This window comes from Spea bombifrons, chromosome 9 (assembly GCF_027358695.1).
Source record: "Spea bombifrons isolate aSpeBom1 chromosome 9, aSpeBom1.2.pri, whole genome shotgun sequence".
Taxonomy (NCBI): domain Eukaryota; kingdom Metazoa; phylum Chordata; class Amphibia; order Anura; family Pelobatidae; genus Spea; species Spea bombifrons.
In genome coordinates, this window is record NC_071095.1 from 30,256,411 (window position 1) to 30,400,589 (window position 144,179).

At 40.6% G+C, this 144,179-nt stretch overlaps 2 protein-coding genes and 1 long non-coding RNA gene across 9 annotated transcripts in view; 1 reads left to right on the forward strand and 2 right to left on the reverse strand.

The window, feature by feature from the left end:
- The window catches only part of MEIS2 (Meis homeobox 2), an 82,832-nt gene extending 78,070 nt beyond the window's left edge, over positions 1-4,762 (forward strand). For 3 of the 6 annotated variants that reach the window (XM_053475639.1, XM_053475640.1, XM_053475637.1), the window contains exons 11-13: positions 335-445; positions 844-931; positions 3,364-4,762. In XM_053475639.1, coding sequence (XP_053331614.1) covers positions 335-445; positions 844-902 — 170 coding nt within the window. In that variant the 3' untranslated portion in view covers positions 903-931; positions 3,364-4,762. The remainder of the gene's footprint in view (positions 1-334; positions 446-843; positions 932-3,363) is intronic. The other 3 variants (XM_053475641.1, XM_053475642.1, XM_053475638.1) reach the window with 1 other exon arrangement.
- LOC128505310 (uncharacterized) lies at positions 592-2,148 on the reverse strand. The gene is made up of 2 exons (XR_008355564.1): positions 1,746-2,148; positions 592-667 (listed from the first exon to the last, which is right to left on the reverse strand). It is a non-coding gene; the product is annotated as an uncharacterized LOC128505310 (long non-coding RNA).
- Positions 4,763-25,875: 21,113 nt separating the features above from the next.
- Positions 25,876-119,492, reverse strand: CDIN1 (CDAN1 interacting nuclease 1). Of its 2 annotated transcripts, XM_053475152.1 has the most exons (11): positions 119,370-119,492; positions 103,765-103,810; positions 102,445-102,509; positions 101,578-101,638; positions 97,981-98,053; positions 80,629-80,708; positions 80,166-80,215; positions 77,380-77,447; positions 72,870-72,935; positions 72,553-72,658; positions 25,876-26,709 (listed from the first exon to the last, which is right to left on the reverse strand). In XM_053475152.1, the coding sequence occupies exons 1-11, from the start codon at positions 119,468-119,470 to the stop codon at positions 26,517-26,519; spliced, it is 909 nt and encodes a 302-aa protein (XP_053331127.1). In that variant the 5' UTR covers positions 119,471-119,492; the 3' UTR covers positions 25,876-26,516. The 2 variants fall into 2 exon arrangements, with proteins under 2 accessions (XP_053331127.1, XP_053331128.1); XM_053475153.1 differs by lacking the exon at positions 103,765-103,810 and having other exon boundaries at positions 119,370-119,418.
- Positions 119,493-144,179: the final 24,687 nt, after the last annotated feature.

The window sequence follows — 144,179 nt, forward strand, 5'->3', positions numbered from 1 at the left end:
TCATTCTGCATGTGACAATGTTAATGTTTTGTGGCTTCCAAAAATCTCTTCGAAATGTTTAAGGCATGTGGGGCAGTAATAAAGACCCCGGTGGCTCCTAACTTTAAGTGAGGGGCAAGATGAGTGTAAAGGGGACATGTTCCTAGAGATCCTGATCCCCACCAAGCCAAGCAAATCATGGCTTCTCTCCATGTAGCGTCTAGTTAGTGTCTGGTTTGGTGCTTGTGCGGGTTGATAGCGTGTGTTTCAGTCCTGACACTGGAACCTTTGCTGATTTTCCGGTATGTCTTCTCTTCTTTTTTCCTTCTCTGTGTCCACGTTTGACCACAATCAGGTTTTCTTCTTGATCCTTCAGTGAGCCAAGGAGCAGCGTATAGTCCCGAGGGTCAGCCAATGGGGAGCTTTGTGTTGGATGGTCAACAACACATGGGGATCCGGCCCGCAGGTAAATTTCAGACTTCTGGTGACGTTCACAACAGTTAGACATTGCCATGTGACAGCGGCAACATCTGCCTAATGAAACTATTTTAGCATGCGCAGATATGCAGAACATGGTTATTTAAATCGACAACATATAATATGTTCTGGACATCCTATATATAGTTTAATGCACATTCTGGAGACATATACACATAATTTAGTATTTTTTTTTCAAAATCTGACACACCTTGAGAAAAAAAAAAATGATTACAGTTACTGTCTGGCGACATAATGTGTGGCTCTCTTCGGAAAACTACGCACAAACACACACGGTAAACAGACTTAAATAGGAATGGTTATAACCGCAGGATAATCTCTGTCCCTCCTATCTGGTGTCTCTTACTACGTTCTCTCTCTTTCTAGGGCCTATGAGTGGAATGGGAATGAATATGGGCATGGATGGACAGTGGCATTATATGTAACCGTCACCTTGCACAGCAACGAATAACAAGTAAGTATATCCAGCATCCCACAACATACACAACATGTGTTCATCATTATATATGCACTAAATTATAATATATATATAATATATATATGCATGCTTCGGAATGTATTAAGCATCTTAAGGCACTGACTGGCCTTCCTACCTAAGGAAAGCGATCAGATTCCTCCTGTGAAATTACACACATTGAAGGTTAGCAGGGAAGGGGGTTTAGCGTAATTATGCCTTTGACTGATTTGACGCCGCTGATCTTGGGTCCGTGCCCGCATGATACATAGAAACTCTGAATTTGACGGCAGATCAACGGCAGAACCAGTCGGCCAAATCTAGTCTAAGACGAGACCGAGGACTGATTAAGGTCAAGAAAAAAATGGGCAGCTTCCCCATACAAAGACCTTAGTCGTCAATCTCATCTTAGATGGTAAAAAAATTAAAATAAAATAAAAAAAAAAAAAATCGGAAGGACTATCCCCGACGACTATTCTTGAGATATTTGGTGTGATTTTTACTTCTTTTATTTAAATACGCCGGTATCGGGGAGAGAGGGGCGAGGTAGTCAATAAATGTATTAAAAAGGGGAAAGAGATTTAGTGGCAAGTGAATATAAAGCAACACATTTTTCACTCAGGGCTGAATGGCTGCACTTGGATTAAGAAACCCATTACAGTTTAAAGCTTCAAGTGTTTTGACGTATCTTTAAAAAAAAAAAGAAATGCAGCCTGCCAGCTTCTTCCCCTTAGATGAAGGCAGCGGAGCAGACAGAATTGCATATAACATTGAAACTTCTTTGTTTAATGAGGCCGAATATAGGAAGACTTACCTTGATTAAATCATTCTGTATATGTAAATAGAGACCAGCATTTCATAGCCGATCTCATGGGGCTGGCGTGACATCCACTGATGAAGCCAATTTTCCTATCTCCTCTGTCTTTTTACAAATGCGGTCAGGAAACAGAAAGCAATGTTCCCTATAACGGCCACAGAGAAAACATTTTCTCAGCTTGGATAATTCTTAATATAGGCCATATAATTTCTAGCCTATTTAATTACATAACATATTTTATGCTTCATGACCAATTACATTAATAGCTTAATACAGAAGAATATTATCCTCTCTTGATTTGATTACGCAGCCACACAATATGGTATATTTGGTACTTAATTATCATCAGGCATTGAGAAGGCGGCCGGGTTAAAACAAACACAGGGCCATCCATACAGCCTGGGAGATTCGATGGCTTCGGCGCGCGTGTTTTTCTGGCTCGTCGTCCTCATCATCCCGTTTTCGGGGTGTGACAAAAAATATATATATATAATTTTCTTGGTCTTTTTAGGTGGAGGTATTTAAATGCTATAAATGGAGGTATACACAGGTCATGATAAAATAGAGGTTTTTATTTTGTTTGTTTTTTTTACTAAGAAGGCGTGAAATGTTTTTGCAGGAATTAATGCAAAAGTCTAGTAGAAAATTTTTTTTTTTAGTAAAATTCATGGAATAATGAAAATAATTAGTTACATCACTGGCATTAACTGTATGCGTTCGAGATAAGTACATTTATATTACTGACCATCAGCTTAAGTCACAGCTCATGGCCGTGTGTGGAAAGACAGATCAAGCATATAGTTATTGAAAATCAAATGACAAAATTAATAAAAGGTTATACAATCATGCACAGCGTGGTGGGGGCATTTTCTGATCATTACTGTGCCCCTTCTCGTTTCATCACCAGATCATTCTCTCCTTACTTTATACTGTTACGATTTATTTATAGAGCTCCATAGCGCTATTACAATAGAGAACAGCGAAATTAAACAATACAATATACCATTTAACAATAAGATTAACACACACTGATTTGCAGGCCTTCAAATATAATTATATATATACACATATATATATATATATACACATATATATATATATATACACATATATATACATACATATACACACACAAACACGCATGGGATAGGCATAAGGACCAATCATAGACCACTATATTTCACAGGACATGCAGCAAGTATGTCCTGAGAAATATATGTATTTATTGTGTAGATAATTGTAGAAAGTATATAAAAACAAGATCCCGGCCTGTGTGTAAAGTAAAAGTAGTGTTCATATTTAAATTACCATGCAGCACAGAACTCAGCTGCTTATGGCATTTATCTATCAACATGATGCAGCCGCAACTAAAATATGATGGGAAATTATATTGTTTTTGTTTTTATTTCTTTTTAGTAATGTGTATACGAGGCTTGTGTATTCTAGTAGAGATTAGTGCATTCAAAATCAGGTTTTTCTACGTTTTTCTCTTCATTTCTGAACCCATTTAGGATGCTCAAAAATATATAATTATTGAATACTGAGTCGTTTAACTATTTTTATTGTCTAGTCATTGTCCGTCTATACCAATAATATTTTGTCCCTTTTTTCCCAGGTCTGCAGGACATGCCAGGGGACTGTCTTTCTCAGGGTGGTCCTAATGGGTATCAGTTTGTACAACCAGCTCTCATTCCTCCCAAGTTGTCGTCATACCCTCTTTCCTCAAGACATGGACCACCAGTGCCCTACATCAGCCAAGACACCTCATCACGAGCCGTGTACATACACAGAGGATTGGCTCTCCATGGGATGACCATGTCCGCCCAAACCACCTCACCCCTTCTCCCTTAGCACTTGGGAGTCATTTCTTCGACACAACCCCCCAACAATATAAGGAACCTCAAGGGAAAAGCAAAATGTAAGACTTCTGAACTTTGACCAGTTTTAAAAGTAAAATTCCAGACAGCTGTGATTTTTTTTAAAAAAAAAAAAACAGACATTTTGTCATTTTCATCAAAAAAAAAAACAAAAACAACTAAGGACCAACGAAACAAGACGAGAACACAAATGTGAAAAAACAAACAAACAAACAAATGGGCCTAGTTAATGCCCGGAAAGAAAGAAAAACCACAAAGTCCCCTCTGGAAAAGCAGAAAGACTGAAAGATATAACTACTGTAGGATAAAACATAGGAACTAAGTTAACTTGTACATTTCTGTTGATTTAAATAGTTTTAGAAGAGACATAAAAAGATATCCTTGTTTTTTCCACACTATGTGTGTTGTTCCCAAAAGAATGACTGTTTTGGCTCAGCCAGAACCCATCCCTATGGAAAGCTACCGGATTTTATCACTTGTGACCATTGCAGAAGAGCATAGAGCACATCCTGGAAAGACCATGGAGATCCAAGACCTTCTAGGGTGCGAGAAGTGTCTATCTGCCCCTTTGGCACTACAGGACAATTTATTTGGGGGCAGTTATACACACAAGGACAGAGAGAGACACTTTTTTTTTTATCCTTGTGATTGATGTGGACACCCCTTTGTATGGATGGAGGGGGGGGGGATTCCTGCAATCTGGTCTTTGCACCAAATGAAAAAAAAACTGAACTTAATTGTACACTCAAAGACTGGTGAAAGAGTGCGCGTGGAAAAGAGAGAATGTGCGTGTGCCTGCGAAAGTGCGAAGAGAGATTGTGAAGGGAAGACAATACTGTAACAGAATTTGTTCAGAGTTTGTTCTATTAATGTTTCATGTTAGATATTCTATGTGTTACCTCAATTGAAAAAAAAAAAGAATGTTCTCTTAGTAAAACCTGCTGTGGGATTGGTATTGTATGTCCATGGATTATTTCTTTCTCAGCACGTGTTCCTCATTAGAGAAAAATGCTGTTACCTTTAAGCTTTGTCAAAATTTACATTAAAATACTTGTATGAGGACTGTGAGTTTATGTTTAAAGAAAAAAAGAAAAAAAAAGGTGTTACAAAATGCGGTAATAAATATTTCATTTTGGATTTTTTGTGGGGTTCTGTGTGTGCTCTCAATGTGGGGTTTGGAGATTTGCTATTACGTCACAATATGGAGAAAAATTAGCCATCAAATAGGTCATTAGTGATGGAATATATATATGTGTATATATATATATATATATATATATATATATATATATATATATATATATATATATAGACACCTACAATAAAAGTCTAATGGGTTCTAACCTGAAAATTATGGGGGGGGGGACACAAAAATATTAATATTTTACAATTAGATCTGTGCTCCTATCTAAAATAGGGTTGATCACAGATCTTTATTTATGAAAAATTAAAATAAATATATTAGCAGGTAACAAACTACTATAAGAATGTAACAATAATAAATTACTATATTAATATTAGAATAATTATTAAAATATAGATTATTAAATTATTGAAAAAAAATATATTTTACAAATGTATTAAATGTGATAAAATCCTGAAGGGCTTTTATTATTTAGAAATATGTAAATCACAATAAATACAAATGTTTCTATACACAGGATTTTATTATTCTTAGTTTTGTTACATTGTATCTATAGGTTGGAGACAATTCAATTAAATATCAAAAGATTTTCTCAGCAAATTAAAATACTGCAGCGATTTATAATAAAATCGTTGCTGCTAAAACGTATCCAACGAAATATTTATCAAGAAGCGGTATTATTGAAGGGTGATCAAGAAATTCACAAATAATTCCGCGGAGTAAACGGGATTTATTACCGGCTCTACCGGGCGCCTCACTGGTTAATGCGCCAATGCATTAATTTGTCATTGTCCGGTAGCTAAAGAGTTAGTGCTGGGGGGGGGGTAAATGGTGGAGAATTTAACCCTCCAGCTGATTAAATCATCTAATAAAAAAATAAGTATAAAAAAAATATAAAAGCAATAAATATTCGTTACAATATCTGCAGATCGGTGTGTTAAATAAGCAGCGTTTTATTTCATGATCGCATTTAACGGTAAACGATCCGAACAACATCCCGGCCCGATATTCGTTGCCGGTGAATTAATCGGTCCGCTATTTTAATAAATGACCGTTACACTCGCACAGCGCCGCGCATACCGTAGCGCTGCATCAATACATCATTCCCATAAACGGATAATGCACGCGGGGGCACAAGCAGAAGAGAACCCCAGGCGCTTACACTCTAATTTAGTGAATTTCTGTTTGTACCAGGCGATTTATCTGTGGTGCATTTAATGTTCATTTACAATATATATAATATGTAATCTGTGTAATACACATATGTAATTATATCTCTATAGCTATAAGTTTATGATATCTATCTATATATCTATATATCTATATCTATATATATCTATATATATACATACATATATATACATACATATTATCTGTGTAATTATACGCACGCTGGGGGCACAAGCAGAAGAGAACCCCAAGCGCTTACACTCTAATTCAGTGAATTTCTATTTGTACGAGGTGGTTTATCTGTGGTGCATTTAATGTTCAATTACACTCGTGTGTATATAATACACATTTGTAATTAGATCTCTATAGCTATAAAAATTGTTTTATATATAAACACACACACTATATATTATATATATAAATATTATCTGTGTAACTATATTGCTATAGCTATAAACAAATGACATAATATATATTCACAGATAATATATATTTTATATATGTAGTACACATATGTATTTATAAGTATATATGTTTATATAAACACGCATAGATAGAGGGATAGATATATGTGTGTATGGATGAGGGGCAGATGTTGGTGTCTATAGAATGTATAGGGTGGGTGGGTGGGTGGGCTGTATAGAAGGCGCAGTGATTTTAATATTAATAGTGGTGGAGAGGGGGGAGCACAGGCTGCCTCTGACAGGGATGATGGATGATCTCGCCGGCTTCTCATTTCCCAGCCCCGGCCCCTCAGTCACCGGAGCTGAAGCCTCAGAACAAGAAAGAAAATAAACAAACACCCCTCGGCCTCCGCCATCGATTTCTGAATCATTAGGAATCAATTACTGCTCTCAATATCTCTTATTTTACTGAAATCAAATATTCACATGATGGAGAGACTGGAGAGGCCTCTTCTTACTGGAAATTCCTTCCCAGCAAAAAGCTTTTTAGATTGTGTTCTGCTCAGCAGTGTAACCTTGAAGCCATCCCTGGGTGTATAGGTAGCAGCACATACCAGGAATAATTGCATTTATTCCGCCCCGGTTTGTAACTAATGACCTTTGCATTCCAGGCAGTTTACTTAGCAGGGATGGGGGGGGGGTCTACACGTTAACATGGTAGATCCATTGATGTGAATACAAACTACCACTGCTGGGAGAAGGGACACAGTATGCACTACCCACAGGGTCTGGGCATAAAGGTGAGCACGGGAGGGCAGGGGTTAAACCGAATCTTTGTGTAGTGGTTTCCATGGTGACCATGGATCCGTGGGAGGGTCAGCACTAGATGCCCCAGAGAAGAAAAAAATACCCCAGCCAAGATCATTTATCAACGTCACCCACATAATGATCCTCTCCGCAGCCTTCTATTGATGGGGATAATTGCATTAGTCAGGACTGAGTGATCAATGAGAACAGAACCATGGAGATCCCCCCCCCCACCCCGTGTGCCCCCCAAATGTGCTGGGGAGGAACAAAAAGCAGTTACAGGTCCCTTAGAAGGAGAGAAAGAAAGATCAAGACACTGCAGCCCTGAATCTCTGTATTATCTCAACAGCTCCAGATCCCTTTCCCCCCTCTCTGGAAATCAGCAGTGACTCCAGAACTGGACTCCTTCCAGCTCCAGAACCAGAACCCTGAGTTATCACACAGCATGAGTTATTAAATATTATTATTATTATTATTCTCCATAATAGCCACAATCACCCTGCGTTTGCTCCAGAACCAGCTACTATTGCTGCCATAATCTTAGAAACCCCCATCATCTTTGGGGGTCACAGAACCAGCTGCCCCCACCTGGCAGAGGACACATTGATAGCCTCCAAAGCTTACAATCTAATATGAGATAGAAACTGTATCTAGAAACTGATCAGTAACCAGGATCTTCAGCAGATAAAACCACAAAACATGAAACTTATGTCTCTGGATTTAAAATTTCAACCCAACTTCCCATAAAACACGAGATAATCCAACATATCACCCAGAACATCTCAAGACATATTCCCTGATGTTTGAGGAGCATCCTATATGCGGAATAATTATGGTAAATTAATAACGTAATCATTTAAAAGTTATATTTTTGACATTTTCCTAAAATTAGTATTTATGATCTAATTTTTTTTTGTATTTTGTTTTAGACTCAGGTCTTAAAATAAGGTGAAATAATTAGGATATAAAACGCTGGATTCTGCTAAACAGACAAAATTAAATATAATTTACCAAAAGTAAAATAAAAATAATTATTATTAATATTGTGAATGTGTGTTTAGTATACAATCTTTTTAAAGTGGGACGCAACACATTCATTAGGACAATTAATTAAAAGAAATTGTGGGACAATTAATTAAAACTCCTGGGGACGAAGTTTTTCTGGACAGATTACAGAGTTCTTCATTTAAAGAGAATCTTCATACAGTTACACCGATGATCTATACTGTGCCTTAAAGTATATATATATATATATATATATATATATATATATATATATATACACACATACATATATATATATACATATATATATATACACATATATACACACACAAATATATATTATATAAATATATGTATCTTAGATGAAACTCGACTTGTTTTACGTCGGACCTTTTAGTAAAAGGAGGTTCTCCCTGCTAAGGGTGTCTTGATTCATTATATACAGTCAGGAGGTATGTGAGGGGTTAATACGAGCACTCACACTCTAGTGCCCTGATTAATGAAAGGGGGGCTCTTGCTAGGGGTTCTTCTGGATTAGAGACCCCCGCATACCCCAGCGATGATCTCGCTCACGTCTAATAGGAATGCCGATGACCTCATACTTACATATATGATGCAGTATAGTTTACAAAGATCTGCCCCCCCCCCCAAGAAATAGAGTGCAGCAAAGTACCATTTTACGGCAGGTAGAAAGTGCTCTTCATCACAGAATCAGGCACAAGCTTTCATTTGGAGTCCAGAGACTGATCTGATCATTTCTTATTAGTTTCCAATCTCTAATTCGGAGTGGGAGACTCGCAGCATCTGCACCACTTTCTGGGTCAGGGACTGGCTGCCTCCATTAACCTCTTCCTCGCCACATACACAGCCTATGCAGGTGGGTTTCTGGAAGCGGTTTCTGGGAATGGGGAATTGCCGATTTTTAGGGTCTGAAAATGTACGATCCCTTATACTAAAAAAAGGAATAATAATAAAAATAATAATAATAATAATAATAATAATAATAATACAAAAGTGACATAACTTGCCAGCGGAGGAATAACAGCTACCTGCAATAATGGAGCCTTTTTATATATCATTTTTTCGATTACCTTTAATAATTTAACAGTGATTGTGAGGGTCTGTGGGGGCAAATAGAGGAATAAAGGGGTATAAATCATATCAATTTATTTATTTTTCTTGTGCTTGCAGAATTCCAAATGACCTTTTATTGGGGATACTGGCAGAAACCCCATGACTGAGTGTGACTCCGTGTGACTCTATGTGACTTTGTGTGACTTTACCACCCCCACTGACCTGCTCATCTTCAAGCAACATTCCTTGAAAGCAGAGAAAAAGCTTACAATCTAACACCGAACAATGAAAATAAAAGATCAAATCATTCTATCTTTAGAACCCCATCGGTACTTCATACTTCAAGTCAGTTATATTTATGTTTAAAATAATAATTTATGGTTTATACATAGTAAGAAGAGGCTGGGGCAGGGTATAGCCTGAGAAATAGAAATTGAATCAGGGTTTAATATCTTCCCCTCACCTTACATCAAGCGACTTATATGAGCTTTAGTAAACGTTATATTTTAAGCTCACGCGTGTTTATTCATCTGTGGTGTCTTCTTGTATCTGATTTCTGTAAGTGTGACACAGTCACCTAGAATACTGTTGGCAGTCCCGTTAAGACTCGAGCTGGAAGCCAGACACAACCTGCGAGCTCCCCCTGCCGGTCACACCGGGGAGGTGACACCGCCGGCCGCTTTCAGCAGAGGGAGTTTGTCCAACTTTCTCACCAAGCAACAGAAAATAACAATAAAGCGGCCCCGGGATAAACGGAGACCGATACAGGGTGGGCCCAGCTGCCCCCAAACCGCACTGCCTCCCACCCCCTATACCGATCATACCCCTTGGCTGATGCTTTTAACTCTAGAATTGCCACAATGGCTGGGGGACTCCTTGCATCCAGCCTTGGCCATCAAATCGTGCAGATCTCAAACAAGAGGGAATCTTAATAGACTGCAAGCCTAATCATGACTGCCTGAGCATAATGAGAGCTGTAGTCCACAGCAGCTGGTGTGTAGAAGTTCATTCTGCCTGTCTGCTTATCTATAGAGCTAGTCTGCTAGTCTATTAGCAAACAACTGCCCCACTGATCCCCTAAATGCCCAGACCTTACTTATTATTGCACCTTCTCTACCCCCCCACTTTAACACAGTTACAATCTCACCCTTTTTTTCTACCAATTAACCCCTTGCTGTCCGCATGATTACAAGGGTCACCCTGCTTTCTGCAAATAACCACAGTTTAGATGATAATTCCCCACCGTGACATTTGTTGTAATTTTCAAAATTAAACAAATCAGGGTTTTTTTCCCCTCTCTAGTTTTGAAAGGGTTAATATAAGGGACAGTTATGTCACACCGAGCGTGTACAGGAATGTTAAATACACACAAATACACAGCACCGGGGAATAATCTCCACGGAGCAAATATAATGGCGAGACTCGGGAAATTATTCTTGTAAATTGTGATTTTTTTTGTAATTTTTTAAAAAAAATGTATTATTGTGAAATTAGGAATTATGTGAAATAAAATGATGTCATCACCCGCCCCCATTGAACTCACACAAGCAGCCGGCAAAGTGAAGTGGAGCAAGACACTGGTTTAAAGCATAAATCAGGACTGGTTATACTGGGAGCTGCTGGGAACTGCACAGAGCTCACTGGGTGACACCCTATGGGGCAGACAGACTGGGCACTGAATGGGACGAAAATACATTTATTATTCAATAAATATACAGTGCAATAAATATATATCAGTGCAATAAAAATGCACATACGGTATAATACATACAGTGCAATATACACATACAGTATCGTATTATATAGTGCAATAATCATATACAACGCAATAAATATACATACAGTGCAGTACATATATATATATATTGCAATAAATACAATATTCGGTAAAATATACAACGCAATAAATATAAAATGCAATAACTATACAATACAATTTACTATAAATACTACAAATAAAAAAAAATACCGTGTGAATATAAAACAAAACTGAACAGAGCTGTCACCCTGCACAGTGTATTATTTATAATGCTTTATTTCACTAGGAATCCTGGCTGTTTTTTTTTTTTATTATTAATTTTGTTCCTAATTTTAGCTCTTGGGGTGAATGACACATTTAATATTTTAAATGACAATTGTGCAAACACTATATAGTATATATTATACACACACATATATATATACAAACATACTAATATCTTCCATTTACTTCTTATATTAAATGCTTCCTTATACATACATATATTTTACATTCACGTCTGAGTATATATTTATGTATCTATATGTGCATATAATGATTAGTTATACTATAGTTCCATGGAAAGTGCCCTAACTTGCAATCTGTCGGTACTCACAGGAAGCCCCGGTGTTTAGGCTCCGTTTGTGGGTGTTAAGCCCATGCTGCGGCTTTAATGTTTTCTATACCTAAACCGCATATAAACAGATATATACAGATATATGTACAGATTTAGATACACACACACCTATATATGTGTACAGACATAGGCGGTTCTCCCCGCGGGCGTTGTACTCAGCTCCGTGCCCCGTGTGCCGTGCCGGTGCTCGGTCTCTGTGCCGTTACCGTCGGCCCGGTGGCCGCTCAGCACCGGGTGGTCTGGATGCAGCGGCTCCGCTCAGCTCCTGCACCGAACACTCCGCGGGCAGAGACCGGCCGCTCCGGGGAAATATTCTGAACAAACGCGGACACACCGTATACACAACACACGCGCACCGTATACATTAATGCACACGTGTCAGTGTATAGCATGTACACATTGTGTATAAAACCTGCGCTTATAACATGTGTGCATATAACTTCCTACTCCTTTAATCTTATCATACATTATGAAGCATCAAACAGACATTATTCAACAGACAGTGCCATATAGAATGTGTACGTTTTAAATTCTATACATTAACTCAAAAGTATCCATATTACTGATGTGTGTACACAAAAATATATAAACACATATGGAATAGAAGTGTTTCATATAAATGATGCACAATGTGTCTAACATTTCTCTTTCATATTTATTTTAATAGTTATTTATATAGAGAGAGTTATATATATACACACACACACATCGAGGAATATATATATATATATATATATATATATATATATATATATATATATATATATATATGTAGGTATTGAGATTATATCTATCTATATAATATCTATCTATCTATATAATATCTATCTAATATCTATCTATCTATCTAATATCTATCTATCTATCTAATATCTATCTATCTATCTAATATCTATCTATCTATCTAATATCTATCTATCTATCTATATAATATCTATCTATCTATCTAATATCTATCTATCTATCTATATAATATCTATCTATCTATATAATATCTATCTATCTATATAATATCTATCTAATATCTATCTATCTATCTAATATCTATCTATCTATCTATCTAATATCTATCTATCTATCTATCTAATATCTATCTATCTATCTAATATCTATCTATCTATCTAATATCTATCTATATTATATATATATATATATATATATATATATATATATATATTCTAACACGTGTACATAGGACACTGGACATGCCTCTTTCTAGAATGACCCCATGATATTGGTAGCATTGTGAGTATTACATGTTATGTTAAGAGGAGATGCAACTTTTAGAGTTAAAAAGTGAAATGAATGTATATGGTCAGGGCACTTGGATAGAGGAACGTATAGATCGGAAATGCAGAAATCTTCCAGATGTCCATCCATTATAGCACCTGGCTGGGCCACCTGGCTGTAGCCAAACTCTGCCATTGTTGGGTTGTGCAATAAAATGTTCTAAAATTGTCACTTTAATACCTCGCTCCATTTACATTACATGACGAAAGATTAGGCCTTTTCTGGGTGCACAGCATTCATTGACCCTTTCATTAGGTCTAGATACTGTGTTCTTTTTGTTTACAATCTACGCTGCTGAATTTAACAGTTTTCTAACCCAATGCAGTGTTAGGAACACAATAGAAACACAAAATACCACTTAATTGCCAAAAAACAACCCCAAAAATTATTTAATCCTGTAAAACGCTGCCTCATTCCTAATTTTTGCTGAGCACTTAATTGTCACATGACTTAAAGGCAGGGACTAATAGGCTGTTGCCATGGAAACGGAAACAAATTCATAAAAGTCTTAGTATTGTTTATACGCGATTAACCCTCAATAAAACAACACAGCTGACATCTTGACAAGTTATGCTTTATCTAAGTGGAATTGTATTTCTCTACTAAAAATGTAGCCAATGGGAAATGAAGCCGCCATTTTTATAGTTAGAGCCCTACCTGTAAAGATGGGTTTTATACGCTAGAGACACAAGCCAGCGCAGATACACACGTTTTAGTTGCGCCCATGCATAAGATATTTCTTTAGTGAATACAGATAGCAGTAGGTTAAGTAATTCTTATTACTGGCTTTACCATTATTTACCAGAATTTTATATAAGCATTTCAAAGCCTTGCCCATTCCCCTGGCACTTAAAGGGTCAACCGTGTTTAAATCTCCCAGGTACATACAGGTGCTGGCGTTTACTATCACTTCTAATAATTCAAGTATTACATTGTGACACCACCCTCATTAGCTAATTTATTACCCAATGCTAGGGTTAGGGTGTACGTGCGTATGTATGTGTGAACATATGTACTGGATGAAGCGCTGAGTAAACTGTTGGCGCTATAGAAATAAAACAATGATATATAAGTGGGGTGCTAGTAAAATAGGTTTGAAATGGAGAATAAGGCAAATTCCATGGAAATTGTCGCCATGATTCTCATTGCTGGGTATTAATTGTAATTACTGCTTGTTAAGCCACATATGTTGGAATGTTATGGGCGAACCATTATGGGATCTCCCGGGTTCCCGTGGCAGTTTAGCATGTGTAATGAGAGCTGGTTAGCGTGGATTGCAGTACGAGCTCCATGATGGTAACACGTCGAGGATATTCCCGCGTTACTCATTTGCAGATGAAAAACGTGCCACCGATTTAGAGACAACTGCGAGCAACAGCTTTTATGACAAGTGCGATTCGAAAATACCTACGTTCAGCAAAAAAAATTATTCCAGAAAAAAATGCTTTCTGGGAGGACTCTGAATCTGTGGTCTTGAGCTTTATTTTACTTCTTTTCTATGAAGCCCAAGGGTTAACACCAGGGCTCCAAGTTATAGGGGCCACAGCTGATATCCGGGCCCCGGTCTGCAGCCTCTCTAAATTACTCCAGGGTATTAAGTCAAAATGTGAGACACTTGTGTTCAAAGAGGTGACTTTTTAACTACAGTAGTAAATTCAGCTGCTGTAATTTAATGCTACGCTACGGTATCTGCTGGCGCTATGCTCCATGCGCTGTATCACACAGGGGTAGCTGGGGAACGGGGCAACTTGGCACGTGTCAGCTCTGAACAAACATACATGCGGCTCACAGACTCCAAGGTTTCTAGCTCTTAAACTATAGGAGATACGTTTTTTATAGTTTCGCCGTACTCGCAATTCTTCCCAATTTTATTCCGCTTAAAAAGTTGCACATCTACTAAGAAAAAAAAAAAATTTTTGAAAAAATAAATACAATGTGCTACATTTTTCCGCGACTTTGGTTTTTAAATTATTCATGCATATTCCACACGTCTACGCGAGTTTGTATGCGCATATATAATTTATAATCAATGAGCAGACATATATAGGTGAAGGTTATTGTATATAATTATCCCGTCATTACCCCACAGTGGATATTAACAGTTTTGCTGTCAGATTGGACAAGCGCTTTTTGTCAGTTATTAAACGGAATATAAAATCAGCGCACGCAGAGAAGAGGCTGGCCAGTTGGAGTCGCGTGGAGGGCGTGTTGTACATTTGAATATATTCCAGAAGTTCAGGGGTTAAATGTATTTTGGGGAGGCAGAACTACAGAACCTGCCGGTACTTAGTAATTAAGTGAAAAAAGAAAATCGGACACACAAAACAGAAAAATAAATGTATATATGTATATTTTACGGGGAAATCAGCCTGCAGGACAAGTTGTTAAAATTATTATATATTTGGGGTAAAAAAAATATTTTTTTTCTTCCTAATTCTATTCCTCTCAAAGCAAGAAAACCTCCTGAAATTAAAGGAAGAATGGGAAAGTTGGGATCAAGAAGTATGCGATCTATAAAGAATTGCATTATATGTTCTGCTCGTCCATTACAGAGAAAATGAAAAGGTTAAAAAACTAGAAAAAAAATTCCCTAAAAAGTCTCTTTTATCCAGTGCCTTTATATTAAATATCCAAGCTATCATATGCACTTTCCCCATTGTACAGCGCTGCAGAACGTGATGGCGCTATATAAATCAATAGATAATAATAATTTCTGTTATATATCATTAGTAGACAGAAAACGATTTCTTAGTAATTAGACTTGCTGCGTTCCACTAGAACCTTTTAAGATCGTTACGGATATTACCACAGGAGATATTTATTCCCTGGCTGACCCAATTTCAGAATCATGCCAAGAGAAAAACTGCTTAAACATTAAAATGTTTTCGTAACACCCCATCATCTGTACCGCAGAATATTACGCTCAGCGCCCCGTACCCTGTATTCCGTTATTAGAGCTTCGTATGGTCCCAGGCTGGCCCAACAACAAGCGAAGCCCAAGCAAACCTGCAAACTTTTGCTTAAAAAGGTATACAGACTGGACCAAGAGATCTCCATAATTATCGCTTATTGTTTTCTGCATTGTTATTATCATTTTTCTGTCAGAATTGCCCATTATTGCCCTTTTCTGTCTATCTGTGCTTGATAGCCTAGGGCTGCCCATACTGGGAGTTGCAGCATTTTTTTCACTGATTGTTTTTATTTGGTAAACTTTATGCCTGTCACTACTTAAATTATATTTTACTTTCTATCTTTCTGCTCCACTAAGCCCTTATCTCCTATATCTGCCCTCTTACTGCCCCCACCACCACTTTTACACTGTTTAACAATCTCTATTACAGCCCTCAAAGCCTGCAACCCACCCCTCCAGCTTCCCAACAACAACTGAATTATTTTCCCACCCGCCCTTGTGTTGCCCTAATTTATAGACAGCTGATCACCTGATCTATTTAACCCCTTAACAACCAGGTTGTGTTTTACCTTTTTTGTACCCTTTGGGGCCGAGGCTGTTTTGGGGCGCTCGTGTTTACTCATTTAGCGTACCTACTCAAGTTTTTGATCATATTATCTAATTTCTCATAAAAAAAATAAAATTAAATATGATGAAAAATTGACAAAAAACAAATTCTCTGATTTTACCCCAAAAATCTATTACTTATCGAAAAAGGTAATGAAACAAACCTGCTAAATAGATTCTACTATTTGTCCTGAGTTTAGAAATACCCAATGTTTTATGTTTGGGCAATAAGTACAAGTTGCGTAACAAGTAACTAGACACCTCAAGGTATTTCAAATGCTGGTATTTTAACCCTTTCCGTGCACTAATTCTACTACCACCCTTTCTCAAACTTTGTGGTAGTAATTTATTTTGTGTTTTTTTTTAATCACTAAAATTGCGCTTCAGGTATGGATCTACAGCTCCTGGTATACATCACTTTCAAACAAGACCCCAATATATGTTCAGCAACATCCCAGTGATACCCCCCATGCATGGGTTTGTCGGGTTATTTGGGGGCAGGTGGGCATTTCTGGGGGCATAAAGCATATCTGGGGGTCAGAGTGGCATATGTAAGGGACATAAAGCATATCAGGGGTTATAGAGCATATTAGGGGCAGAGTGGCATATCAGGGGTTATAAAGCATATATGGGGCAGAGTGGCATATCAGGGGTTATAAAGCATATCTGGGGCAGAGTGGCATATCAGGGGTTATAAAGCATATCTGGGGCAGAGTGGCATATCAGGGGTTATAAAGCATACCTGGGACATAGAGTGGCATATCTAGGGGACAGAGTGGTATATCAGGGGTTATAAAGCATAACTGGGGGTGCAGAGTGGCATATCAGGGGCAAGACATCATCACCCTTCCACATCTGTCACATTCAGTTCCTTGCCAGATCCTGCCGCTTGCACCTAAAAAACATCTCTCGCATCCACCCGATCACCCAAGAATCCACAAAAACTCTGGTTCATTCACTTATCATTTCCCGTCTTGACTACTGCAACACTCTTCTGGTTGGCATTCCACTGTCTTGACTCTCTCCTCTCCACTGGCTCCCAATTATCTTTAGAAGTAAATAAAAAATCCTGGTACTAACATATAAGGCCCTCCATAACACTGCTCCTCCCTATTTATTATTATTATACTTTATTTATAAAGCGCCGACAGATTCCGCAGCGCTGTACAAGATGAAAATGTTATAGATAATGACAAGTACAGATACAAGAGGAATGAAAGGCCCTGTTCCTGCAGGAACTTGCAATCTCGAAAGCTTATATTTCTGCCCTCATAAGCAAATACTCTCCTACTCGATCCCCACGTTCTTCCCATGGGCTAAGGCTCTCCTCCTCACTTATCACCTCTTCCTTTTCCCATCCATAAGATATCACTCGGGCTGCCCCATATCTCTGGAATCTACTTCCACTGAACCTTCAGCATTCACCTCCCAAGAAAACTTCTCAAAACCCACTTCTTCATAATAATAATAATAATAATAAAACACATAATAAAACACAAGGCGGTGCCAAGTCTTGGAAGGACTCAGGGATTTCTGTTACCGTTTTAATATGGCCAGAATATGAGGGTTACAGAAAGATTGTGGTCGGTTGGAGCCTTTATGCCAAAGCTTACAGTCAATATATTCAATGGAAAAACCACGGCAGTCAGTATATTAAAGGAGAAAAAACAGCCCATCATCAGCTAGCTTGGGTGGTTGCCGCGTCTAAGGAACGCTGTAGAGTTTGCTGTGAGGCAGGTTGCATATAATGACTATCCTGACATGGAGTCAGATCAGCAGAAGTAACAAGAAATGCATACAGGAGTTCCTGGGATCACTCAGGGTTTGACCCTCAGTCTCAGGGTTATTGCCCCTATCTCAGGGTCACAGGGTGAAGGGGCAGTCCGTAAAGACATGGTTGGATGAGTTTGGAGTGGTATAACTTGACTGGCAGCACAGAGCCCTGACCTCAACCTCATCGAACAACTTTGGGATGAACTGGAATGAAGATTGCGAGCCAGACCTTCTCGTCCAACATCAGTGCCTGACCTCACAAATGGTCAACTGGATGAATGGACAAAACTTCCCACAGAAACTCTCCAAAATCTTGTGGAAATCCTCCCCAGCAGAGTGGAAGCTGTTATAGCCGCAAAGGGGGACCAACTACATATTAATGTCTAAGTATTTAGAATACAATGCCATAATAGTCCCTACTGGTGTTATGGTCAGGTGTCCCAAAATTGACATAGTATGTATATATTTACTAGAAACCAACCTGGGGCAGCCATCTAAGCTCTTTTCAGGGTTAGGCAAAGAGAATGGGAGATAAAATTTAGTACGCTAGTACTGCCACAGATCTTCATCGAGCTAAAATACTTCCTCGCCTTTAAACCAATATCCCATAACCACAAAGGTTACATTACGGGTTGCTTAAATAAATTATATTCACTATGCAAAAACTGTGGTAACAGATCCTAACCAAGTGCTAACCAGAAGAATGTAGAGATAAGATGAAATCAAATGAAGAAGGACATCAGGTAGGGGATTTAGGTGATTTATCTGAAAGGACATCAGCTAACCAAAATGAAAGGAGAAGCAAATTGTGGGAATAATAAGTGGTCAAGGAGTAGATTGTTTGTATAGCAGAGAGATGTAAGCACGCAGAAGAGTACACACGGAACACATGTCAACAACATCCTATTCTTTTATCAGTTATCATTTGATTATGTCTTTTTCTTAACTCCTTGTCCCAGCTTGAGGTGAAAAACGACTGGTTACTGTGTGGGCATTAGATGCAGAAAGAAGAGAGAGGAGACAGAGAGGAGAAAAGAGACGAGAGAGAGAGAGAGAGAGAGAGAGAGAGAGGAGAGACAAGAAAGAGAGAGAGAGAGGAGAGACAAGAGAGAGAGAGAGAGAGAGAGAGAGAGAGAGGAGAGACAAGAAAGAGAGAGAGAGAGGAGAGACAAGAGAGAGAGAGAGAGAGAGAGAGAGAGAGGAGAAAAGAGACGAGAGAGAGAGAGAGAGAGAGGAGAGACAAGAAAGAGAGAGAGAGAGAGAGAGAGAGAGAGAGCAGAGACGAGAGAGAGAGAGAGGAGAGACAAGAAAGAGAGAGAGAGAGAGAGAGAGAGAGAGAGAGAGAGCAGAGACAAGAAAGAGAGAGAGAGAGAGAGAGGAGAAAAGAGACGAGAGAGAGAAGAGGTGAGAGAAAGATAGAGAAGAGAAGAGAGTGAGGAGATAGGAGAGAGAAAAAACAAATTGTGAGTTGTTACTGGTTACAAATCAGATTCCAGGGCAGATGCCATCCTGCACAATGACACACCTGCTGTCTGTTACACTTTGATTCATTTGGTTAGAAAATGTTCATTTCAGCTATTTACACAAGACTTTAATTTATTTTAAATTACAATTATTTTAAACTTACATTTATTTGAATTATTTTCTGATGAAACCTACATAGCAGTGTCCATTTCATAAAGCTAATCATTAAATCAGTGGCTTGGTTAGTAAGAGAATAAAATCAGGAGAGTTGTGTCTCAGCTCCTCGGCTTCACGATACATTATGAAGGTCCATCTCCAGTGAGCTTCACCTGCAGGAAGACCTTGGTTGGCCATGTTTAATGTATAATTAATCAGTGAGATTTCCTAATACAGGGCCAGTTTAGCTGGAGAGACCTGACCCTACTAGTTTGGTTATTAGATACATTTTGGTGATCCCTGGAAAAGAACAAACAGAATCTGTTCTAAACCCCATCATTGAAAACCTCTTTAAGATCAAAGATGGGATGTCATCTGGAATAGCAATAATGGTCAGCGTGACACAAAGGCCCGGGTTAGAGTGAATGGTTTAACATCTGTCCTCCTGCCAGGTAGTAATCATGGATGGTCAGTGCTTTATGTGTCCTCTCCCTCGCAAACTGGGCTTCTGCCCACCTGTCAGTGTACTAGCTTGCTTACTACCCTGGCTATTGCAGCCCATCTCTTGGCATGTAGCTTTGTCATGGGCATTCCCCCATAGTGGCGCAGATAAGGAGTGCACCCCGCCACTACCCAAGCTCTACTTAATAGACTTAATTACCATCCAATAGGCTCTAGAGTGGAAACTACAAACCTTGTTTCACAGATAGGTACAATGAGGTTTGGTTGGAAGCTTACATAGTGTCATCTTTGGACGTGTAATGTGTATAGATGTGACGGGTAAGTGGTGTATGCACAAGTACTTACTGTTTGCGTTTGCTCTCCCGAGACCTCGTATGAGTCTGGAAATGCCCCAGGTATAATGGATATAATCAAGTGACAGGTGGGCCACGATATTGCGAGTTATGAAACAGCATGTTTTGTAGTTCAGGTGTTAAAGCATTTATTATTATTATTTATTAATTTTTATGGCACTATAATATTCTGCAGTCCTGTATGTTGAATGGAATCACTTCTATGGAAAAGATGGTCCTTCGACCTGCTTCAAGCCGGGGTTGACGTTGGAACCAGCACAATGATGTACAGTGAAGATGATGAGAAACAGAGAGAGAGATAGAGGAAGAGAGAGATAGAGGAGAGGACAAAAGAGAGGAAAGGAGAAAAGAGAGGAAAGGAGATAAGATGGGGCTGCCTATCAACAAAGAGATTTATTTGGTTATCAAATGTACATTTTGGCTATTTATGCAAGACTTTAATTAATTTTACTTTATTGTTCTAGTAAAGCTTAGCATTGTTTTATTTCTGTAGAAAACCAAATTTGCATAGCAGTGTCCATTTTGTTAAAACTGTCCCGCCATTTCATTACCCGTCACAAGCTCTCAGAGCTGAAAGAGGCCGCTGGGTGTCAAGGAACCTGTTTATTTTGCGTGCAGCTGGTGGCAATAAATAGCAGTTTAAAAACAGTTTCATAGGACTGCGGCTAAGCTGTAACGTTCCATTGCAAGATGGATGGAGGCACCCAACAGGTGCAGTCACACTCCTTAACCCTAAGCATGTCTCGAGAGAAGTGTGTAAAGCGGCAATTCTTTCTCATAAATGCGGTAGACTTAGACTTATTATAGGGCGGTCACGTCTCTCTTGTTTAAGGCTGCTGTCATTAAGGGGCAACTAGTGCAGGGAATCAACATAGTTCTAGGCTATAATGCGAGCAGTTGCTCTTCAGTAACCAACTGATTCGGCACCCCTTAATTTGCATATATTTGGAAATAAAAGTCTGATTGTCAGTAATTTTAGTGAAGTTCTAAATATAGGATGGATTGATTAATTTGTAAAATGTGGAAATTATATATTCTGTTGAGTATAGTAATGTGGCGGCCTTCTCCAGGGGTGCAGACATAATCAGGAATGGTTGGCCTACAAATTAAATGTAGGTCAGTCTGAAACCAGAGTTATCCTGCTAAGTGCATCTGACCCGTTGTGACGTCCCAGTTTTTTTATGCCCTAAAATGCCCCCATGCCCATGAACTCAAAAATGTCTGTATGATGACTGGTGTAAGGTGGCCAAGAGACCATGGCAGAGATGAAGTCTCACCAGTTAAAGGTGGTGCTCATAGCAATGGACAAAAACCAAGTCACACTCAAAATAAGCAAGTTAAAAAAAGTGTCTGAAGGTGCCTAAGGGCATCAAATGTTGTGTTAGTTTATAATGTGGCACCACATATACAAAATAATAATCTAGTTTCTTTTTCTGCAAGGCTTTTTCTCCATGTTGGGTAAGTTTTACTTTTGGGGGTAAAAATATATATTTTTTAAATGAAGGTAAAATTTTCCTTAAGAGGATATCAGATCTAGAAACGATGATTAACTGGAGACGTCTCAAATCAGGGGACTGCACTCTTAGATGTGCTGGATTACTTCTTAAATATAGAACATAGCGGATTTAGTAAATTAAATTGCATTTTCTTTAGATCCTGCCATACGTATATACAAATAAAAATATATAAAATTGTGTTGAGAGAGCCATCTATGTACAATTCGGATGAGGGAATGGCTAGGGATCAGTAGTGTCATGTGCTGATAACACTAAAGTAATAACAGGGGTATCATTGTCACAGAGAGGTGTGAAATTCCATTTTTTTCTGTTGAGAAGTTGTAGTCTTCAGTAAAGCTGACATGATCAACAAATATGTTGGTGTCTGCCAAGAAGGAGCTTATGAGCAGTAAATGTTTAGTAGGTCTGTAAGTCCTCAGTCAATCAAGTCGGCTAAAGAACACAGAGGTGACTGCGTAAGTGGAGTAGTTCATTTCCTACCATCTGGAAAATGGCTGATGCCCCAAGCTCAGGCATCCTCAACATCTGAACACTTTCCGAGACATTCATATAAGAAATCTTTTCCAATCGGAAATGCTTGGCAGATCTTAAGAAACCACTGAAACTGCAACCAATATAGTCCAGCTACACTAAAAAAATTCCAAATATATATATATATATATATATGTTGTGATATGTTGTAGTAAATAGATTTTTTTCAATATTTATCAAAGAACGTTATTTAAGGGAATACATAAAAAATGAGAAGCCGAAGTTTAAGGGAAACTCTTTCATGGACAGACAGCTATTAATTGCTCGAGAGGAAACATCAAGAACCAGAATATATACATAACAATTTGCATAGTTCTCAAGGTGGGCCCAAGTCAAGGATAGGTTGACGTTCAGCCTATTTTAATGTGCAAACCCAATTACATCTGTTCTCCAACAGAAAACAATGTACATTCCATAATTGCTTCTTGATCCGTACTTTGTAGAGTTCTGGAAATAACCTTAAACAAATCTGTTTATGTTAGATGGATATATTTAAATAGAACCTTTTAAGTTCTTTGATCAAAAGGCTGAGGGACAAAAAACTTTGGGTACTATTGTATGTATCTGTCCTATAATTTATCGTGCTGACCCGCTCGCTGCTTTGTATACTGGCCATATCTGAAACAATGACAGGAAAATGGAAATCTCAAGAGGAACTGAAGCAGGTTTGTTTATTATCGACCTCTTAATTATATCTTCCTTATTTAAATGTTTTTCGGTATTGGCACAGTTTTAAATACAGGCTTACATAATATTTCCGCTCTGCCAGGTTACTTTGAGGTAGCTGAGACGCTTTGGCCAAATTGTGTCCTGAACTTTCTTTAACCTCCCTCCACTGTTATTTTGTTTACAGCACAGTCACGAGGACACCGGAGAGACGTAGCTTCACTGTACAAACTGAAATAGTAGCCGAGTTATTAGAGAACAACAGGAAACATCTAATGTGACTGCTGGATGGGAAGTCACCGGCGCGGGTTTGAGTTTCAACTATTCGGTGAGCGTGTTGCCAATTGGAGAGTCACAGTCGGAAAAGCCAACAATGTGGCACCTCGTTTTGGGAGGAGAACAACTGGTGGGAAGGACACGTCACAAGATGGCAAAGAACTGGATGGAACATTGAAGATAGGCGTTGCATTATTGGAGCTGGAATACATGAGTCCATGTTTGTGATGTTATACATTGAGACTATTCAGTGGCTCTGTTTCCAAAATAATTTATGGCAAAGTTTCTTCTGAATAGAATCCCCATATTATGCATATAACATGATCGTGCCAGCAAACTCTTCTTCAAGTAAAGAATAGTTAAAGTAGGCCAGAAGACCTCAGCGTCAACGTTCTCAGTAATTTCATAATTAAAATTTAAACTCTCGTCCTACACCTTAAGAGACTGCTTATTGCAAAGCCATAATACTGTGTCCATGTTGGAGTATTTAGTAATAATCATAACCATGGCTGCTTTGCATACCTCCAATGGCAAGAATACCATAGACTAAGAACTCATGAGATGGAATGGAGCAGTAATGGACCTATAGTACACACCTCATTCTTATATATATATTTTTTAATACAAATATTTAGACCACCACAGTTGGCAGCGAGACAGTATTTTCAGGTTCTTTTGAAGCATTTTGTTCAGTGGCTTCCATTTTTAAGGATTATACTCTTCCCATGACTTCTCTGGTCAGAGCAGATGCCGAGTTTGTACATGCTGCTTAGTCCATCAGTCATTTTAATGCATTTCTCTGCTTCCTGGCGTGGGATAATTCATTAGGGCTCTGCAGAACATCCCCATAAAATTCAGGATTTGTAAAGTTAAAGGACTACTAACAAGAGTGGTGTGAACGTTACAGCTGTTTGTCCAGACACCATATTCCTTATGGCGGAGGTTTTCAGAAATGAACAAAAAAAAACAAATAATACCCTTCCCCCAATTTCTTTTTTTTGTCTGTGATGCCACAACTAAAAGTCATGACATCCTCTGTTCAGGGTATTCATATTAACCCATTATTAGGTGCTCAGACTTTTAGACAGTGATGAAAAAGAATACGGCGGGGTCTGCACATTATAGGAGGGCCACATTGTATATCATGGCTAGGAAGAGACGCTACGCTCAATCTGTTCATTTATAATTATTCTGGTTTTGGAATTTTTAAAGATTGAGGGACCTTGGATATTGTGCTTTGGGTGGCGGATCCTACATAAGAAGTGCTGGTTAGGACTAGGTACGTGGTTATGATGACATTGTATCTTAGAAACGTTAAAGCAGCTTTTAGCACGTTTGGAAGAAGTCTCTAGTAGTTGCTCCTCTGTATATTCGGTTCCATAGTGTCTTCCATAGGGCATCATGTAATGTCTGACCAATGTCCCACAACAGGTGTCCATTGTGTTATTGTGATTAGTTTAAATGTGTCATGCTAGGATATATTTGATATGTATGTTGTGTATTGATGTGGCAGTGTGATGTGGTGGGAGGTTGTGTAGGGCACTTCTAATGAGTGTAGTGTCTCTTAATGTATGTGTAACCAGTCAAAAGGTTACAATGTTATGTGTGTGGGACAAAGTGTGTAAGTGTGTGTAGTTTTTAATTGGCGTGAACGGTTCTCCTGTTCACTTTAGACCTGTCTCCATGCCTGTAGACTTGGGTTGTGCTGGTCTGAAGTACGCGTGATAATCAGCCCAGAGTGGCTAATATGTAGCAGAGCCCACTGAGTCAGCCTGGGAATGAATTTCTCATGCATTCTGCGCACTCATGCTGCTGTACCATAATCTATCCTGCAAGCACAATAATGTGTTAATATAGATAGCATGCTTTCTATGAAACGGTCAGCTAGAGGAACGCTGTTCGGATTTCAGCTGTCCAATAACTGAAGCGTTTAATCTAAACCAGAAGTCCAGGCCCAGCAGAAGAAAATCTAAAAAGCATGTTGTGTCTAGTTTAAACTGTAAGCGCTTGCGCATTTGTATCCAACAAGGTACTACATACGATACAGGCAAGAAAAAACATATTAACGTATTATAAGATGAAGCCATAAATGGTTTGGAAAATATTCCGATCTATGATCTGGGACCTTTTACTGCGGAAATAGCTCTTCTGAAGTTTGATCTCAACAATTAGACAGCCGTGCAACAGATATGAGAAAAACATTACTTTTGTCGCCGATCTCTGTTAAAAAGAGCATATAATACAAAGTATTCAAAAGATAAGAGAATTGAAATGCAAATTCATACTTTATTTACATTGTACTTAAGAGCCTGTTGGTAATACAAAAATACGTTTTTGGGGGGCACTTGGGTTAATGGGGGCAATGCAGAATAAACACACTTTTTCAGTTGTAAGGATCAAAACTACGTGAGTAACAGAATTTTTTTTTAAAAAAAAAGTCTATATGCAGACGCTGGGAATGTCATCTTTCTAACATCACTTGCTGCTTTTTAGCCACAAGCATCTCACGGTAAGTAACTCTTGTCGGTAACACCTAAGTGCCACTACTAACACTTCCTGCGACCCACGTAAACTCCCATGGATGTCTTATCCCTCCACGAGTTACTCTGCAAATATATCTGGAGGGTTTTACCAGCGAAGGCGTCAGAGGTGAAAATGGCTTCCTCTCGACCTGCTGCTACGTCTTGCATGTTAGAAGGGGCACACGGAAGGAAGGCCGCCGCGTACGGCCCAAGAGCCTTTACATAGGTGCTAGGGGGAATGCGTGTGTTTTGGGCTGTAGCGCAGGCACCAGGCGACTTGGAAGGAAGGTAAACGTATTGTCTGAGTGTTTGCAGGAGGAGACAGCTTGGTAACCTTGTGCAGAAGTTCATCTGGAGTTCAGCAGTTTTGCTCTGTCCTGACATATTATACTGTTTCCTGGCTTTTGTCGTTGTTGCGCTCAAGTGTGTTGTGGCCCTGCTCGTCCTCCTGCGACATGCAGCCCCGCAGTGTCACAATGTCACTGGGAAACTCATCCTTCAGTAGAATGCCACGTTCTCTGTTGCAATCCAGCTCCTCTATAAACCCGTACCAGTATATAACCAGGCCTGGCCCAAACCTGCAAGACAAGGGACGCACTCGGTGAGAGAATATATGGTATGACCGGTCACAACCAAACGTAACGTCAAATGTTATGTCACCAAGATGTCTTCACTTGACAATGACGTCCTCTTAAGAAAGAAAAGTCTCCATGAATACAAATATCTATACATACAAACATATACATGTGTAGACTTGGCAGCAAGCCTATGCTTGTATACCCACCCCCTCCCTCCATAAGCAGCCTCAGGAAACAGCCCCCTGAACTATGTGGCTCATGAGGAAGTTCAGACCTTCAGCCTCGGGTTCATATACAAGTAATCACCATCAATCAGGAGCCGGGCTGCACATCAGCCTCACCTCTCTTATACAAACATCCCCGGGTTTTCTTCAGCTGCCCTTCTCCCCCAGCCGAGAGCTCGCGCAGAACGGACAATCTCTATGGATATTTCTTTACATCACTTTTAAAGTGGAACCATAAATTAGGATGGAGGGGCTCTGTAATTAGTACGACTGCTATTTCTCTTTCTTCCTTGGGGGCATACAATACAAAGCAGCGAGTCCTATAATAACACAACATACGTGTGTATGCACATTCCAACACGCTCAGGGCCGTACGCCCGGCAGCAGGGTCCTCCTTTATCTCTGTCGGTCAGACTATGTCGCACTGTGTAATGTCCAGCATCAATTGTTGGGCCTATATATATATATAATAAGTGATAATAATCCAAAACCCTTGGATTTCTGATTACATGTTGGATGCAAAATATCTATTAAAAAAGGGTAATTTAGAAAACTAGGATACCAGCTTTGGTGAGTGAAAGCCAAGATGGCAACGTGATAAATGGCGTCTATGAAACAACCAGCTTTGATAGGGCAATAAAGCCTTCTCTAACGGCACGACGCATTAAGAGCTAAAGGATTTGTTTGTGTATTGTGAGGTCTCTATTCTTGGAAGGAGGATTTGCAGATAGACTTGTGTAGTTGGGAAGAGTTGGGGATTGTGTTTTCAGCTCACTTCACAATGTGAAGGTCCACAATGTGAAGGTTGCAACAGAGAACGTGGCATTCTACTGAAGGATGAGTTTCCCAGTGACATCGTGACACTGCGGGGCTGCATGTCGCAGGAGGACGAGCAGGGCCACAACACACTTGAGCGCAACAACCACAAGAAGGGCTGAAGTGACCCTGCATAACACTTAGGTGACTCTCAAGAAATCTCCCTTATACAGTCATGCATCATACAGGGCCAGGCCCATGTTTTCCATGATGTATTGTGAAGGGGAGTTGAAACAGTAGCTCTCCTTGGACTTTAGTTGAGTGTTTGTGTTGTATTTTCCAGTGCGTCTGTCCCCAGACAGAATATATATTACTGTCTTTACTCCCAAAAAAATTACAGAATCCCAAATAGGAAAAAAATCCTGCACCACAAGAACCACGATTACAACTTTTAAGGCACGCAACATGGATTTCAAATTAGTGTGAAAAAATAAATGAAATGGAAACAGACAATACTGTAATTAAGTGCAATGTGACATCGCTTCTAAAGTTCAGATTTTTAGTGGTGATGTATAGCAAGAATATCGTTGCCGCAAATTATGATAAAAACGTTGTTGGAGATTTACCGGTAACGGGTAGCCATGTTGGCTCGATTATGCCAATTGTCAGCGAGGTCTAGAATTTACTGCCATTATTCATTAACAACCGAGAAAGCTCTTGCTACAGCATCAGCAAATGTCTTTGTGTCTGAATTTAAAACTGTGCCCAGCTGCCTTGCCAAGTGGTCCACCCAGCTGAGGCGGAGCAGAGGGCTCAGTGGGTGATTTACGAGGGTCTGCTGGTGGATCCTGCCAAAGAAAACACTATGGGGGGAGATGCCTGTTACAATGTGAACGTTGAGTTCACTGCTATGTCATGTAACAGTTTACTTGTTGACTTGTGGTGTGGCTTTCAACCACAAGGAAGTCAAATCCCATATTATCCCCATTCTCCTTACATCACTCGGAGGTTCTGATCCACAGGACCCGACTGTCCGAATCTTAACCCGTATGGTATACAGCCATACACTCAGAAAACACCAGTGCTGAGCAGCCAGTCCTAACATGAAGTGACACTGATCAACATTTGCTGTAAAGCTACATTTAGTGTAAATTATACCCATGTTTCACCCCCTGAACCCCTGTACTGCCCAAGATCTCTTGCTGTATTAAACTGTGGATTTAATACAATATTGTCATGATTACGAACATGGATGAATTTATTTTTTGGGAAAATAGAAACATGATGGACAAATCACGTTATGAACCATCAGATCTAAATATATCCATATGGGTAAGGAAACAAAGTCACCAATTGTTTCCTTATCTGCATTATGATGTATTGATTTATATAGCTTATATAAAATTATTAAGAAAATGTTGCAATAAAAAAAGTAAAGGTGTCATTTTCAACATATCTAAATTAAAATGATTTCCTTATTCAAATTATTTTGAATGATTTCAGATTTGCACACATGGCATAACACAATGTTTTTTACGCAGCTCCTCATTTCGGGTAGGGTGGCACAGAACTTGTTGGACTTACCAGTTGACCTTCCAAGACCGTTATAGACTGTAAAATCCTAAATAGGCCATGATATTTTTGTTTTGTTAGTCTGTAGAAACCCGCTGCATGTGCCTCGCTTCTAGTTTTCATAAAATACTTTTATCATACCTGCGCGTTCCCATTGACAATACAGGACTTCAATGAGCTCACCTTTACTAGATGGGTTCCTAGCATAGAATTGCCACACATTTGATTTAATTTATCACGAGCCCAAGGTGCTGACAGAAGGAAACAGGAATAGAATCTAAGGTCCAGAATCTGTACCTTTAACGAGAAGAAGGGAGATGGTTTTCCCTCCCCACACTCTGTTAACATCAGTAGGGGATGTGAAATACGACACATTCCTCCCTATCCCAGCAGTGAAGTCCACGTCTATAAAATCTTGTGTTTTATGGCCTCCTTTACCGACTCTGGCACAAAGCATCTAGAGCTGACACAAGAGTGACATTTTCCCACGCAGCTCCTACTGGTTCCCTCAAAAAATGTGATTTTTGTGTTTTTTCTAAGGAAAAAACACATTTATTTTCATTAATGCATTTCACTGTAGAAGACAAGATATTAGATTCATTCATGTCTTTCTCAGTGGGGGGGAAAATAGGCATTTCAGACCAAGGCTCCAGCGTGTGATGGATCTAACCTTAGAGGAACAAGGAAACGGAGAGCACCCCAATTACAAAGTAACGATTTGAAGGCGACAGAATGATCCGAGGGGATGGGAAATCCTGAATTTCTCCGGTTGGTTTTGCTCTAGGTTTTCTCTCTACGTGTTCTCCTGCCATCCAGCTGCTCAAGTCACCTGCGGGGAGTTCCTCTTAATAACATTTACAAATCCTACCAAGCACAGGCTAAAAGATTACAGGACGTGTGAAAGGTCAGGGCGACGAGTAGTTTATGTGACAATCCCGAGCCTGAAAGCGTTCTGACACTCTGCAGGAGTGTGACCTGATGTGAGGGGCATGGGTTATCAGGAGGTGAAGCACAGACTCTAGATTAAATTAAAACTGTCCTGTGAATCTCTTTTCAGGGAAGACAACTTTGTTTTTTGAAGAATGGAAGCACATTTTTTACACCAGTAAAGGCTTTGGACATTGTTATTCCTTCATTACCTGTATTTGCCCTCTTGCATCACCCCGACCTTTAGACTGGGGTCTGTAAGGTTCCCTCTTAAAATCATATCCATCAAGTATAGCATGGTTTCAAGTATAGCATGGAACTATTCCTCTATCAGTTCCATTGAAAATTCTAAACCAATTCGAAAAAGTTTTCTTATCATATGTATGGATGGGTAAAAAACCTAGACTTTCATGTGCTATTCTTATTAGAAACCTTACAAGTTCTGGACTTAACTTTCCTAATTTGAGTACTTTACAACAAATTTGCTTATTTAACCATTTTTTAGCTTGGGATATAAAAAGGAATTCGAAACTACCTTGGTATAATTATGAGAGGTGGAAATGTCAAAATTTAGATCCATTCCTCTTATATTGGTTTAACAAAAAAGATATAAACAGACTTAATATACTTAACCCAATTGTTTCTAACGTATTAAGCAATATGATTATTTTTAAGGGGAAATTTGGTAATACGGAACTTTGTTCGCTATCTTCTCCATTGATGGCTGTGCAAAACATGATCAAGGATATAGATCTGAAATCCTGGTTTCTCCAGGGTATAGATACGATTTCAGATATATGCACTCCTTCTTAGTTGGTTCCATTTAATGAAATTCAAATTAAGTATAATTTATCAAGTAAAGAACTATTTTCTTATTTAAGAATTAGAAATTTCATTAAAAGTAACCCATTAACTCCTTCCACTAATTTAGATAGGTTTATACATGCTCACCATAAAAAAAAACCTAATTACACGATTAAGGAACATTTTGGATCAAGAAGAAATGTTAGATAAACCAAACACTATTCTGAAATGGGAAAGAGATTTGGGTGCCTCCTACTCTTTTGATACTTGGTGTGACTCCTGGAATAAAGTACGGAAAGCAATACATTGTATAAATCTTCAAGAACAATATTACAAACTCCTTCACAGATGGTACTATGTTCCAACCTTACTACATAAAATGTATAATACTACCTCCAACAAATGTTGGAGATGTAAACTAGAACCGGGCTCGATGATACACATTTGGTGGGAGTGTGATAAGTTGTTAAACCTTAGATCTGAAATTGTCACTCTATTTAAGAATCTATTTGATACTGCCATAGTTTTGAATCCGCAATCTTTTCTTTTTCATATCGATCTTCCTTGGAAAAATAAATCGAAACTGTTTTTGGCTATTAATGTTTTGGCAGCAGCCAAAATATGTATAGCTCGATCTTGGAAAACAGACCAGGTTCCAACCTGGTCTCAAGTTATAGCTCAAATAAACTATCAATATACAATGGAGAGGCACTTTTACTGAACTCATAACAATATAAAAGATTATGAAGTAATTTGGTCTCCATGGAAAAGATGGCTCTCTGGAACTGGTTATACATATCAAACTATTACATAATCCTGGCAATACTAACTAAATCATTATATTAACATATAAATACTATCAATGTCTCTCTTTCTTCTCTCCCCCCTAGACGATAAAGAAAACATCCTGGTCTTGATACTGTCTCGTATGTGAATGTTATAAATTTAACCTTTTGATATTGCTTGGTATATTATAAGGATGAAAGGTTATATGTTATGTCTTTTTATTTTTTGTTATAAAAAAAAATAAAAAAAAATAATAATAATAAAAAAAAGTATAGCATGGTTTCTACACCTTTAAATTTATGATGGCTTCATGTGTTAAGAAAATAGGGGTGTCCGCTTCATTCTTGAAATAATTACATTAAAGATGTTGATCTGTCTGAATTATCACTATAAAAGCCACTTCCACATCACCAATGCGTTACGTTGATGATACATAACGCGTTGGTGATGTGGACGTTTTCTTAAATCTCTCCTCAGCGACTATGCATTATAGTTTTTTAGTTTAGGCAATGTGCCTTTAATTCTTTGTGGGGCGATTTGACAATTGAGCCATGCGAAACACAAAACTAGACAACGCTATGCTCTATTCTACTGACAACATGAAATTTCAGCCTAATCATCAAGGACAGCAGCAGATCTTGGAAGGTTTAAAGCTTTTAGGACAACATTGGTTCTTTCCCACACTAAAGATGCCCAATGTGATCCTTAACGTATACATCCTTTGTATGTTCTGCACTGAAAATAGGAGAGAAACTGTAGCAGGGCATAGTGACCCTAGTTAAACCTTAACAAGTCTCTGGGGCACTTAGAACAATGAGCCCCTGGTCAGGTTCTGGCTTGCTTCCAGAGTCACAATAGTTCCTCAACGGTGGAGTCGTTTCGCCCGGTCACTCTCCTGCCAGTTTACTCACAAGACTGTATTGTTCTATAATAAATTGCAGTCAAGGTACAAGAGCCAAAAAAAAACGATAACCGCAGACTGATCAGAAACAAAAGAACATAAGGGGGGAAACTATGCAGAGATCCTACATGGCTTAGTAAAGAGCACGGGAAGCGATGGAATGAAAGTTTCTATTCAAGAGTAAGGGAATGAGAGTAGTTAATGCTGCTCGGCACTGGGTGAAAGAGACACTCTATTAGCATTCACCATACTCACACAATTCAGAGAGGGGCATTCCCTTCCCAATGTTCTTGTATTTTGACCGTCCAACTAATAGTTCTCCACCAAGGACCAACACCTCTAGGTTGTAGATTTTTTTCCTCGTAACCGCATTACTTATCTCGCACCATGATACATGCTCGCACCACCGAAGATTAAAACTTGGCCGACCAAGTCGTAACCTTAAACAGCAAGACCTCTCATCCACACGACGATGCTAATGAGGCAGCGACACTAAGCACTTCCGAGACACACGTAGCGAGCACTATGCATGCAGGACTATCACAATTTACAGAACCCTTCCCAAACGAGCCACATAACAACCTGAAATCAGTTTGCTCCTATTATGCTATAAGATGGTGTATGGCTCCATCTCCCACTGTTTCCGTTTCAACTGCATCCTACTGCAGGTGTCGGCAGCCAAACAGAAAGACAGCTGCACATGCAGACAGGAACGGGTGGCGGGTCTCAGGTGTGTGGACCAAGAGCTGCAGCTCTAAAGAGTGGAGTGTCAGCCGCAAGCCATTAGCTCTCAAACATCTCCTGCTCTTAAACACCTCTTAATTTACGCACAAATTACACGGTGTGCATTTTAAGCCACAGCTTGATTACAGAGTGTTAGGCAGCATGACAAATAGGTCGGAGGCAGTCTCCCCATGTGCGTGTTTTCACTTTCTTGGGCATTGTGCCGGAGGAATGTAGAAAGCGCCGATCTATTACGAAGAGGGATGGAGTATGCTTTGATTATACCTTCGTAGAAGAATTTCCCGGTGCATACCGCTTCTCTGAAAGGATGCCTGGCGCAGACTTGGCAACAAAGCAGTTCTTTTGTCTGCACCAAAAAAATGTTTTTCAACAGATGAAAAGAAGAAATTGGAAGAGAGCGACTGGGGCGGGGGGAGCCACTTCTCTGCCTTTTAAGAATGTTTACAATGCCTTCTGACTAATAGTCACCTTGTGACAAGGATCACCTGGGATGTCAAGTAACCTTGTTAAGGAGCCAGACAATGTTTTTCTTAATATTAAATCTAACTCCTTATTAAAGTGACTGTGTTACACACACAAAAAAAAACATTTCTCAAGAGAGCACAAAGAAGCATCATACGGAATTGTGTAAGACCCAAGCAGTAAAGATTTCCATCTGTTGGGAGCCTCTGGACACCCCGCAAAATATCTTCCAATTGGGAGAGGGGGTGGTTGGGGGCATACTTGGATAGATCACATTACATGAACATATGAGGCAGGACATTTAAATATTTTAATATAGCTTATAGCTAAGGCCATATGGAGTGTTAAAATGATATAGACAATTCTCTGGGTGTATTGAGTAATGTACTGGATGCTTTGGGTGACATGGCCGCTTTAGGGAAAGAATTACGACCTTAGGTCCCCAATATATTTTCTTCTGATGTAAATATAGAATAAAATATACAGAGAACCCATCAATAATCACTACTGAACTTAATTCTTTTTGGGGCAAACTTGCGTTGTTTCACTTGGAGCTGATACATCTTGACTCACTATGCGCATGTTCGATGTAAATCAATGGGTTACGCAGCAGCCAATCACGTGTAAGCTATCAGAAGGTTGGTGGCTTGCTAGCATTCATGTGTTTGGTGGCTGCTTCAATGGAATGTTACTGAGCTTGCGCAAGAAGTGTACATACTAAAGCTTCCTGGTTCCGGTAGAGGAAGGACTCAAAGGAGATAAGAGTCTCATTTTCTCGCTGAACCATATATGCTCCGGTTTTCATGCAATAAAAATACACGAAAAATGGATTCCAACATGCATTAAAAACATATTTAGAATATTTTATGTTAGAATAGATTAGATTATTCCTTAAAGAAAATAAATCAGGCTCATTATGGCTTCCCTGAAATATCTTCTGTGGCCAAGTCATAGTCATTGGATTGTCAGCTCTTTAGGATTTATTATCGTCGGCTATCTAAAAATACAGCTATTTGCACATCCTGGGTTTATTCAGAATAAGCAGATATCGTAAACTACAGAAAAAAAAGAAGCTTCTTAAGAGATCTCTTCCTTCCTGTGTAAGAAAGGGCTGTTTCTTGCTGGGAGGACAGAGGATGTGAGCCAGGCTCTTGAAGGATTTGGGGTTGAGGCTCAAGACAGTCAAAGTGTGTTGCTGCTCAGGTGATTAAATAGTTTATTTTTAGGACTTGATTGGAAACAGGCCACGCTGAGGCCGGTGCAAGCTGATATCTGGATAATCTTACACACTTCCAAAAGCTCCTCGCTCGCCGCAGCTGTTGGTCTGGCCGAGGGTCTTCCAAAGGCTGCTGGGAACTTCTCAGACAGCATTCCACTGAGATATTCCACATTGCCTCCCTCTCCAGAAATAACCACTAAATCAGGGCTGTTTTGGGGACCATTGTTAAGACTCTTTAGAGTCAGATACTCTGCTAGGTTACATTCTGGCTCCAGCCAGAGTTTATTATTTATGTCATGGAACGCGACGAGCCAAGGCTTCTTAAATGCTAGGTTTGTTGAAGTTGGCAATGTGGGACCACTTATATTTTTCGTGGGGCTCCCAAGGTTTAAGTGCAGCCCCGTGTTGAAGATCATTTACCAGAAAAAGAAAAGAAAAAAATAGCACACAATCAATTTTACTCATTATAGGTAACAAATTGTGCAAATGTGCAAAGATGCCATTTATCACAACTGGCTATAAGACTACTGTTAGAACGCAAACAACCATTCCATTCTTTTATAATCATAGGCCTTTACGATTCAGACCTATACAATCATACAATCCTATACAACAATGAAGCTGCCATTTTTAACGTTAAGTAAATATTTAACCCACAACAGTCTCCTTGCCCCGTATTTCCTATTCATCTCTACCCAAGAGATGTGTCGATGGAGGCATAAGGTTACGCACAGGAACGGCCTCACAATGGGAATCTATACTTTGTCCAAACATCTTGAACCCCCTGACTCATCAGAGGATTTGAAGGATTTAGACTAGTACTAATTAGACTGAATAAACCCTAAGAGTCTCGTTCTTGGCAGGCATTTGGAAGGCTTCCCATCAGAAGGAAGCAAAGCTGTTGAGAATGAGCTTGGTATTGGGTATTAAGGCAAGCAGCACTTCTCCTTTACTGTATTTAAACCACAAGACAACCTCAACAAGTCGATTTCAGTCTACGCGTCCGACCTATAAACGCTTGCGAGAAAGCGTCTTGCGGTTTACATAATCTCAGTTTTGTACATCGTGTCAGGGCTTATTTTTTAAGAAGGCTTGAGGTTTCGCAGACATCCTGCAAGCATTGCGACCCCGTGGAGCTGAGCTTGGTTAACAAGACAAAGAAACGATATCTTTGAATCTTTGGAGACAAGAGGTTTCCTGTCTGTACCACACACACAACCTGTTTTTCGATGGGATGGAAAAGGTCCCGAACCATTTCATTAGCTTCTGACTTTCAATGCATTGTCTTGTGCGAGAGAAAAAAGAAATCCATTTCGCTCTGTACCTACATAAACAATACAGCCAACTCCAAATGGGACTCGGAGAAAGAGAGAGAGAACAGCCTTGTGTGTCTGCTTGCCACATAATTGAAGAAAAATCCCAGTAGTTATCGCCTAAGTGACATTTAAGGATGCACTTACGCCTACAAAACATATGCAAAAATATTTGCTTTCCACTCTGTAAATGTAAAAGCACTGACAATAAGTGGTGTTTTGTTGAACCTTGTTATTAACTTTGCAGAAAATCGAAAGAACATAATTTCAGAATAAATCACCAAAATAGCAGTCCATCCTAAATGGGCTTTTTAGCGTCTCTCCCTCAGTCTGTAGTTACAGCACACAGCCCCTTCTCATTACCGCGATTAAGTAAAGCAAGCTCTAGCCGGGCCTTTTGTGGGGCTCCAAGATGGTTTTCCTGAAGGGCGCAAAGAGAGTTTTTATCTGAAAAATCAGGTTTATTATTAAGACTTATGGACCCAAGCGAGGGGGGATTTGGAGCCTGATATCGGGAGGGACAATCCCACTAACACACAGACACACTAACATGCACGCTGACACCCACACTTACACAGACAGTCACACTAACACAACCAGACACACTAACATGCATGCTGACACCCACACTTATACAGACACACTAACACACAGACACACTAACATGCACGCTGACACCCACACTTATACAGACAGTCACACTAACACACAGACACACTAACATGCATGCTGACACCCACACTTATACAGACAGTCACACTAACACACAGACACACTAACATGCACGCTGACACCCACACTAATACAGACAGTCAAACTAACACACAGCCACACTAACATGCATGCTGACACCCACACTTACACAGAAACACTAACATACAGACACACTAACATGCATGCTGACACCCACACTTATACAGACAGTCACACTAACACACAGACACACTAACATGCACGCTGACACCCACACTAATACAGACAGTCACACTAACACACAGACACACTAACATGCATGCTGACACCCACACTTATACAGTCACACTAACACACAGACACACTAACATGCATACTGACACTACCAGACACCCACACTAATACAGACAGTCACACTAACACAACCAGTCAACATATCCAGACACACGCCCATACTAACACACTTATCCTGACACTTACATGAACACAACCATCCAGGCACTCAACACACACAACAGCCAAAGACACTAACATACCCAACCTTGGTCCCCCCCATGACCCGGGCAACTTTATACTGCTCTTGATTTACAAACCAGTGGTCCCTTCTAACAGCAAGGTTTATATCTCACAATCTTGGTAAAAGAAGAGGTAAGCAGACAGCAATAAATCAGCAAAGCGGATTAATCCTAAATATTTTCTACAGACGTGCCGTGTCCTAAGGCTCACCCTGCACGGTAAACGTACATTAAGCTAGAAAATGTCGTTGTTAATACGTATTCCTCTAGCAATCAACCTTCTTTCGCAGCTCTGCTATGAATGCCATGGCCTGCAGAGCACAGATCAATCATTCACACCTTCTGACATGAAGGCGATGGGATTAAAGGTTATTTGGTTGGTAATCATTGTAAGCACAAGCTCGGACATCAAGCTAAGTGGATCATTTTCTTCCTTTTCTTAACAGAGTTACTTAGAAATAATATTTTAAAACGAGTATTTTCAGACAGTAGCTGTGAAAACTACCTTTATGGAGCTGGAGCCCTACATGTTTCATTTATACGACACACTTCCGTATCCCTTACCAAGCTGTACATGCAAAAGCGGTCTATATTAATTTATATAACTGTACTGTATGGGGCAATTCACATAATATGCCAAAAGATTACCGTACTGCTAATTACCTTAAAGGTTAATTATCTTTATCCAATGTCAGTCCAGGTTTGGAATTCTATACATTCACATCGCGATGATGTGGATTTCTCAGTTTTATGGTTCCTGCTCTGCATAGAGAATTGTAGGATTAATTAATATTGGTGCCCATTGGGTTTAACATCAATTGGTCCCAAACGTCAACTGGTAGGCAAGATGCTCAAGCAGCTATATCTAGCTCTGCTGCACACACACATTCACCAAAAAAAGGGACTCCAAAAAGGATCTATTCGGGGTGAAATGATTCCAATAGCCCCTGTTACTCTGCACACCCTGGTGGAACTGCAATTAATACATATGAAAAGGCTTGGGGCTGTGGCCCAACATCTTCAAATCTGAGCAACCCCTGCCAGTTGTCCCCTCCATACAAGTCAGCAAGGCAAAGCTCTGAATGATATATTATCCCACAGGAGAAGACGGCGTCAGACCCAGGGTTCTCTCACTCCATACAGAGCTTGGGCGAGTTTCACAGCTGGCGGTAAACGCTCAGCTAATTGACCATCGTGGTTGTCCAAGACGCCAACGCTGGTATGAAGCCTATTGATATTACATTAACTGTGTCCAAGTACAATAAAGAACACGTACAAGACTATTAAAGGTGCTGTTCCACTTAGAAAAATTAAATAATTGCACTACACGGTATGTTAAGCTAATAAAATGTAGTAGATCTGTCATCAATGCTATCCTTGGAAGGCTTAATCAATAGGTTGGGTGTATTTTTTTTTATGTAACTTCATTCGTCTGGACATAGAATTGTTATACTCCGATCCTTTCTAAATCTAAATTGACTGTAAGCTCATTTGAGCAAGGCACTCCTCACCTGCTGTTTCTGTAAGTCAAATGGTTACTTTATATATACTTATATATACTTGTTCTGTCTACCCATTGTACAGCGCTATGGAATAGGATGGCATCATATTAAACAGTAAATAATAATAAATCAGGATGAGGTGCTCTGTTAAAATTCGGGAACACGGTAGATCCAGGTTTATTTTCCTGAGCCATGCATTCCGTTACATGCGTGATATCGCCAACAGACAGGACACATAAAACCAATTTCATGCATACTGTGTGTTTGGCCAGGAATTCTACCTACTAAATTAAAAGAGATTCAAATCAAGCTGCCTCTCCATACTTCTCCTACTGAGCGTCCTTCAAGGAGGAAAATGATTTTCGAGATGGAAGTGGTAGCTAGAAGACAGAAGTACTATATAGGAGCATATGGAAATCTGCACATCACGCATGTGCCCCGGTGAGCACACGCTAAAAAAATACAACGCAGCCTGAGAAGTTCATCTGAGAGAAGAGCAAAAGCCAGCAAACTGTTCTGCGTTACTGGCTGGATAGTGTGCTTTGTGCTGCAGACCCCACACGCAGCCAAGGACTTAATTAACCAATTAATTGTATCTCTCCGCAGGAAGCAACTAATCTCCTTCTACACTTGGATCCCGTGTTGACGGCTCACCCTGACAGGTTGTGTTTATAGAGCGCACTTTCAAGCATCGTTCCATGCAAATAAAATCGGGCAATCCGAGCCCAGCTTGCATATGATTGGCTGCTGCCCAGAGAGAGGCTGGTCGAATGCCAAATACCAGATACCAGACCTGAGGGATCCAGCAGAAGACCATCCAAATAGTTTAATATTTAATTTACTGGCGAGGAACAGTTCAAACACTTATTCTATAATGCTTGTTTTTACCTGCATGGTGGTAAAGCAAAGCAGATCAGCGCCCGCAACTGTGATAGAAAATATGCATAAAAATTGCGCAAGAATGAATAGCAAGAATGAGCTAATTCAGGGAGTCAGATGAGGGCATGCGCAAAATGCAAATGACGCATTCCAGAAAAAAATCCTACATTGGCGCCATTGCAGCTTGCATTAATTTAATCTCTATAAATCACCCTGCCGGACTAACTAATTTCTGCCGGTGTTAATTCGCTGGATAGTGTTATGAACAATTTAGCCCAGTTTTTTGTAGACTCGGCCTTGGGTACTCCCAGTGGTCCACGATCTACAGATATCCTTAATGAAAGTGGATCTGCCACCTATAACCATAAAGTCATTTTTATCATGTGGATTCCATGAATGGGATCCCTTAAACCACAGCGCTACGGAATCTGCTGGCGCTATATCCCTTAATGTTCTGTAAACCATGGAGCTCTCCCCATCCTGTGATTACATTGTAGAATGTATCTGATCACTTTCCATTCTCATCCCATTCCGTAACACTTACCAGCAGTCTTGTTAACTTTAAAACAATCTCCGAACTAACAATAAGGAGGTTCTTCTAAGATAACCAGTGGGGTCTGCCATTAATGAGCAGGTTTATTCTACTGTAAAAGCAAATTTTTCAATTTTTTTTTATTATGAATAAAAGTTTTCTTTGGTTTCGGGTCAAATTTATAATCTGGGTGATGGGCGAATAACCATTTTACGAGGATAAGCACATACATAGATCGTATATTGGGGCTGCTATAAATGTTTTTCTTATAACTGTGACCTCATCTGACAACAGATGATTAGTTTCCTGTTATTTCTCTACTACACAGGGATTTTTCCTTTTCGTTTCTGGACGGTTTTGTTTCACAGATCTCATCAGTTAGCCAGTGGGAGCGAACACATCCGATAAGCGGCTTTACGGACTTTATTATGTTAACCTTGCGACAGACCGTCACGACGTTCAACGAACTCCGTGTCCTTGCTACATATCCTTATGTCTCTGTGTCTTTATTTTAATATGTTTTAACGGCCATGCCGGACATCGCACACGTCGTGATTAAACTAAGCACAAGGGGATGTTAACATTATAAAAGCCTCTGGCTGCAAAGTTCAGCCAATAGAAAATAAAGTTATCATGTTATGCTGGGGTGCGGCGATTTGAATTGAAACCCGAGCCGACGTTTATTCCAAGAGTATAGGGGGCCAAAAACATGTTGCGGGTCTCATATGAGCCCAAATAGCCAGAAGCGCTGATGCGGCTACCCATGCTATAAGTAACTGCATATATGTATATGTAGGAGCCCTTAACGCGGAGAATCTCAGTGAATAAGCTCTGCATTACCTATTCGGATTCTGCCGAGCTCTGCAAACGGCGGCTGGCGGTTTAAAAATATAGATGGCAGCTGCACAACTTGCAAAAGGCATTCAGCCTTCCAACGTATTCCGTATTTTAAATAAAACCCGCCAGGATGGAATGCTCCCCGGGGACCTTCTCTGCGCAGAAAACATATTCCTTTAGTAAATATAAACACAAGGAAAACATCTCAGCCGTAACCATTTGTCACGACGCGCTTCCATTATTTCAGCTGCAGCCTTGTGAGCGCCAAAAAGGTGCGTCGCTTGCCCACCCACCCCCCCTTACAGTACTTAAAGGGTTAAAGGTTAAGTATTCATATCGGGTGTGCTTGACAAATGCAAAACTAATCTAATCAGCAGTTGAAAGAAGGCTAAAATCAGCGGGATGTTTTAAATTGGGCTCTTAACGTCCGCAGAGAGGCCCGAGATGCTGATTCCAGGCCCCCCCACCCCTTGACCTCATCGGGACCTCTTTAGGGGGTCCGACAGAATCCACCAAAAGGTCCAAACTAACAACACGTGCCAAAGAGGTTTAATATTGTTAGAAAAACACATGCTAGAGACCGAGACCTTCTCCTGATCCAGGACCTGGGGATATTGTAACAACACGGAGGAGATCCAGGGAGATAAGTCTAACTAGCTCTGGGGGATTTAACCCCTTTCCGCATCAAAGAGGTCATCCTGGAGACCCCGGGTTTGTTTTTCATCGACGAGGTTGAGGAGGAGGCCAGGGAAAATCAAACCCTGTTGCGCTTCCAAAAATAAATTAGTTGAAAAAATAGAAAGTTCAATGAGTTATTTAACGGCTGATTGATCCTAAAGGAAATACGGATGTTGTTGGCTTCTCCAGACGAGTGTCTCCTATTAGCGGAGCTTTGTATTTACAGCCAACCAAAGCAAACTAATTAATTCAAAAAGGAAACCAAATGATCGGGCTCAAATACAAGGTGATAAAAGCAGCTCGTTGGGTGAAGGTCATCAATAATATTCCTCAGGCAATCTTGTATTGATTTCACTTTCACGCTGTGATAAAGCACTTTACAAGTTGTTAAACCGATGGTTTATTCCTTTGTAAATAAGCATTTTTTTTTTACATTTAATCCTCACACCGGCGAGTTATATTATGTATTTGTCGGCGGCGGAGTTTAGTCTCGGGGAAAAAACATTTTTAGCGCTGGGTGAACAGCCGGCATCTGAATTTGATTTCATCCATTGACAGAAACCAAAACACGACGGCGATGTGCAAATTTACGGCTGGCTCTGTTTTGAGAGATTGAAAGCTGGAAATAGGGGTCCCGATCCATGAGCAAAATTCACGTTAAGTGGAAATGATGGCCATCGTCCAAAAATTATTAAAACAACTAAATGCAAAGTGCTGCAATAAAGGAAATTAATGTATTATATTTATATATATATATATAGAACCCTGTGCATTTCCTTCCTTGGATTAGTTTTACAGAAAGCTCAGGGGGTCTTCGTAACGCGTAGTGAAACTAGAGAGTTGAAGCTGCAGCTTTCTTACAAAGTTTAGTAAATAAACCTCACTGACTATATAACACTGCTAGTCCATTACAGTTTAATTCTATAGATTTCTTTTGCTGGCATGCGCTGTGATGTTTTATTCCCCATTGATACAGCATAACAATCCTTAAAGGCAAGAAGAGTCCTTCTAGGACTAGAGACGGCATTGTCAAAGTGATTAAGAACGACTTGGTAACGACTTGGACTTGTACTCCATATGCTAAGTCTGTATAAAGGACCCACATATTGGGAACCTACTATAAAAATGTATAGTGGATGTGATAATTGTGAGATGGGAGTCCTGTCACCATCATCCAGCTATATGGTGACAGAAGATGATGGGAATTATAGTCCGATAAGTAGTTTAAGAGCTGCAATTGCCTCCATAGAGGTGTCTGGAAAAAGCGAGACGCACAGGTCTCTCCTCGCTCGCTCCGAGCTGCGCATGTGATGCACCTCTCCCCTCCTCCTCTGGCATCCGTTGTGTTTCGATGGGGCCAAGAATATAAATCTCTCTAATAAAAGCTGCTGGATGTGGACCTCGGTGGGACAGGTTATATTACAGTTGCATGCAGAGGGGAAATCATTTCATGCTTCAATGTCTCCTGATGACTTCCGCCCGTACACTTCTCCAGCGAGCGAGGGATGGCGTCAAAAACACAAGAGAGACGCGCAGGGAAAAAAAGAAGGCAACTAAATATCAGAGACAACGAAGAACCATTGAAAAAAAGATGGTGAGAGAGAAAAGAAAGAAAGGTGCAGATATAATTTAGAAAAAAAAGGAAAATGAAATGAAATTTGAGAAAGCGTAGCGGAGATATATTCTCATCATTACGCTGCGACGTGTCGTCTGGCCTGGGGAGGCGCGCCGGTTAGTTATCCTCTGTTTATGCTGCCATATTTGCCCAACACAGTAATGGAACTTGAAAAAAGACACAAGCCTATCAAGTTCGATCTGTCACATATTTAACCCACCGTGACACTTAACCTGTTCCTGGGAGCCTTCCAGTCCCTAATTGCTCAAAATTCCGTAACACAGCAGAGACAGCCTCTCCGTCCATTCTTCTGAAAAGTGCATAGCGGCCGGGGGGGGGGGGGGTCAGACATGACGCTTATCGTCTGTCTCACCAAATGGAAAGTCACTCAGACGGCTCCTGGTTACCAACGCAGTATCGAATTAGACGGGGCCCCCCCATTGTCCTTATTACCGCGCGGATAAGTCACCGCGTGTAATGCTATTGGGTATCACACTTGTCATCGTTTGTCAGCGTGGAAGGAAGTGTGCAAATAAACAGCTGACAGGTAATTTCGGGCTCTGCAATTACCCCAATTAGTCCTGTCATAAACAATTCGATAGCCGGCGCACCAATACAAACAGATAAACACGAGCGCATCTCCCCTGCTAATGACGGGTAATGGGGGAATCAGCCGTATCATGAGGCCCTCTCTATCCGGGCTGCGCGCTCCTCTCAGCTGCGTGCTGGAAATCACAGCCCGCTCGCTACAAATTGTGCCATCCACTTCCATTAGCTCATCGCCGCCGCACAATGCGAAAGGCTGTGACAAAACTCATTTAGGGAGACGGGCAGAGAGAGGGAGACATGATTGCCTAGAGCAGGTGTTATCGCCGAGATAAAACAAAGGTGTCTGTTGTTTGCCAGCGTAAAGCTACGGCTAGATTGTCGTTTCGGGCTGGTGGGGGGGGGCGGTCAATGTGGCTCAAAAACCAGGGACCAGGGCTTTGATGATAGGAGTCGCCTATAATGCCGTCTTACACATTGGACTTTGGGTGCAGCTTTGCGCTCTTTTAGACATTTTGCTCGTTACTATCTTCAGGGCTGATTGTGTCCATTTAACGCAACAATGTATATGTTACGTATGGAGAAACAAATTATTAACGGTATGTTAAAACCCTCTGCGCGGTGCTTGCTGGTTAATGATCGGAAACAATGTAATAGTATAGTAAAAAAATGCAACAAAACAAAAAACAAGCACATTTAGAAGCAAGTTTATATCAATCGGCCCATCTAGTCTGCCCATAAAGAGATCTTAATCAGTTCTTGGTCTCGTCTTAGATTCAGGAGCCATAAGCCTATCCCATGCATGTCCTCACTGCTTCTGGGAGGCTGTTCCATTGATCTACCACTCCATAAGATACTATTCTCTACCTTGTGTGTCAGTAAAAGTTAATTACACATTTTGGTCTACAGATCAGTTTTATGTAAAAGTGACAGAATATGTGTTTCAAAATCTAAAAAAAATAAATAAATTAAAAAAAAGATACGTTCACTACATATATATATATATATATATATATATATATATATATATATATATAAAAAACTTTACTGCAAAAAGCTTGCTTTCGAGATAATCAGAAGCCCAATTTTATATAATGAATGGTGACTTGGCAGATACACAATCTTGGCTTTTGTCGCAAGCTATCCCGAGTCAACTCGTTAGCCATGGTTTCAAAACCCTTCTGGCAATTCATGGGGTTAAACAAACAAAAAAAAACCACTAAAGAAAACACGGTCGAAACGCCCGTTCTTTGGATTTGTGTTATCTGTCACGTAAAGGGTTAAGAACAAATAAGAACCCTCAGAAACAGGACTGGCCCTTCTCGCTAATGACTACTCCTATTCTGCTGGAGCCTTGTCTAGGCATGATGTTTTACTGAGAGCCCTGGAAAAAACTGGTAATTACCAGTGTTACGGGGCAATTAATGTATATTACACTACACTGCTCATGGTAGCAACTGTCATTTTCTCAATAAAAATGAGTACTCTTCAGCTAAAGGTGACATTAATTGGAGACTCTAATGACTATGCAGAGGAGATGAAGCCAAATATGAACAAAACAGCTCCTCAATGAGAGGACTTCAGAAACGAGAAAATTGTGCTAAAATGAGATTAATTGCTGTTTAGAAAAAGAAGAGAACCTAAAAAGCTATTAAATTGCAGGGTTTGGGGCCCGGGTGATGGCTGGGATGTTAATCCTGCGTTGTCACAGCAGGAAAATACTCACTAAATTCAGAGCCTGTTGACAGCAAGAAGACTTCTGTATACTTAACAGCAATCCAAGGGAAAGCGGCAGAATGGAGCATACAAAGAACAGAACCCCGCTAAAGCCTTCTTCCAGTCCTTTATGACGACTGGTCTGTATGAGTTTTGTCCGTCCGGACGCTATTGAGTATAGTATTACCTGCAGCATCAGAGTATTAGCCAACAGAACCACGAGACGCTAGGGGTAACGTAGTTTTTAAAAAGTGGGCTTACCAGCTCGGCAACCAAACGGATGGGGAAATCAACGTTCCTTTGGTTGCTGTAGTGGGAAGACCAAGTTCACTAGAATCACTTTGTATGTAGAAAGGCTCGGGCAGCTCGGAGCGTGCCAGTCTAACAGCTAAGACTGCGTAAATGGATCGGGTCACGGACGGCCAGCACAGCAGTTATATTTTAGAACAACTTTTAAAAATGTTTAGTATTCTTATGTTATCGCTCAGCTACGGTCTCCAGTTAAGCATGTCTATTATACCAAAAAATGGGTAATGGTATAATAAATATATATAAAGAGCAAAAAGAGAGCGAAAGCGTGAAAGAGAGAAAGAATGATAGAGAGAAAAAGCAATAGAGAGAAAGAAAGAGCGAGGGAATTAGTGATACAGAATGAGTAATAGAGAGAAAGAAAGCGCGATAGAGAGAAAGTGATAGAGAGAAAGTGATAGAGAGAAAGTGATAGAGAGAAAATTGAGAGATAGACAGAGAGTAGTTTATTATGTTATATATACTGTATATATAGATATATATATATATAAAAAGCGAGAGAATGATTTGTGAGAAGGCTGTATGTTTATGTGTGTATGTAATATATATATATATATATATATATATATATATATATATATAAAATGCCTTCACACAAGTCAGAGGGGGAAATCGGACAAAAAGGCACATATTGGCACCAGTGAAACATCACAAACACTTTAGCTGTTTCAGACCACAAAGTAAGTACATAAAGCCCTCGGGACGAGAATGACCCCCTCTCTCCCAGCCCACGCACCCTCAAAAGAAAATACATTTTAAAACAGACTGTTTTCCCTGCCCGATTCTGAAGGGAAAACAATATTAGAGGAATTTCTTTCATGCCTCGTAACGCGAGGCTTAATTGCTTATCACAAATAATTGGGACATAATTTTCTTGCTCGACTTCAGGTGATATAATAATTAAGGCTGCTCTGGCGTTCCTTAAAAGCCTCCATCCCCCCATGAATAATTCTTTGAAGCAATTATATAATTGCTTTCTTCTTTTTTAGCCTTTTCAACTGTCATAATGGCAATATACATAAAACATTATGCTTAAGTCCCTGACATATTGGAGGCATAAACACACTGAGCTGACTGGCTTTGAAGTTGCAGATCTGCCACTATTTAGATTGTTAACAAAGGATTTGAAGTCGGTGATTTAGTCCCGGCATCCAACGCTGGGCACAGAGCGCTCGGCTATGGTTGGAAGCGCTGCCAGATCCCTCGGAGAAGAAAAAAAGGTGACATATCAAAAGCTTCTTTTGCGTTTGCGTTAACGGGTTCAATCCTGAACATCAGTACGGACCGTCGCTGCCAACGCTAAGGCGTCCTTAAAGGAGATCCGCAGTAAATGAGTCTCATTTGATGACAAGTGGCACTCGATGCACATATTCGTATTTATATATAAGCTGCGTCCGCAATTTATAAAGGTCCCTCTCCACCAAAAGAAGAATATATTGCAGAAACGAGGAACGTTCTGCGCATGTTACTTATTTCTTCACTGCGTTGGTTTGGTGCACTTAAAAGATTTAAGAGAGGGGGATTTTTGTTCTGTAATTACCACAAATAAATAAATAAATAAATAAAAGCGGAAAATCTGAGGTTTATCTAAAATGACAGAAATCGGGAGGAATTTTATACAATTTAAAACTGAAAGGTCGGAGGTTTAGATGTAATGTAAGGACGTTATACTTTACGATGAAGGTGGTGGACAAATGGAAGTGGTAGAGGGTTAATATATATATATATATATATATATATATATATATATATATTATTTATATACACTGCCCTATACTTTGGTTTCTGTTATGCGCTGTTTGCCCATTGTACATAACTATGGAATATGATGGCGCTTTTTCGATAAAAAAACAACATGCAGGCATTGGCATTGTGATCTCTGTGTAGAGATTCTTATTTTGATAAAATTATATTTTGCGCCAGTCCCTGCCTGTGAATTCTCTGCGTATTTTGGTAGGTATTTATTGCCCCCCCGCCCTTGCACGCGAGCCGCGGCAGCTGAGTGCGCTTCTCCAATAATAAACCCTATTAGTGTAAAAGTGGAAGTGTTTGTCATACTGTGACCGTGTTCTGTTGATATTGTTATGGCTGTTAAGACGTAACAAGTCACCATTGTATCCCACGAAGCGAGACAGGGAGAGGAAAATGTGAGCAGAATAACCAAGGTGACTGCCGACGTCAACCTGTGTCTCGTGCCACAGGCCACCGACGCGGTCACTACTCGGAGGAAGGCAGTTACAGCTAATTAACACTCGCAGAAACAATCTGTCTCGGAGCTTTCAGATGTTAAGAAAGGAGGGGTTCTTCGGGCTGCAAACAAGAGGCATAAAATGACAGCCACTGACCGGGTCACATTTTGATTCAATGGATAACTATATAGCACATCTTTTATTTGCTCTGAAAAACAGCCATGGGTGGTGTTCTCCCCAGCCACCGCTTCACGTGGAAACGTTTGAAACAAGCACGTCGTTTGTTGTTAAAAGCCGGACACGTGCAAAGTGTCCTCGAGCAAGGGCTGAGGGTCTCGATACAATTAAATCCATGTACCAAGGGCATCTTCCAACAAGCACCAGGCCACCAGAAACGACGTTTTCCATCCCGGGCTGCGGATCAGTGCTGACCCAGAACACAATCTGCTGCCATCTGCAGAACCCAAACCATATTACCGTTCTGTACGTTCCAGCGAGCAATTACATTAACCTGCCCCTACGGGGAAACAAAAGGGACAGAGCGGACCTCGGCTGCTGTCGCCCTTTATGTTTCTATGAAAAAAGTTAGAGTCACGTACATTAGGGACAAATATAATACAATGATTCGGAGCAAATGCGTTCATGGGAGGTCACGTAAAGCCTATATACAAGAGTAGTACGTATGCAGGACTACTTCAATTCTAACCATTCCAAGTCTGGGTTGGAGGTACTGAAATATGAACAGAATGGATGGTAAGTGAAAATGGAAAGGGTCAAAGATTCTGTGAAACGCTGAATTATTGAAGTATCACAAAGGCCCCTAGTAAATGACTTCTGATAAATGGGATGCATTCCAGCCATCATATGCACTCGGTGAACGTTGCATTGATTTGAATGGAGGCACTTACCCTGCTACTGATTGGCTGATTCAAGCAGCGAATCAGTGGATAGAATCATCAGCTCACAGCATCCATTAGACTACTCACGGAGTACTCCTAATTCTACACTTACAAGCCTCGAGAGTTTAGACTTAATCCATAGAGACCACATCTTTTGGCTACTACCCGCTGTTTACTCAAGGAACACCTTAACTAAAGGTGGAACAGAGGTCAAACGCAATCCACCCCACGGGAAATGCTTTGGTTTGGTTTCCAAGCCATCTAAAGCACCGCAAAGATGTCCTTTCCTTTCAGCATCTGGTTCGCCTTAATGTTGTACTTCAGAAATTGGTTTTTGACTCTGTATACAAAACACAAATGTTTATATGAAAATCACATGAGGTTTGCTGGAAAGCGTACTCTTTAAAATAAGGACCCGGGATCTCCGTAATAGGCCCAGACAAGCCGTAACGAGACCACTGAATTCCAGTTGTCAAACACAATTTATGATGTATATTGCTGCCCGTTCTTTCTATTAAAGAAGGGATTATCAAAACTAAAGTGATACGGCTGAGTGTCCGACTTCCTATGGAAGGTCTTGTGGAGGGAGCTGCGTTCGGTTTAAGTTTAGCTCATTGAAATCAGACCGAGATCTCTGTTTGATGGCCTCCTGACTTTATATCCTCTCGTCAAAGTGCAGCGGGGTTTTATTTGCAATGATGCATAAGGGAGAAGGTGGGAGGTTAAAGTTGACTTGGAGGGTAACAGGAAAACCAGCTAAACTCTTAACAAAGTAGTACAACTTTCAGCATGCTTGGATCGGTTGGTGGGGGTTTCGTTGCCCTCAAGGAGCTACGTTTGCTGGATGAATTTTAATTAAAAAAAAGTGGACAGGGCAGCTAAAACCTCAGCGATATAGACGAAACAGATGAATTGCAAAGGATGGCATCTCTCCATCATGGAAAACCAAAATAGTTCTGCAGGAGCCGCCATAAAATTTTAATCTAGGACTTAAATCAAGGTTGACAAGGACTGGTTTTTGTTCAAATAGCAGCAGGATCTCTACAAACTTTGGAGATGTATAAAAAATGCAAGCAAACAAAGTGAGATACATTTTACTCTTTTCACATACCTATAAAAGAAGCAGTTTCATGCCCCAGACACCCTCACTATAGAACAATGCGTTCTTCCAAAATGAAGGGGGGTGTTGAGGGGGGGTACAGTCACCTGACACAGAAGAAGCAGCCCTGCTGCAGCAGCTGCCCTCCTCTGATACCGCAGACACTTGGAGGAGGGGGGCAAATGCATATGGGGGGGTTCTGCATGATGACATTTTAATATTAGTGATGAAACTGTGTGGCTAAAACTTAAAACAACAGTTTTGGTTTGTTAATTGTAAAGGAGGCAGTCCAGCTATCATATAAACTTTAATTGATATAATAGTTGATAAGAGGTCCCTTTACATTTTCATGATGTCCCCCTGGAGAACGCATTAGGGGATTCTGCCGTATCTCCCCATATGCATTTGCCCCCCCCTCATAGAAGACCAGTTAAGCATTGTGCTGGACAGACACCGGCAGGGTCTAATCCTAAACCCCTCAATACCCAAGCGACGTTCCTTTACGTCATTCCCGCAAAATCCTTTCTACCACATTACATTACATAACTTCAAGATGGAAGCACCATCAACAGATTTTAGGGGTTGTTTCCTAAAATCATAGATATGACACAAAAACAAAATCAAATTAACTAAAATATTCACAAAGCATATTTAGAAAACTTCAGATAAAGTATAATAATTAAAGAACAAATTAATAAATTTAAGGCAGTTTGGGGAAATGAAAATTAATCAGAAGTGCATGCGCTGCTTTCATTTAAACAGCGATATTTAATTAACAGCTCATTAAGCTGAAGAGCGGTGACAGAAGGGATGTAGGATAATTGTCTTATTGACTTTTCAAGCCCCGTGCTCCTAAATCCATTTCTTAGAAGCCGGGAATGATGAAGATAGGAAGAAAACAAAAGTAATAAAAAAGCAAACTTTTAATTGAAATAAAATGGCACGGCTATTTCTATCGAAGACCTGAAGGGGATCTCTGCGGTTTTCATGGGATAGATACTGTACAGCATTTAAGTACATTGCTAACTCTGCCAAATTAAATAAAATACATTTTTTTTTTCAAATTAATACACATTTGTGCAGATTAAGGCTCGTCGGCCACTTTAAGGTCACTAGGGTCAGCTACTCAGTAGCGTGGCTTCTAAGTCCTATATGTCTCCAGCAGGGGAGGGCTGGCAGCCTAAGGGGCAAGTCAAGTGAAGTGGCTCCGCCCCCTCGCACTCACCTTTCGCCCCTCACGCTGCTCCAATCACTATGCGGCCATCAGACTGCTGGAAAACTGATCTAAACGGCCGCTGGGTGCTGATGCCGCCGGCCGGCGCTGCTTTAATACTTTTTTTTTTCCATTTAATAGCCGATCCGGCTTGCCATATTAAATTAAAAAAAAAAAGTATTAAAGTAGCGCCGGCCGGCGGCATCAGCACCCAGCGGCCGTTTAGATTCGATTTCGGGCGGCCTGGGGGGTAATTGCCCCTGGTCTCCAGCACGTCCAGGTCAACCTGAAGCCTGACGGGCGTCCTGGGCTGTAGGACCCTGCGATACCCTCATAATCATTAAAAACGCTGAGCTCCTTGAAAAGAGGCCGCGTAAGTCGTTTTGCGGCTGTTGGCCTTAAAGTGCCAAGGCTGATTTTAATCCCCGTTTAGATGTAGCCCCCTGCTTTTAACGTATCCGATAGCATAAAGGGTGAATTTGCAAAAGCATAGGACTAACAAATAAGACCGCTTAACACGCTTGGGACAAAGATGTGTATGGGACACAGTGCATGTTTTTCTGTTCTAAAAACAAAACAGATTATTTAAAATCATAAAAAAATAGTCAAAAACTAGGTTTCCACAAGTCAAGAAGAATTCTTTGTGTATTGGGACTTCACAGCTGTGTTCGATCGTACAATTGTTTTTCTCTCGCGACGATTGCAGTGGCGGTTTCATTATGATTTTTCATATTTGTCAATAACCCACTGGGAAATTGAGGGGGAAAAAATCATTAAAATACATAAGTGAAGGGTTTTATAAACAACTGAAAAGGTTGGGGGAAAAAAAAAGAAATGTCTCAGAAAGCAGGTCTCCATTTTAAAGATAAGACTGCGGGGTAAGTATGACTGTACGGGTTTTATGTGACAGAGCAGAGAAAACAAATAGTGCTTTCCTCAGAAGACTTCCCCTTCAGACATGTATCCCGTACCTATCAGAATGTTAATGAGAGAGTCAGGTTTCATTAGCGTTCGGCCTTGTTTCATCTAATTGAAACTGTGACAGCCATAGCTGGATGCTTTATGCTTGGGACTAATGCACTCTCCTCTCTCGGATCATGCTTCACTCTGACAACCCTTTTGGAAACCAAGGTTTGAATACTCATCAGCCCGCTGTAAAAATATTGAACATGCAAAGAATATGTTTAAGGGCACAAAGGAACATAGAATTTCCAGGCAGAGAAAGAACATTCAGCCCATCTAGTCTACCCATTTTTTCCTGCAGTGAAAACCTTAACTGGTTCTTGGTCTTGTCTCATGCCTATTCTATATACATGTTTACATTCTCTCTATATAGCTGCGAAAGAATGAGAATGAATGAAAATAAGAAATAAAGATGAAATAAATTGGTTAAGGGAAAAGCCAAACCAACAAAATATCTAATCCAGAACAAGGAATGATTGGTCCTCTGAGTCTGCCAATGATTATTCACAGGTCAGCATGAAGAAAAAAAAATCATATTTGTTGAGTATCAATAAGAAAACAGCACATTTCGGCAACACCAAAATCCCATTCGTTGTGGGGACACTAAAGCGGTGCAGAGGAGTCCATGTTTCCTTTGGATGATAAAGGGAGGCGTGTATGCGGTCGGCATCATAGTTGGGTATTAAAAAAGCCAAGATGAAATTCTATGTGAATTCTTACAGTTCTCTTGATGTACATCGGACTTCATAGCCAAAATCCCCAATTCTAGTCTGAATTTGGACATGAGTATGGAATACTGCAACACAACGCAAACAATTCTTCATAAGCCTCGACACAACAAAAAGAATGGTTTGAGATCATGTAAAAATGGCACCTCGGACACTCCGGCAAGTGAAGCTTGGATTTGGGATTTCTTTGTGTAAGAAGCAAACCTTGGTAAACCATTATCCACTACAAACGCCATACACACACTGAAAAGAACCAATATCACTTGGTTCAATTTATGACAAAGCATATGTTAGTCCTGCCGAGAACCTATAGCCTACTGTAATAGCATTCCGACTCAGACGCGATACGTATATAAAACGAGAAGATCCGTCTATTGTCGGTGGCTCACAACAGGCCATAAGGGCTAAGTAGTATGTATTAATGAAGAAGATCTCGGCTACTAAAATAGGCCAGGCTTCTTAGAACCCAAACTGAATCAAAGTCAAGTTCATTAATGCCATTCCACGGGTAATAAGCCCCAGCTTTGATCCTTCTATTGCAAAATGAAGCTTCACTCCTACACGGAATGACATCTTGTTCATAATTCCAGGAAACGTCGGGGATTAAACGAATATCAGAATAATCCTCTTAACTATCACATTAGCGGCATACGGCCCAACGGAATATATTTGGAGATTTCTAAATAAAGGGTAAAACATATGCAGGTGTAAAAGTCGCCCCCCCCCCCCGAAAAGATACAGGTCCGCGGGTTCTTCCAAGCACAGGAGGATGAATATATCATGACACAAGCATGATTGGTAATCTCCATCACGGAGACAGCAATAAAAAGGCAGAGGATTAAATACATTACGTTACCCTTCATAGAAAAAAAAAGTAAAGCGGAAGACAAATATTTCTGTAATAAGTACCATGTGAGTCAAACACCATCACTTCTCTTCTGTCGCCTATTCTGGTGACATTACTAATGTATTAACATTATGAAATTTTATCACACTTTACATTTCCCTGAAACGAGGGTTCTCCCCACCCCCTTCCACTTTATTTTTGTGTTAATTAAATATAATTCCCTGAAAGGTCTTTAAAAGCCTCACAAAAGAGCCGGGTGCCTGAAGATTTCTGACAGTCTTCTGCATGCCTGAACGCTCTTTTTATTCCTCGCAGAACAATTGAAAGAACGCACGCGAGTAGACGCGGCGGCTCACTCTCTCTCTCTCTCCCCTGTACCCCGTAATTACCGCGTTTTAATAGGCTGCGGCTCGGAGCTGCTGACGGGACGCAACAGGATCAAGTGGCAGGTAGTTTAAAAATATATATATATATATATGTAACTGCATATGTATGAATCCAAACTACTTCACTGCCAAGCAACTCACATAATAAATATATATATATAAATATATACAGTATACATACACACTCATCAGAATACAATCAAATCAATAAATCAGTGTTTATAGTCTACGTCTAGTGAAATCCAACCATCAATCATCCCTCTTTAGGACCTCACTCTAGGAGCTTACAATGCTTGAGTCACACAACGAAGTCACACAAGAGTCCCGGTAAAGTTTCTAATCACACCAACAAAAGTGTCCCACACTGACGTTGGGTCCTATGAACCACTCATATCTGGCATTATCTAGCAACTAAACAATCATATCTCGCTATGGACACATTTGGTTTTGTTCACCTCAGCAGGAGTTGGCGGGAGAATCTCTATAATGAGGGATGTCGCTGGCAAATTTATCTGCAAAAACGTACGGCCCTGCATAATGCATCCTTCAATCAATGAGGCAACGCTGATTTAAATATGTATTTTACGGTACCATCCAAGCTGTTCTTGGAGCTGAATCTCACTGGGCTTGGTCCTTCATCATGTAAAAATGAAACTGCAACTCTACTGCCAACTCCAATAAACCCCAGAGATTGTAATCGACTAATTGGAGGCCGTTTCTTCCTAAATGGCTACTAGAGCAAAAGGCCACGGATTAAGCCTGAGGAATTCTGGGTAGTTTTTCATGGTATTACTTCTTTCATGTGGTTGGATCCGGCTTAGAGTAGACTCTATACATTCAGAAATATAACTACAAAAGTATTTAGAACCACAAAGGCCTTTTTGAGAATGAAGATGCGTGGAGCCCACAGGACTTTCGAGACGACAAAATAGAGCCTCAGAACATTGATCATTTTGGGGTGAACGCGAGATAAAACATGTCTTATTTTTGGAAAGAAACTTAGTATAAAGTAAAACCGTCTTATTGTTTCTTTAGGGAAGAGGTGGCCATTCGGCATTAACCGTATATACTGGAAAATATTCTTTGGACTCAATTCAAAAGAAAAAGTTAATCTATAGTAACTAGTTAAAAAAAATAAAGTCAATAAAAGTGTGTGGGGGGGGGAATTGACAACAAAATGATTCTTGTTCTTACACCCCATTTATCATGTGGAGAAAAAAAAATAAACTCATGAGTTGGAGGTAACTAGCAAAGACTCGCTGCCCCCAGCCCCCAAACAGCCTAAGCTAATAAAACTTCAAACAGCCCGGTAATACACCACCAAAAAAAAACTGAAATATGAATGGCTTTAAACAAAACCATATGAAAATTTGGAAATTAATCTGAGTGAAAATGACCGAAAATTCGCATGAAACTAATTCAGAATGAAAGGCAGGAAGGGTAATTAAGCACCTCTTTTGACAATTCCAAGCAGTCCGGTTCTTAAAAAATATGACATGAAGACGTTAACCTATCTGCATATGAGTGATAAATGAGGCATTTTTGTGTCATTACATCCTCATAAATCACTTTCCTCCACCGCTGACGGCTTTTATCAGATCTAACCTTTTCAAGCGTCTACTAAAAGGCTAACATTTCCAGCTATGACACGTGCAGTTTACAAATTCTGCTGCTGATTAAGCCAAGACGGCGCGGCTCGGCCGTTCCCACCGTCTGGTTATGTATAACATGGATAACATAACATGGCGTGGATGTCCCGCTGGCAGCAGAGGGTTAAACAGAGTCGAAAAAACACCTGACATTATCCAGAATAATGGTGGAAGGCGACATCGCTAAGGTTTGGATCTTTTCTTGAATACATGGTGGTCCATGTACCAAAGACAATTGATCAGATGATTGATGCGCCAATCTGCATGTGATAAAGTACTTTAGTCTTCATACAATATGTGTTCCTTCACCAGCCCAGACAAGCCATTAACCTCTAGAAATGCAAATGCCACACCAATAATATCAGGGGGTTACAGGGGCCAGTGCAGGTATCCATTCAATTATTTTAGGGCTTGATGTCTCGGCAAACTGGCCCTGCGGCAAGAAGGGAACAAAGCTGATGAAGTATACGGAGGTCGACGCTGCCCCAGACCTTTGCATTAATATTCCTACGCATTGTATGCATGATGGCGATGGTGAGAGCACGGATGTGATGTCATATCCCTGCACAGGACCTTCAAACTGCACAAGACGACCATCATTGATCTGCATGACCATCAACAATCAATGGGGGACCACTTGGGGTCATGGCACATAAGGCGAGACCGGTCATGGCTATGTATCTTTTTGGATAGTTCTCTATGACCTTTTCATATTGGCCTGGCCACTGCATACCATTTGTTCCAGTTTTCATAAGGATGTTGAAGGCCGTCAATGGGTCGCAATATTAATGTTTTCCCATAGATATTCCAATCAAGTCAGTAATTGTGTAATAATGGACATTTTCTTAAAACACTCCAGGCTTCCTTTTGTGGGTTGTTACCGAGCGAAAACGTAAAATTCTCTCTAAAGCTTCCAAAATGTAAGAGTTAAACATACTTTACGTCAGGACTCATCTATAAAACGCAACAACCATAATATGGCTTTGTCACTACAAATGCTCAGGTGACATTAGGTGACATTAGGTGTTAGACATTGTAACACTGGTAGTTTAGACTAATATTTTTACATTTACAGACATGTTTTGGCTGAAGTCTAAACAAAATGGAAATGGTACGGTTTTTAGATCACTCCAAGTGTTTGTTAGCCGGAGGATCATCCCAAAGAGCTTCCTATTGTTCGTTTTGAGTTGACATCTTAACTGTTATATTTTTAATTTCTGAACAATAATCTTCTCCATGGTGAGTTTTCCAATCAATACTTTAGGGACTAATTCCAAATAATTAAATTGAGGGCAAGCATAGCTTCCAAGTGTCCTTCTTTGAGACCCAAATCCCTCCCCTGAGGTCCATCTTTTCTGGGAGCTCAGAATGTTTGCTGGTATGAGGGTATCACAGGGTTCTACTGCCATAAAGGTCCCAAATAATGTGTATAGACAGAGCAGAACATGGAATTATAGACTAAACTGCATAAATAAAATGAATCGTGGCTTTTTCTAAATGCCTTACTTACATACAAATTCTATAAATAGGACAAAACATTGAATAAAAAAGTCTTGGTAAGGCTGTGCCCTCCAGACACAAACCCCCTAAAACAAAAGTTCTATATTGATATACCAGCGATGTAAGCAAATAGTTAAACGCACTCACAAGATTTAAATAAACCAAAAACACATTTATATCGGCCTTAATTAGACAAAGAACATTTCAATCTGTGCCCGGTAGCTTGTTAAATGAGTGTGAAGAAAAGCACACACGCACACACACACACACGCTAACACAAAACTCAAAGCTTCTGGTTTTGCTTGTTGTCAAACTGAAGGGTACCGGCAGATACACCTGAATCATGATTTTGCCCAAACTAAACTATACGACGTTAAACTAAATGTCACTACATTAGTTTTGTGTGGGGTCTCCAAAGGTAAATCTGTGTTTGCTACACGGACATAACTGGTGCCTGAAATGTCTACATGACCCCAAGGTCACAAGGTCAGCCCTCAGCTAGGCTAATTAGCCTTTCATCTTTCTGAAGCAGATGAAATCAGAGCCAGTAATAACATGGGTAATCTAATGCTAGTGATACTTTAATTGTACCTGAGAAGTGCTTTTAAACAGATACAAAAATAATATAATAGCAGGCGTATCAGATGAAAGGCAAGGCTACCAAATTTCGGGAAAAGGCGCAACTGGGACAGTCTGGATAGCGACAGATAAGTTGACGTTGAGAGGTGAGCCCAAAACCCCCAAGAACTATGAAATATATGCTTTCCCACGGACCTGTCACGAGCAGATGTAAGTTTGGGAAAAACAGTGACTAGCTTTGCCCCAAAATCCTGTGGTGGTGCCGTGGACGGGTGACCTGCCAATAACCCATGCCAACGGCTCATGGTTATTGTTAAGGACTGGAGGGGTCATCAAAGCCGCAAATAGACTTGCTATCTGCAAAAAGATATCCATGCTCCACACTCTCTTTGCTTTGGGTAGAAAAGGCGATTTTAACTGCCTCTAAAACGGTATGAAATACCCTAGAAAGCGGCTTTCATGTTTTGGGAGTTGGTGATGCTACTTTTCCTGAGAATTCAACACACTCCCAACAAGCAAATAATATTCATAGTGAGATGGATTACTGCATCTAATATTAAATATGTTCCCTCATTTATGTGGATTGATTGTAAAATGATAAAACTTGGATGGTGGATGATTTATGTAGGAAACATTGTTTCATATCTTAAAAAGAGACTTTCAACCTAACCAAGAAACTGAACTTCAAGTGGCACAGATGGCCTTAAACAAAGACCATCCTTCCAAAAGCGGCCACAAACATAATATTTATTGTGGATAACATTCCATTGCTCTGCTTTGTAGCCATACATATAAGAGAATAACTTGATAACACCATAAAACACATGATAAAAGATTTGAGCGGCCAAAATCATATAACTGGTTCACACAGAGACATCAAAACCAGCGGGCAAAGCGTTGAGCTGGAACTGGTGAAGCTAGTTGGAAGTGGCAAGGAAGGAGTTATGGAAGATGCATCTCTGCAGTGCGGAGGGACGCTACGTTGCCTTGAGCTATTTCCGTCAGACAGAGAGGATCTTGATGTTGGCTTGTGTGACGAGTGGAAGCCCAGCTCTTCACATGGTATTAGTCCTGATAAGAACTAACTAGGCGTCAGGCCGCAGTAACAAAACTTGAAGAGACAAGGCTGTTCCAGGCGGCCAAGGTCCACATACACTCTCTCCAGGGGCAGACTGCCTCTTGGTGAATGACAGAGCTTGTGAAGCAGAGGAAGGGTGGCTACGGAGAACAGGGGTGTCACCACATCCTGGAATTGAGGGGCGATTGCAAGACAACGATTACATTTTGACCCACTGCAGCCAAACTTAAAATAGAATTCTTTGAGTCATTTTATATCGTTTGTTCTCAGATACGATTTTTTTGTCTGGTATTTGATTTATTTTTTTTGGTGATAAATAAGTAAAAATACCGCCATATAGCGAAAATATATTCATGAACGAGAAAGGTCAGCCGTGAGCCAGCCAAATGCTGGAGGGATTTGGAAATACCTGTCAGGATTAGCTACATAAATAAATATTCTGGAAGAATATTTCCTTTTCATTTTTGTAAACTAACCACACATTACATGTTATTATGAAGAAAACAATTATGGAACATATTTCTTAATTGAAGGATATACAATCTTGGGAAAAATCTTTTGTAAGGGGAATGTTACTCTTCCAGTTACATTGGGACACAGGTGGGAGACCATGCTCTATCCTAGTGCTCCTCAACCCTCATGTCAAGGCACACCTACCAGTGAGGAGAGGGTTGAGGAGCACCACTCTATCCCATATTTCTCCTAATTTCCTAATTAACCTGACTAGGGGAACCGGACTAATCACAAGATCTGTAGACTTGAGAATGTTAGAGGAAACACAACTACTGGCTATGTTAAGAACTGTGGAAGTGAATCCTCCGCATCACTCTGTAATGCCAAGTGTTGCCAAGGAAGAACGTGTTCCGTGACCTCATGGTTCTGATGAAATGTTCGATCTTGATATTCCTTAGAGAGTGCCTTGATTGACAGGTAAAGGATCCAATCGGAAACCAGATCTTGCAAACAGTCTGGTTCTCTTGCCGAAGTTGATTAGCACAGGGCAAAGTCTTGGTATCTTACCGGTTTCGCTGTGTAGTAATGCTCAGTCTATCACTCAGGGTCGCACTTGTTTTTAGAGAGGGTGCACATCTTGTGTACATATGTTACACAGATTAAATGCCACACTGCCAGCAATGATTCACATGCCTAGCTTTTAGGCACTCCACCTCCCTGTTGCTAATAAATGGTCTTCTTTTAACTGATTTAATAAAGGTTAAGTTTTATATTTCCGATTTCTTGAGAACTGGATATATTAAGTTGGCTGGATTCAATTCTTTATGTTTCTGAGATTAATTGGCAATTAATCTATTGTAACATTTACTCGCTACCAAAATGTATACCTTATGCCTGATTATTCACTAAATCCCTTGACCTTTTCAATCAAAAGTAAATCCCCCACCATTAACTGCCTTTACGGTGGTATGTGTGAAGGCTGAGTAGCGAGGTCCGGGTTTCTGTTTGGAAAGTGCACCTCTTCATGATACCAGCTGTATAGGCGTTCGAGCAAATGGTCCTGATGCTTGCCACATGGATAATTCTAAAGCCCTCTTATAATAAACACCATTTGCTTTACTAGATCACACTGCTGATGGCGTCCCCTCCAGGACACAAATCGTAAAGGTGTGTCTACCAAGTACAACTGCTATAGAAGGTGAGCCATTGGGAAGACAGACACTGTTTCTAGTGATTCACTAATAATAATGCGCAATATCCAACTATACATCTAAGATCCATTTATGCGAATGTTATTTTCTTTTCCTTTGTATCAATTGCGCTCGGCAGCCATAATTCTTGGGGTAGCCATCAAGGATCCAACTAACGGCCCAGCTCACTTTTACGCCTCTGCATTCAATTATGCGTCTTGTTGGGTTGCTGCCGGAGTTCTGCTTGTGTGCCCAGCAAATGTATTTTCTAGCAGGTGCGGGTGTGCAAGAGCCCCTCATCGTCTCTCAAGCACAGACGTTTCAATCAGCGTAGACAATGCTATATTGTATCTGACTGCTGTCTATTAGCTAAGCTGGTGCTTCCGCGGCTATTTCATTTCACACCTCATTCTGCACTCCAGCGGCTTTGCACTAAGCCTCTTCAGTGTCTGGAGTTCCCCATGCCTTATTTACCATATTCCAGAGATCATTTCCTCTGCTATATGTGACGGGAACTAGATGACAGATTCGCTAAAACACTGGCAGAGCCCAACTTGAAAGAATGTCTAACTTTTTCTTTTTTTATATTAAACAGAATCGGAACGTTTGCGGAATTCTGTTTCGGATAGAAAACAATGAACTGCATTCAGTCTTTACTATCTTTAAAGCTTGCAGATCACCCAAAGAAACAAGTCTTTAGCTAACGTTACTTCTCTTAAACAGACTAGGGTTATGAAGTGAACGGAACGGTGGGGTGGGGGGGGACTTTATTATTCTTCATCGTAACGAAAATAGATGACGCAAAAAGCTGAATGTAATGGGAGCTAAATACACGCAGAACTCAAGGTCTACAATAAGACGGTGTCTGTCTAACAACGTACATGGAAAGCAAAAGAGACCAGAGCAGGACTAAATCTATAAAATGTAGGAATTACGCAAACAGATCAAGAAGAATATCAACAATGGATATTAAATAATGGGTGTTTTTGTGAGGGTTAGCATGCCATAATAGTGTAATTTACAAAGTGGAGTTTATAGTTTCATGGCGGGGGGAACACTGGTGGATCAGACGCCTTCTTCTCCCAGTAAAGCAGACAGCGGGGCTGAGTCAGTGTAGGCAGAATACGGAGTAAATGGTGGTAACTGACCGTTTGATGAGCTAAATTATACTAAATCAATCCACCTCCATACAGAAGAATATATGGCACGATGAGCCATGGTGGAGAGTTCAGTAGACTATCCAGATATGTTTAAAAACTAGGTTCAAAACAGCCAAAACCAAACCAAGTATATGCCAACTCAGGTAAAGCCACTATTCTTTCCTATATATATATATATATATATATATATATATATATGTATCAATTGTATTAATATAGTCCGGACAGATGCAAGACTACTGTAGCGGCCACTATACTGGAAAAGGGTGCGACATAAAGCAACACAAATGGAAAGGGGCCAATAACAAAACACAAGACGCCACAAACACTCAACAATCAGTGCCCACGTACAACCCAAAAGGTCTCTGCAGCTCTGTATTCCACATAACTAAGAAAGAAAACAATAAGTAGGGCATTCATTCCATTCCATTTTGATTTCTACGACGGTCAATGTTATGTTTTCCATCCCTAAACCAATCTAGTACTGGGAAGCAGACAGCAATTATTCAGCCAGTCCCAGTGTGAAGAAGGTTGTTGAGTGGGTTTCCTACACATATTATGGAATGGGTTTAGTGACAAAATCAATCACATAAAAAAAAAAAACATCTTAAAGGTCTTAAAAAATGTTATATTTTTTACAATATTTTTTAATAAACCACAACATTAAATAAAATAACAAAATAAAGTAGCCTTATGGAATAGACCATGACACCACTAAAGAGCTCACCTTGTGTGTTATATATATATATATATATTTATTTTTTATTTTTTTGAAATAGGCAGGGTTTACGAACATCCATCCTTAGCTTTTGCGTACCAGTTGCTATTCACTAATCTCCAATGGTATGTCTATGCTTTTTACGCAAACAATAAATATGTAAATGATCCCGGAGCATATCGGGCACATAAAAAAATGCACAATGGAATATTTTACTTTTCATTAGCATGATGTAAGAGTGCATCAAAGGATTGTGGGTTATAATGAGGTCATGATACAATGCCAATTCACAAACACTTTGGAATACTGATGTCACTGCCTTAGCCTTGGATATAAAGAAACCACTACATTGGCAGTAGTCTTTTTTTTATTACTATTATTAGTTTCGGTCATATGTCACCTTAATACATTAATATATATCATAACTAAAAATATGTCCCATTCTAAAGATAATAAAGATCTTACACAATATATGTAATAAATAGGGGGAAAAACGTTTTTAATAAAGTAATGATCCATACATTACATATTTGGCAAATATATATTAATGATAATCCATTTACTTAAGAATGTATAAATACATTAGTAAAACATCAACTTAAATTGATAATTCAACACATTAAGTTATTAGTAAATTAAATTACTAATTATTTAGTAATTGCTAATTACATTGTAACTAACATACACTTACAAACTCTACCACCATACAGTAACGGGCACTCATGCTCACGCATGCTAACACCACACACTATGACACTATATGCTGACACACACTCACACAGTAACACAACATCGTACACTCATACACATTAACACCATGCTCTTAAACACCTGCACACACTATCCAAAACTCTGGCGCTATACATACACTCGCATAGTAACTTACACAAATAGTGACTAACACTACAATACACACCAACTCTAGCAGTATACACACACTATACATATAATCATAAACACATTGACTCCTGCACTATACATACATACATACGTACACACACATACCCACTGGCTCTGACACTATAGCACTAGATAATAAGGGGAAGAAAATTCGGCTGCTGTTACCGAAAAAAAACACACACGTTTCCCGCACACCTTTCCAGAGAAACCGTGACAGCGGCTTTTCCATCTTCGCCTCAAATTATGTGCTGTTTATGCTGCAATAAATAAAACTAACTTCACTTATTGTCCCCTTTGTATGAAAAATTAACCGGACACCTAATATATTTAATATTCGCCAGCGTGTAAGAATAATTTTTATGCAACTCCGATAGTTAGAAAGATAGATAACTCAATTATTCCGCAATCTATCAAAATATTCAGATATGTAAGAGCCCACTAGAAAGATTGATGGCACGCAAAGTCCACTGGTTTCAGAGCCCTTAATATTCACGCGTTGGCTCAACAACTTTTTTTTTTCTCCTACTGCATTCACAAGCAAGCTTCATTACCCATCACTCTACCGGAGAGGTTTTATTATGGGGATGCCATCTTGGCAAGCCTGTTATTTAGATGATAAATGTAAGGGAGAAAAAGAGCGCCTGGAAATTCGACTTATTTATGTGTTTGAGGAGGATAAAAAGAGAGAGCGAGAGAGAGCGAGAGAGAGAGGGTGGGTGAGAAGAGACGGGACACGGAACGGGTTTTGACAGGTTAAATAAACAGCTTCTACTTTTTATTTCTAATGAACCTCAGTTTTCCCGATCCAAATAGAAGATAGAACGCCGTTTCATTGTTAATTTGTAAAATGTATCTGAACTAATGAACGGAAGGATGTTCTATTTGTGACAATCGTTTTCAGCTTCTCTTCTTTTCTTCCCTAGTCTGATCGACGATGGATCGGGTGTTTTATTATATTATTGTTTGGCCGTTTACGTTCTTGGTTCTTTATTCTCCGCTGAACAGGGTGGGGAATACAGAAATACATATATTTTCTCTACCTAACAAGGAAACGTAAAAAGGCCTTATCGGGGTTACGGGAAGATTGGTTGGGAGGAAGGAGCTGCATCAGCATTAAAAGCGTTGGAAGAATTAACTCTATAAACACCGGCACAGGAAACACAATATTGCTTTAAAATATAACACTTTTTGGCAAAAAAAAAAAAGTCGCACGTGGCATGGCAAGAAATGTCTAGGCTGTATCCTGTGCCTGCAAATGAATAGATGGAATATATATTCTAATTGGTGGGATTTAGCTTATATTTGTATATCATTATTTATCTTATTTGTAGCAAATATATAACAAATAAACATTTACCCATATAAATAAAATAGGAACTGAGGGCCCTGCGCGGGAGCTTGCTATCTATCCTTAAGGCACTTTTATATTAAGAAAGGTGGGCTTCTGAGAACCCTGCACGTGAGCTTACAATCTAAAATATGTCACTGAGCTTTATTATTTGCATTTACTGTGATAAACCGGCATCGGTATGGCTTGCAGATGCCATTTCTTCTATGCACGTGCTTACGTCGTTTCAGATGTAGCCGTCTCCCTCCTGTCCTCGTGTATAAAATCTCGGTTTGCTTATCATTCGGTAAGATTACAGGGCAAATAATTGCCCCTTTTAAGAAAAAAAAATATGTTATGTTACCCAAGAATACAAGCATCTTGTTTGTTTTAAGACTAATTTTTGTTTGTTATAGGAAGAATGTTAAAATAAATTGAATTACAAAAAATAATCAAAAAGGTTTTTTTTTTCATTGCTCAACCTCTACAGGTCTAGTTTGTGGCAGGAGGGTTAAACATTCTAGGACCACCAAGATCTATACTCTTTATAACACATAACAGGTAATTTGGGCCAACTATCTCCATAGAGTCCATCTTTCTTCTGTAGGGCATGGCATCAATTCGCATCGTGCGTCTCTTATATTCCCTTGCAGTTTTCAGAAGGAAACTGTGATAAAGAGTTACATTAAATGTAGCAAGAAAATGATGTCCGAAATGTGCAGTTCTTAGTAACGTAAGAGAAGAAGAAAGATCCCGTTCTTCGGATTCTTTTGAAGCCTCTCCGGTCAGTCCTGGTGCACACATTGGAAATGTCACTTGTAAATGCCAATTAAGAAATTACAAGGAGTTCTGGAAGGTAGGGATTGTGGTTGCTGACATTCTTCTGACATGGAGGAGAACATCTGACCAGGGCCTTTGGCAAAAGGAACGGGGGAAAAAATAAATAAATAATAATAAAAAAAATACAATTTCAAGATCTGCGCTGTCAGCTCTTATCGTTCGTGAGGCAAGGAGCTTGTCGGATGTAAATGCGGAGGGGGCGACGCTGGATGCGGAGGAGAAGCCTTGCGGTAACGTGGATAGGTGCTGAAAGCGCTGTCGGATTGGCGCAGTGCTTCTGGGTGACATAACAATATTTGAAGGAATGAGATGGGGAGGAATGAGGGATGGGGAGGAATGAGGGATGGGTGAAGGGCAGTTTTTCTTCTTTTTTTTTTTTTTAAATTGCATTTGCATTGTCAACTGGCCTACATCTTCAGACGGCCAAGTCTTAAGACTGGATAGAAAGTGACGGCTCTATAACACACTAAGCTAGATCACGAGAGGAGTAAAGGGAGCAGATTCAACATTAACCTTATATCGCTACATTAAAAAACAGCAATTTTTTCTTACATAAAATCAAATTTGGCAAGAAAGAGACCAGCACGCGGATTCAACAGCAAAATGATAACCTATATATAAAGTATTATATATATATATATATAGACTAGAAGGAAAATAAGACAGAAAACAGAATATGACGGCAGATAAGGCCCCGGCGGACCATCTAGCCAGTCTGTTTATCCTGATGTAAAGACCTTAATCATTTCTTGGTCTTGTCTTAGATTCAGGAGCCATATCGCAATACGCCTCCACCACTTCTGCCGGGAGGCTGATCTAGTACAATAAACCTTCCTTACATCATGCCTAAGCAACGTTGTATATTTACACGGTGTACCATGGGACATTTTCATACAAAGTAGTAAAGCCACGCACTGCCTTAGATGACCTTATATCATTTTGCAGCCGCTTGGACACATGGAAACACCTCCGTCTTATGGTTCTACTACTAGCCTTGGCTCTTCTGGTATAGTTTATGATAGAAATTATGCTGCCATTAATAAGTGATGGTTTATACTCATTAAGTGAAGCTCGGGTCATACTAATCTAACATAATAGTATGTCTGGGACACCATTAACCCCTAATCTCTTTTTACAGCAGAACAGGCAAAACCACAGAAAGCCATTCCCTGGAAGACAATAAGCAAGCGACTACAAAAAAGCTATACGAACCCAAATACCTGCTCGTGGCTCGGGCACGCAATTCACTGGTTCAGTGTTCCTTTTTATTCCTTTCTCCGAAGGCTTAATCACATAAAGACTTCTAAGAGATTTTTTAGTTGCTATTCAACAAACTATAAATATTCCCCTAAATAATGTAGCATTATGAAATAATTATTTCAGGAAAGTGTTTGGGCATCCTATCGGGGCAAGATATGATGTCTCTAATGCTGCATATGGTTATGAAAGTGTTAAATTCAACGAATAGCACCTTTATGGCTATGTAAACCACCTTAAAATCTATCCCCACTGGTTTTTGTTTCCATTGTCACTGCCAAGTAAACGCTGAATAAATATTTGTCTCTGTGTTCTAGAACTGTAATAGAAACAGAATGTCCTTCATACAATTAGCTCGCCTTTCCTGTAACGATCCAGAGGCTGCTGTCACAGGTTCATTAACACATGATGATCCTGGTAGTGATCTTTACGCCCCCGTTCCGCAAACAGTCCCCTCCTGGAATCGTGCGCTAGCCAGGGTGAGAGCAGCATCGTGATGTGTCGAAGAACTGACACGCTGTGACATGACGGCTGACCTTCTCTGCCCGGGCTCGGGCTACCCGTGGAGCTGTGAAAACTGTCTAAGCGTGACCAGTGACTCCTGCACCCCACCTGACAGATCTCAGGGTGATCCGACCAAAGATTACACCGCGATAAGTTACACAGACTGGGAAAAAAAATTACATCCTTAAATTCTTATAATAGAAACAAAAACGCAAAACATTATTATATATATATTATTAATATATTATTACCATCATTCTTCATTTGAGTGAGGACCTGCGGAAACACCTTGATGATGTTTCAAAGAGGGCTTTTCTGGTTTCCATTAAGGATGTCCCCTGCGTGCTCATTTCTTCTGGCTTTTTTTTTTTACAGAAACATTGACTTTGCCGGCAGAGATTCAGAAGCCATACGCCTACCCCATGCATGTTTAAATTCCCTCGCTGTATTAGCCTCTCCCACATCTCATTGGAGGCCGTTCCATTCATCTATCTCCGTCGAGGTAAAGTAAAGGCCACCTTTCATTACATCTAATCCTCTGACTCTCCAGTTTTAGACTATGGCCTCTTCTCCTATGCTTTCATCAAAAACTTCTACACGTGTCTCATTATCTGCGAGGGGGGTCTGTTCTCTCACATGCCCTTCCTTGGCACTCACTTTGCATACGCAGTTTTCCCTCGTACATTGGCAAAGGTGGACTTTGTGAAAGCTTGCCACGTCTCAATGAGACAAGAACCATACAACTGTGTAATGTTTCATAATAATTCCAATACTGCTCCAAGTAATAATGCATGACTTCTGTACGTCTTCCACCGACTATATAATACGCCAGCACGACAACATATAACATTTTCTATTTACAACGAGTATGCTGAAGGCAGAAGGGTCACCAAGTAAGCCAGCTAGTAGAATAGCATTTATTGTGGACCTCAGAGGTCCTTCCCAACACAGAAAGAAAATGTAATAGTGTCTATTCCAATAGCCATTTGACGGTCTTCCAAACAGAGCCCCCGCAGAAGCTACAAAGTATATTATGAACTAAACCAAGAGTTTGTAGGAAAGTTGGACATTTCAGGTCAATGAAGTTCTATTATCATAAAATTAATTGTAAATAATAACCTCAAGAGACATTATAAAGTATTATTGACGGCTGCTCCTGGTGGCTTCAATAGTTTTAGGATCTATATAGAAGGCATGAAAGAGGTGACCTGAATAATTTTCTTATGGCTGGGAATATTGATCTCTTTAGTCACGCGCACATTCTATTACACTAGAAACAAGTAGAAACATTAAGGAACACACAAACCTACTGAGCATTTCGTTAAGAGAGAATGAATACATTTAGGGGGCTTCTTGGTAGACCCACTGGTGGTCACAACGACTGTTCTAGTTTTAAGAAGGGGACTTCTCTATTATCAGCATCATCATTCTAGTGCCAAATGGAGTGTCAAGATTCACTTTACAAACAGACTGAATTTCTTGATAAAATTCCCAGATTTTTCTTTGAATTTATAGAAGTAAATCCCTCATACGACAATCATTCTAGTTCCTTCTCATCACTGTGCGATCACAATAAAATTGGAGCTAATGGTCCATGCTGAGAAGCCAAATGAATCCCGCTTTCAAAGCCCGGTCCTCGCACTTCTATGTCAGAGAGAGGAAAACATTTTGGGTTTAAAACCAACCCAGAAGGAGTATGTTCCAACTTAAAGGGAGCTTTAAATAGCGGGGAGAGCACAGACCCTAAAGAAGCCCTGCGCAACACGAAATATAGACTAAATAGAATTACGGAATGGACAAAAAAAAGTCTGATGATTCCTATGTACAAAAAGCTAGATAGAATGTTCTTAATATACATCTCGACCCATTATGTGTTTCTTATGGTTTTCTGACTATTCAGAAGGGGTGTTCTCTGCAGCAAGTCTTCTAACAGAAAGCATGGAAAGATAGTGGCCTCGTGGACCTTCAATATCGCATGCTTGGGCTTTAGAAAGTTCAAGCTTTATTACAGAATATTGCTTGAAAAAAGTGATTTAGAACGCGCACGGGAAACAACTTTCCCACATGTACTTTTCCGTACTTGTCAGAGTTTTGTAGAGTTTTGTCTCGTAAAAAAAAAAGACAATATCTAAGTCTTGTTGTGCCTGTCACATAATATAATTATCTGCAACGTGTATCTTCAAAATCTGACTTCTCGAAATGAAAATCTGCGCACACAGGCAGAGAAATTACACCGCATACAATTTGCCTCTTTGTCTCGCACTTACTCCTACGCAAACCCCGCGCCGTACATTTCCATCCTGTTATGTCTGCATAGAAGATCCCACAAATCTGGGCCCTCGCCGCCATTGGCGCTGGTTTGGATCCATGTGCGACTGTTTGAAATTCTCAGTATTCATTTACAACGTGCCAACACTTTCTACAGCGATGGGGAATAGGCTGCCACTCGCAAGATGAATTATAATACTTTTTACCAAGCTGAACTTCAATAGAGAAATATTCACAAGGACATTTTTCGGCTTAGTGGTTCTGTCCCACTTAGACAAAACATTCACAGTATGATGATTGTGAAATCACAACAGATCTGTCATTCATTCACATGAAAGCACTTTAAAAACATTTTTTAAAATTGTCTATGGGGACAGCCTATCAGCGCCTACTTTTGTGTCACATGACAATAAGGGATTACCTGCAAACAAAAATTATAACCGATAACCGATTAAAGAATCATTTCTGGGAAGGGTTGGGCATTCATTCGTATTAGGAATGGCGTCTAGCTTTAAAGGTGTTACGTTCAGGAAATCAAGTAGAGGAGCTCCTTTAACATAAATAATTAAAAGACTATGCAGTTGGAGTGGATCTCTGATGAGGGGGTTCTCTGTATGATATTTGGTGTCCACGTTTAACATATTCGTTCAGCACCACATTATTGCCCAGACAAAAACCCAAGCCATCTGATGTCATAATTTTCCATGTGACTCCTAGATTGCCTGAACTCTACATACTGTAAGACCTGATCCCATCCGCTCCCAAAGACCCCAATGTAAATTAGTTTCAAAAGGAAAGGACCAGAAAAAAATAAATAATAATAAATATTAATAATAATAGTATCAACAGCAGCTTTCACCATTCACATCCATGGTAATCAGCCGAGCAGAACCATTGTAAGTTTGTTGCATCTTGTTGTGAATACCGATGCTCTCTCCTAGGCATGTCATGCTTTTCATGTCTTTCACCGCTCCGTCTCTCTCTACCTCCACCACATTATTGTATTTCTCCATCATTCTTCGAAATTCTGAATCTGTAATGCTATTCGGAAGGTGATATGTACTCCCCCAGGCTGTCTTTTATACCTCTGCGAGACGGCCCTTTAAAATAGATTGTAAGCTTGCGAGCCGGGCTCTCTCCACCTAATGTATCGGTTTGTCTTAGTCTGCCGATTCTAGTATCCCTTGAATATATGGATTGTATTTCATACATATGCAAAAGTCATAGATTTCTTGAGATTAAAGAAAAGGAGAGCCTTCTGACAGTGTGCCCCCAGCACTAAGGCAGTTAAACATGGATGTCGGCGGCTGGATAGATCTGCTGGTCCCACGCGCTCTACTCACAGCGAGTCCTTCATGATATTCTCAATGCCCGGTCTCTCATCAACAAAGCAATGAAAATGCTTCAGTGCTCTTAATTACCACAAATGAAGTGTTCCTTATGGCGAGGAGCACAGACATTACCAACGAACGATTTCAGTCCTGCCGAGGCAGCGGAGAACTCGCGATAAAACAGCAACTTTCTTTCATTTTTGGAGAAAAATGGCCTTTTAAGTAGGGCTTTGGATTGCCAAAGCAGGGCGTTCAGGCAGACTCCATTTACTACACCTCTTGAAATCATCCCATTTTGAAAAGCATAGATGGATGTCTTTTCTTCAAACGTAAGCGCCCACTTGTGCTGCTTATAAATTAATGAAGAGAAAATGCTAGATAGAAAAAGCAGCACACTAAAAGTTTCACCCTTGGGAAAGGACCACTCAAGCTCGAGTATGTGACACCTCTAAAACGTTACAATATAGTTAATATTATTAAAGTACCAGACACGCTCACATGTACCAGCACAAACTCCATGAGGCAGACATATGTTAAGCAGATAATTCGAGGAAACCCAAGGAAGAGGGGCTCTTCCAGTCTAAAGCAGGACCACGGACAGGTCCTTCCAACTGGTCAAAAAAGCCCATATAGAATACTCTCAATTTTCCATTTTATGGCGTGTAATGAGTAGGTGCTTATTAGGCACGTATACAAAATAACATGAACTCTATGAAATCGTAAGCATGAGCGGCTAACGTACTCAGTGGTTTGTAGAATAATATTTGTGACATAGTCTAGCTTGGTTGATTTTCAGACATAAAGACTTTTTGTTGGGTGTTTTTGGATTTATCATGCTGCTCCCATCGTTCTGTTCTAGTAATAGGAGGTGTGAGCCTCGGTTAGTGGCGCCTGAGAGATGGAGAGGAGGCGCGAGAGAAAGAATGTGTGTATGCGCGAGTATGTATGTGTGTCAGTTATGGGGGCAGACGCAACTAACCCTCAGCTCGCCCCGTCTATGCCTAGCTCAGGATGATGGGAGTAACATGTGCAACAGAAGCATAAGGTGTGCTCATGGGAGGATCATAAGGCGGGAAATGGATGGAGCAATGGGATGGACATGCTGAATGCTAATGGGCGGGGCATGAGGGCCCACGCTTAAAGTCTGTACGGGGGCCCCATGATTTCTGATGGCTGCCCTGCTTAACATACTGAATTTCTTCTATATATTTAGAGGTTAAAAGGTGGACACTTACCGGTTCCAATAGCTCCAGAACTGGTCCTGCAGATTCATTTGGTGGCTGCTCTCATCTCCAAACGACGCTTTGCTCTCGATCCAGTGAATGACGTGCCCGTCAACAGCTGAAAAACAACATGCGCTAAATGCCAATCGCTTATGGGCATCCTCTCAATTCCCTGAAAAATTTACATATAGAAGCCATTTAGGAAGATTGCACCCCGGTGTTGCGTTACGAATCAGCCGCCTGAAAATTGCCCCTTAGTTAACACGACTTTTTGAATAAATATTGCAATATAGTCCATGATATACAATATTCACAATTGTCATACTTACCGACAGGCACTTCCAATATGAAGTCCGGAGTTTTATCGTAACCCTTAAGACGCAGCTGACGTTCGTCTAAAGAAAACAAAAACAGTATCAAGAATCTATAAAAGCATGGTAAAGAAGGGCAATCGTTAGTGTACGTGTATAAATAATACATCCCAGACTCTTATAGCATATAGGAGTAAAAGTGGGTTGATCTATTGGACACACTCTATAGCAACATTTAAAACTAAACACTTAAATACCGAACATTCCTTCTAAAATAATTATTTTCTTACTGTATAGGTAAAAAGAATTACCCAAAAGTGCATATTTCGTATGTTTTTTGTTAGCCGACAATGGATTTTTCAAAAGCCAAAGCCGCATTGGTTGTCAAGGAAACTACAAGTTACTATAGCTTTTCAGCAGGTGGAGAACATAACAAGTTTATGGTCCAGTTGATAACATTTTTACAAAAACAACCCACAAGGAACAATTATAAAACAATAAAAGTGCTGTATTTAAACAGCTCTCACGCATCTAAAATCAATGAAGGATGCACAGGCAACCTTTCAAAAGGTACCGCTGCTCTACGTAGAGATAAACTACACCGCGCTCCTCCGCGGGTTCTCTTTCTTTATCAAAATCAACGCCAAGATCTACTTCGCCGTTTCTGGGGTCATCTTTACAGTCCTGGTGGCCACGCATACATTCACACACCTGCCATGTTGGATAACGTTGCACGCTTACCCTCTTTTCTGCATGTGTTCTTTAGTTATCAGCATTAGAGAAGAAGGAAGAATATTTTACTCTGCCCATTCTTAGAAACCTTATTTTGAAATCACATGTAAACCTCCTGAACACTAATGTCCAACTAGCAAATATGTGGCTTAAGTGGAGTGTGAGTGCTACAGAGCATGTGCCAGACGTGTACTTAAGTATGCCCCCTGTTTACCTAGTTTCAATAGAGGTAGCCAAGTAGAGAAGGAAAATGAAGCCCAATGCTGGGGACCACTGTTGATACCACATTGAACTGATGTAGAATTATACTAAAATGTCTAAATTCATCTGATTAATCCAGAAAATCACCTCATGTTCCGGCTGTTCCGCAAGAGTTACTTTAATTGCACTATATCCCAACGGCAGAGACCCAATATCTTATGCTCCATGCGCATGCAGTACCTTTGCCCCTTTCATGTCCGTAAAGTCTCTCCTCAATAAAGGATACGGGAATATGCGATTATGTATCAGACTTTAGTGTTTATCGCGTACCACAAGCCTAACCCAATAGATTATGTACAGAACATACAGCTGGTAGCTTTGAGGTTAATCACATATCCAGACTTCAGCCTTTGACATTCTTCAGGGTCATAGTTTGATGGGAAAAGCCCTCGATGTGTTATAACATATTGCCCTTGGCTTTTGAGACCCAAGAGAGTTCTGTAACATCTTGTATGGACCTATTACAGAGATTGCTTTATGTCTCCATTTCACCTTAGCTAACGACATGGATGTGTAATGGAGAAGGCTGCGGGGTCCCGTCTTAACACCTGCTGGGTTGCTGACACTGGCTTCCCAGAGCTCTCTTTCCTTCACCTTTGATTAGAATTAATGATGGTTCCCAGAGGTTGTGAGCTTGCTTCTCATCCATATATCAGCCAGGGTCAGGCTCTTTTCTCCTTTTTTAGAGACAGAACATTTGCCGATTCTCTGAGGTAAGATCCATTACCAAAAGGTTACCATATGCAGCCAATACATTACCAATGAGAAGGTACAACGAGGAAAAGAGAAGGGAAAGCGCCACGATCTTACGTGAAGCACCAAAAAGCAGAGATAAAGCTAGAGTAGCACATGGGGAACATTATGTGTTCCTCTTACTATATATATATATGTTATTGTTACCATTAATTAGAATGGAATCACCTTGCAGTTAAGACTGCACCCAAAGAGACCTTTAAATATCTGGTACAATTATTATTAATGGTTTAGTTTGGCCCTGCGCTGGGTTTACCCATCATCCCACCACGGTATATAAAATGAGCAACAAAGAAATGTTTAGTCTAACTGGGGGTATCATGGAGATCTTGTTGGGTATATAATGCTGGGTCAAAATATAGAGGAAAAAGTGGGGAGGGCTCATTTTGAAACCACCTTGGGGTAAGAGATGGCTGCCAAAGGTCTCACCAAACGGCCAGGGCTTAAAGGATAAGGTGTCTTGGATCAGAAGATTGAGGGTTCGTAGTCGCTGTTGAGGTGGTCCAAATGTGCCGATCCCTGCTCTTAGAAGGTAGTACAGCGGGTGATTACTGCATGGGGTAGACATAAAGCTATTCTGAATTTTAAACAAGAACTGATTAACATCCGAGTCTTTACAGCAGGAAAATGGGCAGACTAGATGGGCTGAATGGGCCTTATCTGCCGTCAAATTCCATGATTCCATAGAAAGCCAAAAAGCAATAAGCTGACGTGAATGTCAACCACAAATTAACAAATATATATGTCCAACAAAGCCAAAATAACCAAAAGGCAGATGGGACGTGATCACAGGGAACGCAATAGTGGCCACCGGATACGTATGTCACACCCTCACCCATGTGGCATACAGAAGTGTATAAAATATACAAGCGTCTGGTAATGGATGAAATACCCCAGAATAGACACTTCCTTAGGTCATCTCTTGGTCTCACCATGACCCAAAGGATGACTCTTATCTCATGACAGGGAAAGTAATACTGCAGCACATATTAAAGCATTTTCTTTCAGCTACTTATTCTATAAAATATTAATTACACGCCTGCAAGTGTGTGCTGTTTATACAATGTATTAGATAACAGAGTTCCTGCTCAGCCCTAAATCAATAAGAGCCTGTTCAGCATCAATCATCCTCAAGTCTCTCTCGCAATATCATACATAGTAACGATCATTTCCCCTCATTCCTAAACCTTACCTACAGCATTCCCGGGGAGACGCAGCAGCCATTCCATTAATACACAAAATGTATGCTATAAACCGCATTAAACCGAAATGAAAACCTATAACACCCAATCACGTGTCAAAATAAAATAAAGGTGAATACTTCCCTATAGGAACACTGCGCATTACCAAAAAAAAAAAATCTTCATGTATATATATATATATATATATATATATATATACACACCAAAATTCCTTGCCCCCTCTTTTTAAGACTCAGAATGAGTTCTAGTATAACAAATTAAAAAAGAACAATATTATGAGAATAACCCACAGGATGCAGGCTTAAAAAAATGCGTTTCTTCAAAAGATATTGCTCTTGTTCTAGATGACGAACCATGAGGAGCTACCAACAGGTCATTGCGGTGCTCCAAAGTAACATCCCATCAAAAGCAACGCGTCCCCCTTTGGGCGTTTTTAAATGTTTCAAGATATGAGGACCAGCTCCTCATAATGGGGTTATAAGGATGCGGAGAGAACATGGTGCTGGAAGTTGACAAAATTGAGTCACAAGACCCAAGGTACTGTAAAATTGGACTTTTAACGGTGTCTTCACGGACAGGCAACATATTGACTGACTGGCTGTTCCAATCTACATAGTTTTTGTAAAATGTTGCATCTGCCAATAACTTAGGTGTTGCGACTCTTCCTTGGGTCGCTCCGGACTGGGAGATACGTTTATCGTCTCGTATCTTTTTGTGCGCATTAGATATGTAAGCTGACTAGAAATTAAAAAGACTAGAAAACAAGCAAAGACCTCCTGGGGATTCCTGCAGAACTTTATAAATATGCTGATATATACAGTATTCAGACAACATCTGTGATTTAAACAAAATCAATACAAAGTTGGAGGTGGTAGCACCTGGATTCCTTTTGCAAGACAAACCTTTGTAGAATCCGTACTGCTTATCTATAAGTGGTGGGTCCCAAAGGAAACACAAATAACCCTCGGTAAAATGCACAAAAAAACCTAAATATTGTACATCCTACACAGAGCACCAGCCATCTCCACACGAAAATCGATGTAAAACAGGGCATCACCTTCAAAAAACCCTCCTCATTACCTTCAAGGCTCTTCAGAGCTTATATCCCCTTCATATATTGTAACACATTTACAAAGCCTTATCTTATAAGTACTTATAAATACAAGATAATAATAATAATAATAATAATAATAATAATATGAACCAGAATCTGTAAATGGCACTTACCCCCCACTGTCTCTGTATATCCACCGACGACTACTTACTATTTAATTTCTATGCCCTAATTTGCCTAAAGTATTCATACCTAGTATATTCCGAGCAAGGTGTCTGTAGACTACGTTGCTTATTAGATAATGCTTGTGTATTGGCCAAAATTATAGGACTAAAGCCTCATGTTTGTTTATTCATTCATTCATTCATTCATTCATTCATTCATGTCATATTTGATGTCATAGGACTAGTTGTGTTACGCACATGGAGAGTGAGACCCATATGCTTCTAATGAGAAGATAGTAACGGGTTTTTTTTTTTTTTTATTCTCGTTGACTTTATAAACCCACAATCCGGTTTTTCCTTACCTAAAAACGGCAGGTCTCTCTCGGTCAGCTTCTGTCTCAGAAGAACTTCGTGTTCATAACCGATAGAGCTTAGAGGACGTTGTCAAGGAATCATAAGAACCTCGGAAAAGTTTCTTTACTCATGTGAGATATTGCCTCATTCATTATTATTTTTGTCGGGAACAATTGACTGATAGGATGTTGCCACACAAAATGAAAAGGCATCCTAAGAGTTCCTGCGTCATTATAAGAGTTACTCTTCAGAGGAAAGAATACAATGACAGCTAAGGGTTATTTATCATGCAAATGATGCTTTGTCTAAGCGGAAGAGTACCTTTAAATGCTATATTTTGGGCTACGTCATCTCCTGGCTCATATGTCGGATAGCACTATCTTTGTTGTAGCACAGATGTCATCTACTCCAAAGGGTTTTAGGTTCTGCTAGAGGCAGCCATATTGACCTGATATGCGTGATCATCACCCTCATCCATTATTGTATTATTCTGTATTGGTGGATTTCTACTCGCCCCCGGGAACTTTAGAAGTCGTGGTGAGGGGAAGAGGTGCAAGCCCCTGACAGGTATATGAAAACTTATTCTCCACAAGGTGGTAAAAAGTGCCTGACATATCTGTGTTTAAAAACTTTTCTTTTTTCACATAAGAACTTGAAAAACATACCTGGTTTTAATACTACTTTTAAAAAGTCACCCAATGGTATATCCTTTGATGCTCTCGGTCTATCGTATGATTGTTGCCGGCTAAGAAACAGTAACACTTTCGGTATATATTGCGTGTTGGTATGGTTTCCCAGGCCTGCGGCATTAAGATTTGGGTCTGAGAATTGCTTTTCCTGCTAAAAGAACCTTTAAATGTTAATAAACAACCTATCAACCCCAAAAGCAAGCTCGCTATAAAAGATACAGGGCCTGCTCTCCTCTAGAAGCGGCAGGGTAATACCCCAAGGCAATAAAGCCGCCGGTACCCCCCGTCAGCTATAATTCTGCCTGATGTGCCAATGCTTTTACTCCGTAACACCGTATTATTACATAAATAGCACATGCGCCGCTGCTGCCAATTTGCAATACGGCCAGATAAATAAAAATAGATAAATTGGTCCGCAGAGACAGAAGGAGCGCGCGCGAGAGAGAGAGAGGAAGATCATAAGTGGAGGGTGAGGACAAACTGGGAATAATACAAGAGCTGAAAAGCGATTTCCTAATGTAGAAGTGGCCCAAACACTTAGAGCTGGTCTATAATGTTACTACCTGTTATTGATGGATCCCGCTGACCATAAGGCAAAACTTGTAAATAATCTCACAGGCTATTTTCCGCCCCGCGAACAACCGAGGCCCTTCTTCCCGTAAGCCTCAGAAACCCTTCCTGTGAAACAGCCCCCTGCCATTTGCAAAAAGCCTGTCTCTGTGCTTTAGCCCGTGCATATATAATTAGAGCGTTATATTTAAAATCAATACGCAATCCTTCAGAAGACATTATGCTTTTAAAACCTTAAACTTTCAATTGATTTTTAACTATTTTATGTGCCCTGAAATTAACATGTAATTTCTGAAAACTTTTGCCCTAATGTAACACTTCCACACAGCCATAAGTCAACGGGCTCGCGGGGCTGCGGCGTTCCGTGCCAAGGCTGGAGACGCAGCGGTTCTTCTTCGCTGGGCCAGAAAGCACAGAAAGAGAGAGAGAGAGAGAGAGAGAGAGAGAGGGCAATAAGCCTCGCAGGGGTATTAATGGTGGAGATTTTGCCCTGCATCACACAAACACCTCTTAAAGCCCCGTTGACAGGGTTACAGGAGCCCCCATCTTCCGCACACTCGACGTTTGAGACCGATCTGTCCACATCCTACAAACTCCTGACATTTTAGCAATCTGATCCCTAGGCTAAAAGATAAAAAAAAACACATTTATAAAATTAACAATTTCATCTCAGATCCATATGATTAACGCGACTGGCGAGTCACTGCACAGAATATTCCAGATGGGCTATTAAAGGGTTAATATTTCATGAGTGTCAGCTCACTTAGACAGCTTACTCTGGTTCACTTTTAAACTTTGTAATTATTTTAAACTCAGGCAAACTTGTTATTTTGCCTTCAATATACTATTCTGTTCTTGTCCTCACCCAGATCCATAAAATGTCATCGTTATTGATTTACATAGCACCGCCATATTCCGCAGTGGTGTACAATGGGCAGCACATAACGTAACGACCTGAATTAACAGAAAGCGGGAACTACCCAAACTAGTTTTACAATCTAGAGTCATTAAAATGTTCCATCTTTTTTGCTAATGCAACGGAAAGCTCGGCAAAAGGTTAACATGGCGCCCTTTCCTACGTTATTACGCGAAATCTCCTGGGAAAACGCAAAAGATAAAAGTAAGCCGTCCAACGCCACTTCATATGGCAGCAGTGATCTTTCTAAATACCTCCACAGGCCAATCAAGCATTTTCCTGATAGTTTCTATAAAATGCTAATCAATTATTTCCTCACCAGGCACGGCTTTTTTTTTTTTAACCACAAAGCCATTAAAGCCGATTATAACTCAAGCCGGGCTGCCAATAGCAGCAGATGTAATGATAGCAGCTTGTTGGCCGCCGATAAACGTAGGCAGGGTCACTATATATTTGGCACAAGACAGAAATGCATTAATACGTCAAACTAATATAGTAAGCGCTTGTCTCTTCAACGCGCCGGCGGAAATCTGTGCCTTATAACGGCCCGTCGCTATAGGGTCTATTCTGGAAGGAAAGTTGTTAAAACCAGACTCGCAGACCTGCGATCGAAGGATACTGTTTAATGCAGTCCACCATGGGCCCGTTACAATAGTCATTGATGATACACTGAAAGGAAAAAGACAAAAAAAGCAAGAATCAGAAATCATCGGCGATTAGACACATATATTTATATATATATATAAATCGAAATGAGAAAAATTAAGTTCAAAGTGTCGGAGGAGAAGAGCTGCATGGAGGAGCCCTCTGTGAGTGCGTTAAAATGATTATGGATCATCACGTAAGATACGTACTCTGTTTTCATTAAACCTTACAGCGCCACGCAGCATTTCAATTGAGCTAACCTATCCCGACACGGACCATGATGTACAGCGTCACTCCTTGTTATACCAGAGAAGCGCTATGAAGAACATGAAATGCTCCCCAGGCAGGTTGGCCACTGATATCTTAGACTTATGGTGACCCCCGGGATGTTTCACGGCGAGGAACCTTTCCCCATCGGTACTGAATCAGGTTATTACCTGATGGACTTGATCGGCAAGAACAGGGTCCGGGATTAGGGATGTGTCGCGCAGCATGCTGATCAAAACCGGTCTTGTGTCTGAAAGCAAAAAATTTAAAAAAAAGATATAATTAACTAGATTATATACTTATATATTTTTAACACTAGAAATGAAAGCATAAAATTAAATATAGTTTACAAATCTGAATAATTAGAAAAGCACAGCCAATAAATGTGTTTTAAGAATTCCATATAGAAACCTTTAATGATCACCAGAGCACACCTCCCAACAGCACCAGAGTCCACGAGACAGTCCCGATTCTTGGGAACTATCCTGCTTTTCTCTTAGTTTAGAAATAGTTGGGTTATGGTGTTGATCCATTATTCTCTCTCGTCTAGCATGGTGGCAGGAGCGGTACCCGTGTTTCTAAAAAGGGCCAAGTAAACAGAGACCTGCGACCCTAACATCTGCCGCAGGTAAATGATTTAAATGCCTCTTAAAGGATGATATTCGGGAATGCGTTCTGAACAATAATATAATAAGACCTGGTCAGACTAACTTATTCGCCGTCTATGAAATACAGATCAGGTTTATTGAGACTCTGCTAAAGCATCTGATTTGGTTGCAGATAACACAAAATTAATAAAGGCAAAAAAAAAAAAGGCTAGTGGCCAATACAAACCCATGTGACCTGTTTATTTTCACCTAAGGCAGTCTTTACGTTAAGAGCATTAAAGATACTTTTAAAAAGTGTTTAGATTTTGAGCATTCAAGCGCAGAGTACGCGTTCGCACGTCCTACGTCATCAAGCAGCCGCGGGACTTCAAAGTGCCAAGGCTTCCCCGACGTAGCCAGCTTTGGAAAGATGACTATATAGAGGTATAAAGGTTCATAGGGGCAGGTTGTTAATTTATTTTTGGCGGGTTTTCTGTTTTTCCTACTTTTTCGAGAGAAAAAAAAGACACATTTGATGAGCTAAAGCCTGCAATAAACCAAGAGTAAACCGGTGGGTATATGTGCAAAGAAACGGGTGCATGGAAATAATTACGGCACGGGGATTTAATTGGCCGAGAGATGTCCGTAAAGAAATCATTTGCTTGCCAGAGACGGATCTATAGGCACTACAAAGAATATAGGAAAGACATCGCTTTACTCCACTTCCTCATTAAGCTACTAACGAGGAGACAGAAAATAAGATGTAATGTTTTCTTGAGACATTTTTAAAGATCATTATCGGCAAACGGGCTATTTTTAGGTTTATGAAAATCACTAAACTGATTCTTAATCATTCATCAAGGTTCGCCAGCAATGAAGGCAGAACCTGCAACTGACGGGAATGGCGGGAAATGTATACTTATGCGGGAAATTAAACGGTAATAAATATAAAAACACCTGAATTAATAGGCAAAACACACACAAAAAAGGCAATCATTTGACTGCGGAGGAGCCCATAATTACAACAATGCAGTTCCTCTGCAAATACAGTATTATATGACAAATGCAACTTAAAGACATCAGTATGAAGGGTGATTATGAGGCAAGATGGAAGCTCTCCAATACTTCACAAGTAAACGAGGGTGAATTTTATATTAATCAGGTATATATACGGGTACCTATACGTGTTCCCCACTCATTCTCCAAATCTCCGCATTACTAATACATGCTTTGCTGACAGGAACATAAATCCCCGTTGGAGGTTGTGGGCCATTGCATGTCCAACACAGGGTAAATGAGGTGGGAACAGATTCTTAATTGAACGGTTATTTCTTGCCCAACATTGGGTAATTAACCTATGATGATTTATCATTAGGCCTTTCAATTATCAAATTGCTTGAAATATAGCCTAAAAGATTCAACCAAACATGCACTCTGTGCATTCATTCCATTGGTGCGCTTGTGTCAACCATTAAGAGCCAAAATCATTACACAAATGTGCCGTGGTCCTTCTACCCCCTTCACCAACGTGCCAAATCCTCGGCGGACACGACGTTTTGTTGAATCTTTCTGGTTATATATGGACTGAGGGTAGCCAGGCTCAGGTATTAAACACTGCAGCCAACTGATGGGACTTTGAAGGAGAACAGCAAGTACCACATTCTACATTTACATTGTGCTTGAAATATACCATAGAAAATGGCAAGTCTCACCCACTACAATTACTGTACATCACACAGTTGTCCAAAGGTATCATTACAAAAACAAAAACATGGTCTTGGCACGGTCTGTTAGTTCTTTTCTAGTTCCGCTGTCAAGCTCAAGAAGGACGCCACTCAAACTCAACGCCTAAAACTTTGTGAACAGATGACTATGCCTCTCGTGACCCCGTGTCCCACCTGTTCCCGATAGAACACTGTGGACTGTATGGTCTACCTCTTACTAAAGTCCCGATATTCTCTCCTATGCGTTATGCTACAACCTTAATATTAATATAGTGGACAAATACAAAGGTTACAACCATATTCCATTCGTGATATACGTTTGACTTTAGAAGATTGGGTGACTTTTCCTTCCCCAGTGTTAAGATTTTCTTGTTCTAGCATTCAGACACTTTGTCATCGCAATATATAACGAGATGTTAAAAATACACTGCCTCTCGGTGCCAGAGAGCGCATGTTCCTCTCATCCTAATGTGGTGGCTGCTTTTCTGCTGATGAGGTTCTGCATGCCAAGCTCCGTAGGAGGTCTATCTCATGCTGCAGATGTCAGGTGAAAACCACGTGACAGATCCTCCATATTGTGCTCCTTGGCTTGACTTTCCATAATTCTAGCAGGTCTTGAGCCGTGTTTTGATTTTTCATCTTCATGTGCTCTTCAAAATGAAAACTGTTAATACAATCCATTTTAGACCTATACACTGAAAAGCGCCCTTCAAACAAGGTTCTTTATAAAATGTGGACCTTCCATGATGGATACAAGCTTGTGATCTTTTTTGAGAAGCGTTTGTTTCACTTTGGGTTCACTTGTTTTCAGTCCATGTCCTTTTGGTTTGGATAAAATTCAGAGGGCTCTTTTTTGTGTGGAATTGAAAGTAAAATTTGATGTCACTCACTCTCCGTCACTTCTCTGTGTCTCCACGGCTCTATGCTTCTTCCCCTTCCTCTTAGTAAGATTCCGAATGTAAAGTCTACTAAATAAATCTTACCCACCAGAAAAAGGAAACAGCAATTTAATGGAAATGGTTATTTATTCCAACATAAAGCAGGCAACCTTTCCATCCTCACGGACCTTAATCAAGCCATCCGTGAGAACCGAAACTCCGAAAACTGACCGTTAGCTTTGAAGAGGTGTGCGGAATCTTTTTTTCTTGGTGGATCCCGGCTATGATATAGATTTTATTATAAATAATGCTTAATACTTTTCCTTATGATTATTGACAGACATTCAATACTTAAAATGTATGCCAATGTCTTCATTTTAGCCCAGGTAGCGAGAGGTCCACAAATGTAGCTAAAGTGATTTTTTGGGGTTCTATTTTTTTTTATTATTACACCAAGACTTGGGGGCCCCGCGCATTCTGATGTACAATGTTAAAGTGTAGACTTAATCATTAGTTTTAACAAATAATTTTTCACAGGTCTGTCCTTCGAAGTTTCACACCCTGGTCATCCTTATCGGAAAAGTATTAATATCTTTTTTTCACAACATAGTGAGATTATGACATGGACATGGTTTTATGTTTTATGTTTTTATTCACTATTTAATAGTTCAGCATCTTCACTTTTTCAAATTGGTTTGCAACAAAAGCAGATTTTCTGTGTTGTACCCCTTAGTATTTGGTTTGGATTGGATTGTAAGTATGTTTGGGCATTTTTATGATACACGCACTTAATATTATGTGACACATTTTCCTAGAGACCGGGGGATATTTTGGACTAGTTCAACTGTGATGCTGTTGACACTTTACCTTGGGCACTGTTTACTTTCCCGTTTATTTTCAAATATAAATTTTACAATGAAAATTAAACAAAAAAAGCCACATGCATAATGAGATTTGACAATGCGCATTTCATAACCCATCACGATAATGGATTTTCTTGTCCCATTCGTATCCTTCACCAGTCTAAAAATCAGAGCAAGAACTCCCACCACTGCTCCATGCCGTCCTAGACAGATCTTGGCAAGTGTCTTCCTCAAGAAGGTCTACAGAAGATATCTATGATGATAAATTATCATCAATTATTGACAGTGTAGGCATTCCCCTTTTGTTTGTTAAAATGAACAGTCCTCTTAAACTCCACTTGGGTTTGTCCAGCCCTGTAGTATGGCTCCTTTAATTTCACCCAATCCAAGGACTGGAGCGTTACCTATTTAACAAACAGGCATCTCCATATTCTGATCTAAAGGGGAACCCTCTTCTATGTGGCATATTTATATTGTCAGTAGGGTATCAAACAATAAGCGTTTTGTGTTACTTGAAGCAGAAAGTAGGCAAATTTAAGTATAAGGGTATCCTTACGTTCGACTTTTTACATTCACATTCACGTTCCATGCAGCTATAGGACAATAAAAAAAGAATATGAACCCCCTGATAATGTACTTGCAATAGAACCAAACATTTCCTAGACCTGGCCCGTGCCATTTAAAACAGAATGGGCAGGTGACTCATTGACCCATTTTTATTTTGACCCGGTTAAGCACCCTATTAGCGACATAGAACATGTTCTAAGACTATTCTGAACAAGTCCAGGAGTAGTGCTAGCATCACTTTAATAGGAACAAATGGATTGGGGAAAAAATGGCTAACGTCAAAACTGTTCGGGGATAGTAAGAAAAAAGAAAATAATGGGCTGTTGCATATCGTCTGCGGTTTATATAGTTAGTGAAGGCTATTTTGTTTTAAAAACACATTTAAACACGAGTGCTGAAAATAACTTAGGATGCAAAAACAAGCCGTGAAAAGAAATAAAAGCAGTAAAGATTATTTCTTTTAAAGATCACAGCCGTTGACTTGGAATTTGAGGAGCTGCATGAATCGTTAACCTTCTATCTCCTCCAGAGCAAATCACTCATAGCACAGAAACGCTTTAAGGTTACTGATAGCCAAGGAACTTCATTCCAGCTGCTCATCGCTTGCGAGAGACCATGGGATGGAAGATTGTGCGTTACTGGGGGAAGGTACGGCGAGGAGGGCAAAAAGAAGAAGGAGGAGGAGGAGGTGGTGGTGGTGGGACTTCTGAGAGGGAGACTGCTGACAAAGCTTTGTTCTTAGTGCTAACTGTTAGACCTGGAAGGCACACTTCTCGTATTATTTTCAGCTCATTTTTCTCCTAGACTGGTTCATCTGAAATACCTTCCTCTCGATCTATAATGGCACGGCCGCTCGGCGAGAAACAAGAGAGAGTTATATTTTCCCCTTGAGTTAGGACGCCTTGTGAGAAATGATAATGGGTAATCAATAAAGTGGGAAATATGAGGCCACAAACTTTATGAAGCCAAAGAGACGTATTACGTCTGAACAACACTTATTTTCCTTAACAAAGTCACTACTAGGCTGTACCTAATAATCTGAAGGAAAATCGAAAGAGCTGCTACCACATCAGCAATATTGGCAACTTATTCCACTTTAATGGCATTTTGATTGATTTTTCAGCCTAATGGTAGTTTTATAGATTTGACGCTGCTCCTGCAAAATAGTTGTGTGTGTAATAAACATCCCTGAAGGCAAACACTGACCATTAAGGCCCTTGTCTTACTAGGGAGTCATAATTGAAGCATGGCCACACAGCTGATATTTTATATATATATTTGGTTTCTTTTTTATCTTTCCCCTCCAACCTATGTATCTCATCACTGCTTCTAGAAAAGATTAAAAGGATGATGCTAGAGAGACGTTTTTCTCAAAAGAAAAAAAAAAAATCATAAACACCCTGACCTTGGCTATGACTTTGGGTGTTTCAGTAAAGCACTGACCTGCCGGAAAATGGAGACCTTGGCGCTAATAAATCAAGTGCGTCTTAAAATGAGTTACCCTAATGCTCATTCATCATAGCAGCAATGCCATTTGCAGAAGAGAAGAGGAAGGAGGGGGGGAGGAAAGTTGTCTAGCCCTCACTAACCCTCCAGCAAATAAAAACCATTTAACACCTTCAGTTAATATATTACCGACTCTTTGGCACTTAAAAGGTTAAATGACTTAAGTGGTCCCCTGTGTGGACCTCGATGGATTCTTTTTTCTCCGTTCTTCTGTGTCTCTTAACGGAAATGTGGCTCATTAACCTGCGAGGACTGTGTACGGCAACCAGCGCTTGGAATTGACATGTCCACGACCTCACTCCATCCAAATAAACGCGTGTTTAGCTCACCGTTCAAATCACGGCTGGCTAAAAAAAAATTACGATTTGTAAAGTAGCCACATTGTACACAGAAGTGTATACAGTTCATATACACACGAAAAAAAAGGGAAGATAAGCGAAGGCATGAGATTTGAAATTCTCCCTCCATAACTGGATCAATACAAAGTCAGCGATTCACCCCATAAAGTTTGGACCTTTGTGGCTGTCCGTTCGCAGTGACCTCCCATGCCCTTTGAGAATTGTACAGTTTTCAACATAATAAAGATGTCCTTATGAGGCAGATTTGGCTTTCGGAGTAAAAGAAAAAAAAAGAGAAAAGAAAAAAAAAAGAGAAAAGAAAAAAAAGAAAAGAGAAAAAGGAAAAAAATGCGCCGGGTATTTTGTGCACCAGAAATAGTTAGGGATTGGTATTGGAAAAGCAATGTTTATCAATCAGAATCCAAAAGCAGTCAATATCATCGATCAACAACGTGTATTGCAGAAGGGCGTTCGATAGCCAAGTCATGATACGAGAAGACTGCCTGCGGAAATTCTGTCCGATAAAGCTTGTGTTTTAGAGATAAGAAGAGCTGCACGCTGCCATCGCCGCTTCGTCCATATGTACAGATACACCTCTACGTAAGCGGTGTCAAACCACAGGAGCCGCGTTACTTGAAAGAAGAGGGAGCGCTGCGGGGTGTAAATAAGGCCTGCACCTGGATTCGGCAAATACAGACGGAGGAGACGGTTCCTGCCAGGTGTCAACCGGAGATGTAAAACACCTCCTGCCGTGAATTATGGAAATAAAATGCCTTAGGAGAGGGAGTAATAAGCACAAACTGATTGAGATATACTTCAGCACTCAGTATAAATTATCCATAATCGCATGCCTAATGTCTGTGTATACACATATCCACACGTATATCGCTATCCGGAATCATCGGATAACTGCTGTGTCGTTGCAGTAGATAAAACACAGAATTTAACGGTAGATACGTGCCGTTTGGTCCGTATTCAGGACTGACTTGTGCGTGTGCGTGTTTATATATCCTTACTATATTAACCTATACTTCTTATGCTGAATGAGTGTTGCATTTATTCACCACCCTCTGATCCTCTAGTTTTGGACTATGATCCCGCTTTTAAAATACACTTGGCTTTTGTACTTGTTTGAACCATGGACTATACATAGCATTCCAACTGGGCTCCGGATTCCAGTTCCACAGGTCCTATGTAGCAGCACTCCGCGCGAAGTAGATATTCTCAAATGTAGTGGGGTCTTCATTCCCTTACCTCGCCAGGAGAAAGTAAATGATTCGGAGGGTACACACAAGACTTCCGTTAAAGGCAGATTTCTTACTCATGGAGGCTCCGTGGAAGGAGGTCAGAAGACTACTGATTGCTCTATGTCCGACTGGCAGCTTCTCTGAAAGTACATTTAAAAAAATATGATCCCTGCCTTTAGGCAGAGATCGGTACACGGAGCAGACAGCCTAATTACGGCTGCTTGCAGCCACAGCAACTAATGTTGTTGTTACATTACATTGATGTGATATTTAATGACAAACTAGCCGCACACAAGGATCAGAAAGCCCTCTCCAAAAACACTGTAAATGCACAATAATGCAAATACTTTTTGGGCCACAACTCCTACTCTTGTGGACATTTGTATTTTGTACCTATATTTTATTTCTTGTGCACAATAGAATAATTTTAAGCCTGCATGTGCAATCTACGTATATTTACAACCCCATACGCTGGATACATTTACTGAGGGACTGGGCTGTAAAGCAAAATTATTTGTCAATTTTACTATTTGGCCTATTTGGGGGGGGTCATAATGGTGGAAAATATTTTTAAGTTCTTTTTGTATTATCACAAAATGAATAGCCTAACATGAAAAATATTGGTTTCCCAAGGTAAGTGTAAGCTGCTTATAAGGTTGCCTCCCCAAAGGATTAAATGTTTCTATCACATACCCCCTTTTATATATATATATATATATATATATATATATATATATATATATATATATATATATATAAAGGATATATACGGAAATCCCTTAATCTTACGTGATTTTTATCCTGCCACCCTCTCACCCTTTACTAAGCCCTTTTCTGGACATCCTCCATATTTAGCACCAGGTCTCTGATAGCCAAGGGACTACTGCCATCTATTTGGAGAAAAACATCGAAAGTCCCCTACCAGAAAAGTAATAAAACCCTTGTTACCAATAATAATAATAATAACTGAGCCATACAACATAAACGGGTGACTTCAAAGTCCTTACAATGTAGGTAGCCACCTACAGGACAAACCAGTTTGCCAGCACATAATAAAGATACCTGCTGTGATTCTAGTGATCTATCTTCAAAAACAAAATCTAAATCTAAAATTGTCAGTGTATCGTCTGATTATTAAATGAATTGGGTGAAGAGTTCATGTAAGGAAAGGTTCCTTGCTTTAACAGAAACCCAAGAACATTATTCAGTACGGCGATGACCGCATAAATTCAGCTCAACGGCGGAAGGACCTGACGTGTTTTGGGAACGGCAACAAAGCCTCCCGAGAACGCGTGGCGGAATACCGCAAAACGCGCAGGTTCAACTAGCACAATTTTTATTTTTCGCCAGAGGAAAATTTGCATTTTCTCTTCTGAGAATGCCATTAACCAAATTAAAAAAAAAAAAAAAGGGGGGGAGAAAAAAAAAAAAAACAGAAAACAAAATCTCATTAGAAGACAACATTTGTTGAGGGTGGAAAGCAATAAACAATAACGAACGACAGTCCTTATTGTTTCTGACACTGATGAGCTCCTGAGCAAATTTGTTTATTAATTAAAAACGCAGCTTTTTCACCCCCCCTCCTGTTTTTTTTTTTTTTCCTTCTCTCTGAACGCACATCTCATTGCGTTCCAAAGATGCCCATACATCAAACTTCATCTCCGATGGAGATAATGCGCATCGGTAAAGCTGATTTTCCATGATGAATCTCAGAGCATATAAATTGGCTAATATCTGAAAACATTTACAGATACTAGAGGAATTGACTACTTCTAAGGGATGATGAATGGCTCATTCAAACGCCGGGAGACAGCTCTGCAAATCTCTCCGGCTTCCACAGCCCTCATTTGATTTTCCAATTTACTCCTTTTAAATTTATCTTCCCACTAAAAATAAAAAGTGCTGATATTTTTCCCTTGTGCTGCTCCGGGAGACGACAGACACCGGAGGTGGGGGGGGGCGGGGGGAGACTATTCTGGCAGAACTAATCCGCTTCCACCTGCTCCTGCTCACCTGGCGGAGGGGCAATCCGTAGAGACCGGCAAACTAGAACAGCAATGTGTCGCGGGGGCACTTTATGGATTACGACTTTAACCCTCTCGCTGCCAGAGGGCCCGCTGATGCCTTAATAACCCAACAAGCACTATTTCCTAATTCTAATTTGGGAAAATTAAAAATAATAAATATGAAATAAATAAATAAAAATAAATATTAAATAATAAATATTATAAATTGTTAAAAAAAAATAAAAAACACACACAAAAAAAATAAATATAAATATATATATTAATTTTGTAAAACTAATAATACCATTGTTAACTGCCTTAACATAGTTAACCATTGCAATACCAGAGGCACTTAGAATATTCTACTCAGGGTAACGCATTCTGAAGAAATGGCAAGTGCCTTCCCCCAGACTGGGTATTCCTGGCTTTAGGATTGCTTTCCTGTAATCTTAAGTGGAAAGACCTATAAATGGCCAAAGACACTTCTTTTAAAGGTCCCGACTTTGGTGGGACTCTGTGGCTGCTTGATTGATTTTCTACTGTATCCATACCCATTATTGTAACACTTGGGGCTGGAAAACAATGAAAAGATCATAGAAATGATGGACATCGGGGGAGGAAAAGGAGACAGAAGGATCCGAGAGTTCTTTTTTTCTTTTAATAAGGGACAGAACTCACTTTTCATGCTCATGTTAAGAAGTCTTCATTTTCAGGCAGCTGCAATTTGTCAAAAGACCCAAGATTAACTAAGTTTTCGGGCTCTATAGGAAGGTAGTTTCGTTTCGTGATGCCTGTTGCTTCTACTTGTGGATCCTTTCACAAAAACGCTCCACGTGATATTAAATAAAGTCCAATCCCACCCAGTGGACACGATGTGCACTGTACACCTACCACGTCTAGTAGTAAAGATGTCATTTATTAGAGAATGTTTCCGTGCCGGGACACATACTTACACCCCCCCAATACATTGCTTGTCAAATCAGACACACAACTGCTAGTCTTTTTGTCCCAAGAAGCTAATGAACTGCTCCCGACTCATTATTCAAAATAAAACAAAAGAAACAACTCATGGAGGCACTTTCTGTGAAGATCCTCGCAGAGTGACGCGATTCACCACCACGACCTACCCCGCCGTTCGGTGACAAAGTGATAGATAGTGGCAGAAGAGCAGTGGTGGGCGATGTTCCTGATGCCAGCTTGAGAGAAAATTGTACGACGCAAACCAAGAATGAACTTCCGAAACAAGTCATTAATTTAGAAAACACAACCCTAGAACACAGCATTAACTAAAGAACTTTCTTAACTTTCATTCTAGCAAAACGGCATTCAAGAGTTTTAAAGAGCTGTAAGTTGCTGTCTCTTAAATACCAAATGCACGAAGAAACCAGAGGTTAGGAGAACTTGGCATCAGTATAAAATAGTAGGCGCCGGACATCCATTTTTAGGCGTCACAGCGAAGGGATGCCACAATGAATATCAATCTATGATCGAGCAATAAGCCAGGCTCTGACACCAGTACTTTAGGAGCCACGGCTAACTGGCTGCTGGGAAATTGGCCAGACCTGTATTGAACAGGTACATCGGCAAACATCGCAAAATGGTTGTTAATTAAATCAAAATTTATTTTGGCCCCAGTTTTTCATTAAAATAAGTACGCCGAGTGGGATGTGCTTGAAGAAAAAAAAAATGTATATACACATACTGCAGGGTCGGAAGGGGTCGTTTGACAATAACACAACAATAATTCAGCGCAAGCTGCTGTTAATCCACTGCAGGGACCATGCGCAGCACCCATTTCTAATGGGTCATTCACCACCTGTCTCCTTCATTGCCAACACCGGTGCTACTCTAACTACACGCCGCTGGCAAAGAGTAATGAGAACGGGGAAAATCTTTCGCAATTCAGTTACACAACTCTAAAAAGCGATATTCCATACATAAACATTGTATTGGTTAAATGACACAAACATGCATTTGTAATAATGGAATTAGGAGTTTGGGCGTCCTTCACAAAAGAGAAGGTTTACAGATAGTATGGAGTGGTTGCCCTCAAGAGACTCAAGTGTCTTCCAGATATCACTACACATTATAAACATGAAGGGATGAATGGCATAATGCATGGTGCCAACAGGTAATTGATACACTCAATTCTCTCGGAAGACATCTGGGTTAGCGAATACACTCTTCAATACAATCATTTTTTTAGTCCTATCTTGGTGAAAGTCAATGTTCTCCTACCAACCTACTGAAGACCTTGGTTATAGAAAGAACCTTCATGAAGGGAAACATCTACTAGATACAAAACGGACTCATTGAACGTCGATTTAAGAAAAGAAGACAACCCAAGACATCAACAATGTGGTAATGAACCTGGGCTGGTTTGACGGCAAGACCATGCTAAGGTGCTGAAAGGTCCTAAACCAGGAAGGCTCCACCGCGTTCCACTTCAAAGCTGTGTTTTCAGTGAATTGGGCTGAACTATCCCTTTGCATGGGATATCTCTGACGCATGCGTGTGGAGAAAACACTCCCATTGAGGAGTTAAAGCACAGGCAATGCCCTAATTTTCAAATGATTCACAATTAACAAAAATAAAACTAAAAACAGGTGGTCTGAGATGCAATAACACAGAAAAGGACTGTACGCTACAGGCCTGATCATCAAAAAAAATGAAGATATTGAAGGTGAAGTTTTAGGTTGACACGAATTGACCACATTCCTAAGAAGGACCAAAAGCGGGCCAAAGATATTGACATATAATGATATATGGCAGTATAACAAAGGTGGAGAGCTCGCTTACAAAAAGCCAAAACTGTACCGAAGACTATAGATATCGACTACCACGAAAGAAAGATTAGTTTTCTGAGCAGCCTTAAGTTCTCATCACCCTCTGGGTCAGAAGAGGCCGATAATACTGTAATTCTTCAGAAGCCGGCCTTCCTTTGTCTGTGCCGCTCTACGGATATTTACAGCTGCTCCAACAAACCTTGTGTTTAGTGGCTTGTTTTCTTCAAAGGAAAACTCTTTAATTGCGTATTGATCAAGTAATTGCATACTCTCAGAGCCTCCAAGGTTTCGGCGATTTTATTTGTTTAGCCATTAAAAGGATATCATACAAAAACTGCTTGTGTAAATGGGCTTACGGAGCCCTGCAGCCAGTAAAGTTCACGGAGCAGCGGCGTACTTTAAGCGCGGCGTGTAAACCTGCACCTACGGCTCTAGGCGAGCGCCTAATTTAAGCCAGAGGTCGTAAAAAGAAGACAAAGAGACGACTGCTGTTAACTGCCGTGGTTTCATGGTTAGCTCGTAGAAGCGGACTGCAAGCCTCCATACAACGGGAATCAGTGTAAAGGAATCTATAGGTAAGACGTCAATTCCTTACGAAGAATACCATTTGGTAACAACATTATATATATATATGCCTAGTAGTCTCCATATAGCAATAGAATTTTGATTCTGGGGAGGAAAAAAAAGTCTCACTCGGTTGTCATAAAAACCCTGTAATTGTTAAAAGATTTGGGATGTTTCGGATGTTTTTGGCCATCAATTAATCTCAGAAATTAGGTTCTTGACTTGTTATGGACCACGGAGTCTTTATGTATATAACAGTACAGTTCATCCTATTTTCTCTTTATGGTAACTATGCTCATGTCACCAACCAGAAGACATCTGGGCTTGATCAGATAAAACAGCTTGTCAAATCAAATTTAAGAAAGAAGAAGATATCTTACTTATAGATCATTATAGGACTGTTTCGGTAACCAATAGGATTTTTACAAGAACAAAACTTGGGGTTTTAATGGCAACTGTAAATAGTATATATGATAAATATATGTAATATTACATGGAGGAATCTCTCTGTGCATAATATATTTCAACTTGACAGCATAATACTAAAACAGCTAAAACTGTAATAAGCAGGAATAGCAGTCATAGAGGATCGCTAGAACTGCATTAAAAGAGCATACCCCAAATCAATCATTCGCTGGTAGCGCACCTCTCCGGGGAGCCAAATGCCCAGACCGGGTGCAAAAAATAAAAAAAAAAAGAGAATGCTCCTAAATACAACTTCCCCCGCCACTTGTGGTTTTATAAGCCATATAATTGGGACAGATACGGTCTACACATTGCTGAGCAAGCACCGAAAGGAAATGCATTCATCATTTTAATTGCATTGTGTTTAATTATTATTAGGAGTCGGCGCTGGAGTTGAAATAGGAATTATTGAAATAGTTCGGCACGTTCTAGAAATGTTTTTGTGACATTGCTCTCCTCAGCAATTCAGGGGTGGGGGGGGGTGAGCATTACAAGCCGGTAGAATTCGTTGTAATTAAAGCCTGGAAAAAAATGATAAGTTTAGATCTTTTAAGAATTCATATACAGAATGTACATACATAAGCAAAACATAAAGAAAACAGTTTCAAATATGGATTAAAATCATATGGGTGTGTGTCCATCCTACACACACCACCCAACAGTCCAGGTTTTCATGGGACAGTCACGATTCAGGCACTGTCCTCCCAATGCTGTTGCAGCAAAGACTGCCATTGCAGCTCCCATTTTGCGACGCTCTGCAGGTAGGTGGCTGGGACAGAAGTCTTTCTTCCATCGTAATAGAGATAAGACCGGCTGCCACTCAATACATAAAATGTAATGTACTTGAGCTTGATTTGGGGTTTGTTTGATGATATTGATCAGATCCCAATGAAGTTAAGCATCCCTGAAGCATGACAGCGCCTCTGCCATACTTGACAGCTGGCATGAGGTTCTTTATGTTGAATGCAGTACAGTATTTGTTTTATGTCAGACACAACGAAGTCCATGTCACCCAAAAGGTTCCATTTTTTATTCATAGAATATTATTTTGGAAGGATGATTTACACCTTTGGCAAGGGAGACACTCCTTCGAGTCACTACTGTCCCAAACTGTCTCCATTTGGTCAATACGACAATGGCAAGAAAGCCTCCTAGAAACGGTTACCGTGTGAATGTTCTCAGGAGGTGTCCAGGAATGTCTTCTACACATGGCTGGATCCAGATTTGGAACCGTGTGTTTAGACAGCTTCAGTCTGTTGGTAAGGGCCAGTGTTAGATCCATATTGGCAGGTGTGGCCCAAATCAGGTCTAATTGTTGACCAAGTTGAACTGACCTTAATAACCCCCTTCAGTGTGGGTTGATTTTCACTAAGGGGAAAATAACTATTTGACAACCTATCACGTCATGTAAGTGAATCAAGCCTCAAATATAGGGGCCATTTGTTTTCCAGACTCCAGACTACAACCCACAAAGGGATCTGGCCAAAACCTAGAGGGAAATTACGCAATACCGCTTAAGATCAGGGCAAATTCCTTTTCACACTGTATATGCACACGCCTATAGTACAGAAATCTATAGGTAATCTGTCTATAAATATCATACATACCAAGCTTTGTCCAAAAATAGATTACTGGGGTCAGTCTATTAATTTTGCAATTACCCCACTCAATGAAACTTGCTTTACTGGGTCTGATACAGGCTAATCTGCCTGCTTTGCCCTTGCGATGGCTGGCGGGAGTCGGATAGCAGTAGGTCCAAAGCAATCAGACGGCCTGACGTTGACAAATGGCCATACTGCGGCAGACTTGTGGAGCGGGAGGGAGAGAGCGGAGACACATTCACTTTAATCTCTTTCTTGATTAAATCGAAAGCCGTGCCGTTCTGACATCATGTGATTTGCTCACAAAGCGTCGGCGCGTTACAGCATGCTGGGGATAAAAACGTTATATATTTCCTAATCTTTAAACAGAGCTCTGATGAAGACGGAATGCAGAGTGCTAAACCGAATGTAACGTGGCTGTGGAGAAATGGCACGCCATCAAGGTTTAAAAAAAATAAAAATAAATGAAGATTTTGTTTTAACGATTACATCCGCTTTCCCCACTCGCCGTACGTCTGACAATATAGATCACTGCTTTCATTTTAAGGAACGTATCATCGAGGCAAATTTCCGGATACCCAACGGCACAATTTCTAACCCATCTCTTTGTAACACAACGTACGTTTTACATATAGTTCAACGTATAGCGACCCATGACTATGTGTGCTTATTCTCTTCTTTTTATCATACAAGAAATTACCCCCCCCCATTGTATACATCTAATTTCATATAAACGAAGCGTTCACACTTATTTACTTCTTATTCTTATTTAGGTAGCCTCCCAAAAGCCAAAGCTCTCTTCTGACGGGGAGAACATTTAACGGTCTGTGAAGCGGCGGTAGTGAGAATAGCAATCGTGTTGATGTATTGTAAAGCAAGCGGGGTTTAACTTTCCATGGCACGAGGCGTACAATGGCGCTTTAAAAAGAAGCCGCATTAAAGTGTAGAGGAGATGAAACCCACAAAGAATTATTTGCTGTCTTTCTTCTTTATTGTTAGATTACCTATGTGCCTAAAGGCGGGACTCAAAAGGTAAACATAACACCAGGTAATAAAAAATGCAGGCGATGGAACTGTCTTTTTTCACCAGACTAGGCAAATATTTATGGCGTAGTTGACAAACTCGTGCCTAGTAAAAGAAGCAGCAGAGAGAGCAATTACCCTGATATTCATGGCTCACTTTGAATATTGCACTGAGCATTACTCATAAATCTTTTACGAGAAGATCCCCTGAGCTCACTTAACAGCCAGTTTTAATCATGCAGTTGACACGGAGAAAATAACAAAATGTATTTTTTCAGTGGCAAATTAATTTAAGTTTGAACCTCCTCCTGAAGCGCTCCTCTTTTCATCTCTCCGCGGTTTATTTATTTATTTTCTTATTATTATTAGCGGCGGCAGCGGCGGCAGAGTATTTTCCTCCTACCCTTTCCCAGAGATACCGGCGGCGTGCGCTTTCAGAAGGGAGGAGGTTTCCAGGGGCGGAAGGACAAAATAACAAAACAGAAGCTGGGAGTTCACGAGCGGAACAAAGACGTTTAACGTTAAAGATACTTTATTTCTCGTAGCGCGTGTACGGATCCGGGGCGCGGGTGTCTGCTCAATTCATGGAAGGAATGACAGTCCGAGAAACGGGCAAATGACAGTAGAAGTTCTCATCTCTGATATATATCGATTTGAGAAAAGTCAGTAAAACGTGTGTTTTCTTATTTTTAGAGCAGCCATATTCTTTAGCTAACATGAGGAATATGGGGAAAATTCTTTTTATTCTAACATTACGTTTGTAAATGTTGTAAAAACAGATCTCTCACGTATCATAGCACGGTTATCGTGGCTCCCATATGATTTATTATTTCGGCCACATGATACATGCATTACACATTTTCGGTACCTCCATGAAAATCTTCATCTTCATCATGAAGATTCATCATCTTGCTTGATAAGGTCTCCATTCAGTAAGAAGAATTCTCCCCCCATAATGGGCAAGTTACCCAAACACTAAGCGTCGTAGTCTAAACCATCACACAGCCCTAATCCTGAATCGCTGGTCATGACAGTAACCCCGCCGCCATCATCACCAGCAAACACCCCACCACTTTCTTGGAGCTAATCAACCAGTTGTTTGTTTTTTTTTATCTAAAAATTACAAAAGTGAATTCATTTGAAACACTGGATGAATACAAATCACAAATAAGCTTCATACGGCAAATGAGCATAACGCAACTGATACATCGAATTGGACAGAAAGAAAAATACTAATTGTGAAACTATTAGCTAATATTTAAATCAAAATGTTGCGGTTTTACTATGCTTACGGTAATCAGTCCATAGAAGAACAAAAAAAGAAAAAAAAACTATATAAAAAGTTACTAAGAGGACAATTTACTCACTGGGGCCCTCTTCACGGTCTTGAAGAAACCTTTCCAGGATGAGCCGAGCCATCAGGGCTGGAGAAAAGTCCACCTGCAGAGAAAAGTGATTTTCATTTAAAATTTGGGTATCCACTTTTTTTTTTACACTTTATAGAGTAGTTTGACGTGACGATTTGAAGATGATTGCTCTCACACACTTATTTTGCATAGCTTAATTTGTCCACCATCAACATTCGGGTCCATTCAAGTGAAAGCGGTCAACATTCCCAACATTCAAAAGTTCCAGCTTTCTAAACCGTACAGGTTATAGCTTTAGTGAATCTAATGAACACATTCAAACCCAGAAAAGAAAGTTCTTACGTTACACTCTGAAACCTGAGCTACGTCCTCAAACACTTCAGTTGTGGAAGATTCCTTTGTAAAATGCTACAGCAGAGACAGTGATTTGCTTGCATATCATTACATAATGAACATCCTGACAGCATTTCAAGGTTAATAATCACATCGTCCTTTTATCTTGATAAAGAAACTAGGTGAAGCCTTTGAAATATGCAAAGTGACTTGTTTTGGTTTTTCTGTTCCCAGAAGCATGGCGCAGTCAACGTTCTATATTCTAGACTCTACTCAGTAGCTCTATATATATATTTGGAGTTAAACGCCAAAGTCCAAGCTCATACAATATGGCGGTGCAGAGGAACTGGAAACTACGTGCAGAAGCTACCTTCCCATAATATAGATCAACATGAAGAGCAAAAAGCATCCTCTACGGCTACAGAAATGGTGTGATGCTGGACTTTAGCTTATTGTACCCACATGGTACAGGCAGAAGCAATTTCCAAAAAAAAAATAACATTTATTAATATGCCAGCATCTTGGGTCAACTTGGGCGGGGTGAAGTTATCTAATCCGGCAAAGAACCATTGGAGAATTTATTCTAGGTGGGAGTCACAATAGAGCTTCAATGGAGTTCATGAGTTGAGGATATGGGAATTTCCCCGAAATCCCACTGTTAGGACACGACGATCCTCTGGTATTATTTATTTTATTATTTTTATTATTATTTGAAATCTCCCTCTATAAATATCCCTCTTAGGAAAAAAAAAGACTTCCCTTAGCTAAGATTGCTTAGAAAAAGCTATTTGGATTAGTAAATTATTTTCTCTGCCCAGTCTCATAGAAGGACAGCTGAAGACAGGTCACTGACACCCACATAACCGCAGGGTAAACTGGGCACCCGCTATGGGGCGTAGACCGATCTACATCCAGCATATATAAAGCATATAGTATTATTTTATGGTGTTTAGTAAGTACCAACAGTATATTCCCCAGGAGTTGAGTTGAGGATCCTGTCGGTGAGCTTCCAATCTAGCCTTATGGCACCTTATAAAGTTCCTGGCGAGAAGGATGGGCCCATGAGGTCCCCACTCATGAGCGTCGTAGGGGGAGCATGGATGGGACTGGAAGATGCATGCTCGGAAATAGTTACAATATGCTCGATGGGATGAAGGATGGTCACAAATGAGTCAGGAGTGGATGGAGCTACCACTGGGGCACTCTTCACTTGTCTCATAGGTGGACACGCGTCTGGTGCCTTATCCATCAGTTGGATGCACATAGATCTGGCCAATCACAAGCTAAGCTTCCCACATATGGCAATACCTGGGTTGCGCTTACATGTATGCATCATACCACATGGTCTGCCCCCACTCTGTCTACAGTCCAGGGTGTGAGGGACGTACTAGGGATGTCTGTAAAATAAATCCGGAAATAATTTATACCTTCGGCAATAACAGGGTTTTTATAGACGCACTAAATCTCTAGTCCATTCACTGAAATATAAACTGCAGCGGCTGGACCACTGAAGCTGGACGCTACCGACGACATCAAACATGTCACATTATGTCACCGCCAACAGTCCGTCCTTGTACAGCCCTACTGCATACATCGAGGGTCTTTGTTAGAGGGACGCACATTGATACACGGCAGCTGTAGACTGCCCCGTGTGTGCATAAACATATAACAACATTAATATATGCAGGAGCTCAGGTAAAAATATGGGTATGCGATGAGTTGCATGCAAAACAGTACGACAACACAGAGCTGTAGCTTTAACTAGCCTCCTGCAACCCTTCCCTGCCACTATGTTATACATCTCTCATCAGATTTTACAGTTTTCACTGATTAAATATATATTGACTCATAAAGTAGCGCTCTTACATCAATCGTCAGCAGATGCAGCGAGGTGTCATTTAAATATTAAGTATCATATAAAAATGGCAGCTTGATTGTTTGGAGGTAATAATGTGCTACTGGTTATTGCAACATTTCCCTAATGCATTAAGAAGAGCTCACGACGAAACACAACAAGGCCCACGGCGGCGGGGAGGGGGAAAAAAAAAAAAGGAGGCTGCGGGGGGATAAAAAAAAGAAGAGCTTCAGAGCCAAAATGGTGGAAAGAAAAGAAATACTAGAAAAAAAATAAACATTAATTTTTTTTTTTTCCTAAGAAAACATCTTTTGTTTTTTGTTTCGTTCAAGGACCTTTAGAGCTTTCTGAAAACGACCTAGAATGATGTCTTTTAGAACGTGTTTGAGGGACGAGGGTTGATAATTCTAAGACCTCATTTATCAGTATATTTAAAGGGGTTCTAATGTCGTTTTTCAAGGACCAGCGAATTCCAAGAAACCGTGGTTTACTGCAATCTTTTCCAGCAGTAAAGGGGTTAATCCCATGTTTTGGGGAACATTATAAGAGAAAACATACACTTAGAATCCCTATCTGCTGTTTTTCCTTAGAGGACTGACATGGAAACGGCGAGCTTTATCTGACCCGATATTGCATCCGCACTATTATTGTAAATAAATATTTTAGAGGGACATTTCATACGGGTTTTGTCCACCTGCGCTCCCGATATGCACTTTTTTATGTTGTTTTTATTCAACAAAAACCCCAGGGTGTCGTTTCTATTTATGTTTTCAATAAAGTCAACTTCCGGAGAGTTTGGGGTTTTATTCTGATCGGTGAAAGAAATACCATTAGAGCGAAAAAAGGGTAGTTTCAATGTTTTGGTCAAACACGCAAATATATATTGGAAATATATATAATTTTTTTTTCAACTTCGTACACAGATATTTGCCGCCTGTAAGATATGTGTACAAGGGGTGTCTATAACCGTCCTGTAATAACCAGACACATACTGAGGGTGTATACGGCGACTCCTCGATTGGTTTCAGAAATAGACAATTTTAATATTCTTACTATTCACTCAGTTACTTTCATTGTCCATGTTGATCGGCAGCTACTATGGCTCGGCTTAACCACCAAACTGCGCTCAACTAGCCAAAGTCCCTAAATGTGTATTGGAAAATAACGTATACAGTGTCCAGGACCAAAAAGAAAGGGCACAAAAGGCCAGGCATGCAATCAATCAACCAATCAGCTCTTACTTTTCTGAAACATGCATAAAGCAAGATATAGTGGGATTTAAAGTCATGTCCAAAAGTAGTTTTCCACCATTTTTAGCAGAACGTGCTTTCACGGACAGTAGCGAACCTCTTGTATGTAATTAAGCAGCCACGCCAGCTTTCGATGGGCTCGAAACACAAAGACCATACCTCGTTAGCCATGTCCAACAAGACGGGGGCTCCTGGGTTCTCCTTCACATCATTTAGGTAGCTGGAAAACATGAAAAACACCAAAAATAACTATTCCAGCTTGGGCGTCGTATGCCAATGCCCTCCCTGGGGTAGTGACAACAACATATAGAGTCTATGGCTGGGGTTATCCGTTATAAATCAGATTCTGGGAAGGACAGGATGACCGTCTGTGAGTTACGAGGGGCTGTAACATTCAAGCACCCCACGTTATTCAACACAGAATTAAGTCTTCGGTAAAACGCGTAAAACTGTTCAGCGGCACAATTCAACCTGCTGGCCTTGGTAGCCATTACTCTAATGTCTTAAATGTCACATATATAATTAACCCACAGCCTTGGAGCGACATCCCAAGCTCCGATCTGAGAATAAAAAGGAGTTTAGATGCACGCGGATACATTTTAAGGCATGGGAAGAGTTTACATAAAATGCTTCAATTGGGAGTTAGGAGGAAAGTTATCCTTTAAATGAAGATCAAATTCAAAAATGTTCAGAAAATGGAAACATTTTCATTTAGCTTGGCCTGAAAGATAAATGTAACAACCTTTAGGAACAAAATATCCTTATCAAGTAAAATGCTTAGTGGTACCGACCCGACAGCATACAGTTTAATGCAGCAAATCCATTCAAACTCTGCCAGCCATTAACACTGCATTAAACCCCCCCGAGTGTTATGGGAGTTGTAGTCCAATAACAGCTGGAGGTGCATGTTTCAGCTTCCGAGGGTTTGCTTTTTTCATTTCAAACCGCACACCTTCATTTACAACACTGGAGAGATTACAATATCGGTTTTTTTTCAGCGATAGAGAGGAGATCAGGGCGACGTACCGGTTATAATAAGACTCGATCGCCTCCGGAGCGTGGTGTCTAATGTGGGTCTTCTTCATTAGTTTCTGAAAATGACAACACACAACAATCATGCAACGCCATGACAGATACATAAGAAAAATGACAGCCGTAGCAACAACAACAAAAAAAATCCCCACCCAATTATTTTTTTTTATTTTTCCGGAGATTTCTTGATTTTCTAAAAGCACAACAAAAGAAATTTGGGCAACCCAGTAAAACCAGTAAGCGTAACTATAAGTTCAAGAGGGCCGCATTGTGTCGTTTAAGTTGAGGACGCCCCGTGTTGATCGAAAGGTCGTGATATTTTGGGAATTTTTTGTTTAATGCAACTGCATTATTTGGGGGGAAAAACAAGGAGTCTGCGGTGGTACAATATATTAAAAGCCACAGAATGATGATGAAGGCTGGCAGTGACACCTTTTAAGCTATATCAGCACGGCATTTTGATCTTAATTTACTGCCTAGAGTATTTTTAAGAGGCTATAAGGAACCCAAGAAGGCTACAAGCAAACTGAATTACAATAGCATTGCCGAAGGCCGTCTCAGACAGAAAGCGGCTGGGCGACATACACAAAAAAAAAATAGATTATTTTTACATTTAATGTTGGGCATTAATTTCCCCTTCAATTCCAGGTCCCCTTAGCCTCTGAGAACGACCTCTAAAAAAAAAAAAGCAATTGGTGTCCTTTTAATTTAAAAAAATAAATAAAAGTATATTTAGGAAGCAAGATTAAAAAAAAAAAAAAAAAATTAAAACGGCAGAACCAGAAAAATAAAATAGAACAGTGACGGTTCCTTGGAGGGCTGCCATATGAGTGACACCCGTCACCGGATGATAAATGACTCCATTTTCTGCCTCTCTTGCCTTCTGCCACTCCAAGAGAGGGTCGTTTATCATAATCTCTGTCAGCGAGGGAAAGTAGCCCTGACAGTGCAAGTCAGCAAACATTTAGCACACGGAACCGTGCAACGCGGGGAAATTATTATTGTCAGAATAATAATGGTTTAGCATAATTTATTACGGGTCCACCAAATAAGCAAAGGATAGATGTTATTAGACAGATGGATGGGTAAAGCTTGGCAGCCATCCACTCAGGATCAGGCAATGCTGGATACGGGGAGGGGGGGGTGAGCGGAGGGTAGGGAGGGTGGAGGAGAGCGGAGGGTAGGGAGGGTGGAGGGGGGTTTACATCTTCCAAACCAATCACTGGGCTGGCAGTTCAATTACAAAGAAATAAAGGGACATTCATCATTCAATTAAGCACCTGTCAAGCTTCACAAAAGAAGGAAACTTCTAACCTGGTACTCCTGGGAGAAGATGCTCAGCAGAGTGGACTGCGATTGACTGGAACAAAATAAAAGATGGACAAAGTTAATTACTGGAGTGCATGGGGGGGAGACAAAAGGCTAGTCGGCTTCAAAAAGGTAGGCCCTGCTGCCCTGTAATCTAGGAGAACACGGAAACAAGCGCGCAAAAGTTGTTCCAGACGGACAGCGAGCACAAAGGGTAGGTCAAGATACGAGGGAGAAGGAAAGAAGGCAGAAGACACGGAGGGGTGAGAAGACATGGGAACTCATGCGTCGGCCGCCAGAGTCTTCCTCAAATAAACCGTACTACTGGCCTATCCCGCTGGTAACACGCGACGAGCGGGAGGGCTGGAAAGAAAACAGAGCGAACTTCCTATTAATAATGGATGGAGATGCCGTTCCATTAGCAGTTTGGGAACATGCTGCTCAGCTTATCGGCAGCATATTGAAATTCATTTTGCGAGCGGCGAGGGAAGCCTCTTCGGTAACTGACTGTTATTAAGGGGATGCGTGAAGAAAGACGGGAGGGGTCATGGGGGGGGACTTAACTCAATGTCAGTAGCGGCATATGGGACTCTAACATTCCCAGTGAAACTGACGGGGCTTTGAAAAGAGAAACTTTCTCAGCAGGAGGCCTTCTTTCCCTCGGACTCTGTCATTTCCAAAGCCTCAGCCATCCAGTACTCAACTCTACGTCAAGCACCTGGCAATAAAATTCGTCCAGCGGGGGTTTCTTCTCAGTCTGTATCTCATTTCTCACTCGCCTGTTAACTCTTTGTATAGTTAGAATGTTGTAACTCATAGTTAGAATGTTGCAACACAGAGGCTGCTACAGATGAGACATGGGGGGGGGCATCAGAGGACCCTCCAACATCTACTGTCCTATCCACCTTACCTACTTTCTTTACACCATATCCATGGGGATTTATAATATATATGCTATATTACACTATATTTTCAGACTTTGGGCAAAAAGTACCCTAATAAAAGTTAAAACCCATAATAAAGGTTGGGAGTAGAAATTAAATGTCACCTAAATCCCAACGAAGGTCTTCATCTGCCAGCTGACAATCTTTCGTGAGAGGATGATAAAACTGCACACGACGGGTGGAAAATCGACTTTTGAGATTTTACTTAAATAAGCGACTTACAAGATACATAGTAGCTTAAATAACGAACGTTTCCGTGTAAAGATTAGGTATAAAATATGCTCCGCAGGAGAAAATGCATAAAAAATTAGGCCATTCAACATGTGCATCGGGGTGACCGACAAGCCTGCTCCTGACGCAAAAAGCACCGCAAAACTGTAACATGCCGAAAAATTGATTTCTGAATAAAAAAAATGTAGCATATATATATATATATATATATATATATTGGGCAGGCCTTTGTGCCCCCAAAAAACAACAAAATAAATCATATTAGGATTGTGTCCAAAATACGGTCGAAACACGGCCATGGTCTCGTCTTAGATTCAGGATCGCTTCACACCTACCCCAACATCTGGGAAAAGGGTGCGGCGGACAGCATTTTAATGGCGGAGATAAACATTAAGAACACAAGGACGTTTTTGGGGGTGAGGGACAACAGAAATGTTTAAAGTTATCCACATTGGAACTATATGCTAAATCAAATTGAAGAACCTATAAATTAGATCTAAGTTTATTATTTACAAGCAATTAATGAGATCTGAAATAAAAAAAAGCCAGGTGGCTTTCATTACGTTAATTACAGCTAATGGGACGACTCTCACGCTGTTTCACTATTTAGCATAGCCATGTGTCGAGCGTGTGTAGGAGTGCAGAACCGTCTTCTTTGGGGCCGGAGCGGCCCGTTACGCTTGGTCTGGGCCAAGCATGAAAAGGAGCAGCAAAGCGTGGAAGCGGCTTGCGATAAATATGTATGTTGGCCAGACAGGAGAGGACATTAGCAGGCGAAGTAACTTAACTAACTGGATGCGCATCCAATGGCCATGCTGGACTACGAACGATCATGGAACGGTGGTGAAAGCTGGTGGAGCACATGGCTTTTAGGGTGATAAAACAGTATTTAATTCACATGCTAAAAAGGGAACTTTTCTTTTAGTTACTACTGAAGTGACAGACCACAGAAACATAGCCTCATGTGGGTCCGAGGTGGTGGCGGCGGCATATTACAGGTGATTAGAATATCATTCAGGCTTTTGCTCCTCTAAATGTCCTCTTCGCAGTCGCTCCTAAGAGATAATCTGCGCGATTTATATCCAACCTCACCCCATCGATAGAACAGCGGCTTAGCGCTCGCAGCCGCACATTACGGCGGAAGACAGGAGAGTTATTTAAGTTATTTTGTTTTCTTTTTATTTAGTAGTGGTTATTTAGTTATTAGGCAGAGGGACACTTTGGATTTACCTAGACCTCACGAGGCTACTCTCTATGTCATGAGATGATGTAAAGTCTCATATTCAGAGATATCTGCTAAAGCACAGCTTTATTTGCATCAACAAACCACATAATAGCAATAAAATGAATAATGAATGGAATCTTAGGCCTCCTTTACTCTCGATGCCGGCACAAGTGTATGCCTACTCCATACTCACCTTCCCCCTCATATATATTTTGTCCATATAGTGTTTTCCTTCCCCTTTGGCATTCTTCCTCATACGTTTTCCCTACGTTTCTATCCTTATCATATAGATGAATATTCTGTAGTGTAGTTGTAATGCAGATAGGCACCCCCATGATAGTAGTTAATGTTACAATGCTGATTAGGAAGTGATCTTAAGCTTTCTTAAAGCTACTTCCCTCTATATCTTCATTGCTGGTAAAAAAAATAGTGTTCAAATTCTAACTTAAAGAACCAAACAATATCATACTGATGAACTATGACAAGAAAAGAATATTGAATATTTGTTTTCCCTGTCGGAAACTCAGTTGAAAGATCCCACCCAGATCCATTGGTTTGGCTCTAAAATGGAACCCTAGGGGTATTGCTTAACAACCTAGGGCAGATATATTCATCCAATGCCTTCAAACCAGTCCATACATGTACTTGTGTATACCTGGCCCTCTTCCTTCAAATGAAGCTTACTGATAACATTCCACACCGGAAGCACCGCTTCTCTCCACCATCGCATTGTCACTGTCTGAGTGGAGGCTCAGGGCAAAGCTTTGCAGCCCATGGCCGTTCAAGACAGACTAGGCCACCATCTAATTTGCCAAAACCAATACCTGTTCTTTTGGTCCTGTCTTTGCTGCATAGATACTTTTTGTGAGCAGGATAGGTCCTTGTGCTCATGATGTTGTCTACACATGGTGCTGGACTGGTGTCTGCAGCTCTGTCAGCCGCTGTCCTGCAACAACTGGAGGGCCACACGTTGGACACCCCTGAGCTACTGCCAAAGTTTAGCACATGATGGGTGATTTATTACAACAGCCCGCTGTATCCTTGGATTTTAAACTCTAACTTAGAGGGGACAGCAAGGTCTTCCCTGCTCATCTCGTCATATGACAGGTTGTGCCCATAACACCCCATATCCCTCTGCATTTACCTAAAAAGGAATCCAAATTACTACTAACTAGCACAAATCTGTCCCAAAAACAATCTGCATGTTCTGCAAACAGGAGATATTCTCCCGGTATGAATGATCCATCAAACGAGCAGACTCTCGTCCCTGCTCCTCTTCCCAGACACTCTCATTTTCACTCTAAAGCAGCGAACAAGATCTATTTACGATTAAGTTTATCGGTCAGGATGCAGCAGCAAAGATCAGTCACCGGCCAGATCTCCAAAGCAGATTTCAGAGCCAGCCCTGGAAAGAAATACAAGCTGCTACGATGAAAACTTCACGTTAAAAATCACTTTTCTTCTGATAAAGGGAAGGAAATTGAGAATAGAGTTTAGTGCGACGCTGAAACAAATGCCATAAAGGGACCTGCCAGAAAAATCATACCGACCAACAAGTTGGACAAAAACAGTTTTCTTCGTCTTTTTTTTTTTTTTAATCACTAGTTAATAGTTATAGGTTATTATTTTGCTCACATAGTTACATAGTTAATCAGGTTGAAAAATGACATATACTCCATGAAGTTCAACTATTCCATGAACCCATATTGAAATGTGGAAAGTTTGAGAAAAAGGAAGACACTAGTTTTTTACTTTATTTGTGATGTCCGGAGAGATAGATGTGATCATGTAAAGCCATATTGGAAGCCTAACGGAGTATATTGAGCCAGGCACACTTAATTAGTCTTCAGAGAGCAATGAGCACAGCCCATAATTATGCAAGATTAACCCTTTTGTTTCAGCGCCCTAATTGGAGTGGGAATTTCCATCATCGTTCCTGGCGTCCCATCGCAGCCAACAACACACGTAGCTAATGGGCATCGATGCCAAAGCCATGAAGCCCCTAATAACAGCGACTTCAACGATAATATAAGAGGAAGGTCTCGTGGACAAGTCCGATATATAAATACAGATATAGTTATCTCATTTTACACAATAATAATAATAAAAATCACTCCACGGAAGTTTAACTTCATTTATTTTACAGGTATTAGCTACTGATACATTTTGTATGGAATATAGAGTGTAAATATATATATATATATATATATATATATAAGCAATTTGTGATCAACCGTTCCCCGATTCGATAGATATACCCAATCCCGATAAAAAAATCAAATATTTTTATTTTTTAAATAAATGTTTTTCATATTGCTTTAGTGCCTTAAGATCATTAAACAAAGATCTCCTCCCATCTCCACGTTCACCTAATAATGTCCTGTATACCCAGTGAATGACCTCTACCCAACGGGTGATGTGTGGACATCAAACCATTTCCACATCTTTAATTGCCGAACCAGTTTTAATTCTCTTGTCGCGCGACGTTCAGTGCTATGGGACGTCTGCTCAATTACGCTTTTGGAAATTGCCACAGTGATTATTATTATTACTATTTATTATTATCTTTTATTTATATAGAGCCAACAACTGACGCAGCGCTTCTTACAGTCCATACATTCTAAGGGTCTGACAAAACGAGAACGCACGGACTAAGACGAACCGACCCATTAGTTAAAGAGGCCCCCGGGTCATACGCTTACAATCTACAGGCATTACAAAATAATTAATAAATAAGAGATTAGAATCCACACAAAAAAAACAATTCTAGAACAAAAGTGTTCTGTGGATTTAATTTAATTAAAAAAATTAAAAACCTTCCCCCTTATCTTCTTGAGGGGTAAAAATAATATTCCCACAGAGCATCCTGTGTGTCTAGATTTGTGAGATTCCTGAGTGACCCCCCCGACACTTTTTTTTCTTAACAAACTGCATTTTTATTCAAAGTGATGTTAATGTGAGATCAATGCCAAGTTCTTTCTAAAAAGGTTCTGTTCTTGCGAGCAGATCTTATTGTCTACCTAAGCATCTCTACTTGGCAAAATGTTGAAATTCCCTCTTTCAGAGAGCCCGTCTCGTAGAGAACAGGCTTACGTTTACTATTCTGAATAAGAAGAGCAGAAGGAGGTATCTAGATTTGTCTCTTTCCTAATCCCATTATCCCGGGCTCATTTCGTCCTTGTTAAATACTGAATGAAAATCAACTAGACTACTTTTGTTAGCGCCGAAGCATTAAGTTAATGTGGCAGTTTCCAAATACATTTCCACCAATTTAAACTGTAAACCGGCCCTTAATTGGAAGGCGATTGCTATTCATACGTAACCGGTTACCTGGCAAAGAGGGAAAAACTAGAAGGCAGACGGCTCCGCCGGCCTGCCTAATCACCATTTCAATGGCACATGCCACGGCAGCCAAGCGCTCGTTTACTAGATTGATCATGGTAGATAAACTCCAAATAACAGAGAAATTAACAAATGCTTGACATGTGCTCAACATCCATTATTCTGACAGGGCTCGGAGAACGCGAAGCCTGGGAGGATCCTTCATCTGCATTCATATGCCCCTAGAGAGAGGCACGAAACATATTGCATCCCTGTCCTTGCTCCGGATAAAGCCTACACTACCCCTCTGCTCTCAGAAACGGTCCACAGCTGACCCTGGTGGGGAGAAAAAACAATAAACAAAAAAAAGGAATCAGCAATTGTATGGCGTCCCAACGAATTCTTATTCTCTGCAAGTAAATCCGGAAAAAAGGTTCTTCTACACCTTGCACGCAATTGTGTATCAAGATACGCGATAGGAAGTAATTGTATGAAATAAGAACATTTCCCTCGATAACAAGTCCTGGAAGTCAGTAGCTATATGTGAGTAATATTCCAATTAATCATCATGGATCCCCCAACGTTCTTCGTCTCTTGGAATTCACTTGCCCCCTATATCTCTCTTAGGTGAGCTGCTACAATTATTGGGAATTGTTACATTAAAAATAAAATCTAATTGACATGAATTCATTGGTGGGGTCGGGGCAAGTCAGTGACAGCAATGGCTACGTTACAGATTGGGCCCCCCCCCCCGATATCATTAACGAGGCAGCAGATGCCTCCATCTACCCCAGAAAGTTAGAAACTCCGTGGAATCTGGAGACGGGCAAAACGCGGATAACAAGGGGCGATGGAGAAGCCGAAAATTATTCATTGACTATTAGTTCTCATTTAGGTTACGCCACTATTAATATACATGTCCATATTGCGCACTAACCCTATTACAAAAGAGTAATTGTCTCCATAATTTCCTATGAGCTGTGACCAATCTCTGCTTCTGTCTACATTTACACCCAAAATGATGCCAGATTTATCTTTTGTTCCTTCATTTTAATGCTCCTTAAAAAAAAAATGTGGCTTCTCGACACAAATGAAGACCCAACGTGTTTTATTGTTTTATTTATTTAAATAAGTCAATAAATAAGTAAAACCATAAAAAAATGTAAAAAAAAATCACGTGAGATACCCCCGGGGGCGTGGAAACCAGGCAGTCATATTAAAACACATCAATTCTATTCATATTCAGTGGTTACTTTTTCTATGTACGTAGTAGAAGGGTTGGATGGCTTAAGAAAAGGAAGCTTTGCCGGCATGGGTCCCACTGTATCAGCGCTTCCCGAGAGTCAGAGTCCAGACAATTTCCAATTCAAATGCCTGCCGCTGCTTGACCTTTGCTGGCCCCCAGAGCCCTGAAAGTACCACTCCTTCAGTTCCTTTCTCTCGCACAGCCGTTGACAGGGCAAGGCAGCACAGCGAGGGGTGCCCCATTTGCATCCGGCTTCCATTGTGCCATTTGCATCATTGACAGCACCGTGTCGAATGCTTTCACCCAGGGAGGGCAGCTCCGTGGGACAGACATGGCTGGCAGATGACTGCTTCAGACATCTGTGTTATGTGGCCGGCTGCGCTCGGGCTCCTGCTTCTAAGCTGTCATCTCTCTACGGTGTTCTCTCGCGTTTACTTAGCATTTAGATCTTCCGGAGGAAGCCGGCAGTGAATTTCCCAGCACAAAAGCAAGTCGATAAACTCGTCGAAGATGGGATTCTTGGAAGTCTTCTTCTGCGAACTTTTCTGTCGGTTTAACGAAGCGACGGCGCCTGCATCCTTCCAAGATTCGCCATTCTAAACGTATTAAAAAGAAAAGAAAAAAACAACTCTGCGCAATCTGCTTAGCGGTGACCTACGAGACATTTACAGCGATAAACATTTTCTATGCGGTGGTCACATTTTTGAATATAGTGAGCCGTTCCGACATAACTCGGTTAATATGCTACCAAGTTTCATAAAACACATGATAAAGATTAAAAAAGAGAGAAAAAAAATAAAGCCAGGAAAAGAAGCCCTGCACAACATATACTTTTTTTTTTAGGCTCTGTTGATTAATGGTCTCAACTTACACCTGAAATTCCTCCAAATCCTTAGAATTCAGTAGTAGATTGTTAGCTTGTGGGCCGAGCCGTCTTTATCTAACGTATCGGTTTGTCCTACTCTGTCAGTTCTGGTTTTGGCAGACGCTTTGAATTATAAGAAGCGCTGAGTAAATTGTTGGCGCTACATAAAAAAAATATTAGTATTGATGCTAGGGCTGGATAGGCTGGGCTTGCAGAGGGAGCAGAGCAAGCTGCAGCTTCTCCAGAACACACTGTGCTCCAGCTAGAATACAGAACCAAATGGCCAAAGTGTCTGGTTAGGAGGTCAGTGCTAAAAAGCAAAGATGGGCTGGGTGGGTAAGAACAGGAATGAAATGGGTGCCTGAATTAAACCAGCATGGCATGCCCCAGGTTAATTAGACACTGGCCCTTTAAGACAACCCTCCACCATGCCATGCTTAAAATGCTGCCAGGAAGGGGCCGCCACGGACAGCTGGACCACAATTTCATTCCCAGGGACCCCTGTCAGAAGGACTTCTTTTAAGATGAAGACATCAGAATAAATCCATAGGTGAATCTTTGAGGGACATTAGCTATGCATTATGCAGGGCCAACGCCGTCCTTGTCGCGGGGGGTCAGCCGGCCCGATACAAAATGCAGGGACAGTGAAGTTTAGAAATTGGACATTCATTAAAGCCTCAGACTGTTTCCGGTGAGACTCTTTCCCTTCGATATAGCCAATGCCGGGAGACTCCGCTACATAACCGCCAAAGGGCGTCTCGTCTCCCGCGCAGGATGAACAGCAAACACTCCGCGCATGTATCTGGGGCAGAGCAGACATCCATCCAGACACTAGACGAATACACCGTGTCACACGTAACAGCACATCTCGAATGTTCACACAGCACAATTAAGACGTTTTTAGCACGCTCCTGCCAGGTTTAATATATCATCTCGACGTATCAAACAGTAAACAATACTGAGCAAATAATTAGAATCATTACCCTCCGGTAACAATCCGTATAACCGACCGTCTTCGGTGCTGCTGTAACAAAAATAAAATCACAGATCTGTCTCTCGCTTAGAGGGTTGCTGCAGCCATCATATGGGCTTTAAAAGCTGAAAAGACCCTTTAAATTTACATGTAACCCCCCCTTGGAACTTTATGAGGGGGGGATTCTGCAGAAGGCATCTGACACGACTGCCCGTGTGCATGTATGAAAAGCGCTCACGCTGACTGCAATTGGGTCACCTATCTGACACCGGTTTCGCTGCTTGAAGCAGCCAGTCAGTGGCAAGAATTGCCCATGGAGAAGGAGGACAGCTGCAGCTCTGCAGCTGCAGTTTCCTTAAAGGCAAGGTTTTTTTTGCATCTTAAAGTAATCCTAAAATACTTTAATACAGAAATTATAACGTCCCTTTAAACTGAAGGTTATTGTTGTTGTCCCGGGACAGTCAACCGCAGGTATTTGCAACGTCCCTAAATGAATCTCTGACTCCGTATGGAAAGATGGCTGCCTGGCCGGTTGCAATAATCGGTGAGCGGGTGACATTTATAAACTCATCAGAAGATCTCCATCGCTGCAAAATTAAAACTATTTGCAAGGCTCTGTGGATTATTTATATATATATATATTAACCTAAAAGCCCAGGGTTATCATTTGGAAAAAGTATTTAAGAATCAAAATTCAACCCCTACCCTTGGAAGCGTACTTTCCGTAAGTCTCCAGAATCCCGTTTTGGGAACTACTGGTACCGTTATTACCATCAGCCGGTTGGCAGGGACGGAAGAGGTTAAAAAAAAGGCATCTTGTTCTGCCGCTACATCAAATTAGAGAAGAGCAAGTGACAGTCCTGTAAAAGCGTAATTTTCCAGTACCACCAGGGAGCTGGAGACGCTGAGGGTTAAAGAGTAAATACGGCACTTAAGAACCTGGAGCGTGATCTTCAGTGTCACCAGCGGGGTCACTTACTGTAACGGGAGCTTCCACGCCGATTGCCTTCTTTCTGGGGACGTGGAGATGCCAGAGGCCACATTTTAGCCGCCCCATGCTGGTGGAATCAATGATTTATACTAAGGGTTCTGCTGAAGAAGCGAAAGGATAGCGGTAGAAATAAAATAATAATAAAACACGGGCAGGCAGTGGTTTCTGTGGCCGCCTTGTGCCACGACGCTGCGCCACTAACCATTCATGAAGAACAATTTTTGTTGCTTAACTTTTTTTTTTCTTTTAATCCCAAAACGCTGCTTTTTTTTTTTTTAGATGAAAAATTCAGGGTGTTAATGAGCCATACGTGGAGTAATTTTATTCTTTAATTTTTTTTTGCGATTAAAAAAAAATATATATATATATATTATTTTTATTTTTTTTGCTCGCTAAATAAATCTGGGATTCGTATAACAATAAATTAGTTTGTTACTTTATGTTTTTTTTTTTTTTTTGCGGAGCAGCCGAGATCCATGAAATGAAATCCAGTGGATAAAAGGATAAATGCTTACGAGGAGTGACTGCTGTGAAAACAGCAGAACTTTATTTAATTGGAGGGGGTAATAAGCTTAAAGCGGTATATCAGGACGCACAACCGCTCTCAGTCGTTATGCCGCACAATCAATCAAACGCTCTCGCAACAGATGCTGGCTGGGAAGTGTATTATGCAGTCCCGGGCACAAGGAGTCCGCACGTACTTAAGTCATGTCTAATTTACGCAGGCTATAATGTGCTGTGTCACGGGTTTTACTTATTTATGAGACACGGGCTGAAAGGGTCGCTAAACTGGGAATGTAACCTTATAGGCGCCACTACAAGGCTTGATCTAAATTGCATTATTGGCTGAAACATCCCCCGGTGATAAACACGAGCCTCCCGCTTCCACGGAACATCCCGACGAAGCAATGCGGAGGTAACGCTACCGAGAGTTTATTTAAAGTCCGCCTGTCATCACTTTCTAACATACGTAACCATTATCGTAGAACGTTAAACTGTCAGCTACAATGTTTCCCTGGATTTCAATGCATTCTAGCTCTAGCGTTTGAAAATACATTCTGGTGAAGTAAACATAAGGCCAACCACGAAAACGACTTTGGGAGCCAGGTAGGACGCAGCGACGAGTGCAACATACAGTATTTATAGACGTTTTGTTTTTAAACATTTTTCGCAAGTCCAAAAATCAGGCCAAAAGAATGTCACATGGCACCCCGCAAAAAAAAAGCCCCGACGTCCATGACAAGAGAATGCAAAACGCACAAAACGTTTGTGAGAAATATTAAGCATACGGCATGTATTTCAGTGATAATTTACTAATCTACCTAGTAGGTAGGGCACTGGTTACATCATCATATCAGTCTGTGGTTATCAAGTCAATCCATCAGAAGTATCACCCAACTTTTATACCATGATGGCAGCCAAGTGGCTGCCCAATAAGCCACCAGCAAATATAGCACAGTCACCAATACACTATGGTCAAAGTCCAACCGAGTAGGAGAAGATGTCAGCAATTACATCCTTTGGTTCGATTTCATAGTGCCCTTCTAGACATACTTTTGGTCACATGGGGTACTTTCAAGGTCTTGCAGCAAATTCTATGTATTTTGTTTGTTATAAAACATTTTGTTTAATTTCCCCTCTTTTGATTAAAGTTCCGGAATGTACTACGCCTAAAATGATACTTTCCATAACCAATTCCAACGACTACGAATGATCTCGCTAAAACAGGATCCCATCTCCCGCGTATATATCCATACCTAGGAACTTTCTGCATCTGCTAACCTAGAGCGACGGATATGAAGCCCTTTAACAGCCCATGCAGAGATTCTTTTGTAGTGACTCTGTGACGGTGGCAACCGAATGGTTCTAATAACAGCCCTTATGCAAACCATTAGCTGCCGGGAGGTTGAGATATTCTGAGTCAAACACGGGTTTCAGCTTTGATATGCCACTGAGAAAAGTACCGGTGGGGATGCTCGGGTTTCCATAGATCAGAGTAGAATATGAAGGGGTCGGTCCGGGCCAGATCTTGCCTGTTTACACTGAGCTTAGTGTAAAAAATATCCGCTATTGTGTTATTATTTTCCAACTTCTTAGAGTGTCATGGTTATGTGTCCACCATACAAACGTGTAACATTGGGTGTAGCTTACAAATGATCATACAATCCATTGATTCATGGGGTGAGCGTGTACCCCCAGCCTGAGCTTTTTAACATTAACCTTTACGGCTTCCTTCACTAAGCCTCTTCAGTCCGAGCAACAGGTACGTCATTATTATTATCATTAATTGTTTTATATAGCTCCATCAAATTCCGTAGCGCTGTACAATGGGTAGACAAGACATAACATGTAACTGCCGGTGACAAAAGGGTTAACGCTTGCATCCGCAGGTGCAGATCCCCATTTATAATAGGCGCAGTATCGCAGGCTGGGGGTGTTCGTTCCGTTCTGATTGCCCCCCGCAGCACATTGCTGATCTGTGTGTCAGTGGCTCGTATAGAGGAGCAATTTACCGCAGGCCCTGGGTCGAAGACAAATGTATTTGTTCATTAAATCCACTGAAGCAGATATTAAAAATCCTGTCTATATACTAAGAAAGCAGCCACTGTGACAGTCCACTTAGCGGCGCGCCGCCTTCGAACGCATGTCGCTGTGGGAGACACGCGCTTGCTATGTGAGTGGCCCTCGTGCACATAAAAGCCTTGCTCGGATATGATGGATGCGCCACGTCAGCTCCTCCTAATTTGGAATCGATGAGAAGTGCGGGACGGAGGAACGCACCGGTCCCGGCGCCCCGTGCAATGTTCTCGCCGCTGCCATCGCACGGGAACAAAGTTCAAGAATAATAGCGCAGATAAAATGATTCTGTACCCCGAGGACCATGCAGTGCAATTCTGTACGCGGTGACAAAGTGACTTGTCCGACGTGAAATAGAGTTAATCTCGAATCGCCGTCCCCCCAGGATAGCCGCACTCATTCACCGGTACCTTGGAAAGGGCCAATTTGAATCAAGAAAACATAATACAAAAGCAATTCTAAATTCAGGCCATTACAATGAGCTGTCAAAGCAGCACAAATACAGCATCCGACTATAAATACACAAAGTAACTTTAATACGGACTTCTTCAGGAACAAGACCAATCATTTCGCCATGCTGTTGATATGGTGGATTCCATTATTCATTACAGAAAGGCGATGACCGCTGGCGGCTCTTTCTCTACGTCGGTTGGGTTTGTGACACTCTCCAGCGGCAGAGGCTCGCTCCGGGAACTTAAGAGGACCTATACACAACAGGTGTTGGATCCCAGGCCAGAAGGGCCGCGGACAGACCAGGATTCCGGTATTTCCTTGCTTTGAACATATGTGATATAAGACAGTTACAGCCATTTCCGTTGAGCTGGGTTAGCTTAATATACCTTTAAGAAGGTCTTATATCTTTTAACAAGTGGATACATGCACGGAGAACAGTCACGCCGTTTTCGATTGGTCATTGCCATGTGTACAACTTTTTTGTAAACCCAACAATAAAATGGAAAGCATCAGCCACGAGCTGTGTCACCGGGAGCTGAAGAGCTTGACAAATAATTGCATAGAATTTGAAATATAATGTTACTTTGAAAATCAGATTCTCCTGGGACCTCAAATAATGGCTTCACAAGAAAAATGATGACGTTGTGACCCAACAGGAACACCATCGCCTCTTTAATCGGCTTTATAGCCAATAGCCGAGGCGGGTAGCATTATGGGCAGGATGGGGGGAAATGTGCAGACTAACGGGGGGAATTCACCATCAATAATGTCTGTAAATTACAGATTGTTCACGTCTGTCTATTTAAAGCTTTAATGCACAATATAGTACTTTGTGCGTGTTTTAATATGCATTCTTTAAACTTTAGATGAAGCGGCAGCTTTATTTTATTTTAAAGTACTCAACGTACTTAAGTATAAATTATTCTTTAGAGGGGCTTTCAGGGATATTAGACTGTCCCGTTAAGGTTTTTATCTATCAACTAGTTATCAAATGATCTATAAAATTATTTCATGGGTTAAATAGACTAATTTATTTTCAATGTATTAAAAAAATTATTTATTAAATAAACTGATGTCACTATTTGATTTTCAGTGAAAATATTAAAAAAAAATTGGCTTCTTAATCCAAAGTAAAACGTGTCAATCCCTAGTGAAAATGGAAAAATATTTTCAAATAAAAAAAATTATACGTTATTTCTTCACTCATGGTTTTATCTAATAAAAGTTTCAGAGCCAAAGACACAAAGTAACCCAGACATCATTATATGTATTGGGCAAAAAAAAAAATAAAAAAATATATATATATATAAATGATTTAATGAAGAGGAAGCCAGCTTGGTATGGAAATGGTTAAAATAAAGATATAATAAAATAAAGATATTTGCAGATTACGCCACAATCTTCCTCCTCCCTAAGTGTTGCGCTCCAATGTGAAACAGAGGCTGTTAACGAAGTCAATAGCTCCCAATTTGCTAATTACAACCGAGCAGCTTGTTATGCCAGGAAAGCCACGCTGACTCCCTCATGTACCTTTTAGTTACTGGTATAGGCTTGGCCTGTTCGCCAGCTTAGCTAAATGGGCCCTGAAGTGCACGCTAATGCTACATGATATTAGCTTCCTCTTCAAATACTCTGGATGAGCAAACACAAGCGCGGCCTTTGCCAACATTCTGCTGGCAACGGAACAGAGAAGAGTTTTATTCTGCGACTGAGCGATCATCGCTGAGCCCCTCACCCCCTAGACTTCATAGCTTTTGGCTACCGTAGCAGCGTTCCTACGGCTACAGAGTTACCAACCGGTGGTCATCTGCCCTCACACAACTGCCACCGGCTAACGTTTCATTAACCCCGACAACCTACGTGAGATCATAAGGAAATGAAGAAGTAGAGCTTATTTTATATAGTTCTCTTTAAGTGTAAAAGTTGCGACCGTACATTTACAGAACAATTGGGAAATTCTTCAGCTACAAAACCGTTTCCACCTGAAAACATTACTTCTGACAACGATCTATTCCATTTCAAAACCTTTACAATGCAGTAACGACTTTTCTGTTAACACTCTTGCGGCAGGGCTGGCCAAATTCATGCACGCCAGGTGACTATTGACAGCTAAAATATTTCTAGTGGCACCCAAGTGTTTTGTGGTCTGAGATGGAAAAACATTAAGGGTTCTTGGCTGCTAAAACGTATCCGTGATCCAATATATATCATAGCCTCATCACCGTGGGAACTGTCTGTCCTGTTGGATGGGGCTTTAAGGAAATGTCCAGTCAACGATTCCTAGAGTGAGAGTGGCGTATTTAACATATCTTGCGAAGTAGTGGTGGGGTGGGGATGTCAGAGGTTGATAGGGAAAGAAAAAAGCGCACATCATATAGTAGTCATAAAATTCTTTTGTCACCATGGCTAGGTCTTAACGTAAGGTCTAAACAGAATGCACATGCTGCACTCTGATTGGCTGCTGTCCTTCTCAGCATTTCAGGTCCCACAATGAGAAGCATTTTTATGCGTTTCAGGTTGCCTCTTTTTTTACCCACTTCTGTGCTTTGTCTCACACTATTTATGGAGGCTTGGAAGGAGTGTGATAGTCAATATGGACATGGACCAATCAGTGGGTGGGCTTCATTGCAAGCAGGGGAGGGAAAAGAGATGATGGGAGGGGCAGGTAGAGAAGAAGGGGAAGTAGAAAGAAGGGAGGAGGAGAGAGAAAAGTTGAGAAGAGAAATGAGATATTTTGCCAGATATTTCAATGACACACATTCTAGCAATAATAATCATGACTTACTGGGGAAATCTCTCGTTTAGACGTTTCAAGGATTGCCGTGTAGGTCGAAGTGTGGTAATGAAAAGCGCAATCTCATCATACTGCACTTTGCTCAACTTCATCTCTCTTCTTTTCTTGACACCACTATCTACAATAAAACAAATCATGCAATCAAAAAGTCATCCATTTGTTTAATCCCAAAAAAAACTACTGGTGCAATGGAGGGACCCACAGTCACTGCATTGCCCGGAGACCCCAAATGTCCGCTTCTCCAAATCCTCCTCCCCAGCTGCATGCCAGCAGGCTGCGCTCACTCAGTCCTCGCACGGTGACCGAGTCTGACTTCAGAATATGATCTGGCACTCAGATGCAGCCAGCATGTGAGGTCCGCGTGGGAGCAGAGGAGCTGTCTTGACCCAGCAAAGGTAGAAGTGTGAGTAAGCATGTTAGTGTGTGTTTAAGTATTGTTGGGGGTAAAAATCTGGCTCCTCCATTTGTTCTCTGGCTCCTAGAACCAAATCAGATTTGTCGAATCGTGAATCTAATGCACGATTATATTACCTCACTGTGTAATTATCTACCACTTCTGCTTGGAAGCTCTTCTACTTCCTGCCCTCCACAACAATTTTGCAGAGGGATTCGAGAAGAAAGAGAGGTGTAGAAACGCTTCCCCTTCTCCGTGAATCTGTCTGCAATATTCTGACTCCTGGAGCACTTCTGCAAAGGGGCGGAGCCACGGTGCATGCCACATGGACTGCCTCTCCCCTGTTCCTCCAATCGGAGAAGTGGGCGTGCGCTCCGCCCTTTTTGCGAAAGTACCTGGACGAAGAAAGTAGAAGACAGTAGAGCAACATCGACAGAGCATGAATGAGAGTTTGAGAGTTACAGAGAAAGAGTGAGAATAGCGGATTTTTGGGCCCTGTATAATGTATAGATAAAGTATGCATCATACAGGGCCAGATCAGCCTTTCTAGCCAAAGAAACCTGTCGTTCTTGGTCCTTCATAATGATTAGTGAAGTGGGGGAGTTGAAACCACAAAGCCCGCTGTCACAGCACCTCGCACCCTTACAAAACAAATAATCGAAGCGAGGGGGTTATTACCGTCCTTGGGGCAGCAAATTTTTTTTTACAAAAATCGGGGGTTTCCTCTCTGTTTTTAATATTATTCATAAACAACAGACCTTTACATATAAAATATTTATGGAAACCATGTCTGAATGTGGTAAAAACTGCAAAAATCTCCAGTCACCACGGTGTGAAAAGCCTTGGTCATAAAGGGGATAAAAAACAAAAATGCTACCAATAAATATAAGTATACTGTATTTTTTTTTTATTATTAACTTTTATTTTATATATTCAGTAATTCTGCAAAACTCAAACCATATGGTGGGCTGGTAAACGGATTAACCCAGATAAACTCCTCATATGCTTATACACTAAGCAATAAGGTAGAGTAACGGGAGATACGGAACAAAACAAGGCGCCAAAATTAAAGCTGGAATAAAAACCGGCTGTAAATCGTTTATTTTATGTTTTATTATAGATATGACGTATAAACCCCTCCAGCACCGCTACTAAAGAGCTGTCGTGTAATAAAACACGAACCCGGCATTTAATGGCAAATATACCTAATACGCAGGAGTTCCTGGTCTCACGGCGGGCTCACACGCAGGCGCGAGACCTAGATCATGAACTCTCGCGAGAACTGCTCTGACACGTCCGAGGGTAGTGGGCGGGGCGTGCTAGTCAGTCGACGAGCGGACGTATGTTTAGTGAGTTTTTTTTCTACGGTTACCGAGATAGTGATAGGACGGACGCTTCGAGGATATAAAGGCAGATTAACAGCACTGCCTCGGTACACGTTACCGTCTGGAGAAGCTGGAGGGGTTAAACGTGATTATTGTACCTGTCAGGTGTTCTGCCCGTGGGTCCTACAAACCATTACACGTGACCCATACCTCCCAGGTGATTATCTTTAGGAGGGAAAGTCCCTGTTTGGGACCCAACTCCCTCTGCCCCTCTCTGGTACCCTGCTCTATTCCCAGGGCCAGTGAATGATTGGTGGGTGGGACTGCGCTCTAGAGGTCTGCAGCCCTAAATAGTTCTTAGTCAACGTGACTCCTATTCAGTAGTTCTGGTCATTTTTCAATAAAAAAAAAAGATGCTAAATACATACTTTTAGAATATGATTTCACTTTAGACGTGAGAAGGTTTCGGGGGACAAAGTGAAACAGGGACATCGAGACATCATGAACCCTATTTTAACATCATGCCCCTTAGCCGCCTCCTTGAGACACCCATCCTGTTATTGTCGTTGTACATGGTTCCTTCTATCTGGATCACTGTTGTGTAAGCTCAGCCCCATTGATTTGGATGGCGTGTCACCGTATCTATAGGGCGACTAGACTAGTGGCTGGTACAGGTCACAGCTGGACTCCACTCAGAACTTGGTAGGATGGAATGTATTGGAAAGACAATGATGCAGGTAAGGCGTCCACCTACTGGGTGAGGTAAATAAATTGACATATTGGAATGCATTAGTTTGTTATTTCTTCCCGAATTTGGAACCTAAATGCTGTTTAATTTTCGAAGACACCGATACAGAAGAGACCCGCTGCTGACTGACAGACTTCTCAGCTGCTGAACAAGTGGAAAAATGGGAAAGGCAATATGGGGTCTATTCAATAAGGGAGAGGAGGGAATTACGGTGATCTATAAACTCATCAGAGCTAAGGACGCAATGGAACACATTCGATGGCTCCCTGATGCCATGGCAGAGATGGTAAGCGTGCTGTCGTGGCATCAAGCAGGCAGACCAATAGATGCAAAGGCATGACGGGGTGCCCATTAAGGGAGGCTTCATGTTGTGCAGGTGTAGACAGTGTTCACATTGCATCACAGTGAAGGAGACTTCTCTTCATCTGTTCCGTCTCCCTCAAGCTTGTAGTCTGGCTGTGCACGAGCGCGCAGTAAAGTTGAGTGACGCTGACGGGACGTCGCTCTGTGCGATACGCGATGACGCCAGAATACACTTATTGCACTTCTTTACACGTGTAGGTGGGGAGGACTGGTTTTCTTTGACAGTGTCTTTTTGCACAGGCTTTGTTGAGATTCGTGGAAAAATAACTCAAAGACTCTGGAGAGGAAGTTCCTCTTCTACTATTTGTTTTTGTATAAACTTTTTCCAGGAGCTCACATGGAGGGTGCCATAGAAGAAGTATGCCACCTACTGGGTCCTGGGATGTTTTTTTCAGGAACCCGCCTTATCTTGGAAACAGATTACTGCATTTCCCCATCCATGAGTTAGGTAGCCCAGGTATGTATGTGAGCTGAGGAAACAGAAACATGACTGTGCTGCTGAAAGAGGAGTTTGGGGATTAGGGTCCAGTATGGCTGAAGTCGTGGAACCAAGTGGCAAAAACAGTAGTCAAACATGCAAGTGTTCAGGACTGGCATCAGAATCAGGAGATCAGTCAGTTTAAGGAACACTAAGTGTGACATAATGACACCCAAGCCTAAGAATAAGCTAATATGTGATAGCACTGAAAATATACCTCACTGAACTACTGGAGTGCTAAGCGACTTTATTTGGGATATTTTGGGGTAGTGGAGCCCAGTTCAAGCACCAGAAATATTGGAGTGCTGTTCTGCTATTGTATACGTTAATTTTCCTTTAGTGATTTTCCTTTACGTTTCTGGTGCTGTGGAGCAGGGAATGACTTGTGTTCCCTGCTCGAAGCTACAGATGGAGAGAAGGAGGCCTCCACTTCATTAACGTCTATGTGGCTAGCCAGTAACCCTAGCTATAGGGGCCCTCCACGACTAATTTTTATCTGAGATTCCAAGACTCAAAGCTCATGTTATTGACTAGAACTGCGGTCCTTATCGAAACCAAAACATGGTTGCTTAGCCATATAGTTGGTATAACATTACGGACCAGCGTCCCAAAACAAGAACAGTTTTTTGAGAAACTGCTAAATGAATGAATACCAGCTTTAATTGCCTTACAGTGCAGACCATTATGTTTCTGTAAGCAACCCTTTGTGTTGTTGGGAGTTAGTTCATTAGGTATGGTTTCTGCTGCTGTGCCACAGTTAAGATTTGCCCAAATCAGAGGCATATCTAGTGAAAATAGCGCCTATGGCAAGCACTGAAATTGCGCCCCTTTCCAAACTTCCACACATTAATTCACACTCTTTACTACCCCCTCTCCCTCCCTTGTCACTTTCTAACCCCTTTCCCTACTACCCTCTTCCTCTCCCCCTTTGTAGTTCCCTCACCTTGAGGTCCAGCGACGGGAGTCTTCTGTCTTCCTGCACTGCTGCGGTGCCCCCTGCTTCACTGCTGAGCACCGTAATATGACGTCATATTTCGGCGCTCAGCAGTGAAGCAGCGGGCACCAGCGAGCGGCTTTTAAACGCTGTCTTTTTTTTTTTTTGATGCGGGGAGAACGAGGGGCGCCGAGCCGTTGCTAGGCGTCCCTCTCTCTCCTCCGCATCAAAAAAAAAAAAGACAGTGTTTAAAAGCCGCTCGCTGGTGCCCGCTGCTTTACTGCCGAGCGCCAAAATATAACGTCATATTACGGCGCTCAGCATGAAATGCCGGCACCGGGACGGAGGTAGAGGGCTCATGGAGGAGAATGAGGGGCGCCGAGCCGTTGCTAGGCGCCCCTCTCTCTCCTCCGCATCAAAAAAAAAAGATGGCGTTTAAAAGCCGCTCACTGTCGCCCCCTTTCAAATGGCGCCTATGGCACGAGCCATAGCTGCCATACCCTAGATCCTTCTGGCTCTGCCCACATAGCATGCTTACCAGGGTCAGAGTTTCTGGCCATGAGGTACCACCTAACTTTGCAGAATGATCTGTGTTGGTGATGACATAGTGTGCATGTATACATCAGTTCGTTTATGTAAGTACATGAGTGTCAGCACATATGCTTGTCCACATGCATATATCATGCACGCAACCCCAATATCAGTTATCAGTTGGTAACAAAAGCCATTTTTCCAGGCCACATATACATTGTCGCATGCCACTGACCAGCAGATGTAAAGTACTGCCCTGCACTACGTTGGCTGTGTGAATCAGTTACTCTGTTATACAGCCTGCATTCCGCAGTACATTACATGTGCTGCTCAACAAAATGTAAAATGTTTAAACACTATATGGACGCACCACATAATTATTGAATTCAGGTGTTTCAATCAGACCCATTGCCACAGGTGTATAAAATCAAGCACCTAGTAATGCACTCTGCTCAGCTGAAGTGCTCAGTGAGTTCAAGCATGGTACTATGATAGGAAGCCACCTTTGCAATAGGTCAGTTCATGAAATTTCATCCCTGCTAGATATTCCACAGTCAACTGTAAGTGGTATAACTGGAAAGTGGAAAAACAGCAGCAACTGAGCCACGAAGTGGAATGCCACGCAAAAGTCACCAACGCTCCGCTGATTACATTTTCCAAACTTCCACTGGCATTAATATCAGGACAAAAAATTGAAGCTTCATGGAATGGGTTTCGATGGCAATGCCAAGCATCAGATTGAGTGTGAAACATGCCGCCACTGGACTCTGAAGCAGCGCATCACACATCTCAGTTTGGCAGATTGATGGGCGAGTCTGGGTTTGGTGGATGCCAGGAGAACGATACCTGCCTGACTGCATTGTGCCAACTGTAAAGTCGGGTGAAGGAGGGATAAAGGTCTGGGGCTGTTTTTTATTTTTATTTTTTTTTTTACTGTTTGGCCTCCTACTTGCTTAATCTTACTTAATCTTAATGCTTCAGCATACCAAGACATTTTGGACAATGCAATGCTTCCAACTTTGTGGGAACAGTTTGGGGAAGGCCCTTTTCTATTCCAGCATGACTGTACCCCAGCGCACAAAGCAAGGTGTGTAAAAGACACAGCTGCATAAGTTTGGAGTGGTATAACTTGCCCGGCCGCACAGAACCTTGACCTCAACCACATTGAACACCTTTGGGATGAACTTGAACGAGATTGCGAGCCGGGCCTTCTCGTCCAAAATCAGTACCTCGCAAGTACTCTACTGGAAAATTCCCACAGAAACTCCTCAAAATCTTGTGGAAGCAATGTCATAAATGTTCTTGTTGATGTAATGGTCAAGTGTCCCTATACTTTTGTCCATATAGTGTATGTCCTGGAAATAAATGGCTGATTTTTGTTTGCATGTGTCACTGAGGTGAGTCCCTGTGTGTCTGTCTATCAGTCCACAGTGCTTGGTCTAAGCTTACTTGGCCCATGCAGGCTCACCTAGCAAAACGTGCATGCTCTTAATGTGTACTTTTCATTTCTGCAAACTGCGGCTTATTGTTTTATTCTTCGTGTACAATCATAATGTTCACTGTACAGCATGTATTACATTTTACTCTGCATTTCTCTTTAGTTATACATTTCCAAGATAAATGGACTAATAAACCCTTAAAGGGCCATCAGCTGAGATCTATAGACTGTGAACGCTAAGTGAACGACAATAACTCCACATTAGATCCTACAAAGATCGTGTTCCCTTCTTCAATACAAGCCTGTCTTCAGCTTCACTATTAATCAGCCTCACTCTAAACCATGAACTACAAATAAAATAATGTGAATAATATATCAGTTTACGTTCAGGGTGATTCAGCACTTTTCTGGCTGATGTAAGTTGGTCAGACTTGCCCTTGAGTCCCAAGCAGCTGCTGTTTACCTTTCTGTTGGTCCAACAGTCTATCACATTCTAGAGACAGCAATCACTGTCATTAAGGAAACATATTCCGAGCTATGGAACACCTTGAGTACTTGCTTTCTAAATGATCCAGTATTTTTTGTTTAGAACGATGTACTACAGTCATCACTTTTTCAATCTGTAGGAAAGGTATAAATAAAAGATGATAATAAGGTCCCAAAGGTAGACGTGCAGCATTTATCAAAGGAAGAAGGATTTCGCAACATGTCAAGTATATTTTCATCTCACATTTAACAGACAGACTACCTGCAACCAGCTCAGTGCCTCGCAGCCAGTTCTGCCCAACCCAAGTGACCACATCAAAATCCTACAGAGGAAAACCATAGAAAGAGAACAAGATTGGCTATTTAAAGCAAGCCGACAATAAAATGATGTACATGTGGCAACCCATTGGATACACGTGACCACCCTATGCTCTTAGACTTTTGTGCAGGCATGTGTATCCAGCGAGCGGCTACATACCAAAGAACCGGATCTGCTGGTGAAGTTCGATAAAGGTACAATGGGAGGCATCACTGGACCCCTCCCCAGCAGGTATTTTCCCAGTTTGCCAGCTGCCAAGTCCAAACGCGTCGCTTCAACACTATGGGACATCTTATTCTTGATAACACCTGTGGTAATTTTCTGCATTGTGAGTATCAAGCAAAATATTGCTATACCCCCTACAAATATCTGAGTAATTAACCATTGTCAGCATTCCTTGGAAATGAATAAAACAATGTAACGTAACAATTTATCTGTTACTATAAAATATCCCTCTTATGAAGGCAGTTTCTGTGGCATAGCTATTGTCAGATAGGAGTGAGCCTCTGGCATTTCTGTCATGTTAGACCTAATTTCAATGTAACCCAAATATAATAACCAAATGGCCCATGGAAACTTTGACTTGTCATTATTTAAAGATACACTTAGATGCGATGTATTAGATGCTATTAGATTACACAGCAGTGTAGAATAGGAATTGTAACGGTACTGCAGGAGAGGATACCGAGTAGCAGAGTAGGCCAGGAAACAAGGGACGAGGACCTCAAGCCAAAGCAAGCAGAAGGCAAAGGCCAAAATCTTCAAATGAATAGACGAGTTCCAACATAGCCAGGCCTGAACCAGAAGGACACTTTCAACGATCCAAATCAGGAAAACAATAAGCAAGGTCAAGTCAAGCCAGGTCACAACAGAAAAAGCCACCAAAATCACATAGTAACCATAACAGAATGTTACACCAACCACTGAAGGTCTCATTCTAATATAGGCTTTCAGGGTCGGCAATTAGGGTCATCTGGGGTCGTAAGCCTTGAGGTAGTGGGCTCACTACAAGCATGTGCTATCTCTGAAGGTTCGCCGGCAGGGGAGGCAGTCTCCAGAGTGGGTCCCGCCGCCGTAGTAGCTGGAGGGGCTGATGCACCATGGGATGCTGAAACGCATATGTCCTTTCTGTGCCCCATAACTCTGAGACCTGGGACAGAGGCAAAACCCTGAGACTCAGGATCAAACCCTGAGCGATCCGATGCATGCATGCATGTAGTGTAACACAGAATGAATATAATATATATGCTTTAATTCTAAAGCAAACTAGCATGTCAGCCTCTGTATCTGCGCTGTGATCTACAAAACAGACCAAAAAGTCAAGCACGAACAGCGCTCCCCACCATTTCCAAAATTCCCTTTGCTTGACTAGTAAAGTTCTTTTGAAACTTATACCCCCCACAAGCTGTCATCAATGTTTCATGACAGAGACAAGACCTGTGTATTTTACTAAAGACTTTAAAGCTGCTTCTTTCATTTATTTTATTAGCCTTTAATGAATGTAATTAGAACCCAAGTAATTAAATGCAATTGTGCTCAGTATGTTCCTGTTGTAAATTGCCCTAAACAGTGTGCATGGTGTGAACAAATTTGTGGAATTAATAGAGGATGGATAATGTTTTTGGATAGTATTTCACACTAAACGGCCACACGGAGAAACAAAGGACTTGGTGCAGTGTTATTAATCTTAGTCAACTGGCAGCTCAGGGCTAATCTGCATTGGTATGGCTGTGAAACACAAAGGGAAGAGCTGGAGAGGTTTCGCATCCATGTTCATGTATGATTTGCAATTGAAGAGCATCCTGAATCAGAGCCTCGATATAGGGGCACAAGGACGGATGGGTGGACACGACTTTGACCCACAAGGCCACGTTATCTGTTGGAAAAACAGTAAGGAAATAGCAGGGCAGATGTTACAAGGAAATGATTTAGGACGGGAAGTTACAGTATCTCCTTAAATCAGGACTGTCACATGAACGTCACTTGTATTTGTGTAGGGGCATTGGAAACATTTCAGTTTGTAATTTTATAAATTTAAAACAAAGTGTTGCCCATTATACTTTGGCTCTCAAGCATCGAGGAAGACAGTCCAAACCATTTGGGACTGCTCTAGAATGACCCCCAATTGAGAATGTGATCCACTGCCTGAGAGCACCATGCACTGATTGTAACTCGCCAACATTCACTAGTAGTAAGGTCCGGGCATTGGCCCTCTGAGTTGGCTTACTCTCTTAATTGGTTTAAAGGGCGACTAGTTCTTTTATAGAACATTTAGCCACCTGTATCTATATGAGCAGCTAATTTGGTGGGTGCATGTTGCAGCGGCAGCCTCTGGTCTTTTTGAGGAGCCTACATGTCAAATGGAATTTTTTGGGTCATTATATTACTGGGCCATTTCTGCCAGTTGGTAGCCTGCTTACGCATAAAAGGCAAATTAGAATATCTCCTGAGAATGAAAACATATATATCTTCCTACTCAGACTTTTGTGTGAGTGAGATGATGCAGTTTTCTCTTCAGTTAAATGAAAGATGACAGTCCAGATTCTGGGATAACAGCTCCTGTAAATAGATATCAGCACGATTACATTAAAATGTCGGATTGAAGTTCAAACCTCCCAAATCTCATTGATCCTCCAGACTCATTCACACACCTTTCATCTGTTCTCGTTCTGACTACCACATGGGAAAGAGGTCATGACAACATTGGTAACTACTATACAAATAAGGTGAGGTGAGACGCAGCATTTTCAAAAGAAGAATCTCGTAGATTTGTTTAGTTAAGGAGACAAAAAATTTGTGTCCGAGTTATTAGAAGTCCCCGTGATGGCTTCTTGGAAAACCGTCCTATAAAGTTGTTAACCGCTGCACAACTATACCTACATCTGAAAAGTATTTAGGTAAATAGGAATTATGGATCACTTATATCATCATAAAGTGTGATTCGAGACCAGTAGGTACTCAATACAACACGTGAGCAGTGAGTGAGCCTCAAGTACAGAGCTCCATGCCTACCACCAGGAGCAGGTCAGTCTAGGGATGACTAAGTGGTCCTGGTACTTTAAAGCTAACAGCTGCCAAATGCATGCAACAGCATAAAACAACAATTTTATACTCAGGCAGAGTGCAGATGCATGTCTCCAGCCAGCGGCCACATACCGCATTCATCTGTTGGACTATTAGTCATCAGTTAGCTAGTCCGGCCCTAAAAGTCTGAATGTATATGATTTTTAGGGTATACTATTGGGTTAAAAAAAAACAAAAAACAGTGCAGTCTTTGGTAAGCAATATAGCCATGCTAGCGATAGATAAGGTTTTCTCCATGATTGCATAGAAAGCGCTTTACGATGCGCCCCCAGTGTCCATGCATGTGTACGCGGTAGCATACATGCGCAGGTACCCAGCGGTGCCTTACTGCCGTCAGGAAGCAGCTGCTGAGAGAGTAAATGAGCAGCTTGTTTAGCTGAAAGACAAGGGTCAGTGAAGCAAACAGTTTGCTTCACTGATCCCTGAAGAAAATCATTTGAGCACTGTTGCCCCTTTAAGTGCTTGTCAATAGATAACCTTTATAATTTTAGGCAGATCTTGCATTTAACCCCGTAAAGGACTTAAAGCGTTTTTTGTTGTTGTTTCTTTTACACTTACAGACTAATTGTTTTTCATTGTTTTTAGCAACTTTGCTGTTTTGTTTTCAAGCATAATTGTATTTTGGTTTTTTTTTTGTCAGGACAACTAGGGCTATTTATTTAAAATTTGCATATATAGATAAATCACTATTTAATATGAAAAGATATTAAAAAATGGGGAAAATTTTCAAGAAGAAAAACCCATAGCCAGTGCAGATGAGTATAATATCAAATTATATAGATATCTGTCCTGACTTTGGTATGGCTTGTTATGTTTCTTTGTGCCTTGCAGTGTTAAAATGTACATACACTTTTTTTTTTAGTTTATTTTTATTAATTTGTGCCCTAAATCTATGGATCCGCAAATTACCCTCTTGGGTGTCCCGAGTAGCCAGCAGCAGCTATCTAACCGCTGATCACAGCAACAATTAGACCCGATCAGTGTCAGTAATGGAGGACATAATATTACGTCCTCTACCTCCAAAGGCCAGTTTTGCAAGGATGTAATATTACGTCCTCTACCCTTAAGGTGTTAAAATACATTTTGGCGTATGATGTTTTAGAAGAGACCACAGAGTGCTAAACAAACATATATTATGATTGAATCCATAAGTAAATATTTCTACATTTTAACTAATATTTCTCTGCAGTAAGCCCTTGTTAACAAGATCAATATTTGGCTTCGTTAGCCTTTGGGCTATCCAGAAATACTTAGAGCCCCTGTAAAGTTTTGTCTAATGTTATAACTTAATGAGCTGTACAGGAAAACATGGATGATTAAAATAGGTTAAAAACAGATTTTTCCTTCAAATTTGAAGCTGGTTGCAATACAGCAAAAGCTGGAATTAATGTTTCGATAAACCACCTGGCTTTGTACTGGTATACGTATAGGTATCCTTTGCTAGTATCAATCAAGCATTGTATTCACCTGTGTAATATTTGCAATATTGCATGCATGCCTGTCTTACTTTTTGTACATTTATATTAAAAATAAATTAAATACCCTCTAAAAAATATTAATTTAAAAACAAAATAAATAAACATATTTCAATAGAACCACTTGACATAATTTTCTTCTTAAGAGGTACAGTCCCTTAAGACATTAGTCAAGTGTTCAGTTAAACTCGTCATTTGACATCATGCCTATAATATATCAGCCAGTCCTGTCACTCAGAACCGTCCACACCGACATATCTATTCATCGTCATTCTTCGTCAACTTAAAAAAAATCAATTTCTTTAAAATCTACTCAGAACTACAAGAAATATTTAACTGCTAAGTACAATAATTAACAATAAAGTGTATTAACTAAGACATGTACTTCCTCACACTTGTAATTACACATTCTCAGTGAAGTATGACTCCGTTTGGTAATGTGCCAGATTGGTCAGTATTTGGAAGAAATTTGGAAAATACAAATTTGGCACATCCTTCATTTCTATTAACCCCCCCAATTTAGTCAATGTTTGCATTATTACACCAAAATAGTAGCACTAAGAACAGTAACAACCCACATGGCAAGGAAGCAGCTGCCATCGATACAAATTTAGTCATCACCTCCTTCTGAAAACTTTAGCGCTGCGTGAATCCATGAGATTGCGTCACCTAAGATAAGGATGGCGCTTAATCTAATTGTGGCCGCTTTTTGACAATTTGATGAACATTTCCTCTGGCGACTTAAGCATGGCCAGGTTCCTAAATATCACATGATATGTGATCACCAAATGACACGAGCAGCCGCGCGTTACGTTTTTAGACTTGCGCGGTATGCAGTCAGGTATATCTAGCCGGCAGCCGCATGCTACGAGACCTGATCTGTTGCTGCAGAGGCAGATCGTGTATGTATGGCGCGCTATCAGCCATCGGCCTGGTGTGCCTTTGCATTGGCTGGGCGCAAAATTGACCTATACATTGTGCAAACAGGCCCACAGACAAATATACAGAGCAACAGAAACAACGTGTTTTCAAGATTGTCCCACTTTTGTGACATCACCACGTGGCTCCGTCAGCAAATATTCGTACGACACAGAATACTTGTCACCTTAAGTGTACTGATTTCGAGCACACACGGTTTATAGCTTAATGTCAAACTCATAACATCTCTTTGGATTGCTTAACATTTCTATATGTCACTGCTTTGCTGACCCTTTTGGCGTGGAGGGAATAAAACCGATTATGCAGATTTGCATAGGAGTTAATAAGGGTGAAGGCGCCCGGCTTTCCTGAGATGATACTGTTGTGAAATGAGAGATATCTATCATTATGACCGATGTAGGTCAGCGCATTCCATACAGTTTTGCTACTTGAGAATGTTAATGACGAGACGGCCATAAAGTATCGTAAGAGGGGAAGTAGACTGAGGATGGGCGCTGCTCTTATTTGTCGTCGACTATACCTACCCAGTCATTTGAGGGACATGAAGGTAAATAAAAAATTACACTTTGCCCCACACTTTGTCACCATTGTTTGCTGTGTAAATAGCCGGTGACGGCTGTCAGGAAAGCACAGAGATTAAGGTCAATAGCGGTGGCACATATATCAGGGCATGTGTTTGAATACCGAGTATCAGCCTAATCTTGCGGTTAAGGCTTTTCACACCCTGCAAATATCAATCAATATCCATCCGTTGTCTGTGTTTAACATGCCTGAAATGGGAGATTAGGAGGGATTAACACACAGGTGTAGGTTATACCTGGGGGGATATGCCCCCCAAAACATTCTTAACTGGACAGAGAAGGGGAATTAACCCCGACCGTGCTGCTCTACTTCTAGTAGACACTTTTGCTCCCATCTCAGGCCTTTATGGCACTTTTTATATGATGCGTAATACTGATGCAATAGCACATGAAGTCTAATTAAGGTAATGGACGTTAACAGGCAGGCAGTTTTGGGGTTACAGGAAAGTGATGTTATTCCTTAAGCGACAAATTAAAGTCTCTAGAAATACATACAAAGTAACTCCGTAGCCCACGGGATGGTTACCTACGCAACCAAATTATAAGGCCCCTGCAGTATGATTGTAAATGTGTTGGCAGGGAGTACATGTTATTTACATCTAAATCAAACAATTAACATTCTGGATTATGGTTTTCTTTCATTCTTTATTTGTTTCATCATTTCCTCCGGTCACTACAATAAATTTGTTCATCCATTCCAAACGGAATCTGGTTCTCTTATTCTACCTGGGGCTATTTTGCCGATCATCAAACTTTTCCTCTATCTTCACGTTTGTCTAGGGTAATAAAACATCTGAAGTCCAAACTAGATTTTTTTTTGGGATATTGTTATTTTGTTGTTTGGTAAAAGTTCTACTATAGACAGCCTACAGCTATCCCTCTGCCTTCCCTGGTTTTACTTGGTTCCTCTTCTTCCTTCCCTGACATTCTTCTACCCTTTACTACATGAAGCCACTCCTTCCACCAAATTATTCAGATACCCACATTCTACTCCTTGTTCCAGCTACACATATTTACCCCCTTCTAATATATGAACTTAAAGATGTAATGACACTTTCTTAAAGCCCTAATGGGACAACCAAGGTCCATATCATTCTAACAGTGGCAAATCCTGTGTACAACCAAAATCAAAACACCCACCGGCAGATGGGATCCTGGACCTTGTGCCCCAAAATTATTCGGAAAGCTGTCACAGAAATGTATTTTGGAAAGTTGGCAACAGTTTAATTTATGCAAAGCTAAGCTAATCATGCATAGAGTGATAGTTGGAAACATTATGTAGAAGTACACATACGAGGTTTATTATTGGATAACACTGAAAGTGCGAGTGAAGAACTATTTTTGTCTTACATATTTTGATGTCGTAGACTGTTTTTCTATGTAGGAGACTCAAAACTCTTATTGATACAAAGTCTTTTGTTCAGTTTAGGGGGTGGATGTTCATATTTAGCTCAGTGACTTCTTACTGCCCTCTAGTGGCTTTCAGATCCACTGTCACTCAATCTCAGATGTGAGCTATATGAAATATTATATGGAACAGCTTCTAAAATGAGGGACATCATGTATTTATTTAGCAACATTTGGGAGAAAGATGCCATGTACACCCAGGTCGAGGGCAGTCACATTATCAGGGCATCGGAAGGATTAGATAGAGGTTGTTCACTATGAATGCAGGTTAGCCGTGAGTTATCGCAGCTCATTGCACCAACTTAACTATACATAATTAAAGACCAACATTAGCTAGTTTTTCCCTGAGAGAATAACCATGTTTACCCAGCGTAATGTTTAGTTAAAGGGAACCTCCAGCCATCATATGCAACTTAATCTATGTGAATGAGCCCTTTAAAGTTTCTTCAGCCCCCCACAAATCCCCCCGTATGGATATGCCCCTTCCCTGCCCCCTCGCTCCTTGGCTCCTGCTGCCTGTGCCACCACCAGTCAGCTCCAGTACTGGCGAGGGTTCTGGGATCTCATGTTCACATACATGGAACCACAGAGTTGTGTCGCACTGCAGCTCTGGAGCTGCAGCTTCTAAAGGTAATCCATTTTTGAAATTTTTTTTTTACAGGTTTTATGAATGCATATTAACGTACTCACAAAGTAATACACATTCTATGATGGTGAGGCTGACTGGGACACTGGAGTGTCCGTTTACTGTAAAAAAGATAATATTCTTAAATGTCTTTTATACTGTATAGATAAATCAGAGATTAAATGTTTCGCTTTAACTCGCAATTTAGTGACTAAGCCCTATATTACTAATTTGTGTGACTCCAAAAAGTCCTCCGTATAATTTGTTTAATATTAAAAAGCCATTTGGTCTTAATATTCCATCTTCCCTGATTTTCAGCAAACATCATGCCCTTGACATAAAACCAATAAACAATACCGCCAAAAACCGAGGGCATCACGCCATCAAGATTATTGTGCATCCTCTAAACAAGCCAGTACGATGCCCTGCCTGACACCAGGCCAATACTCATCCCTGTCTGACTTCCCTTAGATTTAAGGGACACTTTCTCTTATTCACCTTTCCTGACTAGAGATAAAGCTGGAACAAATGGTGCCAGTTCACGCCACAAGATAAATGACCACCTTTGTGCCTCTATCTTTGCATCTTTGTTTTAGAACTCCGCACATCCTTGGCTTGTCCTTGTGGTATCCGAGGTCCACATCTATAGAGTCAGCGTGAGGTCCTGTTTTGCGCGGTACAGGCACACGCTGGAACCCGTGGGTTTATTATAATCTGATAATTATGAGTGTGATTAGCCGGCCACTTAATGATAATCTGACTCCCTTATTGCTAGTAGTAAATGGGAGTTAATGTGCTTCTGGCACATACTGCATATGTCTGCTCCTTATAGCTGAAATAACAAGAGACGGAATTACCAGCGCCCCAAAGATCTCTTTAAACATTGCCTTTTAGAGATCACATGATCAGGTACCTCTATTAAACAGCCCGCTTTTTTCCCCTCTATATAAAGATTTGACTCTTAAGTATGTCCTTAAATCCGTAACTACAGGGCGTAGGTATTGAGGTAAGTAATTGAGACAAAAAAAGTGCTTTCCCTGAGGGCTCTCCTCTTTGTACTAAGAATGCTAATATCCTCACAGTTACTGTATTAACAAGATCTAAATGTTACATATCAATAAAACATATGGTAATCCCCGATTTTATTGCTATTTCAGTCTAACAACAGCAGTGACTTGTGAAGCTGCAAATTATCAGCAAAGTCCTCGAGCTGAATATTCGACAAACCCGTAATTACCTGGGGAGTAAAGAACCAACCGAAGCAGCAGCGAGTTCTCTCCCAGGCGCGTGAAAGCGAGCGGCAGGCAGGGAGCCGGTACAAAGGCCGTAACCAAAACGAGCTCCATTAGCGTGGCTGGGCGGATAATAATCTCTAAAGACCGTTATACAGAGCTTTAAACTCATTCACCAACAGCACAAGGTGTCACAAAGACACCTTAAAGGGGGATATCCCAATTATAAAAGGATTAAGATAATACACACGTACAGTGTAGCAATGAATACAATTGTTGTATGTTTCCTGTTAAATAAATGAAACATCCCTCACCTACCATCATTTTCCTGTAACACACTTATCATTAAAATGGTCAGCCTAGAAGCAGAATGTTGTTACTTTCTTTGATGCTATAAGGATAAGACTGAGTTAAAATAAGAGCTTTATACAAGAGATCCAACCAGTACTGTTCACATTCCATCATGCACACAGCATTCATCACATCGTGCACACTCTAACCAGCATTCATCACATCGTGCACACTCTAACCAACATTCCTCACATCGTGCACACTTTAACCAGCATTCCTCACATCGTGCATACTCTAACCATCATTCCTCACATCGTGCACACTCTAACCAACATTCATCACATCGTGCACACTCTAACCAGCATTCATCACATCGTGCACACTCTAACCAGCATTCCTCACATCGTGCACACTCTAACCAGCATTCCTCACATCGTGCACACTCTAACCAGCATTCCTCACATCCTGCACACTCTAACCAGCATTCCTCACATCGTGCACACTCTAACCAGCATTCATCACATCGTGCACACTCTAACCAACATTCATCACATCGTGCACACTCTAACCAGCATTCCTCACATCGTGCACACTCTAACCAGCATTCCTCACATCGTGCACACTCTAACCAGCATTCCTCACATCGTGCACACTCTAACCAGCATTCCTCACATCGTGCACACTCTAACCAGCATTCATCACATCGTGCACACTCTAACCAGCATTCCTCACATCGTGCACACTCTAACCAGCATTCCTCACATCGTGCACACTCTAACCAGCATTCCTCACATCGTGCACACTCTAACCAACATTCATCACATCGTGCACACTCTAACCAGCATTCCTCACATCGTGCACACTCTAACCAGCATTCATCACATCGTGCACACTCTAACCAACATTCATCACATCGTGCACACTCTAACCAGCATTCCTCACATCGTGCACACTCTAACCAGCATTCATCACATCGTGCACACTCTAACCAACATTCATCACATCGTGCACACTCTAACCAGCATTCCTCACATCGTGCACACTCTAACCAGCATTCATCACATCGTGCACACTCTAACCAGCATTCCTCACATCGTGCACACTCTAACCAGCATTCATCACATCGTGCACACTCTAACCAGCATTCATCACATCGTGCACACTCTAACCAGCATTCCTCACATCGTGCACACTCTAACCAGCATTCCTCACATCGTGCACACTCTAACCAGCATTCATCACATCGTGCACACTCTAACCAGCATTCATCACATCGTGCACACTCTAACCAGCATTCCTCACATCGTGCACACTCTAACCAGCATTCATCACATCGTGCACACTCTAACCAGCATTCCTCACATCGTGCACACTCTAACCAGCATTCATCGCACCACGTTGTGCACATTCTAGTATTCTTCAGACTGCATCGTGCACAACCTGAAAACTTTTACGACATCTTATACCTGTAAGAAAAAAGAATGACAAGGAGATTGAAGAGGATCGACCTGTATCTTGTCAACTTTTCAATAAAAAGATGTTAAAAAAAGACATGTGGTTGTTTCCAAATACTAAAACCACCTTATGCCCTTCCAAGATATTACCCTTTTTAGTTGGATGGCTGCCAAAGCAAATTCATCCTTTCATCATTTTATTATCAGAATAATTTATTCAGATAAACAAAAATTTACATATTTGCACATCTGGTAACTTCCCGGGTAGGATACCCTCTTTTTTTGGGGGGGGGGGGTGTGGCTTTGTAAAGGGGGCAGGGCTAGCCACAAATATCCTTAAATTGGCTGCCCAGGTCAAGTACGTAGAATTCCCAGGTATGCATATGTGGATTAGATGAATCGTGACAATTTTTGCTTCCCTTCCGTGTTATCCGTATAATCACCATTCAGTGTATTCACTTACATTAAATTAGAAGCAAGGTGCGAAGGGAAGAAACCCCTTTAAAACTGCTCTGAAAGGTCACTTTTTACTGTGATTGACTCACATATTAGGATTTCTACAGGATAAAACAGGTCTGAGACAAACTAATGGAGAAGAGATTATTATATCACAAGAAAGGAACAGGTTAATGGCATGAAATAAGCAGTGAGAACAGGCTTCCCAAAGACAGAACAATCCATCTTTCTTATTGTTTGTACTCGCCAGTCCTAATGTGTATACTGTGTACTTTGCATACCTCGGTAGCGAATGTGCTTTAAATGCACCTTCAAAAATGAGTATTGATTTGTCCAGACCACTTCCAAAATCACTTTGCATGCAGCGCACGCACCTGACTGTGCTTTTAATTAGATACCACTCCATAAATAAGCAAATAATAGAAGTTAGCAGAGGAGCAGTTGATCTAAATTACGACAGCGGCTCATTTATCTTCGTCCCTAACGAGACAATAGGAAGTGACAACCGGCCATTGTTTCCGACGCATGAAGAATTCTGGCTTTAAAGAAGCAGTCCTCTTTGGCAGCAGCACATGTTAAATTAGGCCTGCTGCAAATTAAAGCATTAAGGGGTTAATCCTTCTCTCCTTTCATACATAAACAGTAAAAAGCAAGTAATAAAACAACACAATTACTGGTGGATTTGGGAAGAGGTAAAACTTGGCTTCTTCTCTCTTTATTGTTCATACACTTGTTTAAAATATATGGGTCTGGTTAGCGCTTCTGCTGCACTATAAAAAAAACACAAAGCCTTTTAAACCTCACAGGTCTGTTCTTCGCAGGAACAAAGCCTTCTGAAGGAGACACGCAGTGGCGCAGTTACATTTGGGGGCTGCCTGGTAGGGGTAGCGTCTCAAGGACATTCCCAACGCTCCATAAGGAAAAATGAATTCTGCTTCGAGGTTGTAAAAGTTGTAAAAGTTGAGCAGCAAGCACAAAAATTGCTAAATTGATTGCACCGGGTTTACCAATGCTGGTCTTTACATGCACCCCCATTACGATTACAGCATGCCCGACGTGACACGGCAGTATGTTCATCTGGGCTTTCGGCTTGCAGTAGCAGACAACAGTGGTTGTCCAGACTAAGGTGCAAATTGCCACTGGAAACAGAGCAGCACCAGCAACCACTCAGTACCCTACATAATATACAAGCTTCCTCCACTAATTAGTATCTGGCTTTTTTTTTTTCACTGAAGCTAATATTAACATTTCAATAACACTTTCCGTAGATCTAGAAAAATGTCAACCAAATCTATATTTCGTGTGACCACCCGTTGTACACTTGCACATAGTCAGGGATTTTTTAGGCATATAGTTAGGTGTATGATTAAATAATTATACCAAACAGGTGCCAATGATCATCAATTTAATTTGTAGGTTGAAAATTATCAACTGAAACAGAAACAGCTGTGTTGGAGGAATAAAACTGGGTGAGGAACAGCCAAACTCACGAACAAGGTGAGGTTGCTGAAGACAGTTTAATGTCAAAAGTCATACACCATGACAAGACTGAGCACAAGGTAGTTACACTGCATCAGGTCTCTACCAGGCTAACATTTCAAGAAACAGGGGTTTCCAGATGTTCTGTCCAAACTCTTTTGAAGAAGCACAAAGAGACAAGGCAACGTCGAGGACGCAGTGGTCGGCAGCAACAAGGTCTCTCCCAGGCACACCAAGTATTGATTTGAGTTAGATTTTACTTGTGTTCACTCACTTTGAATTTTGTTAAATGATAAAATAAATCATAAACATGTCTACTTTTGAAAGCATTCTTACTTTACAGCACTTTTTCACACCTGCCTTAAACTTTGGCGCAGTTCTGTATATGTATAAATATAAAATAAGTCACCATCAGCACAAATAGAGCAAATACCCAAAATTGTTAACGTTGTTGATGCTCCATGAGTGGCATTTCAGGGTATCCCAAATGGAAAATAAAAATAATATTTTAGCAGAGGAGAAGAGTAAAGTAGTTAATTGTTTATGTACCATGTAGACACATCTTTGTATGACATACTCTCACGTACATGCCCTGTAATGAATGCCCAATTAGAGTTGTACCAGGACTGACCATTCACTTCATATAACTCTGTCTAGCTCCTGAGGATAAAGGACGTCAGCGAGATGTCCCTCCAATGTGCCCTCTGTATGTCTAAGGGGAAAGGTCACCTTGCCTTTTGGGAACTGCCTGGCATTAATGTCATTTTCCAGACCCCTCACCCCCCTACGTTAATCAAAACCAACAGGAGAAAGCATCACCGAGCTAATTTGTGTATTATTGTCAGCGCTCCCATTAATTATGTGTTTGTGGAGGGAAGGAGCGGATTAATGAGTTGTCACAGGTAATTTGCAGTGGGCCAGATCCCCCAGCGTGAGACCAGACTATGTGTCAGACCAATCTGCAAAGCACTTTGCATCCTCCAAATGATCAGCCAATGAGCCTGCTGCTTACAGCGACCATCAGCTCCATGCGGCCAGAACAGACCTTAATATGTGATCATACAATCACACGTCATACCTCCTACCATCTTTCCATTGACCCATCTCTCTCGCTGCCAATGTCTATCAAATAGTCATTTATACACCAAGTGCCTCCATAGCCCTTATATTTTATAGTATATTATATTGTACATTGTATATTATTTTATAGTATATTATATTGTATATTATATTTTATAGTATATTATATTATATTTTATAGTATATTATATTGTACATTGTATATTATATTTTATAGTATATTATATTGTATATTATATTGTATTATATTGTATATTATATTGTATATTATATTTTATAGTATATTATATTGTACATTGTATATTATATTTTATAGTATATTATATTGTACATTGTATATTATATTTTATAGTATATTATATTGTATTATATTGTATATTATATTGTAGATTATATTTTATAGTATATTATATTGTACATTGTATATTATATTGTATTATATTGTATATTATATTTTATAGTATATTATATTGTAGCGTGGGTACACAGAAATGGGAAGTAGCTGACAATGAAATCTTCTTATCCCAGAGACATAGAATTTGACGATAAATAAGAACCATTCGGCTCGTCTAGTCTACCCATTTATCCTAATGTAAGGACTTGAATCAGTCATTGGACTTGTCTTAGGTTCAGGATGGCTGTATGCCTATCCCATTCATGTGTTAATTCCTGTATTAGTCTCTACCACCTTTGCTGGAAGGCTGTTCCATTTATCTACCACCCTTTAAAGTAAAAGTTCTATACATTACATCTAAGCCTCTAAAACATCATGGGGGTCACATATGAAGGTGTCTCTGTCATAAGTATAGCACCAGTGAAATTTTCTTTCTACAACAAGAGCCTAAATAAAAGCTAATTTTCCCACCATCTGTGGCCGAAACCTGAAACAAATCTCAATTTTGCTTTTTAAAAAACGTGAGCACCACAAGGCTTACAATCAGATTCCCAGTATAATAACCAGGTTTGGGTGAAGAGGCACTAGATCAGAGCTGATATTTATTCTGACCACTGGGGCCACAGGTTTAATGGGTAAGGGGCCTGACTGCTTCTGCCCGCTTCTGTCGGGGGTAGCCGGGGACCCATCAGATGCAGTCAAAGTTCAAAGCCCGGGGAAGAAAAATATATATTTCTACACAATGTGGAAGCCAACAAAACGAATCCTGCGACAATTAAATTATATGAATAAATATGCCGACATGTACAAGTGGTGAGGGCACAGATTATTAAAGTGTGCATCTTTCCCCCCACTGTCAAACGATGTATTAAAGAAGCATCTCCTTTATGACACAATAATTTAAAAATCATTTCATTACCGCAGGCATCACATATTGTACGAAGCCATTATTGAAGCGCTGTGGCAATACACGACGTTATGCTAACACAAAGCCTTAACTCTATCCATGCCGGAATACCGAGCAGCTAATTGCATCATAGTGTGTAGCCCTCTTTAGAACACGTAAAGAGTTAATCAGCTTTGTGTATATATGAAAATGAAGGGGGGGGTTGGAGCATCTTGGTTTATTAAGAAATAGTATGAACCCAGCATTCACGCTAACCCCGCAGTGATGTCGCGTTATTATGTTTTATTTATGGACTGCCAACAAATTACATAGTGTTGTACATCCGAGGAACTTGATTTTACACAAACAGGATGACAAAATGATAAATATTACGGCACATGAAACACGCGAGACTGCACACAATGAGAAATCTACCAATCATTTACCTTGTATCCTGTAACAGTCTTCTCTCTGCACTAAAGAGAAACACATGAACACATCTGAACTATAAATGGTGTATGTTCACAGGACATGTATTACAGCAATGTATCCAATGTGCGTTATCATGTTTTGGTTTATGTAGCGCCATCATATTCCGCAGTACTGTACATGTTATCAAACAAATGTATCATTAGCAGGATCCCACGAAATGTTTTAAGGATGTTATTCAATGTGATGTATATCGTGGCAGCTCTTCATATAACTTACGAGAACATATCTTATTGATCTGGGGGTAAAACTACTTCTGGAAGTCTGACTCAACCACTAGAGTGGTGCAGACCTCTCTACTAATTCAAAGCGACATTCTTTTGGCCTAAGTGCACCACTTCATTCCCACACTCTGACCCAATATAATAGCATATTATTCATACACTGTGACTCTCTGATGCACCTCTGCTTCATCCCGACTCCAATACAGTGGGACATTATTCTTACACTCTGATGCACCTCTGCTCTATTTCCACACACTGACCCTAATATAGTGGCACTTCATTCTCACACCCTGATTCTGATACACTGCCACTTCATTCTCATACCATGACCCCAATAGCCACTTCATTCTCACACCCTGATTCTGATACACTGCCACTTCATTCTTACACCATGACTCCAATAGCCACTTCATTTTCACACCCTGATTCTGATATAGTGCACTTCTTTCCCACACCCTTGACTTCCGTACTGTGCTGCCTCATTCCCACACCTGAACTCAGACACAAAATAGCTTTATTCTGTCTAGTCTTTTATTTCAGACGCTACTCTATGTCGTGCATTAGCCTCAGCAACAACCCATTCCACCCACACCTACGTGACCTTTAGGTGAAAATAGATGGTTAAGAAATTATAAGATGTTTGGTGGGAGGGTGTGAATGGACGAGGAGCGGTTGTCAGGTAATGAGAGGTGAGTTCTGATGGACATAATGAGTGGGAGCGAGAAACCGAAGAGGGGTTGTGGACAGGTGATGAGTGGTTGAGAGAAGAGTAATTATGAGCTAAATGTGGCAGACACTGAGTGCTGGAGAGGGGCAGCGGACCAATAATTAGAGGCTGGTAGGAGAACAAAGGTTGGATGAAGAAAGGTAAAGAGATGAGGCGATGGGCAGCAGAAAGACTCCGGCCCTGATGTTATATCGACACCGTTCCAGGCTCCCAATAACATCTGAGCCAGAGGGATAGGTTAATCTGATTAAAGCCATATATCGCTGCGTATCTGTTTTCTCATTACCTCTCGCTGTTTGACACTTGTGGAATAAAGCGGATGTTAATATAAACCATTAGGAGGCCCTTCCCCACAGGAACAAATCTAGCTTATCAAAGTGATATTTAATGTTTTCCATGATATTTATTTAACTAAAATGGCTGATTGGATCTTAAGCAGAACAGAGGTTAATGATTATTTTTATGGGTGTTATAAAAAATTAAACAGGAATATTATAGGATTAATGATGTATGTCCCTCTTGTTTAGATGCAGAATCAAACATCCAGCGATCTGTCACAAGAAAGGATCCAGCTCCCAGCTGCGAGCAATTAGCTTAATTGTCTCACCTCCCTTTTTTCTTTAACTTTTCAATGAGAAGCATTTGAATTTTTTTCTCCTCTTCTTACCCCGGCTTATGGATTTTACTTGGCACCATTTACAGCAAATCTGCTATTATCCGTTACCTACTGAGCTTAAAGGAGCAGTGCTCCTAATACCATCCAGCAGATCTTATACCGCTTTAAAAACTGCCTTTGACAGATATGTGATAAAGAAACAATTTTACGTTACTGAGACAGTGGAAGATAAGTGGAACAGTCTCCCAGTAGAATTGGTAGAGGGTAATACAGTGAGGGGAATTTAAACATGCATGGTATAGGCACAGGCGTGAACTGGCCATCTGGTGCATAGGGCAAATCCCTG

Excerpts from the sequence above, each read along its gene's own strand:
- CDIN1 (XM_053475152.1), bottom strand. The coding sequence starts at position 119,470 with ATGAAGTTGAGCAAAGTGCAGTATGATGAGATTGCGCTTTTCATTACC. Across the intron at positions 101,639-102,444 it reads ATCGAGTCTTATTATAACCG|CTACCTAAATGATGTGAAGG; the intron begins GTACGTCGCCCT and ends CATGTTTTCCAG. Across the intron at positions 80,216-80,628 it reads TTGCCGATCAAGTCCATCAG|TGTATCATCAATGACTATTG; the intron begins GTAATAACCTGA and ends TTTTCCTTTCAG.